Below are 134,556 nucleotides of genomic sequence, written 5' to 3'. Positions count from 1 at the left end.
TTTAACCTTGGCTTGTATTTTTTTCATTTAATTGCTTTCCAGAAAAGAGACTAATTCAGTTTGATTAGTAATTATAAAAATTCTTTCAACTGCAAATCAGCCTTTGTTAAATTAAGCACTGCATTTTGCTAAGCAAATATGCACTGTCTCCCTACATTTAAGTAGTTGTACAGATGAGCATACAATTGTTCAGATTATAGGTTGTAATGAAATTCTGCGTCCCCAATTCTTATGCAACAGTTTATTGTCCTGTTCTAATTGGATTCAATTAGTGTTAGGCATTTTGCTTTGCAAGAGAATCTCCTTTCAATGCAGGAAGGAAAAAATGTTTTGAATCTGAAAATGGTTTTATGAAAGGTAGTATTATCTGTAAATAAAATAACATTTTCCTGAACACTGCACCCTTTAGGATTTCATAAGTAGCAGATTTTTAAGGCTGTAAAATGATTTAAAAAGTGTAGTTAAAGGGAATCTTCTTTCTTTCTTCTACCTTTAGTTTCAGTATAGTTAGTTAAGTGGGTTGGACTTGTAGAAGGAAACTCTGTCCATTGAGAAGGAAATTCTTCTCCTTGCAGATCATGCAACGTTACCAGGAGTCCACTTTAGCTGTCAGGGAACTCTGGTACCAATGCTTAGCAGACTGCTTCTGATCAGCAGCTTAGTTTAAAATGGTATTTCCTTAAGAAATTTCTAACATTGTCACTGCAAGCATGTAGTGATGAAACATTCAGCAATAGAAATTGCTTCAGTGGGATGGATAAAATTATATTAATTTAGGTGTTATGGCTATTTAATTAAAAAGTGATGATTTTTATTTTGTATTTCACTTCCAAAATTACTCTCTCATTTTTAGAGTGCAGAAGTTACATTAGAACAAATATATCACATTGATTCATCTCTTGGGGTAACTGCCAAGAAAATCCTAAAGTTTTTCTGTCTATTAAATGCAAATATAAGAGACAACAATAATAATAGTTAGTGATTAAGTAGAAATAACCATGAATCATTCATGATGCATTAAATAAAATTAATAAGAAGATAAAACCCTACAGTTTAGAAGTAAAAAGACTGAGCCATTTCACCATAGTGATGATCTGCAGTCCTCTCTAATGTGAAGTGCAATCAAATATGTTTAAATTGAAATCAATATTGTTCATTTGACTTAATTTTTAGAATATTCAAGATAATTTAAAAAATAACTCTGCTATACTGGACTATTTACTTTGTATTTAAGTGAGTGCAAGAAAATGTTACAGAGCAGCATGTTAAATGATGATGGAGATTTAGTGAAATCTGAGTAGTATAGCTGTGTGAAGGCAACATTTAGCAGCAGTCTAAATTTCTGTTATATGTCAACAGCTTAAGCTGTGTGTGAGAGAAATTGAAGTTGACCCTCTGTCTAAAAAAGCTGAAAATCCATATTTTCAGTTATCCCTGTTTTTGTTTAATTTTAGCCCAAAAGTAATTTAAATAAAGAAACTTGTTAATGTTTTCTTAAACTCAGCTATTGTGAGATTCCCTGTTGTACCCCTGAAAAGGGGAGCTGGTAGAACAGTGCTTGTTTGCACTTGTATTACTGAATATAACTTTACTGCAGGTAGTCCCACAACTCCATCTTTGCATTCACTGTTGGCAACTTTCAGGCAGAAATTAACTGGAAGTTTTTGGTTTTGTTTGCTGACTCAATGATTTTTGCAAGAAATACGAAAGTAACTGATTTTGGCTTTGGGTCTCTTATTTCTTTAGTTAATTCCCTGTTTTCTTAGAACAAGCTTTACTGGTTGAAAGAAAGGAGAAAAGGTCAACCAGGACAGAAAAATCCTATGTGGAAGTTGTAGATATTTATGAAATCAGACTTCAAACACAGAAAAAGATATAGAATATGCATTACCTTACATTTAATAACTGGTTTGGCAAACTAAGTGCATTCAGAATTGATACCTGAGGATATATGCAGGCAGGGGATGAGTAATTCCATTTTTTTCCCTGTATTCACTGGCATTTTACTTCATTTTAATTAATGCTAAGATTTTGAACAATTTCAAGTAGAATAGTCATCACATTTATATTCTGTAACAAACCTGAGTGAGTTTTCATCATAGCTTATCAGTTTTTATGGTAGATGGCATAATATACAACATTGTTAGTGCCAGTAAATTGATACTTCTAGAAAACTACATACTAGTTTTATATAGCTTCTGCCACAAGTGCTGGTTTTGATGCTTTCTTAGCCAGAGCAAGCTTGAAAATTAACTCTTACTGAGTCTGAACAGAAATACTCATTTAGACCTCTTGCAGACTCTGAGATTTTAATAATTTTTGTTACTTCTGTTTCTTTCTAGAGTTGTAGCGTATCTGGGAGCAAAATTCTCTGCCATGTAGAAATTTTGACCACAGGTAAACCCACCAGTATGTAGTGTCTAATTGAGACAAATATGTGTGGGAAGGTGGAAAGAAATATCTGTGGACTGTGTGCCTGTGCAGAGATATTGAACTTAGCATAGAGCTCTGCCCAAACTAATTAGTCTTCTGAGATGGAAACTTGATTAGCCCACAAACAGCAGTGTGTCAGTACAGTTCTGGCATCCCTGGATCCCATACACAGTGCAGGAATTACTGTGCTCTCTTTACTCATGCAGGTGACATCATAGCCAGGCATTTGTACGTGATTAAAAAGCAAATTGGGCAGGATTGGCCTCATCTTGTATTTTGTGGCATGCTTCACATTTTACAAGAAGCTGACATGGGCTTCCTGATTGTTACAACATACCAAGTGTGTATTGCAACTCAGAAAACAGAAGAACAAATGTAAAACTTGTCAGGACTTGTGCTGGCTATGTCTGTGCTGTGCACACACCTTGTCTGGGATTTCAGAACCAAAGGTATTATTCACTGTAAAAAATTTTGGTGTCCACATAATATCATCAGTATTGAATGGAATAGCTGAACTGTGCTTCATCCTACCTTGAAAGCTGTTGAGGCTTAAAAACTGACATTGTGAAATGGATGTTTGATCTGGGCTTTAGCCAGGTGCAGTCCTGTGAAGTTGTAGGGGAATATCAATAGGGTGATTCTTCCTGCCTGCATTTTAGAAGGGCCAATAATTCACTATTTCAGTGTTGTAGACAGAAAGATACTTGTGGCAATCCACTAAGAAAGGCTTATGAAGCAAATGTTCTTTATTCAAAACCACCATATTACTTCTCTGACTCAAGTTTCTGGCAGGAGTCCCATAAGTAATGTTTATGTTTCCACCTAGAATGAGCAGACATAAATATTCCCATATGTATTCAGTGTAAAATACTTGAGCATAGATTTTCAGTTCCCCAAAAATGTAGACTGATATTGTCAATGGAAGGTGGTGAGGCTGTGTGGAATTCTGCAGTGCAACATGCTACCTTTTAATCCCTCTTCCAAAATTTGTGGAGTTTCTCTACCTTACTGTGCAACTCCACATGAGACTTAGAGCAAAAGGGTTTAGTGTTCAATTGCCTTATCAGTAGTTTTGTTTGGGCTTTCCTTATCCCAATTCAAAGCTGATCTTTCAGAGGGTCAGGTAGAGATCTGGTCTGAAGTAAATACTTCTGGGAAAGGGAGTAGGGCTGTGAAGCCCCATGAGCCATAAATAAAGGTCTGGAATCCTGTGCAACAAGAACTCCCGTGAGAGTTTGTGCCCTATAAAAGGTGATGGGAAATTAGTCACTGCCTCTCTGGCACTATGGCTGCAAGTCCTGTCTAAACAAGGGCTGCAGAATTAGGCTGCCTTATTTTCCATGGACTGCCAAGGTATGTATTTACTTAGCCTCACAGTACTGAGTCCTGTGAGGGTGCTGTTGAATCCCTCTATCTCGGACCTCCTTGAAACTGTTTTAGTTTTTTTCTTCCATTTCATTCACCTTAAGAATTTATGAACTGATGAAAATCCTTGCTAAACTTGGCCTGCAGCCCAATCCTGATTTATTTTTTTAAAGCAGAATTTCTGGCTGTGTTTGTTCTAATATAATGGGCTGTAACCAATTAATCACACAGCTATTAATGGAAGTACAAGGCAGTACACTGCAAGCTTGTTAGTTTGGCCATGCAAATTTGTGTTTGGTGAGGATGCAAAGAACATCAGTCAAGCTGACAGACAGCCTCAGTTGTCTTCTGTGCTGCTGCCCTTACCATTGAGCTGTGACATGGAGCATTCAGGGTGGCATCTGGGGGTGAGAAACCCCTCCAAGCTGGGTAACTTGATGAATTCTGTACCTTAGCTGAGGGAAGGGCAGGAAAATGTACCATGAAGGCAAATACTGGACTACTCTATGAATGTTATTTATGCCTTTTCAAAATAGTTTCCTGCCAGAAGTGAACGACAGGAAATACATTAGCATGGGGAGCTTGCATGCAATTAATAATCTAAGCTTTGTCAGCACAGAATTGTTTTATAAATTTTTAAATACATGAAATAGATGTTTGACATGAGCAATTAAGGAAAGCTATTTGGAATTTCAAAATTAATTAAAGTTTTAAAATGTCTTTACACAGTTACAGACAGAAGCAAAAGTACTGGAAATTGAGTAATGAAGGAGGAAATTGTTCATACAGAGAAACTTTTGAAGCAAGGAATCTTCCAGTTTTACTTCTGAATTAAATTGCTTTTAATTTTAGATGCTCAACAGTGATATTTGTGTACACTGGGAGTCTTACAAAACCAGGTAGGTTTTGTATGATAGAAGTCTTGAAAATGTTCAAATCCCCTTTTTGGACATGGGGAGTTATGTTTTATCTGTTTTTGGTAAAGGGAAGGGCACGTGTCACTGAGGCCTAATTTCACGTTTCCCACCTCAACCTTTATATGCCTTCCAATGGGAAAAGCATTGGTTTTTCTCCATTGAGAGTATTGAGCTTCTAGGAGAATTTCTAGGTCTCTAATCCTGTTCCTTGTGCAGTGAAACTGTTCATTATTTTCAGTTTAATGCCTCCATATTGCTGATCATAAACTTCCCTCACAAAGGTGAGTATCATTGTCTCTGTTTACCTGGGAGAATGTGCAGCACAGAAAAGGGAGATGATTCATCCACATCATCTTAGTGATCTGATGATTGAGGCTGCTGTTTTCCTGATGACTTGTGCCTTAATCATATCCTCCTGTAAAGGCTGGCTCAGACATCACCTCTCAAGGGCTGTGCTTACATTTTATATTAATAGCAAGAAGAAAAAATTACTTTAGATAGAATTCTTTCTCACTTGTTGGAATGAAAAGAGACCATAATATTACTTTATAATTTTCCCAAACTTTCATTTTGCTCTGTTATTTTGTTTAGCACCAGTTGTGAGAAGGTCTGGCAGCCATTCAAGGGAGTACAGAAACACACAGAGTCCAACCTGGATCAGGTCAGACATATTTTTGCCCTGTGCTAATAGAATCACTGCTGGTGTCAACTTAATAAGGATTTTCTTTTCTTTGTCAATTCAAAGCTTTCTAGATCTTTAGATTTTAATATTAAGATACTTAGGGAGACAAGAGTATTTCACTGCAGAGCAGCATACAGTGACTGTAGTGCACCAGGTGAAGTTCCCATGGCTACCCTAAGGCTTTTGCAAGTCACCCTTGGCTGACCTCAGGCCAGTCCTGCCTCCAGAGCTGCTGCACTGCTCACGAGCACAGCCTGAGCTTTCCCTGCCCCACGTGTGCCACAGGAGACCTCTTAGAGGAGCAGATTCTTCTTTCCTCCAGCTTCCCAGGCAGGCTCAAACCCTGCCAGTATTCATGAGCAAGAAGGTAAGAGGTTGTAGGGCTCTGGGTGGTGGGAAATTACTGTTTAGAAAAGCCAAATCCCCAGCTGTCAGGGTGCAGCACAAACCTGTGGTTCCAGTTGCAATCCCAGCTGGGACCATTAGGTAGCATGTGTTCACTAATATGCTGAGAGGTCTGGAGAAATCACTGGTAACAAGGGAAGGACCTAAAGCTTTTCAATGCTTATGTAAATCCTGTAAAAAAAGTGTAGATCACACATTTTTTTCTCTCCTGTTCTTATTTATATATTTTAAAGACATGCCTAAGGATAAATAGTGTTCAGCTAAATTTGGCATAAATAAGGAGACTGTTTAGAGATGAGGGGAGGCTTTGTATGTGAGTTCTTAGATAACTGTGATAGGCTAAATTGGAAACTTGCTGTCTTTAAGGCATTGTACAGTTGGCTGGAGAGGTATTTAAGATTTGGTGCCAAATGACTTTTCAGCAGGTGTGCAGGAAGCTTCATTTAATTCTCACAGCAACTCTGATTGCTGTGTATGAGACTTGCCTAGACAGCAGCTCTCCCTAGACTGCACCCTGCCAGACACTTTCCTAGCCCTATTGCCTCTCTGGCTGCAGAGGACTGGAGCAGTGGCATTAATGTCTGTACTCCACTGAACTGCTCTCAGCTTATGCAAAATCCTGTACATTTTGAGGCTAACCTTTATTTGCTCTAGTTTAAAAGAACATTGATATCTCTTCTTTGCACTTGCAAGGGACAGCATTACCAGTCCAGCAGACCTTTTAAATGTGCCTTTGTGAGTGGGACAGTTGTACCTCCAGATTATGTGTATTTGTAAGGTGGAATTAAATGCTAGCTGCCTTGCAGCAGTAACCATCTGGAGAAAAAATATGTGGAGAGCAGTGTTATTTTAGCCACTCTGGCCCTGCTGCCAAGTGCTGAGTCTGTCTCAATGGTGATTACTGTAGTTGTTTGTCATCCAATCAATCCTGCAGCAAATATCAGTAACAAATATGCTAATTATACTTTTAAATCCTCACAGTAGGGTCCTGAACAATCATATCCTTCCTTAAATGCACAACTGAAGGGATCAGGCAAGATCCTTTGTCAAATGTCTGGTTTCAGGGAAGGGAGTCTTGGACTGTGGAGTTGGGAGTTGGATTGCCTGCATTCGTGTTTAGCCTGCAAAAGTTGTGTGCTTTTGATGTGAACCTCACGCTTGTCCTTGCTTAGTGTGCACTGGTTTGTGTCACTGTGTTCTTAGCAGGCAGTCCAGATTCCTTTAGTGGGAGATGTTTCCTAGGAAAACACCTAGAATGTGCTATCCTGTAATGCTGGATTTTCAGCAGCAGCTCTTTTGCTCTGTGCACCTCTCCCTCTGTGCCACACTTGTGTCGACTGGAGATCAGAGACACCAAAGCAATGAAAACTCTTCAGAAAGTCTCACAGCAACCTGAGCTTAGCTGAAGGTTTTTATCTGAGTTTTTAAGTCATTCTTATAATGATGCTGCTTTAAGAAAAATCACAACTTCTGCTTGTCTCACAAGCCTTGGCTTTCTGCACATAGGGCAAGAGCCTCCCTTCTCCTCAAGGACTATTATCACAAGTAATGCACTGGAAACCCACTTCAAATGCCAGCATCTTCCCACTGTGCTCCCGTGCCACATGGAGCATTGTCCATTGGGCTGGGACTTCTGGGTGTTGCTCAGTGCCTGAACAAGAGGAGGTTGGTAATAGGGAACTTGTCATTCACTTGTCACTCAACACTTCACTGCAGGGCCTTTCTACATGTAGCATCTATCTGCTAATGACAGCAATTCTTACCTGGGTGATGAAATTTAGATCACATGAAAACTCTTTACTCTGCCACAGAAGTTCATCCTGAGTTTTTCAGGGTCTGTTTCAATGCAGTTTATACAGCAGCACTGCCATCACAGTAACCCATGGAAGATGTCTGTAATGGTGCTGCTGTGGGGCAGACATGGTATCTGTTACACACATGTGATCTTCATGGTTCACATGACTCTTTTCTCTAGTCCAGGTTTCAACTTAGTGCTCAACATGATGAATTGATGAAATGATGCTGTGCCTCTGATTTCGTGACCAAAGATGCAGAATAAAACGGGTAAAATTTCTCACTGAATATAGATTTACAGTGTGTCAGTGGTAGTCCTTGTTGAATTTCTTACATTTTAAATGATTAATTATGTTAAAAAGGAAGGGAGATGTCCCAGTTGAGACAGCCATGATTTACAGAGTAACACTGTAGCACTTCAGAAGGCTGCAAGGGTCTGCCCTTCGTGTTCTTTAGCCCAGCCTTTTATCCCCTCCTGTTGATGCCCTGCACCTGTGTGCCCTCTGTTCCCTTTGGTGGTTGCTCAGTGCCCCTGGGCACTCCATGGCTCATTGCTGTCAATGCTGCTCACCTGCTGCTCACAGCTGTACCCATTAGGGATGAGGCTCGGCCACAGCCCCACTCCCAATTATCACAAGCTGTGTGCCTACAGGGAGATATGACTATGTGTATCTTAACTTAAAACCAAACACACTCAGGCTCAGAGAACCTGTGAGAGCAGAGCCCTGGCACTGCCTGTGTGAGACAAGCAGCAGCTGAGAGCAGAGTTGGTCCTTGTCACCACGTTCCCATCCTGGGCAGGACATGGCTGGGGCACAGTTCCAGAAAAGGTGAGTAATAGGGTAACAAATGCTCTTAGTATTACTAAATTCTGTGACCTTGCAGTGCTTGTACCTGCATGAATGGTGAACAGCAGCATTGCTCATGCTAGGCCCAGGGACGTGTTTCACTTACACAAAAATAATTTATGGAAACATCTAGCTATTACAATGATAAATGGCAAATAGTTTCATGGTGAAGAATGTGTCAGCAAACCAGGAAGAGGGTGAGCCAGGGAGGCTACACCTGGACAGAGCTGGACCTGTGCACAGGTGTGAACATAGGACAAGGAAACTCACCTTATTCAAAAGACATTAAGAAAAGCCCACTCTTACACCCTTCCTGACATGATTGTGTCTCTCAGGTCCCCTCAGGAAAACACTTCAGTGCAATCCTGACACTGGAGCCCACCCTGTGCTGCAGTGGAGACTGGTCCTCTGCAGTGGTCAGTGCTGAGGCAGGAGAGGGGCAGCCAGAAGGTCTCTGGGCAGCAGGGCATGGAGAAGAGCTGTGCTGTCCCTTCACACCTACACACAGCTCCTCGGGTGGCTGTCACATGTCCCCCAGTTTGTTTGACAGCAGTAAGTGCATTGCCTGATGGCAGGATCTGCCTTTTGTTCCAGTGATGCAGAAATGATCTGTAAGCCTTATTTCTTGGCCTGGCAAATCTGTTTTGAGGGCTGCTGACAGCTGCCATGCTTTTCTTCAGGAAACATGAATCTTTGCCACCAGGATTAGGAGGTAAAAGCTCTGTTTTGATTTAGTTTCTCTGCATTTGCTGTTCTGGTGGGCTGTCACCTCTGGTGTGACAGGAACGGGGAACCAGTTCCTGAGGGAGATGCTGCTCTGGGGTCAGAGGTCCAGGCTGAGCTGAGGGGTCATGGGGAGACTGTCCCATAGCCCATGACACACCTCTGGCTGCTCCATGCAACCAGGAAAATTAGGGTGTGCATCTTTTCTGTCACAGTCCCTTCAGCAACCTTTTGGAAAGATCGAAGGTGGCACTTGGCCAGTGCCCTTGGGTCTTGGTGTGTGTGGTGCCCCTCCACAGGGAGGCCAAGTGTCCTGTGTGGGGAGAGCCTGGCCAGGCTCCCAGGGAGGCGTGTGGCACAGGGGGCCTGGAGTTCAGAAATGACAGGTCATAAAACTTGATCCAGTGTGACTGATCCAGATAATTGAATAAAGCATTAGCAGGACTCCACTCTGGAGACACAGCTGTTCAGCTGGGGCACGCCTGGCTGAGCATGGTTGCTGCAGCATGGATGTGGGTGTTTCCTTACTGCTGAGAGTGGAGGGAAGCTGTGACTGTCATTACAGCTCTGCTGTCAGACCCAGGAGAGGAAAAAGCAACCTAGCATTATTAGAAATCACAATATGACTGGAAACTACAGGTTGGAACCTACCTGCACTGAGAACAGAGGCTCTGAGGTGTTTCACCATGATCCAGCCTGTTGCTTGAACATGTGTCTGTCATCAATACCTTTCCTTACCAAAGATGAGTGCTTTACCAAAAACTGGGTCAGGTGGCCTAAAATCTAGAGTTACACTGAGAAACCAGGTCATTGAATGCAGGGGGAAAAGGCAGAGCAAAAATATTATCTAATGATCCTGCTCTCTGCTTATCATCCTGCACCAAACATCTGTGTTTGCCCATGGAATTTCCTAGTCAGGAACAGTAGCCAAGAGCTAGGTTTGACAGACATCCTGCCTTGAAATTACATGCATTCTGCAGCAGAAAATAGTGAAAATTTTACTGTGCTCATATTTAAGATGAAGAATGCTTCAGTCTGTCTTACAAGTCTCACTTCAATTTTTAAGGGAAGAGACAGGAAAGTGCCTAACCTAGTTGAATTCAACCTCAGAAGATCATTGTCAAGAGAACATCCCAGAGTGTCTTTCCTGATTCTCCTCCCCATCCCACTGTGGAAAGGGAGCAGGAGGCCATGTTGTGCTTCAGCTGCCAGCTGGGTTTAAACCATGACAGCTGGACAACAGAGCCAGAGAGCAGACAAAATGGACTATGACTCAAAAGCAGTGCTGGCTTGATGCAAGAGTAAATAATGGTCAACTCTTTTGATCACAGTTGCCTTAGTAGTGGGAAGTGCTGAGAGAACTCTTCCATGTCCCAGGGTTTAATTTGCACACTAGTGGACACGTGCTGAAGGCAGGCTTTCACTCTATGAGGGGCAACTGAAACATGTTGTTAGATACCTTATTTCTTGGACAGCAACAAAGCTGATGGGCATTCTTGAAGATTTCAGAACAACAAATAACCAGATACTCTTTGAGACAGTCTGTGTTCACTTGGTGCTATTGTTCCAGTTTCAATCAGTAAATATTAGAAGACTCTGATCACTTCTGTAGTCTGTCTCCTGTCTGAGCTCACCAGTGAGTAATTTCATAATGCACTGCCCTCTATCCATCCTGCATGACCAGTGATAGGAAAAAATTACTGATGATATTGTCCACTACCTTCTGCTTAGATTTTTTATAGCAGTGCATAGGAGTGAAGCTGGTGTTCTGAACCACAGTGTTCAGCAACATATCAGCAGGCTGGCTGTTCTGTCTCCTTGGCTATCTTCTCCCTTGGGTTCTTCCTCTTAAGACATCACAGCAGATTTGTTTCAAAGTAATTGTGCTGAGCATTAACAGTAAACAACTTAAGGAAGTTCGGGAAGTTATCTTTAGCTGTTTTGTACAGAAATACTCTTGTGTTTTAGCATTTCATGGACTCTTTTCAGGCACAGTTGACAAATTTCCAGGTCCATTTACTTTAAGTGACCAAAGCATTCCTAGCAAAGAAAATTTAATGCTTTGCCTGACCTTCCTTACACAATCCAAGAACTGGCAAATGCCAGTGTTCCTTGCAAGGCACTCTTGAAAGCCATCTTGTTAGATTTGAGCCTGCTTGCCTTTATGCATAGAATGTGGAAAAATTCTACTGCAGCTCTTACAATCCAGCATCCATGCTAATGAAGTAGAATGACACCTAAAACATTTTTTTGTTTTTTCTTTTTTTTTTTTTTTAACATGAGGTGTGGTGTCTAATCTCCCTGGCTGAGATATTCTGCATCTGAAAGCTCAAGTTCAAAACCAGAGACATTCTCAATAGGGGCTCAGGTTTCTGAACAGATTTTTTGTGTGTGCTTTTCTTTAAGTTGGTTCTCTGTTCTTGTTCTACCTGTCTGCTGAAACAATAAAACAAGTACAGAGTGGAATACTTACTTTCTTCCCATGACTTTAATGTCTGCTGGAAGGTTTCCCTTAGCTCTGAAACAGATTTTTGCTTGCTACAATCACGTCATTCAGGTTCACATTACAGGAATCTATGACTAAGCAAGTAGCCAGGAAACCCTTCCAAGTGGTTTGTACACTATGCTTCAAGTTCCTCTACTTATCATATATATGTGTAAAATGGAGTGTAGAACACACTTTTTTCTTAAAAGCACAGATATTCTCTCCTGCAAAAAGACTGCATTTTTTCTTTCTTAAAAGATAGGAGTAGTAGATGGACAGTTCATGTTCCAAATCAGTCATGCATGCTTGCTGCTTTTATTTGTCCTTTCATTAACTCTGAAGATTTGGCACAACAAGAGCATTATATAAGATTAAATAATTCTTACATAAGTCTGAGTGAATGCCTTTCATGAAGTACTGGGTACTTATCATGGCTATAAGCAAAAATGAATCACTTCCTTTTTAAACTGGAGCTTTCAACCTTGTATTCTGTGTGGTTAATTGCCACAAACCAAAATAACCTTTTGAGCTCTATGAATTTTCACAGCTGCAGACTGGAGGAAAAAACCTCTCACCAATAAATAGAAACTTAAGAATTTCCAAAAGAAATTATTCCTCACTCTAATTGCCTCTTTTAGCACAAAGCCCAGCTCATTTATGCCAGAATGTTAAATGCTCCTAACAGGTCTGTAGAGCCAAGAACCTGAGGTATCTAAAGGACAGAATGAGAAAAATAAAGGCAGGACAGTATGAATTCCACACTTTAGAGCAGCCAGCAGGTCAGGAAGTGTAGGTAATTAGCTTTTGCTAAAAGCTGCAGACTGAGCAGCATCAGGGCTCAGCAGCCCAGTAACAGAATCAGGGAGAACTCTGAACATGTGCCTGTATGTAGGGAATTACAGGAATGTACCTTGTGCATGCTTTTCAGCAATGGGAATATGGATCCAAGGCCAGATTAGTGTGTGGAATAGGAATCAGCAAACACAGGAATGGCAAGTACTGGATATAGTCAGTACATTGGAAGACCAGTGGATGGCAGCATACTTTTACTACCAGGTTACAGGGTTGTCATGCCACACGTTTTGGTTGCAGCTCATCTGCTGACTAACACATCATGTGTCCCAAGAACAAATCCATGTTTGACTGTGGTAAGTCAGCACAAGCTGCAGATCTGTGCTTTTTCTGTACAGATCGTGTTTCTCCATGACAGTGGTGACCACTGTTGTAGCTGTCTCACACTGAGTCACCTGGGAGATAGGAGCATATTCACAAGAACAGGAGTCAGCTGCACACAATCTCCATGAGTTTATAAGAATATTTTGGGAATAAAAACTCCAAATGCTATGCCTGAAGAATAACCTTAGGGCATTGCTTCTGGTAGTTCAGTATGGTCTCAGTCCCAGGTTTATTGTTCTGCTATGAATCTGATGACTTCTTCACAAAAGCTGGGAATAAAGTCTGTAAATAACTGAGAAAATTTTGAGATATAAAATTATATATGAATATAAAAACTGTGTACCACTTCAATTCATAGCATAACACCCATCCAACCCAAATCTGGTGAGCATGAAGTAATTACAGCAAACACTTATTTGCTAATTAGACTTAAAAAAAAAACCACCATCACATTATTTTTGATTACCATATTTATTGACTCTAAGTGGAAAAAACCCAACAAGTCTTAGTGGATTTGACTCAATACCATACATACTGTCTATACTCCCTGTTCACATAAATTTCAACTGAGAAAAAAAAATACACATTTTAAAGAAAAGTTTCTAAATTAATTTCATAAACAAACTTCCAATAAACTTCTGAGAGTTGGAAGGAAAGCTATTTCAAGAGTTATAGCTCATGTTTTCTGAAGCAAAACACTTGATGTAAAGCACACCTGACATCTGACTTCATACACCTCAAGAGGTTTTCTATGTAGTCTTCACTAAAGTGTACTTAATAAATGTTTCACAGTATCAGAGCATGAGTTCCTCCATCAGCTTTCCAACCTGTGAATTAGGTACTCACTGTAAACAATGCTTCTACAAAAGGACAGTTCAAATACAAATAAAAAGGGCATTAGTAGCCAAGTTTCTTTGGGAGATAGGTTGCATTTGGTTCTAACTTCCTTAAGAAAGAGCAGCAGACAAAAAGCATGGTAATCATTTCTATTATTTGAAGCTCTTCAGTTTGAAGAGCATTTGTAAAAACAGACCTGATTATAACAAACTGAGATTTGCATAATTAACTTTGAAACAAAGCTTTCTTAGTGATAAATGCATTAAAAGCTGACATAATAATGTTAAGACAAGCTATTTGTCAACTTGTCAGATATGTGTGCTGAAGCTTCCCTTCTAATTACAAGATGTAGTACAGCACAACTGATATTTTAAAATTAATACAGATGCTGGAATGTTTCTTCAATAGTAGTGCACTTCATCTGAGATTACCATGACAAAATATGAAAAGGAAAGAGGACAGAAAGCAATGATTTACAGACGTTCTAACTTTTCACTTAGAAATTCTTCCACACTGTCTGTATTCCACTTGAGGATGCTCAGTTCTTCTGCAATGTTCCCACTGTCGTCCAGCAGCTTCAGTACAGGGTCAGAACCACGCACATACTGGGGGAAAGGAGAGTCAGTTACCTTGGCTTGGCTCCACACCAACACTGCCCCTGCTCTCAAGTGATTTAAATCAGTTCAGGCTTCTGACTTGCATTTAATGTCAGAGAGGAAAGTGGAGGAACAAGTAAAATGAAGGGAGATGGTGCTGGGTGTCAGAAACCTCTCCTTGTTCTCGCTGGTGCACCACAGCAGTTAATGCCTGTGCAGAGGGGCACTGCCATTGGCCCGCCTTTGAAGGAGGCTATTTACTCCAATTGTTTTAAGTTACCAAAGCTAGCTTTTGATAATGAATGATTTTTTTTATATGATCAACAGCCTTTTTACCATTTTAGAAATTCTGAGTCACTCTAACAGGTCGAAGATCTATCAATTTCTAATGTAATCACATTCTTTCTTGCTGTGTTGTATCTGTGCCTACTATGCTTTGCTGGTAACATAATTCTTCAGCACTTCTCAAACTCACTAAGTTCTAAATTAAGTAATGCAAATAAAAGCTTTGAACAGTATTAGGAAGCTCTGACCATTTAAGTCTATGGAAAGATTTCCCCAGGAGTATTACACTGCTCAGCTGAGCTAACCTAGCTAGTGGCACCTCTATACAGTTTTCCAAAAGTCCTGTGAAATAAACAGATTCATTTGCACATTTTTTTTTTCTGGTAGTACTGGATACCAATTGTAGTCTAGACTGCTTTGATGTTCAATAAATCTATAAAGTAAAAAAAAAAAAAGAAACAGACGTACAGAAGGAGAGAAAGCTTTTGAAAGAAACTGGAGGACACGGAGACATGAATGCGTGAGACAGACAGAGGAAATCTGTTTTACATAGAATCTGCTGCTGAGAGGACAAATCACTTATTGCAGCCATGCATAGCTATGGAGTGATTCCAGATGGTGCCATTTGGGCAACAGAGATGGCAGGCACAAGATGTGAGACTCAAGATGTGCATCTTTAAAGTACACTTGAAGTTCACACAGGATTTTAAGAGGAAGGTGAAGTCTGAGATTAGATCTTGAAACCAAAGAATTGCTGGAGCTTAAGGCAGTGTAGCTTATGCAACTCTGCATATATGCAAGTCATAAGAAACACCATTCAGTATATGCATTTTTATAAAGCTGGATGTCTGAAGTATATAGAGAAAAACCAGCACAGTAGAACACAACAAGGGAATTCTGAAAGGGAGATGAAAAATCCAAGAATCACTGAATGTTATGGAAATGGCAGCTCTGTAAGAAAACTAGGGGAGAACAAAACAGGAGAAACTATGACAGAATTGAGTAAATCCAAGATATCTATACACTAAGAACAGAATATAAACATTCCTCAGATTCTTCCCATCTGCTATAATAATAATTTTTTCTTGAATTAAAACCAACCAAACAACAATAAAGTAAACCAGAACCTCACCACCACCAAAGAATTAGTACCAAACAGTTACTGAGCAATAAACAAATCAACATTACTAACAGGAACTTGTAAAGATTCACACTGGCAATGCAAATATATGTTATCTACTGAAGGATTACTTGATCAGCAAATAGGGAATAATCCACAAGACTGTCTCCACCAAATACAGTTCCTCTTAACATCACAAACAAAAAAGTTAGGCTATTACTTACCTTGATTTGCAACCCCCTGAAGAGTTTTGGCTTATCACTCCTGACGAAAGCTACAGTTTGGAGAAAAGAAAGAAAATCAAATTCTTCTCTACTTGCATAAAGTAGATTTATGTCAAATTAGTATTCCCCAATTTTTTTTTTAGTTATGCTTTAAAAGATATTTTAATGTTAAAATCTTACTACCTTCATAAAATTAATAATACTAAGCCTATTATGCCAAAGGAACACCTATTTTTGCTGGTAATCCAAAGAGGAATTCTGTCTGTTTGGATTTTCCTTGAACACTAGTGCAACTGTGGAAGGCAGTTGATCTGCACACCCAACTGGCAGCCTTCAGCAGCCTGGCCCATATGCTGCTGCTAGGCAATGTGAGGGAAGGCGTTGGAGCGATGGGAGCCTGGCTGAGGATCAGCGCTGGGAGGGAGGCTGGGAGTGACACCATCTCACAGCACCCTCCCCACTCTGCAGCTCTGCAGGCCAGGCACACAGGAAGCCGTGGGCAGAGGTGTTATCCTGGTGAGCAAGATGGTCAGTCTTGTCTTGCAGAGATCTCTGAGATTACGTGTTCAAAACCAGCAAGAAAACCAAGCTAGAAAACAGGGAGAGAAGCTCGTATTTCCTTTTCTCCTGACACTGCTGAAGGCAGTCGGTGTCAAGGCTCATGGGCTGTGAGAGAAGGCAGGTCTGAGGGGAGCTGCTGCTGCACCACTCCTCACCTGCAGCACCTGGCAGCAGCTGTTAACTGCAGCACAGCCCCTGCATCCCCACAGCCTTGCGTTAATTCTGAAAAGACAGTATGAAGTACTTCAGGACAAAGTGTGAGCATAATCCCCTACTTCCTAGCACTTCACCCTAATGAATGTCTGAGTTCCAGAAATATTTAAAATTTATTTAGAAAATAACAGTTCTCATTCTTCCTTTTCACATGCTAAAAGCTGAATTTAGTGTCTATATAGAGATTAAGTGGATTCAGGATGCTCCTGGAGTATGTCAGCAGCATCTCCCCAAGGATGAACCCTGTCAGTACAGACTGACTCCTACAACGGTGCCAGCTGCATGTTAAAGCTGCTTTTCCAAAGTTAGACAACAAAGAATCTCTCACAAATTGCAGTGCATCCAGCTGGTGCACAGGGATGAGTGCAACCTCAGGACTAATGTTTCATACTGCCTGACAAAGTGTAGTGCTTTCCTCAGTAATTGCACAGATATCCCCTGGCATCTTTGTACCTATCTTTACATTACTGCAGACAGTTCCCTTAACACTTTCTCAGCATGGTTATACAGTGGCACTTACTTTCTTCCCTCTTTCACCAGCTCCCGGTACAGAAAAAAATCATATACATTGCTTGCTGCACCAACTACTACACAATATAAAGAAGTTTAAAAAATACCAATGGCCCATGGAGCTGCCAGATGTACCAGGCCCCTGAAGAAAATGAGCTGTCTCACTCAAATTGTCTTTATTCCTTCTACAGACTATGCACTGATGTCATTGTAAGCTGTGCATAACAACTTCAAATAGCACAAAATAACCCGTACTTGCTCACATACTGCAGTTTGATTCTGATTTAAACTCAAAAATGTATTTTCAGCTTCAGTGTTCCCCATGCCCTTGTGACATGTTGCCTTGGTTGTCATCAAAAGTAACGTGCAAAAAAGCAGCACAGACATATATTATTATATGTTAAGTCCACAGACTGCTGAAGTGTTTCTGGAGGAATTTTTCCACGTTTTTCTTCAACTTAAATCTAAAGCTGAAATCAGTCTCTAGAGTTTTATATGAAAAGAGGGTTTTAAGAAGCAGTCAGTACAGTGGGTGACTAATTGCAAAATGGTACAAGAGCATAGTAAAATGGATAGAGTTTCTGAAGCAAATCTGAACTCTGGAACTTGATTGTAATAAAAAATTGCCTTTGGAAGGAACCTCAAGTTACAGCACTTCAAGCTTGTAACAGGTGTGAGGATTTGTTACTTGAGTGATAGATTATTTGATGAAAGCTTATTTGGACACGAGAGGCTGTTCTCTGGCTGCAGTGTTGGACTGAACAAGCTCACATAAAGTAGAAACAGCATTAGGTGGAAGAAGAAAGTATTCTATAGGCAGCATTACATTCTGCCACATTAAAAGTAGCTATTACACACTTGTATCAATGTCAAATGTCTAAATCTTCTGAAAGCTGAAGCACTACAGAATGCTTTTCCTGAAATTTTAGACAGCTGGAACTAAATTAGTTTCTGTTATAGCATATTTATTTCTAATGCTGATCATTGTGACTTTCTGCATCATTCACTTGAATTTGTAATGCAACAAAGAAAAACACTCAATGTACAAACAACTTAAATTTGTATACTCTGAATTTTGGAAGCTAAAATGAGAAACTCAAATACTGACATGTGTTAAAAACACAGATTACCCCATCAAATGCCTTTTTTTTTTTTTTTCTTTCCACAAAATCAGTCCTTGAGTTGAATTAGCAGCCTTAGAAATGATGAGGTTAGGAAGAGAGATGCAGCTACAGTGCACATCTAGGGACATATGACTGCTTGCTTATCATGGGATGTGGGGCATCTGCTCCACCTTCACATTGCTCCAACAGTGTCCCCTCTATACCCTGACATCAGCATTGCTTCTTATGGTTCTGTCTCTAAATGGTACTTGCACATCATCTATACACCATTAGTTAGTAGTCTGGTGTTTCATACTAAATCCTATTCAAGCTATCTCCCCATCTGCTTCTCTCTGTAGCAGCTTTAGGAATTACCCACCACAGAGAAACAAGCCTTTCTCTAAGCTATCTGTGGATGAGCAGGAGAGGCATTTTCCACCGTGACTTTTGCAAGATGAACCCTGAGCTCAGTGCCAGGACACCACGTTCTGAGGGATTAAATCCTGGAGCAGGAGTCAGAGCTGTTCTCCAGACACAGAGAGCTTTGCAAAGCCACTTCCCCTTGTGCTGCAGGAAATGATGAGCAGCACCAAAGCACTGCTGCTGAAGGCACTGCTGAGGCGCTCCTGAAGAGAGACAGGACAGCCCCACAACCACCTACAGCTACAGGCTCACAGAAGGATCAGGTGTGCATGAGCATTTTAAAGCCTGGACCCCACTGAACAGTGCTTTTAAAGAACTAAAAGAAGCCTTTACCTACAAACACAACACATTGGAGAACTCACTGCTACTGTCAGAATGTCCATTAGTTTCAATACAAAACATAGAGGTGTAATAAGAAAGTCTGTGAAAACGAGTTTGTTGGAGTTCAATCCCAGAGCCCTAAATGGATTCTGCAGGAATCTCAGGATCACTGAGGCCAAAAGGGCAAGCCTGTGTACATGCACAGACCTGCACTGTTCTCTGAGGTGCAGCAGGACACAGCATAAGAGAACTTCCTGACCCAAAATGGACATGAAACATCTCCCCAGGCAGAACAAACAGTTGTTCTGAGTTAACCTGCATAAACAGAAAGCAAGTGTAATGTTACTTCAGATAAGCTAAAGGGCAGTCTGCTTTCTTGGCCATGAATTATTAGACACAAGTTGTTTGAAAATAAGAAATTTTACTGGAGACACAAGTTAGTGCATAATCTTGCAAAATTTTATATTAAAAACGCACAAAGGGCTTGACCATACAGACTTGACAATTTTATACCTGAAATGAACTTGAATTAAAAACATTTTATTGAGCCATTCCCAATTATCAAGTGTTAAATCCATGAAAAAGACAAGAAACCAAAACAAAAGCTAGAGTAAGAGAGGGACATTTTATGAAGACAGGAAATTCCAATATTTAGTAATGCCCCCAATAGTAGAGCATTGCTAAGACAATTGGCAATATTTGCTAGAAATATGAAGATGTAAATCACTGGGCAAGACAAAAGCATCAATGTCTTCCCTCAGACATTTGTTTTGGGGACAAATACATGCTCTGCAGTTTTGAATATAGGATGAGTCTGCTTCCAAAGTTATGAAAGCTGAGCAAAAAGACTGAACTACAGCACACCACAAGCACTCATTTACATTTGAATGACTACAGCTCTGTACCTTTTGGGGACCTCAGTTTGAGATAAAAAATTAAATTTAAGAATTCATATGGCACATCAATAACTACTAGTGGTAGTCTCTTAAGTTACAATGCAGCTGTCCATGATTTTATAAAAAGCACCACATGCTTTCAGAAATGAATCCAAGACAGAGCTCCAATCAAACCTGAAGAAGAAGCTTCAAAAAATCCCAAAGACAGGGTGCTTTGTATAAGCAGTTGGGCAAGAGACATTTCTAAATCTGAAGGGAAGTATTGTTTTAATTTGTGTGTCATCTATTTGCAAAAGATTACAATGAAGCAATGCACGTCTCCCACTACAGTACCCATATTTCTTAGCAAGAGTTTTAGTGATGCTTTTATCTGTGCTAGATTTAAGGTTAGTATAATTTTCTAACTTTCTTTTGTCTGTACTTATGAATTGCAGATTAAATAACTAGGAAATGAGTGATCTTCATACAATACAATCCCATAAGAAATTACATTTTAGTAGCTAAAAGAATTCCCTTAACACTTGGAGAAGTTGGGTGATAGTGCTGATTGACTCTGAAGTCAGAGGATTTAATGTAGCTGCACTCAGCATGAGTGCAAGGATTAAGAACCTTGTTTCTAGAACAGATTTGCTGGAGCATGTCCATTTCTTAACTCACAAGGAGAGGTGAGAATTATTTTATTGAAAAAAGCAAAAGAATAGAGAGAAATATGTAAGGAATGTTCAATGAAAAAACCCAGTCTAATTCAGTTTTTTAAACAAACTGGAGAGAATGTGGGAGTCTAAACACTGATCTCCTGTCGGTTTCTCGGCTGTTTAGGTGGCCTGGAAAGGCCCAGAGTGACCTTGGGCAGCCCGGCGCTTCAAAGGACGAGGAGAGACTTCTGATCTTGCTTCGGTCTCAGTGTTTATTAATTGTTTATCTAAAAGATTTTCTTTCAGCCCAACAGAGGTCTGCACAGCAAGTCAGCCATGGGCACACTGCGAGTCCCCGGGGCGGTCACTTATCTTTATACCTAAGGTTACGTGTACAATATTTATGATTTTTCCCCAATACCTTCTATTCTTATTAACCGGTGCACTTTTAGTAAAGACCAATCCCAAAGTGCCACCATCACCACAGAAGATGGAGGCCAAGAAGAAGAAGAAGAAGGACAGGACACGCCCCAATTCCTCCATCTTACTTCTCTAGACCCCCCTGTACAGAAATTCTAAACCCTGTGTATTATACTCTAACTAACTTATCCCTTCACCATTCACCCCAGTGAAATCCTCCCATCCTCATACAGATGTTATCTCCTGTGTAGGATCAAAGTCCAGCCACCAGACACTTCTGGCAACATTCCAGGACTCCCGAGCCCCCCAAGGGTGGTCTTGGTTGCTCTGCACCCTCATCCTGAGGTGCTGAGATCCCACAATCTCCTATCTCATGGTGAACAGAACACAGCTGCCACTGAAAAGTCAACTTAAAACAAATATGCAAGATTAATCACTGGCCCAGCTAATTCATTATTCTGTTCCAGAGCCTCAGTTTTATGGATGTCTACCAAAAACTGTCATTGTGTTACCTGGTATATTAAGACATTGCTTCATCTATGAATCTTGTCACTTAGATTTTTAATATTCTACTTTAATGAAGAGCTTTTAAATGACAAATATTTAAGAACAGTTTTATACAGAACAATTTCAAAATATATGTAATATAGGAATTAATTTTAGAGTACAGCATTTATAATAAAGCACTTTATTTTAAGGGAAACTTATCAGTAAGAATATTTCAGTACTGAATTTAAAGGAGGCATACAGAAATGGGGTCTGCTATCAGACTTATCACAAGGAACTATCTGAAAAACCTAAGAGACATGGCCACATTCACAAATGCCAAATTTAGTGTTTGGTGTGACACTACAAACAGTAACATCCAGTTCAAGACTGAGATAACTTGCTGAAGACCAGACTTTCCATCCTCATGCTGAGGACTAGATTTTTGTCATCACTTCTCACTCCTTTGCTTTCCTATTATATACAAATATATTCCATATGTAATGATTCTCACATTTCAGGCACACAGGTGGACTGAGAACTGTTTATAGCTAAAGATTATATAACCAGTAATTTTGAAAGAAACTTTGACAAGGACCTAGCAACCCACAGCTTCTTCCAACTGTGCAACTTTTACAAACCTTTATTAATTCAACTGATTTCAATCCTTAACTATTTTAATATGTGAATCTCATAATAAAAAATCAAACCACAACAAAAAAAAAAACCAACAAAACAACACTGCTCATCCCTTAGCCAAATAAAACATAATCCAGATTTAGCCTGAGACACATCAAGTCTGTGGGACTAATCCAAGTGACAAAACAATTTACACAGGTACTTAGAGGCCAAGACTTCACAGTTATTAATCTCAGAATACAGTAGTAACATACACTAATCCATGTAATTCTAATATATACAAAGTCCTGCAATCAACAATGCCATTTTGTGTATATTCTGGGGAGAATAACCAAACACATCTAAACAAACTCTAACAAAACCCTCAGAGAAGCTATGGAAAAGGATTCAGGCATTTGTGATGGGACACTGCCAGTGACAGGCTACACAGCTGAATGAAGCCTACAAAGACAATGCTTCCAAAGCAGCAGCATGACCTCAAGGCAACCTAACTTCCATAACAAATGTCTCAAGATGGAGACATTAAATACTGTTTCTGTTAGAAGTTACAATAAAGGAGAAAATCTGGGTATTCTGAGGTTAATACTAGTGTGAAGACAAACAACAGCTGAAAGAATATTTTCTACTGCTTTTAAAAATTTCTAAGTATGCTTCTAATACATATCCCATCTTCCAATCTCTTCTAATACCCTAGCTGTAAATTTGGTTAAGATAAGTTTAGATTGAGTAGCTGCAGAAATTGGTGATGAAAACATAAAAAAAGAAATTTAAGTGCACTACTCTGTCCTTTCTTAATTCTTACTGTACCGAATCAAAACTGGTGGTCAAAACAGAGATCCTTTTCAAAAAACAATGAACTGTATCCAGCCACTTTAGAAAGTAACCTATATGATAAATGAAATGTAAACATTTGAGGAGGTTTAGATAACCAAGAATTGAAAGGGAAAAACAACCAGTCACAATTTTCGAGTTTTTCCTTTGCACCATCCCAAGTCTTTGGAACATGTCTCAGAGTGTGCACACAGCAGGAATTGAGGGCCATTTCCTTCAAGGACCTACATGTGAAGATAACTGAGCACACAATGCAGGCTGGAGTCAGGCTAACAGCTCAACCTTCTCCTTCAAACCTATGGCTCAAATGAGCACTTTCATGTCACAAATCCAGAACCATAAAGCAGCTTGAGTGAATGGGCAACAACAGTTGGAAATATTTTTATGTTTGCTAAATTTGAACATTCATGGAGATAATACAGACTCCTGTGCTAACAAAGTTATCTCCTCACGTCCCTCAGTATGACAAGTCATTTAAAGAATTCTCATTTGGACATTTTATACAGTGGAAAAGAGAAAAGAGCTTTGCTCCGGCCTTGTCATTCAACTCAGCTGTGTGGGCAGAGGTGGCAGGAAAGGATATAATGCAGTACAACTTATGTAAATTGTAACCTGCTTTAAAAACTTTTTTTCCCCACTTTTGTCAGCCAGCCTTCAAACAGGGAGGTATTAATACTTCCCACAGTAGATGGAGACTTGCTGCTTGTGCAATTTTAAATTCTAAAGCTACATTGGTACTTATGTCCATCTATGTCCAAAATACAGCATTAGGGAGTATGGTATTAGGGTCCTCATTTCAGGGAAAAACCCCAAAATAAACTATAGTACTGCTATCACTTAAGCTCTTCCCTAATTTATAAGAAAAGTCCAGTTTGAAATTTCTCACAGATTTTTTCCTGCAGCTTCCTCCCACCAGACACTGATGGCACTGAATTTCCTCTTGTTTTACTGTATTCTATTCCTGTTATCTGACTGTCATTATCCACTGATAAAACAATTATATGGCAGGATCTGTGAAAATAAAATCGTTCCATAAGCGCACAATATAATTTCATCTGGCAATTACTGGAGGCTGGTTCTATGAGTTTCAGGTCAATGCAACTTCACTGATATAATATACTGAATTTATGACTACTTGTAATGTACTTAAAAGTACCTTTTGTCATTCAGCTGTGATAATATTTCATATTTGAAGGAGTACTAGTGGCTTTACTTACCCTGGACTTGAGGGAACCTTCCCAATTTTCATCCACATACTTCTAGGACAGCTCCTGCATAAAGCTGTAATAATAAACAGAAGCTGTTAATGACAAAAGTAACTAAATTACTAGTTTATTTATAATGTGTTATCTGTTGAACTGTTTTTCTCTGAGGAGACAATATGATACTCTGTCAATGCTAATTACAAGTAAGATCCTAGACAGAATCACAGTTCCAGACCTGTCTCTGATTATGCAACAACTGACCCATTCACTCAGGACACATGGTAATTTTCATTCATTATACTAAAAATGTAAAAACAAAAAAAAAGATCTTTTGAGATATACTGTTGGTGTAAGCAAAGTTTCATTTAAAAATTGCAACTGGACATGTTACAACAGGAACTATGGATTAGTAATAGGAAAACTATTCCTTCCTTCCCATAGATACTAACAAAATCTCAATAAATTAAATTTTACTTTCCACTTTAAACCTAACTTGGACAGTGAAATACTTATAATAAAGACAAGGCAGTAATTTAAAATTTCCTATTTGGGCTACTGGTTGATTTTAGTTCATTGTGTTTGCAGAAGGAGGACAGATCACATTAACAGGCCTTAGGTGAAGTAATATGTACAGGCTGGGCTAACTTTGATACTTGCACTTAGATGTCAATCCCTCCTGTCTGCTATGCAAGATATTCAGTTTCAGTCTCTTTAAAATATATATTAAATTTTATATAATATCTATAAAAACCTTATTATCTTGCATACTGTCATATTTTTAGGCTATTTTGTGATTCTTTTTGCAACATGCAAATGGTTCTATAGTTTGATGAATCTTAGATAAATTGACAACATATTTTCCAGCTACTAAAATAGAACTTCATACTCCAAAGTAAGGCATTTTAATATTACACATAGTATATATACTATAGATATATAATACTGTATACCAAATCACATCCTTCTAAGCCTTAAACTCCACTGTCACAGATTAGCAGACAGAATGAGTTTAATTTAAAAAAATTTAATTTATTACCTTTCACAGACAATTAAAACCTCTGCTTTCATGTTCTTTTAGACAGTGTTTTCATAACAAAGGTGCAAGTCTGAGTACAGAAAATATAACCTTACTGAAATTACATAAATTCATGCTTCACTTAAAATAGGAACTGTGAACACAAGTAATTAAAACTAACTTTCACGAACCCATCTGAAAAAGCAAACCACACATGATAAACAGACATCTCCAAGACAATTTTATTAACATTCCATCACCGATTGCATGGAGGCATTACAGACAACCAAAAATACATGTTCATTTCTGAATATTCAAATTCTGATTCAGAGCCAACTCCGTATTTACTGAAATACTATGAATTAGAACATAACAAATACTCTAATGATTTGCAGGGAAATTACAACTTCTCTCTTGCATGAACTAATCAATAATCATTACTTCCATGGGAAGCTGAAAAGAGAATGTTACACTGCATTATCTGTTCAGAACAGCATCTCAGAAATTTGCCTAGCTACAGATACATTTTCAACTAAACATTGTATTTAAGATAAAAATCTAAGATTTGACTGTTGAAACCCAGAAATACTATGAAACAATACTCAAGAGATCATAAATACTAGACTTTTTAAAAGCTTTTTCACCACCCAACTCAAGGTTTTAATTAAAAAAGGCAGTGATAAACAGCTCAGATACTAGCTGGCATTATTAAAATTTCTCCTGAATTAAAACACGAAGTAATTACAAAGATGGAGGAAACATGGCACAGGGTTCATAAACTTCACTTACCTTGTCCTTCTTTTTTTTTAAAAAATTCAACAGTTCTATCAGCAATCCTAGATTTAGATATTCCTTTAAATACTCACTAAATATATATTCTGATTTCTCTGATACTGACAGCTATCTGCATTTTCTATCAATAAGTCAGTATAAAGAAGTAGACAAAGGAATAAATAACCTTCTATGTAGTTAATTATTTTATGTAAGTCTATCACAAGATAAGTACACTCAAATTTAGGACAACAGTAAAATGAACATTTCTGAATTCTTATGACTGCAAATTATTCTTAGTCTTTTTCCTTCCAAACATGAATTTTTATGGAACAAAATCACTGCAGAAATCTAAAATATGTAAGACATTTTGTAACCCTCACTACTCCCAGTTTATAACTCCTGCCCAATATCTTATAGAAATTTAACAAAGAAAACAGCTCAATCATTGATGTCTACATTTTGAGCTTGTAATTCTGCCATAATTGAAACCCAAATGTTCTCAGACAAAAAGGTTTAGATTCATGCTGGGAATAACAGCTGCTTTCTCGATGGCTAGACCACAAAAAAAGAAAAATCAACTGGCTTCATTTATGACTGTAAACAAAGGTGTCTTTTGCAAAAAACCCAGGTTTAGTCACATCACTTAGCCCACCACAAAAGCCTAGTTGTTAATATCTACCATCTCATTGTGTCCAGAGCAGATGTTCTCCAAATTTCCTTGTGAAGGCAGCCACTGTGTTCAAGTATTAGTAAGAATGACATGTATCATATGGAGGCACAAACATCTTGAGCCAGTTCATTACACAATGCTTAACTCATGAGTTAGTTCATTTTAAAGCAATGCTTCACTTGTTTTAGTGCTCATGAAAGTGAGTCTAGTACTAGAAGCAATGAAATAAAGGCATTCTAAACTATTACTGGTGTCCATGTTAAAACAAGTGCTGATTCATGTCTGCATCTATAAAAAGAACTTAGATTTTTTATAACATTCTAATAGCATGTTTTCTAAAGCTACTGTGACAATATTTGAACTTTTCCCTCATTTTTTCCCAAAGTATCAACCTGAGTTCAGTTTATTTCAAAAGTTTTTGGAGAGCATCTGAAACTCTTTTACCAGTCCATACTGATGCAATCAGGTGGCTCTTCACAAATGAAAAGAGACAAACCACATTATTGGTCATGCCTGCTTTAATTATGAAAGAGAATGCTAATTACATCAGAATAACACCTTTCTGCATAAGGATTATGCTAGTTAAAAATATGCATTGTAAAAATAAGGAACTTCTTTAACTTATATGAAAGAAAACGTTTCAGCTGCTATTAGGAAGAGAATTGAAGCAATTTCTGCAAGACAAAATTCCAGCAGTGCCTCATTTCTACACTGATATGGTATTGTTATCACAGTTTCTCATGGTGAAGACTCCAAAAGAAAAGTGACATTCCTGCTACATAACCTTAAATGTTTACACCCAAATAGGAATTCAGACCAAACTGAACGGCAAAAAGTGGTATTGAACAGAGATTGCTCCCTGATTGTAATAACATTCTGTTAGATCAAAGGTGACAAAAAAGTTTAAAAAATACAGCAAGTTATAGCTAATTTTACTTCTATGACATTTACATTTTGCACACTGATTTCTTGTAATTATTAATTCGAGGTGACCCTGCCTGACACAGGTTACAAAGCGTCATTCAGGCTGGATTTGTACAGTTGTTTGTACTCAGCTGACAGTACCAGTCTTAAAACGTGAAATGAAACAGGCTGTTAAGGCACAGCCACAAAGGGGCAATAGCCACTTTATGGTACCTGGATTCTCTCCAGTATGTGCATACTGTCCTCTCCTAATATCAGTTTAAAAAATACAGTTAAGTTCGGAGAAAAAGCAGAAAAACAAACTTATGACTACAGCTAAACCTCTAGAATTTGCACTTGCCTCAGGTAAAATACTATCTTCCACTAAATCTTTAGTAACAACTCTCTTTCCAATGTTAACACTGTCTTTATGAAATTCACTGCAATTCTAATTTCATATTATGATATAAGCAGGTCTGCAGAAGACAGCTCCTCATCTCCTATTGACTTAAAAAGATTTCAGAAAAATATGGATGTTATTATTATTAATGGCCAAAGTTCCTTCATTTATGCAAAATGGTACTGTTGAAAAATAGGGTAAATTTTATGAAAGCATGCAACTTAATTTTTACTGTGTTCCAGCCACACACACAGAAAGCAAACCAGGTTAATTAGTATTTGTTCTTCCTAGAAATTTACAACAAAAATAGATTTTATTGGAAGTTTCTTCTAACTAGCAGTTCATTTGTGACTTTTACTAGAAAACTAGTCTTCTAAGCTAGAAACCTTCACAAGAATATACACTGAGATACAAACTATAAAATATTTTCTGTGGGAGAGAATGCACTTATAGGGACAGCTCAAGGTTTTCAAAATCCCTTTTGTCTTTCCTTTTCCTGGAGGCAGAACATGAGTAAGAATCTGTGGGTTAACAGGGAGCAGTCAGAAAGCCTCACTGCCAGGAACACTATGAATTACTGCTCTATAATACAGCAAGCCAAGGAAGTCATTGCTACACACACACATCATTCTGAACTGATGTCATCAGTAAATTTAGCAACAAAGCAACTTCTGCCACTGACAGCTCATTATCCTGTGAAGGGACATGCCTAACTCTAAATAAGAGAGTGGAAACAGAGTCCAACAGTCAAAAACCAGTTATGTGAATGAGTGCTACTCCTGTGATTAGTGATATGTATTGCAGGCAAATTGCTCTGAACAAAGCTGAGCAGAACCTAAGCTCTCATTTATTCGTGGGGAAGGAAATTCCAGCTGAGTGTAAAGGGTGAAAACAAGTTACAATGATGGTGTTTATTCACTGAGGAATTTACTAAGGAAGACTACAATCCGCATTCTTGGAGATCCTCAGAACTTTGAGTTCTGCTTTGAGTAGAAGACTCAAGAGACTTTTTATTCTGTACATACAATATATAGTTGTGCATTACTATTCCATTCTTCAGCATTTAGGAAATGTGTCATCCATCACTACTTTTGGTGTTAAATGATACCCTCCTTGCAGGACTCTATAAACATTTGTGCTGTTTAAATCCAGCAACCACCAAAAAGTTCCAAACCAGCTTCTGCTCCTGGCAGCCTGTTTTTATTAACTTTGGTCTCTGCAATGTTTGGTGTAAGTTCATGTGAGCAAGAGATCTGGCACGAGAGTGAGACAGAAAATGGAGAAGCTGAGCAACCACCAACTTTGGGCCTCTGGAGCTGTCACTTAGATCAGGTGGTGTGAATACCCAGTTTGAGTGGAACAGAGAAGGGTGGCAGAAATAGGGCTCCTGTTTACTGGCTCTCACTTGGAGCCAGTCAGAATGGTGCAAGTGAAAGAGTACAGACAGGAAGCTAACAGGCCAGGTTTCAATTCTGGACTATACCATCTGATTCTATCTGAGCACCTACTTACCTCTACAAGTAGAATCCCTGAATATCTCTTTTATTCCCCAGTCTGTGCTTTTGTTAAAAAATAATGCATCTTAGAGTTGCAAAGAATACACTGAGAACAGATCTCAGGAGGTATTCATTTGATCTTGCTTGCACATTTCATTAATTTTGAGACTTTTACTTTTTGAAGTTTCTTCAACAAATGTAGAGTCAAATGCCAGTGCTTTATCTAGATGAAGGTCAATCTTAATTAGCTAAAGGTATTCCACTGACCAGCACATTCAGTTGTTGATGCACATCAACAACTGAAACTCACATTTATAGTTTCCCTAATAAGATCAGAAAGAGCTGTTCCATGGGTAAGGCTTACCCTATTACAGACAGATAATGTATTTTATCTTAGTTTATCTGACAGAGATGAACACTTGGTGAATATGAACCAAACAAAAGACAGCAAATTTCTGTCTTAGGCATTGACTAGTTAGCTGCACTTCCCTTATCTAGGACTACTTCTTATCAACATTAATTTTCATTGCCAATAACATCATGTACAGAGGGAAGGGAAAGAGTGTACATGGTGAAGTTCTTGAGAAGGACATCCACTGCAGCACACTTTTAATACAAGGAATGGTTGTGGGTAATATTTTGAAGCAACAGTACTGGTAAGAGACTTTCTCAGTTAGGGAGAACAATGCCATCTTAGATTCCCTAACCTCCCCCTCAATAGAGCCCATAAAATCATCCCTGTATGAACTGCATGGGACACTTAGTTAAAAGCAAACTTTGAAAGGAGATCATATGACATATTAGTCTTAATTACAAAGTTCTGATTATTTACTTGAATGTTAAATAAAATATGCTGTCATTGGATCACACTATTGTTGAAATCACACTTGCTAGAAAACCAATGAATTTCAATCATTTTTGTGTAACATGTTAGAAATAAGGAAGTTACAGTTTACAGTCAGGTAAAAACACAATTTGATTTTTTATAAAGTATCAAAGAGACTTTACAGAACACATCAAAAGACAGAAAAAGATGTAGGTTTTGAGAAACAGCTAGAATTAAACTAAAATTCTAATTAATTTCTGTAAGTATTGATATGACTTACTTTACATCTCTGAGATGTCAATGAATTCTAAGTAGCTCTGTTTTTAACCATTGAGTTGAAAACCAGAAGTTCCAATGAGAGTAGACCTATTCATGTTAAGAGCCTCTGGCAGAACAAGAGAGCAGTCAACAGCAATTTGAGTGTAGCACTCTAATTAGTGTAATGAAAAGAAAAAAAAAAACAACCTGAAAAATGAATGTAAATTGGGTCACACAGGAGTAACCAGAAACATTAAAAGCACTTCTACTTATTTTACTTCCAGCAATTATTTTGAGTTTTATAAACTTTTTTTTGAGTTTTAAAAAGTAAGTCCGAACAAGAATGTTATTATTCTTGTTCAGACTTGTCACCTTATTCTTCCTTATAATTCATGAGAGCACATTTAGGAATTCTATACATGTAAAAGGGTGGAGTTTTAAGAAAGCTTTCAATTTGTTTTGTTGTTTTTTTAATAGAAGAAGCACCTAGTCATTACACCTGGTGTCATGTTTTCTAAGTCACCAAACACTTTAACAATACCACATGACAAATACTTGACAGCAGAATTTTAAAATGTTGAAGTTCAACACATATTGGTGAGCAAAATATATTTTTCAAAGCTTCATTTAGATATATTGATACCTTTTATGGGTTGTAGGAATCCTGCACAGTGCAACTATAAAATTTAATGTATTGCAAATTTTATCACAGAGCTGATTTTTAAAATCAATGTGGATTTTGACATGCATATATAATTGAGACAAATCTAAGGTTATAATATACAATTAATGGAATGTGCTTATGGCTGTGTCTGAAGTGATCACACAGCCTGTGTGAAGCTGCAGATGGAGTGCAGCTATTTTCAGCTACTGCAGAATATGGACAATCTCTCCTGCTACTACAATTTCACGCACAGTTAGCTTCACCTCCATTTCATCCTTCTCTGTTTTACACACCAGCAGCACTCTGCATCTGACAGACTGAGGCACAAAACTTGCAGCTGTCTAAAGCAATACTGTTTAAGCTGGCTTCTGAATTAGTGTCAGACTGCATACAAAATCTCTAGAGGAGGAGAAAATAACCAAAACAATTTTCATTTTACCCACAGTCCAATTATGAAGTAATTAAAATATTTCACCGGACAGGTGTCAGCAGAAGTTCAGAGCAAGACAAATTTTGTGTAACAAGAATATCTCACAGCTATTTTCCACAATGTCAATTCACAAACTACTGGACCAATAACAAGAGCAGGATTAATAAATACACTTCTTTCAAGGCTATGAAACAGTTCAAATCTGTAAACATCTCATTTAAGGTTGCACTGATACTGTGCAGCATAAAATATTTTTAGGCCTGAGGATATTTCACAGACCATTTGTGAAAAGCAGCAATTATGTAAAAAATCTCAGACAGATGTGCTATTACCTTTAAATTCTCATTTAGAACTCAGGCACAAGTCATGCAATAAACTAACTCTTGCTTTCCCTATTTCTGATATTTGCCACATGGCTGCAAAGACAGTAAAATTAAAATCCTGAAGCATGTCCTGGAACTCCAGGAGCTGCCAAGGCTGTCTGCAGCAGGCAGCCAAGGTGCTGTGCCACCTCTGGGGAAGCAGAGGTGCCACAGCCCCAGCAAAGCCCAGAGCAGCCCTGCCTGGAGCTCAGCAACCTGCCAGGCTGCCAGTCACAGTCACACATCTCACACTGACATGCAGGGCTTCTGAGTAACACGAAAAACTCTACAAGCAAGAGGGTAGGAAAAAAAAACCTTTAAGAACTTTCAATATTCATTCACTCTTTACTATCAAATTGTCATTAGAAGGAAGATTTCTGTGGTAACAGGAAAAAAAACCAAGGAAAATAAAAACTACAGCAAAAGACAGCATTCAGTTTTCATAGTCTGCATACCTAGCATGAAAATTCTTGTTTAGTAAGAAGCTACTAAAAATTATACTGTTAACTTTTATGTAATGGTAAAATCTCAAGCTCAATTACAGACATCTGTTACAACCAGCACTATGTAAAAACACAAGTCATATCAAAATGTGATGATTCTGAATACAGTCTGTTAAGATAATATTAACAGTCTCCAAACACTAATTTTCCACTGGCTAGTCTTCAAGAGAAATTAAACCTCCTAACAACTGCCAGATCTGAAATACACATTTCTAAGCAGTAGTACCAGTATAAAAAATTTCCACTTTCTGAAACAGCATTCATAATAAAATTAGAAATGATGCTATAAGAAATCATAATGTTAGAACAATCCAGTATTTCCATTCATGCACACAATATGGGAAGCCTGCATTCAAACTCAGCTATGAAAATACTATCAGAATCACTCCCATACTTCAAGCTTGCCATATTAGCTACAAATCTCAAATATCATTTGTATTACATTTCTTCAGAAATATCACAGAAGTAAGGAAAGATAAAGTAATAATCAAAATCTACATTGTTCACATTTACTACAAAGCCCAACCCCAAGAAAATGAAACTGGGTAAAACACAAATAGATTAAAAAAACAACTTATAAGATATAATTCCTTGCTTCCTGTGAATATACAAGGAAATCTGGTCCCCTATGAAAGAATTTGTCAAACACCCTTGAGACCCTGTCCAGCTCTGTGCTATTTACTTTACTTGATTGATCATGACTAAAATAGAAAAAGTTTTCAGACGAATAATGTTTACAATGTGAAGTCCTGACCACAAAATGGCATTTGCTTATCCCTACACAGAAAGTGTAATTATCCACACAATGAGATCTAGGTCTGATTCAGGAAATTAAGAAGACTCTTTATTAATTTAATTTCTGTTATTTGATCCAAATTTTATTAATACAATGTTCACAGCACAAACTAACTTGCATTCTTAAGTATGTTATTGATAAATTGTTAAGACATTTTTCTCAGAAGTTACATTGACAGAAATGTAACATAGTTCCCAAAGCTTATTTTCCCATCAAATGACAACAGAAATTGTCCTGCTCCATAAGTTCTTGTGCTACATGTTGTGCACAGAGGCAAAACTCTGAGAATATCACCTGAGCAAATGAAAGCATCCTCTCTTCACTTGAGGACACAAAGCCTCACTGCTGCTGCCAGCACAGCTGTCACTGAGCATGCTGGAGACTCTTTCTGTTCTGGCACTCCCTGTTGGTACATTTCCTTAGACTTCATTCTGAAACCTCAGGTTTTGTGTTTGCATAGGCATAGTTATGTACATATATATATATATATATATATGTATATATATGTATATATATATTTATTTATATATATTTATATTTATATATATATTTATATATATATATATGTGTGCGTGTATATATATGTATGTATGTGTATATATGTATATATATATGTATATATATATGTGTGTGTGTATATATATATATGTATCTATATGTATCTATCTATATCTATATGTATACACATGTAAAAGAACTGGAGCTTCCCCAGAGACAAACTTTCCCTTATCAGGTTCACATATCTAGCAAAGAAAAAGCCTTACATATCAAGTCCCAGAAGGATTGTATTGAAATATGACTTTGTTAATGCATAAAATTTACTACTAAAGTCTGTCAATATTAGGAGGCTACTAATTAAACTATGAATTCTCTGCCAAGCTCAAACATATGCTTCTTGATACTTAATATATTCTACCTAACACTGTCATCAGTGGTTTTATTAAAAATTAAAGGCAGACTTTCTTTTTTAAATATTAGGCTGAATTTAATTGACAAGAAAAACCTGCTAGATTTGCTCATTAATTTCATTATGTCAGTTATTTCACTATCTCCTAGCCATTAAAAATGATTTCAGCACCTCTCATCCTTGAAACCTCTACTTTCTTGATGATTAATTTGTCTTCACTATATTCTAGAACACTCTTACATTACCACATATTAGAAAACGTGGATTCTTTTCAAGAACTCTAAAAATTCTTCATTGATAACATACCTTAAGGATTACAGATATTTATTTACTATAGAAAAGGAAAGGTTTTGCTTTGAACAGATTGAAGCACAGCATGAACTCTTGGAGAGATCATTCCCAAAATTTCCAGCTGTTCTGGATATATCTGCATATATTCCCAAAATTTCCAGCTGTTCTGGATATATGTGAATATATTCCCAAAATTTCCAGCAGTTCTGGATATATCTGTATATATCCCAAAATTTCCAGCTGTTCTGGATATATCTGTATATATGCCAAAATTTCCAGCTGTTCTGGATATATCTGTATATATTCCCAAAATTTCCAGCTGTTCTGGATATATCTGTATATATTCCCAAAATTTTCACCTGTTCTGGATATATCTGTATATATTCCCAAAATTTTAACCTGTTCTGGATATATCTGTATATATTCCCAAAATTTCCAGCTGTTCTGGATATATCTGCATATATCCCAAAATTTCCAGCTGTTCTGCTGCAGGATGGAATTGAGCAGTCCTGCTCCTATCAGGTTTGTGCCACTCCAGGAAGTGACTGGAGGCTGCAGCAGCCCTTTGTAGCCTGGCACTGATCTCAGCTATCCTGGCCATGGTGCTACAGGTCAGTGACAAAGCAGGAGCTGTCACCAAGCCCCACTCTCCTTATCCCCCTCTTCTGCCCTCTTCCAACCCCAAAGAATCTGGATATAGCTCCCAACCATGGTCATGTCACACCAGGGAAGGGCTGCCAAAGAACCAAACCTTGCCCTGTTGGGACAGGGACATGGTTTCACAGCAGCATGGCAAGTCTGCAAACCCAGAGCCTGTACATGCAGGAGTAACTGCTGCATTTCCCTCTTGAGATGCTAACACAGGTTCTCATGTACCATAATGTGACATGTTAAATTATTCCACGAGGGATTTGGTGCAAAACTCACCTTTCTGGTTTCCAGCTGAGCTTCTTCCTGGCAGCACTCCCTGCAGAAGGGATCCAGCTGATTCAGACTGAACTGCCCAAGGAGGTTGCAAGAACTGCACAGCAGGTTACTGGAGAAGCCCAGCTCTCTGCAAGCTTCTGATGACAACTGTGCTCCATAAACACTCACCTGGAAGTCAATACAATGTTGCACTTAGTATTAATTATTTTTTTAAAAGATGGTTTTAAATGCTGTAATGATTAGAAAGAACGACACAGTAGTATAAAAAGCCCCAAAGGAGCATTCTAAACTCTGCTGAAGCTACATATTAATTATGGCTGACTTATTAAATTAATGATGGTAGTAACTAAAACCATTTTCTTGCATCTCACCATCCACCCCTTTGAAGCTTTACTGTCATCTTTTCACTTCACTGTCACTGCTGCATCTGCTCCCTTGGAGCAATGACAGGGACAGACAGGGCATTGTCACTGGGCTCCCAGCAGCCTCTCTCTCTCCTGACACCTTTGCCCAGCAGATCCCCAAGCAATCCATGAATACAAGGCCAATGCTCTCCTGAGGATTTTATTTTGGGTTGTGTGTGTGTGACAAAGAACCAACCAAAACACCAAGAGTGTATGGAAGGAAGTAAAGGTTCCATTACATGATAATTCCTCCTTCAAGCAGTTTTGGTTACACAGCAAGCTCAAAACACCTTTAGAATAAAAGTACAGAGAAGCAAAGCAAGAAATAAAGATAAGGAAGTCTCTATCCCTAATATTTTTACTCCATTTTTAGTATCATAACTATTATATTTTCCTGAAACAATAAATCACTAATCATAATAAATGTCTCTGACTAGGACTGGAAAAAAACTGTCACACTCCAGAAGGCAAATTCCCATCAGAACAAGATAATTTCAGACACTTAGCAAGTGACGTGCCACATTTCATCAGCGTTTGTTCTTTCAAAGCTTTGGCTCCAAATCTACGCTACACTGTTGCTTTGTTTTCACACCAATAATTTCCTCTATTAAAAAAAAGGCAGCACCAATACAAATTATTCTAGGAAGCGGGCAGAAGTAGAGCCCAATCTCCGACATGGAAAGCAAAGAGGCGGCCACGGCCTCAGGAGCGGGAGGAGACGCCCGCGCCTCCTGCCCCGGGACACGTCTTAGGCCGCCTCCCCCGCCCTCACAGCCGCTCCCCGTCTCAGGAGCTGCAGCCGCGCTCAGCCCCGAGCGCGAAGGCGCCGGATCGGCTCTCACCGCCTGCAGCCCCAGGAGCCAGCAGAGCCAGCGCCGCCCCAGCGCCCCCAGCTCGGCCGCCGCCGCCATCTTGGTGCCGGAGCGCCCCTGCCAGCGCCGCCGGGGGCCGCGGAAGGACCTCACCCATGGCGGGTGACCGACACACCGCCTGATGCGGGGGAGCACAGACTAGCTCCCAGCCCCCGGCACTGCGAGCACAAACTGCTAACCTAGAGTATCTGCTGGAATTCTAGAGTAAAGACATTTTATTCTGTTCAGAGCAGTGCTTCGCTGCGGGGCTGGAGAAACTGCCGTTCTCCAACGCTGGTCCGGCATTGCGGAAACAACCCCAAATGAAGTCCTTTCCCCTCTCTCGGGAGCTGCCAACCGGCACATCGGCCTCCAGCCCGTGACTGACAGCCGGTCTGACCAATAGTGTTGTGCTTTCCCCACGGGCAGCGGGGCCTGCACCCAACGAGGTCGGGCGGATGGGCGGAACTGTAACCGGCGCCCTCCAATCAGAAAGGGACGCATGTAGGCGGGACATCGCCCCGCTCCGGCGGCTCAGCGCGGCGGGGGAGGCGGAGCGATTCCCTCTTCGGGCCAATCGGAGCGCGCGACGGGCGGGGCGGCGGCAGCACCGCCCAATGGCGGGGGCGCGGGGCGGGGCCCACCGCGGGGCCCGGCGGCGGCGGCGGCGGCAGGGGCGGGGGCGGGCGCGCGGCCGGGCGTTCGGTTGCCGAGCAGCGCGCGCAGGGCGGGCGGGGCGCGGCGGGGGCCGGGCCGGGCCGGGCGGGGCGGGCGCGCTGCGGGCCGTGCGCGCGGCGATGTGAGAGCGGCGGCGCCGGGCCCTGTCCGCGCCCCCGGCCGCGCTCCCTCCGTCCCTCCTCGCCCGCGCCGTCCCCGCGGCTCCCGCCGGCCCCCGCGGGCCGGGCCCCGCGTTATGTCGTGATCCCGGGCGGGCGGCGCTGCTGCTGCTGCTCATGGGGCTGCTCAGGATTATGCTGCCGCCCAAGTTGCAGCTGCTGGCGGTGCTGGTGTTCGGGGTGGCCGTGCTGTTCCTGGAGAACCAGATCCAGAAGCTGGAGGAGTCCCGCGGCAAGCTGGGTGAGCGGCGGCGGGCGCGGCCGGGCGAGGCGCGGGGGGCGGCGGGGCTGAGGGAGCGCGGCCGGGCCGGGGGAGCCCCCGGGCGCTGCTGCCCTGGCTCCGGGCGCTGCCGTGCCCCGCTGCACGGACCGGCTCGGTGCGGGCGGCCGCTCTGCAGCCTTGGCCTCTGAGTTCGCTTGTTTGTTCTGCGCGATCGGGAGAGCCGTGCCGGGTCAGCGCGGGGAGGACAGACGGACAGACGTGTCCGCCGTGCCCGAGGGCTCTGGCCGGGGCGCGGTGCTCCCCTCACGGCCGGGCCGCCCCTGCCTCCGCAGGCACCTGCGAGCCGGGAGAGCAGCGGCCGTGTGCCCAAACTGAGGCGGCTGCTGCTGCAGCGAATTACCACCTTCTTCACATCTGATTTCTAATTCAGACCAACGTTTTACCAACGCTTGGCACCGCAATGGAAAGCGCGGTGTAAAGAAAAGAAATGCTCTTAATGACAAATGGGTGATTTGTTTATCTCACATTTAATGTAGGATGTTATTTTCTGCATTTACTGAGTGTAGTTAGTGATTTCCTAGACTGTCACTGAGCTGTACTTCAGTGAATAGCGGACTAGAAATCTCTTGTGTAAAATTTCTTTTACTTTTCCTGCCTTAAAAGGGTATTTTTAGAGTAATATCTGCCTAGTGGGTAGCATCTTACTACTTTGTCTGTTGTATATAAGGCTGCAGAACTTGTGAAGTTTTTGCATTTCTTAATTAAGGGTTTCCTGGATGTGAAAAAACCATTCTCAACCTAGTTTGTGGTGCCTAGGAGTTGTGAAAACAGGGCACTGAGACTTCTGGTGTATACAAGATAAGGAACTGGTTCACAAACGTTGTGGATTTGCTTTCTCCTGTTATTTGACTATACTAAAATATTTACATTATTAACAGTGGTTAACAGTGTAAATTTAAGTTTGTTGGAAGAAAAGTGCACATCGTGTTCCTTCTGGAGTTAACAGTAAAGTGGATTTGAGTGACATGGGAAGTTTAACAATGAGTTTTTAACAGAGTCCACATAACTTAATGTTGAGCTGTATGAATGCCATGGGATTTTACTTCACAGCATTTCTTTTCCACTCCATTCTCTCTGAGCTGCACATCAGTGATTAGGACCTGGAAATTTCAGTGGGTGGCTGCTTGAGTTGAGGGAGGCCCTTACTCTGCATACTTTTCACCTGAAAGTTCTTATCCATTATAATCGAGGCTCTTTTTTTGCAGGGTCTCAATAACTGTAAACAAACATTTGAAGAAGAAAATGAATGAAATTGGAAGATAAACAAGCAAGTGTTGCCATAGTGCTGAAGGTTCAGTGGTACTTTGTATACATCTGCTTTAAAGTGGTTCATAGCCGTGGCTGCAATGCTTCTGTTGCTGACAGTGTGTGTTACTTTAGGGAACTCTACCTCCTGGCATTTAAACAGTAACATAATATGTGTGAGAATCAAGAATTTTGCCAGTAAAACTTCTTCCTCCCTACTATACATGCAAAGGACATATTTAACTTACATATTTAGAGTATTAAAATACTTAAACTGCTTTGGGACAAGAATCTAATTACTATCTTGTGCTGATTTTATTTCTTGAGGAGAAGGGAAAACTTTAGTGAAGTTAAGATGGAAAGATCTGCTTTGTGTGCAGCTTACTGGTGACTCTCCAAAACCCATGGAAGGAAGGGGAGAAGGACTTTCTGCAGCAGCTTTGAACTCAGATTCCAATTTTTAGTGTGAGAGTATGCTTTGTTTAACAGCTTTTAGCTGTCTGAATGTCTCCCTTATCACATGTTTGGTATGTCTTTTATGACTTTCAAATATTAAGATTTCATTACAGCTGGTTTTTTACCATCATGATTGGTTAGGATTGTGCTGAGGTGCATTATGGAAAATGGTTTTCTCCAGATCAAAGTAATTAATTGGCCTAATGCACTTGAATGCCAATTTTCCTCCCTGCCCCCTGACAGAATGGTGTGGGTGTGTGCAGAGTGACACTATGATTTGAGGGTGAGGACCAAGTAGCTCTTTTGTTCTTTCAGGTGTGTTTCAGTGGGTGCCTCATGGAGCTGCATTACTCTTCCCAGAGAAAAGCAAGGCACAACTTCCCAAGGATATTTCTGGCATTCACATTCTCTGAACTTCAGAGAAAGAAAAAACAATTCTTATCTCATTTACTGCTCCTGTGTTTTGGAACAAGTGAAATACATTGAGGAAGATTATATATTTACCTGAAGGAATTTGCTTGACTGGATTCTGAAGGAATTTGCTTGACTGGGTTCTGGTGTGTTTTGATTCATTGACCAGTTGAATCCAGGTGTGTTGGGACTGTGGGCTGACAGTCACCAGGCTCTGGGCAGTTGAGTTGAGTTGGTGCAGATTCAGTTTAGATGTAGTGTAATGTAGTATAGAATAATATAGTATGGTAAAGTAATTAATTAGCCTTCTGATATCAATGGAGTCAGATGCATCATTTCTCCCTGCCATGGAGGTCACCTTGCTTTTACTATAAGTGGAACTCAACTCAACTGCCCAGAGCCTGGTGACTGTCAGCCCACAGTCCCAACACACCTGGATTCAATTGGTCAATGACTCAAAACACTCACACCAGAATCCAGTCAAGCAAATTCCTTCAGGTAAATAAATAATCTTCCTCAATGCATTCCACTTGTTCCAAAACACAGGAGCAGTAAATGAGATAAGAATTGTTTTTTCTTTCTCTGAGGTTCAGAGAATGTGAATCCCAGAAATATCCTTGGGAAGTTGTGCCTTGCTTTTTTTTTCTCTGGGAAGAGAAGTGCAGCTACAGCTTTGTGTCAGAAGTCTTGTTACATGGTGTTTGGGGATTGGGTTTTGAGCTATGCCAAGTGTTTGCATTGATATATCACATGATAAACTGTCATCTTGGAAAGTTCTTGTAAGAGTTAGGCATTGGCTAGGAAAACCAAATTACTTCAGATTTGATAGCAAAATAATTGTGCAGTCTTTTCAGCAGTTCTGAAAATGTTCAAGTGTACTTTCAGACAGAAAGGGCTTTATCCAAATCCTTCATGTATGAGCAACTCCCAGTTCTGTAGTGAACAGTTGGGGGCCTTAATTTCAGTTTAATAACTTAGAATATCTTGTCTGTAGAGTGAAATTGGAGCGTGTTTCTGGGTGAAAAAAGAATGGGAACTTCTTTTTTTTTCTGTAAGACTTTATATGAATAAACTTGGTCACCCGGGCAGACTTCTTATTTGAGAAGTAGAGGACATATAAGCAAATGACCATCACAAATTCTGCTGCTGCTTTTTGTGACAAAATTGCTGTGATCCTTTGAAAGGGTATTTATAAACCTATGGGCTTTTTCATATGAAAAATAACTTACTAGTTAAAAAAGGTAAATAAAAATATTAACTTCTTTGCAGCTCTGTACAAGTAGTTTATGGTGGTGAGATCACAAGCAGAGTGTGAACAATTTGAAATATGTTTTTTGTGAGATTTCTACCTACAGCCATTAATCTTTCATATTATTTTCAGGTTTACATGATCAGTTAGCATGCTCTCCAGACTAAGCATCCCTAATTGCCAGTGAGAACTTTAATGTTTTCATTTTAGCCTGGTGTAGGTATGTGCCCTTTAGCTCTAGGAATGCACAGCCCTAATAGAGAATATTGCTCATGAAAGGCAAATGTTGAGATTTCACTGTTGCTCCTGGAACAGAATAACAGAGCTGATGTCTGGCTGCCCCTTTTGGTTTTGGAAGCCTCCTGAGTGCAGCTCTGCCTTTGTTATAAATTGGCGTAGCATTTAACATGTTTAATGTGTACCATGCCATCTCCTGCATTGTCATTAGTATTTGTGGTGAGTTGGATGAAAAAAATTAACCAGCTGGATGTAAACCATCCCTAACTTCTCTTCCATCCTGAGATTTTGTAATCTATTGGTGGGGAGAAGGAAGAGGGAAGTTCTTATGTGTTCTAGTCCTGTTTAAATAATAGTGTTTTACAGCACCAAGCACTAGAAGCACTTCAGGATTGGCCAGGGAAGTGGGAGAAGACAATGTCTCATTTGGGAATTGAAGTCTGTAGGATTGGTGAGAGAAAGTGATGATAGGAGGTGAAGAAGGATTGCTCTTTGGTGGGGGGGAAATGAAACAATAATGCTGCTTTCTAGCACTTTAGTGATGTTTCCATATTGCACTGGAAAAAGGCTTTGTCTAAGAAACAGAATATACCATAACAGGGAAAGCAAGGATTGAACCTGCTTCAGATCATGTTGAAAAACTTCATAGCTGTAATGTGGAAGTGTTTCTTCTGTTAAGTGATAAACAAAATAATGAATATTTAACTTTTTCCTTTTTTTTTTTTTTTTTTGTTGTTTAAAAATACATCATTTGAAAGGCTAAGGCTCTTTTTGTTAGCCCAGGCAAGAAAATTTAATTGATGATTTATTCCAGATTAAAAAAAAATAAATTAAGGTGGTTTCCTAGCATATGTGACCCTTGCTGGGATAGTATCTTTTTAAGCACTGTGTGCCTAATAAACCAATGTTCCCTTGAAGTTAAAGGATTTAACTTCCCAATGATTAAGTCTTATGCTTTATGGACATAAAAGACTTTGGGATGATGAAATGATAGGCATTGCATGTTTCCTTTATCTAGAAATAAAAATCTCCTGTTGGTAGGCCTGCCTGTTGCATGTTGTTGGGAAATCCCTCAGAAACCATACTGTCCTAGTATAGCTTGTATGGTTCCTTAGCATATTGTTGCTGTAATTGAGCATTTATAAAGAGGGACACAGAACATATAAAGAGGAGTTTGTGATTGTTGGCAGGTCTGGCCACTCACAGCTATGCAAATAATTTCCTAGATTTTTTTCTAAATATTGTCCTATTAGACAGCAGTTTTTATTTGCTGCTGAGTAGCCCAAGGAATTCCTTCAGAAGCTGTTTTATTGTGTACTGGGTTTCCTGAAATAAGAATTGTAATGCTGCTTCCTTAGTCTGTCCCCATCCAATGGAACTTTCTTGCTCTTTGTCTTGCTGGTTTTATCACACTTTTTCACTTGGTTCCCTCTTACTGTTCCCTTTCACCATGCCTCTGGTTGTCCCAGATGGTTTAAGAATAAATTTTAAGAATTTAAAATTTAAGAGTAAGTGTTAAACTACTCCCATACTACAGTTGTACTTTCCATTGAAAGCTGTGTTATCGAGCAATTATATAAATTTTGTTCTGCTTTTTATTTATGTTGTTGTTTGTGGTTTTTATATTTCTTTATAGCTTTTTGGGGAATAAATGTTGCAGCTGTTGGAGTTCTATTTTCTGTGAAATTGGTAATGTGTGAACTTTGACTAGTACAGAACTGTGTACATTCCCAAGCAACGTCAAGGCAGCTCAGGCTCACTGATGGGGTCTGGGATTTGATCTCACCCCCTTCTGCTGGTACCCCAACAGCTGGTTCTAACAGTGGAAATAAGAGGCATAACTTTCTAAAATGTCTTTCCCCTTCTCAAAAGCTGCATTTGAGAAACTACATTATTGTTGGACCTACTTTGCAGGCATTGTGCTTTTAGTGAAATAATTTGGAAAACAAACTGGTGAAATGGCAGGGGTATATTTTTGTTAAAGATATTTTGAGGGCATTTTACAGATATTTTGAGAGATTAAGTGGACTTGAGACAACAGATGAAGCACCTCCAGTCCCTCCAGCCATGGGCAGTGGGTGCAGTAATCACCAGGTAAGGCATTCTGTCTTTCTGGGTTCTCCATTGAACAAAGCTAGTACTTATCTATGTTACTTAGTAAGGCACAAATTTAAGTGAAGAGCACATAGAACTACAATACCATTCTCTGTGGAAATCCTGGAAAGGAGACATGTTTGCAGTCACCTCTTTAGGACAGAAAAGGCTTGGGGAACAGTCAAAGGAATGTGAGTACTGTGTTCTTCATTGTGAATTAATGCAATATTAAAAATTGGTAAGGATAGCTCTGAGTTCAAGGCTGGCAACTTCAGGAGAAAGTGTTCAAAGGAGTTCTGCATGCTGTTCTTCCATGTCATTGTTTTTTTTTTTACTTAGGAAAATAGATTGGGTTATTTTAATAATGAAATACCTGTCAGGTTTTTTCTACTGTGCTTAGCACTCTAAAAGGAAAAGTGGTAAAAGTACTGGAAATCAGAAGAAAACTACATTTGATGCCTTTATTTTCTCTGTGCTAAAGCAACTAAAACAACAGCATTATGGCATAATGGCATGCCAGTGTTCACTTTGTTTTTCTTGTCTGTTTTCTACTTCTGAGCATGGCAAAAGTAAAATTTTCATGTCTCCATTACACCTCTGAAATCCAATGATTGGAAGTTCCTATGTCTTTATCTTTTCCTTAGCTCTCACTGCAGGCTAGTATATACTATATATACTGCCTGTCCAAAGAGACCTTGTAAACTGTGCAGACTTTGGGTTTAATGTAACAGATGGAACCATTGCTTTCCAGTTTATCATGGCTGCCAAGGGAAGTTGAGGATGCCCCATCCCTTGGAGTGTTTAAGGACAGGTTTGATGCCTTTCTGAGCAACCTGCTCTAGTGAAAGGTATTCCTGCCCATGGTGGGGTGTTGCAACTAAATGATCTTTGAAGTCCCTTCCAACCTAAGCCATTCTATGGTTCTATATACCTGTGAAGTGAAAGAAATTGTAGAATATTTTTTTTCTGCATTTCAGGAAACTGACATATTTGAAGCTGGATTTTTTTCTTCTTTGCATAGCTTTATATTGCCCCTGGGTGTTGAAGTTAGGGATGTTTGAGCAGTTAATGAAGAAATAATTTCCATATCTACTGACTGGCAACCATGAGTCACTCACTGCTAGACTTACTCTGGCCAGACTGGTCTTTTCTTCTAATAATGAGCGCCTTCTCTCGAGTAGGAAAAAGATGGCTTTTGCATATGGAATCCTCCATGTATTATCACTTCAATGGATCAAAAGACAGTCTTTTTGTGTAGCTGTGTGCAATCTGTAGTTTTTGTCACTTATCTAAAGTGTATTTAAACCTTGTCAAAGCAGTATTAAAATAGTGGTAAGAGCTTTGCTTGAAATCTGTTTATGTATCTGAAATACTAGCCTGGCAAGCATAATGAGAGTTCCATGCTGTAGGAAAATAGCTGAACTAGTACGTGTATTTGCATTATTTTTTCAACTGGAAATAAAAGATAAAAGAGTGAGTGAAAGGACTCCAGTGTTGAGAGAGGTATTTGAAATTTGGCCAGCTGGCTGCAGCATTTCATAAATATGTACAGACTCTTAGTTGCCATCTGGGGGATAGGCAGTATCTTTTTCAAACCCTCAGCTTCATGTGGTCCTCAAGCCCATCCATTGTGTTGGAATGGTCACTCCCTGAAAACCTGTGGCTCTGTGAAGCTGTTGTGTTCAAAGCCCAGCATCTTAGAATGGTGGCATTCAGAGAAGTCTTCACCCACTTAGGAGAGAAAAGCAAACCTCTTTCCTTGCTGGAATTGGCTCAGCTGGTTCTTTATTCACCCCCCAGCTCCCTGCCACTTGACTTCTTGAGTTCTGGAGAACTCAAGTCCCTCCATTTGGCATTCCTGTCAGTAAGTGATAGGAATGATAAAGTGATAAAATGATAGAAGTTCTTTGATAAACTGCCTTTATCAAAAGAACTTGTAATGCTGATTATGGTTGGTATGCCCATGCATTCCCTAAGGATGCCAAGTGTCAATACTGATGGAAGCATTCCCGTGGCACAGGTTTGTACGGCTCTGTGTCAGGACTATGCTGACAATCAGGACATCAGTGTTACTGCAGGATGTGGGTGTCAGGGACTGGCTTCATACTCCGTGTCTGTTTGTTACCAAGGGATTCTTTCATTGCTCTAGTTAAGTTCTTATGGCTATAAGTTAAGAGCATACTTTTACCATACAGATATTGTTTGCAGATGTGTCTGCAGAGAACCCAGCTGTGTCTATGTGTCTTTTTATTGTCTCTAGTATCCAGCATATTATTGCTGTCCTTACTTTGCAATATCCTTGTGTCATAATGGTTTCAATAACATTACTGCTGTAATAATTATTCAAGTTTTCTGGTAGTGATAAAATTCGTCGTGAGTAGCTACAAATCCATGGCAGTGAAATATTTAATAAGATAATTAAATTACAAGAAGTATTTGGAAAGAACCTTTCTATCACTTTGGCCCAGTCTTCATCTTCCTTCTTCATGTCCACTTTCTATATCTGGTTAGAGTTTAAAATGACAGCTGACATCCTTCTTTTTCATCAGTTTGCTGTTTAAATCTGAATACTGATTTGTGTTGAAACATATGTAAAACTTAAGTGCTGTTTTGATAAAACAGCTTTTGATGATTTTGAAGTGTTTATGCAAACCTTGTGCATAATTGCTGTAAAGCTGTAAAGAGTGTGGGGATGGGTTCTTAGGTTCCTTAAATTAAAATGCATATATTCTCCATTTACTTCTCTAGTGGCTTTTCTCTCAGGCAATCTTATTTTCTTCTTCTTTTTTCCTAATATATATATATAAATACTTAGGTGAGAGAGAGTAGGAAGTATATAAATTTATCATACATATAGTCCTGTGAAATAAATATGATCTATGTATATATTCCTCACTCTTATTGTCTCTATTTTCTGATGTAATATAGGACTGATCTTTCTTGCACAGCAGATTGAAAGACAGTAGCATTTCATTTCACTTCGAAAAAGGTGCAGAAAGACAAGCAGTTGGACAGAGATTATGCTTATGCATCTCACTTTCTGCAAAATGAAGGGGAAAATCCAGTTTGATTATTTTTTCCCCTTGAATTTTTCCCTATGTATCTTTCCTCTTTCAGTATTTCTATTATCTTTTTTTCTGGATGTTTTGTTGTTGAAGGTATTCAGAATGATTGCATTAATAGCATATCTGTATTTTCATTGAAATATTTCCATTTCTTTGCATTAATTCTGTGGAGGTCTTGGGAGGAATGAGAAGTCTCATTTTGCAAAATATGGAATTTGCAATGGATTTTAATATACTAAATATTAATCAACGATTGATTATATTAGAGTTGATATTGATCATTCATTCTAAGCAAAGGATTTCACTTATTCTAAAAAGGGTTCAGAAATTCAGAATAAAAACCAAAAGATAGGATGTGAAAATGATAGAATCTTATTCTGACACATTAAATAGACAAAAAATTACCTTCCTTATGAAGCAAAGCACTGAGATTTTGGCTCCTTCAGCATTTGAGTGACAGACGTAAATTGGGGAGAGGATTTTTTTTTTGGACGTTGTAATTTGAAAGTTTTTATTCTTTCAAGAAAAGGGGATTAATATTTGCAAAAGCTGAGTCCAGCCATGTCCTTCCACTGTTTGCAGTAAAACTAGTAGCTCCCAGGGTTTTATTCCCAAGCTGAAGGACAAAAACCCTGTCTCCTGACCAAAACACTTGAACACAAGCCTGTGATCACTTTCTGAACAAGTTATTTTGTATGTGACACACAAAATAGCTTGTGTAAGGATCTGAATTTTTTGAAACAAAGCCATAATGTCAGTTTTTTTGTGCTGGTATTGAGTGAAGTGTTTCAGTGGTAAAATCTTTATTTCAGCTGCACTCCCAGTGAGAAATTCAGAGCCAAGGTTTTTCAGCATCTCATTTGTCAGTAAACCTTCAGCAGTGTGCACTCTTAAAAATTGTGAAAAGATGTTTTCCTATTGTAGGTATTCCTCTAGAATACCTACAAAATAACAATACTCTTGATACATTATCCTATGAACTGAGATGACTATAGCACTAAAATGCTTTCCTGTAATCAAATTTATTGCCTATGGGAATATTGAATGCCTTAAAGTTTGCCCCTCTTCCCTCCCCTTTTTTTAGAAAATTTAAACCAAACAAAAGACCCTTACAAAGCCTATGTCCTTATCTGAGAGTAATTTAGACTGTTTTAATAGATTTTTAGTCAGAGTAGCTATTTTGTATTAAGTTTGTTGATTCTGCTAACAAGGCAAGCTTTTGAAGATAAGTACCTAATAAATAGTTTGCTGTTTTATGATGAAGTGATTAGATCTTGATGTCCAATTTGATGACTTCAAACTGTGTACAGTGGGATTGGGCTGAGTATGTTTTTGAGCTTTGAAAGATAGCATTTCAAGAGTAGCTGTGTATTTGCTATTTGAAGACTTCCCATCATAAAAGTGGCCTTTTCATGTATAAGCATTTAATAGGAATTGGAATGTTTTGTGAATTTACTGTCTTTCTATTTTTCTGAAAACAAATATTTTAAAAAATACTTCTGGGTGCCTCTCCCTTTGCTGTCCATGTTGTTATTCAATGTGCTAATTGCACTGCTGCTGTCAGTTTGAGTGAGGGCAAAACCTGCTCTGGTGTTTTATCAGAGCCTCTTCAGGTTTGAAGTTAACTTCAGCAGGAGTGTCTTTAATATTTTTGTTTGATCAAACTATAAAAAGCGCCTTATAAAATTTCTGGCATGCTGCTTGATTTATACCTGTAAACAAGGGCTTATTGTCTGTGTTGAATGTGTATGCAGTTTTGGCTAAAAGTGCCAGAATGCCTCATTTTCTAGCTGGGCTAGTAATATTCATTCTAGTCCTTGAACTGCCTCACAAACATGCATTGTGGGCCAAAAGCACAGGCTGAATGACCAGAAATACCTGTCTAAGCTTAAACTTAAACACAGGAGTGTTTATGACCTGTAATGTTTGGTAAAATCTTGAATTCTATCTTTGAAACTATTCAATTGCCAAAGCAGTTAGAGTTATGTAAAACCTTCTACACAGAGTTCAATTGGAGCTGCTTTTATTTAAAAAATTGTGCATTTTGCGGAAAGATTTTGGAATGGTTGATGAAGTAAAATTTCTTCAGTCATAGAGGGGCATAGGAGGGCTGGAGATGTCACAGCAGAGCTCTTAGTTAGCAGAGGATGCATGAAGTGCTCTCCCAGCAGTGTGGCTGGCGCTCTGGTGGGACAGTGTCACCCCAGTGACAGCCAGGGTAACCAGAGCTGTCCCCAGCTCCTCCACCAGCAGCAATCAGCTTGGAGCATGAAGTTACAGCACTCTTGATTTCAGTTGAGTTTAAGGCTTTGGGTGTCTCTGCTTGGGCTGCAGAAATGGCTTATGTTTGCTTCTGGGCTGGGAGGGACAGCCATCCCTTTGTCCAGCCCTAAAAAAAAAAAGGTACAGGGTGCTAGTCAGGCTTCTTGGCTATTCCTGAGGTGTGATAAGTGAGTTTGGACTAAGGGCAAATTCATCTTGTAATCACATGGTCAGACTTAGAAGAGAATATTAAAAATTACCTTCTGGAGAGGGTAGGAGAAGAAGAAGGGATGTGTGTGTGAGGATCAGTGCAACTATTGCATTTGTGAGCTGCCCACAGTCTTACTGATCCCAATAGAAAGGCAGTGAGTTTTGGGGAATATGCTTATTTTCAAGGCTGGCTTCACTAGGTGTTAAACTAGTGAATATGAAAATATACTTGCTTCTGATTCCTATTGCTTTCCCTTTTACCCTCTACAATGCCATTAAACCCTTCTCTCCTTTCTGATATGAAAAACCAGCATAAAACTGAGGTGTTGGTTTAGCGCAAAGAAATGATAAATGGCAAAACATTTAAATGTATCCTCTTCTGGTTTTCCTGTCTGTGCTTTCCAGACCATGCTCTGAAAAATCTGGTCTCGCTGACATGCTTGTGGGGGCATTTTTTTAAACATTTGTGGTTGCTGGAGCAACCCAAAGCATTGTTTCCACTGATTTTTATGTGCCTACTTAAGTGTGATTGCACAGTGCAGATGGCAACGCAGTCTTAATAGGAGAGTTAAGAAAGAGAGATTATAAATTATTCACATATCAAGTTTAAGGAAAAAAAGAAAGACTGAAGGTATTGAAATTAATACAAGTTCTTTTCCCTTGTTTTAATCCATAATTAAAAGCCCTTGAAAACTGAGTGACTAAGGAGCATTAGTAGTGATTTTGTGGAGGTTTTAAGTATGTGCACACTTTGGGGATGGAAGCTTGTGTCAAGGTTGCATTTGAAAACACATATTGTTTTGCAACAAGTAATGGTATGTAATAAATATCTTAAACTGGTTCTATAAAATATTCATACAAGATAGTTGTTTTGATAGAAATGATGAGAAGATTTTAAATGTTAAGTGACATTGAAATTTAATTTTCAAGAATTAATCTAGGAAGATGGTAAATTTTTTTAGACTTGCTTCTTCTCATTATATATCTTAAAACAATGTGGAAATAAAAATAGCAATAATGTGCTTTTTAAATATGAGAAAACCTGCTGAATGTCTGACAACATGACACTTAAGCAACAAAATCTGTCAAGTATTCATATAGCAGCAGGAATACGAAATAAAGTGATTGTTCCTACATCTCTTTTACTTAATATATATTAAGTATTTCCATGTAAATATGAACATGATATGGCACTCTGGAGATAATTACTATGCAAAAGAAATGTATATGAACATCCTCTCAGATATCCAGGAATTGAGTTGGATCTGTTTTCTGGCCTTGATGGAATTGCTTATCTATAAACTCTGCAAGTTCTGTTAAAACCCTTCAACCTTTGCTGTAACAGGTTCCACAATTAAACAGGAACCTAAATTAGCTTTTCTACAGAAAAAGGCCTAGTCCTTCCACATCAGGCAGAACTACCAGGTAGTTTAAAGTTTTACCAGTGGATAACTGTTAACTAAGTAGAGATGTAAAGCCATGAAAAGAGGTTGTTCTTTTTCCTTTGGTCAACACCTTTTTACAATGAATTTGAGGTGCTAAAAAGCCTGTGATGTTTAAGAATCAAAACACAGTGATTTCAAATTTGGCTAATCTTGTTCTATTGTGTAATTTCAGTTGCATCCTTCATAATTTTCCTGTGGTATGTAGTATAGATGGCAATTTGATTTTAAGCTACTGCATGCTGTCCAAGATGGAATGTGGGAACGTGGTATAGGCTAATGATCTGTCTGTGTCTCTTTGTCCCAGGGAGATCCTCGTAGAGGTTGTGAGGGTCTTGCTTTCAGAGCAAAGGATCTTGGTTTGGGGAAATTTGTAGGTAGAAAGAACTTAATGATTTGAGGATAATTATTTTCTTAAGTTTATCACTGCTTCCTTTTTGAGCTAAGTGCATGGTGAAAGTTATCTAAAAGTATCACAACATTCCTTGAAAAGTGTGGCACTTGAATTATCACCAAATGCCAAGTTTTTAGGAGGCCTGTCATCCAAGAATTGTTAGCTAGTGTCAAAGAGCATGTCAATTAGTTGCCAAAAGCATTCTTGGTAAGTGTAGCTGTTTTTCTGTAACAGTTTAATTAGAGAACAAGTAAGTTTGCTCTTCTCCAAACTATGACTAATCTTACTATGTTCATTACATATCTTAGTGCTATTATTTTACTGTACACTGCTCCTTGACAGCAGTAATGATCTTATGAAGGTAAAAGTTGGTTAGGCTTTCATTTTTTTTTTTTAACAAAAAATAACCTGATCTAAAACAATCATCCTAAATTGCACTTCAGTACTCACTAAGCATTCTGTCACTGTAACCTCCAGTACTCATCACTTAGTGCTTGCTACATCAAGCAGTTGTGTTTCCAGACTAGAATCACTCACATTTTGTATGGGGTCGTAGTTAAAGCATTAATGGGATTCTTAACATTCTGAATTTGATTTTGAGCAGACTTGTTTGCTTGCTTGATCTGCAGGCTTATTTCAGGTGAATTTAGGATACTTTGGTTTTTTGAGTTTTTTTAATAAAGGGATTGTTGTGACCAGAAAATGTCAGTGTAATTGTCTTGTACTTGGGAACTGTGTGTGGTAGATGCACTTATTGCAGATTCCAGTGGTAGTTTTGTGACTAGAAGTTTTATTTTCTAATAGTTGGAATAAAACTATGCAGTCACACTGTCTTTTATGATTAGTTGATAAAGAGCTAAACTTTGTGTTGGTGTAGAAATGACTGTTGGGTTTGGTGTTTGTGTTTGGGGTTGTTTTCAGGGGTTTGTGTTATTTCTGGATATTTTAACATGGACATCCAAGAAGAACATCTGCTAATGCCAACTGCTGAAGTGACATTTTCTAATGAAAATTTAAGATTTCTTGCCTTGAAAAAGGCACTTCTTAATGCAACCACTGGATCAACAAAGTACACATGACTTTCCTTGTTTGTGAGTTTTGTGGAAATTTTCCTTTTTATGCTTTGTGAGCCTTGGCTACGATGCCAGAATGAAGAACAATTTTATTGAGCTTTTTTGCCATTTTACAGGTTGATTTGTGAACCACTGCCTGAACAGGACAACTTTTACAGACTGTAAAGGGCAGCCTTTAACATGGAATAACAATTACATAAAACAGAGTCTGTTGGGCAGAGTAATTTTCCCATGTTTTAAATAACCTGCACGTGAAGCAGGGGAAGGTTGGGGCTGCAAGGCCTTGGGATGATTCATAGCAAGACAAGCAATGATGTGATGGCAGGAGGTTACTACTGATGCTGTGGGTCACTATGGGCCATCCAGCATGGGAGCCTTCAGTAGCTCTTCAGCCTCTACTCCTCTCTCTGTGTAGCTGATCAGCTTACATGTGTGTGTGCAAATGACAAAGTCTTTGTAGTTTTAAAATACCCAGAAGAATCATACTAATACAGAAACAATACAGGTCTGTGTCCTTCACAAGTGCATTGCAGGTATGTGACATTACAAACTTGTATATGTACAAAAAGCCACTGTTTGTATTTATATTTGAGTTTAAACTTGGTAATTCTTCACAAAATTTGATAAATGTTGCTATGGAGAATAAACTGTATTGGTGTCCTTGTGGCACCTGACAGAGACCTGCTTTGTGTCCCTTACCCTGGTAAAGCTACATGAATTAGGTGTAAATGAGCCAGGATGCTCACTCAGGCCACTGCAGCCTCTCCGGGGACATGGACTTGGCTTCTCTAAGCCTGTTTCTGACCAGCTTTTGGTGCTCAGCTCCCTCATGTTTCTGAAGTGCTGCTTTTATGATGTTGCTTTAAGCATGAGTCTGTTCATGATGTGTGTTGTCCTGAAGTGACTACAAATAGAGATTTACAGGTCTTCTTTCTGTGTCATTTGTTCCACTTCACATTAAATAAAGAGAAATTTCTTCCCTTGAAGTCCTATAGTCATCCTTGTGCTGAGAGAATCTTTATAGTTTGGCTTAAATGATTTAATGACATATTTTTAGTCATTAGTCCATATGGATTGTTAATTATTTAATAAATTATGTTCAGTATGCATTGAAATGAAACCTTTATAGAGTTAGGTACTTTTTATATTAACTGGAAGTAAGCTTGTTCAACTAACATTTCAGAGGAGAGTGTATGTTGAGAGGACTGATGACTGTTTTGGAGACAGTGTATCATTTCTGCACAGTTTCTCATAATAAAGTCATGCTGTTAAAGACTTTCCAATGTTTAATGTGTATATGGACAAATATGTTATGCTTATTGTTCTACTCCTCAAATCAGCAGTAGTCTGTCAGTCTTAGGAGCTCACTGGCTATTTCAAGAATGTAACCTCCTTTTGACACTTCCATGGCTTTTTCCTGGGAGCAACTTGAATGCCACTTACTCAGCAGTAAGTAAAATAAAATCAGCTTAGGAGAGCAGCATACAGCAAATGTTGGTGGTAACAGAAAAGGCATGTAAAACTGCTTGTAAGATGATAACATTTAATTAATAACATTCTTGAAAACAACCTCTCATATATTGATTTTTTTCCTCATAATTTTTTATTCCCCCCCCCCATGCAGATGTGAAATGTAGTCTTTCAAGGAGTCTTATTTCTTCATTGAAGACTTGCTGTATTGATCTGAAACCACAGAACTGAAACTGATCATATTTTAACAGTGTTCATTTTCTAATGACAATATATGGCCTTATGTTTAAGTGGAATTCTTGCTGCAGTATTTCTGTTACTGGAATTTGTGGACCAGTCAGGGAGGGACTTCACTAAAAACCCCTTATGAGATACTGCAAATGAAATACTTCCCTGATATATGTGTGAATGGATAGCAGACCTTTGTACACATGATTCATGGAAGCATACTGCCAGCTTGCTTCAGAATAAAGTGATGGGAGAGGAGAGATCCTGAACACAAATTTTTGTGGTTTCTTTTTGGTCTGGTGCTCCACTTATCACAGGCCAACTAAGGAACACACTTCTTGTTAGTGCAACTTTAGATTTTTTCAATAATAATAAATTTTCAATAATGATAAAACAAGTGACAATTTCTCCTCATTTTCTGCTCCCTTTGCCAGATGATGAAATTAAAAGCTGCTGTGTATTAATTATTCCCCATGATAACTATGTTGGGATTGCTGCAAAGCCTTACTGCAACTCTAAAATGGTTGTAAGCTTAATAAAGTCAGGACTTAAAATTAATGAGAGAACTTTTCCCTGAAAAAACTGGGGTGAAAAATTTCATAAGAAAACATACAAAAAGGCTTAGGGTGATTTTTTTCAGAGTCTGGTTCTGAAAACAAAGGAAGTACAGAAGGTCAGAATAACAGTGTAGAATTTTTGATGCTTTCCAGTCTCACTTGTCCTTTTAACTCTACTGTCATAAACCTGTTGCTTCAGAACATGGCAGAGTGTTTGAATCTCTCAGAGGAAATGAGTTCCAGTCACAAATACCATCTTAAGCTAATTTGGCCTGGGCACTCAAACACAGCACTGTATATGCAGTAATACAATTACTGTATTTTTAGACATAACAACCTGCAGGGTGAGGATAGACAACTGAAAGATGCCAAGAGTCTGTGCAAGCTTGGCTTTAGGGAAGAATAGGAATTCACTAGGTCCAAGTAATTTAGAGCCTGTTAAATTTACAGTCTCTGAACAAATTTTTCTGTTTTGGAAACTACACAATATAAATTGAACATGAAACCAGCAAATAATATAATTGTAGTCCTGTCTGCATGAACCATGTTTTTAAATCCTTCTGTAGTGAAATTTATGCTAGGAAAATGGGCCTCTAATCAAACAAATAAACAGAAAACCCATTATGAAAAACTCTGCTTGAAGTTTTGAAAACTTTAAATGTGCAAAATGGTTGTTTTTATCCAGTGCACACAAAAATCAGTTGGTTAATAATTTTACAAATGGTTGGGAACAAAATGAGTTCAGAATGATGCGCTCTTGTGAATCATAAATTCTTGCAGAAAGTGGTATTATCAGGAGAACATAAACTCTAAACAGATGTATTGTTGCTTACAAATTATGAAGGCAAGTTAGGCACAGTTTTACTGAAATGAGATAGGAACTGGACAGTGACTTTGATATTCCTCTCCTTTCCCATTGCCTTTGTGCTGATGCTGTGTTCATCCCAAAAGAAATTGTTATTAGATGGTTTCACTGCACTTCCCCTGAGGAGGACACGCTGACTGAAACTGTATGGTCTCAAAATTGTAACCCCACATAGTAAAGGTTTTTCTAGCTACAGTTTCAGCTGTCAAGAAACCCTGTTGCCTGACCAGTCTTCAATAAAACCACATGGTAGGGTTTGTTTATGTCTGGGCGACTTTGGTGTCTTGTGAGGAGTAGACAGTTGCTAATAGTGAAACATTATCTGGAGTATCCTTCTGCAATTAGATTCCTTAAGTATCACGCTGGATACAGTGGTACTCAGGGAATGCTTTTGCATTTTATTCAAGTCTACATTTAAGATTAAATTCTAAAGAAGTCTGTTTAAAAAACCAACCAAACAAAAAGTGCTATTGTTTGGGAACAGTTTTAATGTATTTTGAATAGCAGAGTTTAAGTCATTGAGCGTTAGGGCTGTGTGCTTTTGCAAAATAACCACATAGTGTGACCTCTGCAGGTATCTCCTCATTTGCATCTGCTCCTTCTAATGCTTTAGATAGAGAGCTGAATGGTAGCTGAATGAGATTTGTAATGTTTTAAAGTGTTTCTAGGCTGTTAATTAGCTAGGAAAAAAATCTGAATCTTTTGAAGACTGTGATTTGAATTGTTACTCGAATATTTTATTGAACATTAACTCATAGGTTGAACTTGTGATATGTACTTTCCTGTTTGTTTAGAGATTATTGTGCATTGTTTGATGATAATGAGCTTTTCAGGGGAACAATTTCCTAATACCAAGTGACTGGGTAATGGCAGGTGAAACTTGTCATATCTAAATCTATTAAGGGAAGAACAATCCCAAGTTTACATATGTTAAATTCTGAATTGGCTGTCCTGACTCAGGCAGGAGTTTTTGGGGTTACAGAAGTTATTTCTATGGAAACTGCTGATCTACTCTCAACAATGATCAAAAATGCATGTTAAAAGCAAATTATGAACCACATGAGAATGTTTTGTTTTCTATTGGATGGAGCAGTTCTGCTGTGTTGGCCTTTTTTGCCCTTCCTCATGGAAAAGGTTAGAGCAGACTTGGAAAAGATGATCTGTGAATGCTGAGAATAATTAAAGAAATGAAGCATCTCCCTATATGGGGAATGATAAAGTAGAGCAAGGGTCACCAGACTTGGGAAAACATGTCAGGAAAGGAATGGTAGGAGCCTGTAACTATGGATAAAGTGAGCAAGGAATCCCTATTACACAAGTAGTAGGAAACAATCAAAAATTAACTATTGCTTGATAGCCTCAAAAATGCTGAAACAAACTGGTGAACTGTTGAACACAATGCCACAGCATGAAATGATCATCGAAATGCTTAGAACTAGGGGTAGAAAACGTATTCATCTGAAAATTAATTAATCTACTAAGTTGCCAGCAGGTGGGTGATGTTGAGTACATCAGGAGTATGTAACCTTGTGCTCAACCTGGTTTTGTCTTCTCCAGATGTCAGTTGGCCTTTGTCAGAGACAGGGTATTAGAACCTTGTCTGAACCAGTGAAGCCCTTTAGGTGATGTGTGCACCAGGACATTTCCCCTAAAATGCCATGTGTCCCTTAATGCCTCCATTCATCCTTTTCAGAGTATGCCTGACAACACTTCAGTGTTGTGTACATTTATAGCTTTTGCCTCTTCTGAAGGCATATAAAGACTTGTGTTTATCATTACTCACTTAAATTTCAAGTCAGATTTAGGAAAGGTTTTGTCAATCCATTCCATCCAGGAAGGCATGTAGTCTTGCTTTGAAAATGTCATCAAGAAAAGGAGCATTTTCCTTGTTCATTTGGAACCTTTCAGTATTTTGAAATAAAGTCACAGTTTCTTAAAATCTGGATATGGTTGGTCTTGTGTTAAAGCTACTGGATCTTGCAATGTTTTCTATATTCCCTCCTCACCACCCTGCAGTGTTTTTCCTCTGTGAAGGTACTTACATCCTCTAATCATCTCACTTCTCAACCTCTCTGAAAAACTCAACACATTGAATTCCCTGAGCCTCTAATTGTAAGGTACCTTTCTGATTCTTGAATCGTTTTTATGGCACTTCTGCACCCTCATAGTTTTCCACCAACCACTTTAAAATATGGGCAAATATGGTATGGAATGTTTCAGCAGCAGGCTCCTCCCTGCCATGCACTTCATTCTTTTCCTCAGTTCTGCCCTCCTGACCCAGCAGTGGGTGCTGTTTGTGATTGCTTCTGCAGCTGCAGATACAGCTGAAGTGGCTAAGGTTGTGTTAGCAAGGTGCCATGTTCTGACATTTCCCAGTTTTTACTGAAATTGAATAGCAGATAGAACTCTGATAACAGCAGCTTTATATGAAATTGAAAGTAGGGAATTTATCGCGTTATCTCCAAACTAAAAATGCCAACAAATATTTGCCTTCAATTTATTTGCTAGATAGGTAGCAACTTAATTCGTAATCAAGGTAGAGAGCTTTTGTAGTATGGAGATAATAGTATAGCTAAACCCCCAAACTCTTTGAGGAGTTGATACTTGCAGTTTTTAATGATTTATTTTACTGGCAGGAAAATCTAGCATCTACCATCTATCAAATACAGTGAATATGTTTAACGTGCAGTTTCTAGTTCCAGTCCAAGCTATAGTTTAACTGGCATGGAGCCATACTTGTTCAACTGTGCTGCTTTTATTTTTGAGCTGTTTTCAGGTTTGTCCACATGATACTCAGGGATTCAGAAGGATTTTGTTGTAGAAGGCAAATCAGGAAAAAAAACCAGATCCTAATTTTAAAGGTCTAAGTATCATTTGGAGTGTGTTTAAATGTGTGTGAATGTATTTATTTGAAACACTGCATAATTCCCAGTGTTACAATGGTATGAAATGTGATAGAACACATTTTAGGATGAGTGATGGATTACATTCTTAGTGTCCTGGTGGAATAAATAACATATTAAGATAAGATGTTTCTTTATTTCTTGCAGTTGTACGGTAGAAGAGAAGGCAGCTCACACTTTAATCTCTCAGGTTTTGATTTTTTTCTTCATATTTCCATAAGGAAAACTATTTTCCTTATTTTTCCTTGAGAAAGTACTGAGACTTTTCAGATTTTATAATTGACCAGTCATACTTCTGATGTTTGACTACATTAAATATTTGACATGTAATTTCTTCTTGAGAGGAGAGCAAGTTACTTTCCTGCCTCAGTGTTTTGATTTCTTTTTGTGATGTGCTTAAGCTGGAGATGGAGTCATTTGTAGCTTGTATTTCTCTTCCATAGCTGGTATTGTCTCACATTAGAGATTGGAAACCCTTGTGGTAGTATCTCTACATTGAAAACAAGTTATGTATTGTAGCAGCTGCTCTACACTAATATTTATATTTGAGAAGTGAACTCTTTTAAATTTTAAGAATTGTTCCCATGGCAAAGCAAGTTGCTGTCTATTGTTGCTTCAGATGTAAACTTTTAGAATTATTGTGAAGTATCTGTGTGCCTAGCTTTAAAGTCAAGAGCTTGAATGCAGCTTAGAAAATAATTACCAGTTTGTTATAAAAGTGCTTTCGTTTTTATGAAGAAATATTGTAGGAGTGCTCTTTGCTTGGACTGAAGTTGTGACTCTATTGAGGACCCTGAGAGATAAAAGTGGATATGCTTTGTCCCTCTGGTTGCCTGTGTAGATTTGTTGAATTATGCAGTAGAACAGCTTATACTTCTGTTCATTTTTTGTGAAATTGAAAATATGGAAACACAGATAATCATGGTTGTAATGCCAAATGTGAGAGCAGTTGCACTGATTTATTTATGTAACTGTTTGTTAAAGTTAAGCAGTATTTTGTGATCTTTGGGTTTTTTGTTTTTCTAGAGTCCAGACCATAGCTCAATCCTTTGTCACTGGGTATTGAGGGGATTTTTACAAGAGCCTGTGTGTCTGATACTTACTGTAGCAACCACCTCTCTGTGAGGTGAGACTGCATTTCCTGTGCCTGCTGAGGTGTGGTGAAGGCCCTTGCTGGTCTGAGTTTAGAGAGACACAGGCAAACCAATTGGGATATTGGAGATATGATGTCTGCCCAGCAGCACCCCTGGTGTGATTGGAATTGGAACCTCCCTCAGATGTTGTTAGTGCAGGACTAATGCACAACAAGCAGTTTGCTGTGGTAATGAACAAGATAAAGCCCATCTTATGGCTTTATCAGAAGAACAGAGCCTTAATTTTTCAAGTGAAATCTTGTCATAAATGGAACTGTTTGGGCTGGAGGGAAAAACATCAACCAAGTATGTAGTTAAATTTGTGGTTATTCTGGATTGCAAGTATGTTTTTCCACAATGAGAAGTATGTGGCTTGCATTTTACTTTAATGTTGAAATCATTCAGTTTCTCTTACTTCTCATAGTTTTAAAGAGTAGGAATAGGTAGAGAACTTAAATGTATGCAACATATGGCTGAAATATCACATATACAAAAGATCTAAAAATCAAAGTTGCTGTCTCCATGACAACTGTAGCTGAGCCAAAGAGTTCTTTTCATAAAGACAGCAGTCATGCACAGTGAAAGTTCAGAGTCTGGGAACCTGACTCCTGGGATGCTTTGGGATCCACATATAGATCTACAGGGAGGTGCTATTTATGTTTGTATCCACTTGGAACTTAAGAGTGTCACTTGTTCCCAGCTTCTGCCTACAAAACACACTGATGGGAGTAGAGTGTTTTTGTGATATCTAATTGAGATGTCTGACATGTTGCAGATGGCAATAGCAAACTAAGAAGTAATGCAACCTTGGCAAAGAGGAATTTTAAATGGAAAATGGGAGGATTTCTGTCTTTACTGTTGTGGGTGAGGGATGATGAGGGCTTTGACCTGTGGCTTTTGCTGATCAAATTGTTTGTATGAATACTCATAACCAAACTCCTTCTGTGCAAAGACTCTCTGACATTGATTACTGGAAAAATTTGGCTGTTCAACTTTTCAGCTCTAGTGCCACTATATTTTGGTCATGTCAGGTGGAAATTTAATTTTTATTCCATCTGATGCTGATTGTTCATGTCACAAAATAGGGAAAGAGAATATTGATTACAGATAGTAAAATAGAATGAGTGAGCCAATATCCTAACTATGGCGAGTTCTATATAAACACAGGGTTGCCCTGGTGTATTTATTGTGCTTAACTCCCATTTTGCTTGGATTTTGGATTGATATTGGAACAGAAATTTAATGAGATTAGTTACTATTTACCCTATTTTGAGTATCCAGACATAGAGATAAATAAAATGTGGATTAAGCAAGTCTGTCTGCAAGTCATTTTCTTTCCTCCAGGCTACCCAGCACAGAAGCTTTATTTTACCCTATTGAAGCAAATATTTCCAGTCATTTTTGGCTAGTTTCCAATTTAATCAAAGTATGTTTAGATTACCTGTTTTTAAATTTGAAACTAGATAAAAGCCCTATTGCTTAAAAAGGAAGGACAGTAATGATGCTGTAGGACACCACATAGGCCCCCACCCCCCCAGTTAAAAAGTAACTTTTAATTCATGAAAACTCTTGAAAATGTAATTGAACTTTCTATAAACCCATTACTGTAACTCGTTGTCATTACTTTGATTTGAATAGTTCAAACCTTTTCTACAGGGACAGGCTGTATAATAATAGAACTGTTCCTTTCTTCTGCTCTGGCTTCTCTATATTAATGTATCTCAGTGCCAGTAATGGAGTTTGATCATCATATTTCTGGAATACTAATTCAAGAAAATTTAATCCCCTGGTGATACGACTTAGCCTTTCCAAATGTGCTGTTATAAATCCACATGAGAGCTGAGCTGCTGGTGGTTGGCAGTCAATGTTAGCACAGTGGATGGAAGCTTAAGTGTTTAGAAATCCAGTGCCTCTCTTCATGAAAGAGCTCTGATTCATATTCCCAGATTTTGCTATCCTGGTTTAACTGATTCTCTGCCTCTTGGGCCTGACCTTCCAGTCTGCCCAAGGTGGAGCTGCGTGGCACAGATGGTGAAGGGACTTTGCAACAGCCCATGGAGCCACTTGCACTGCTGCTCCTCAGGGCTGGACATGAACTCAGCCTGCAGCAGGAGCAGAGTCCCAGCTGAAGGAACAGCAGGGCACTCCATCATCAGGCTTTGGATTGGGCACTCAGACACATCCAGGCAGCTCCATCACTGACTCCTTGTTGGAGGGGATTTGGGATGGAGGGAAGGGAGGACTTCACAGTCAGGGCATGGGCTTGTAAAGTGTCTGACTAGATTTCACCAGTCAGGGATTTCCAAATACAATATGAATTCATAAATAAAGCTCTATTTATTAGAAAACCAGGAAAATCATTAAAATACTAGCAAAGCCTAGCAGCAGATTTTCTTCTGCTTTCCAGAACTTGAAAAATGTTTGTGGACAGTGCCACTTAAGCCTGTTCTTGAATCTAGTGCTTTGTGTTAGGAATGATGGCTAACACAAATAATACACACACTCTTCATATAATACATAATAAGTGAAGATTGCCGTAGAAGGTCCAAGTTGGCTTTTTAAGTGACATTGCTTTTGGGGACATATATTAAAATGGAACTGTATTTCCTGACAAATGGATTTATGGTTAATTTTTTTTTATTACTTGAAACAACCAAATATATGTTAACTTCTGTCATTGAAGTCTTGGCTCATGCATCAGGTTTGGAAATGAAATTTGTAGATGGCACTCTTGGAAAAAGTGCCACCCGAATGAAACATTTTTCTTCTGGTTCCTTAAGTGCTACAAATGTATCACAGGCTGAACATAAATGTCACTGAAGCAGAATTCTTAAATACCATTTTCGGAAGTGGTACACTGGAAAATATAATCTTTCACTTCAATTTTTCTTTACCTCCAAGTCCAGGTGAAATTCCTCAATTCCTGTAAGGTATATAAGACCACATCACAGCAAAGTTGTAGGTTTTCTGAGCTATGCAGGGTTTTAGATTGTGCAGGCTCCATCATCCATCACAATTCTGCAGATTCTTGTATAAAAGAGCATAATTTTTTCTGTTCTTTGTTTTCAGTTTTGCTAGATTTCAAAATGGACTTTTCATGACTGGTTTCCCAGGCTCTATTTTGCTGATCAAAAGTCTTTTGAGAGTATCTTATCTTTTGTTTTAGCAAACAATGCATAATTGATAAACATCCATTGAAAGTAATCTTTAAACATAGAATTTAAAGATCTCTGTTAAATGGTAGAACATTGATTAGTAAGAGACAAATCCTCTTACCCAGCCTAACTCACAAGTGAGAGGGGTTGCTAAGAAAGCAGCAATTGGCATTGACAAAACTGTTAGCATTGGATTGAAGTACTGAAGGCATAGACAGGCCTGAGTTACTGTGTTGGGTTGCACCTTCTGTCCCTGGGGCTCTGTATATGCAGCATTTTCCCTTCTCTGAGGTTCCTCTACAAACCACTGCTGCAGCATAGCAGACTGTATGATGTGGATGTATTACATGAATCCCAGTGCTCTTTGTGCCTCCAAGGCTTCCATACCCTTCTGGGATTTTTGTGGGGCCTCTTTTTGCGGGGGTAGGGGGTGGTTGGGTGTTTATAATCATGGAAATACAACTGTTCGACAACTCCAGTGTTCAATTACCAATGCTTTCAGACATTCCAAAAAGTAATCTTTCCTGGAGAAGGATGTGAATGGGAACAGCTCTTAAACCATCCATATCCTCATTCAGGGTGTTATTTAGCACAATGAATTATTTTACAATTTAGAATCGATATCTTTCTAACCAGCATTAGTGAAGTCTGGACAAAACAGTTTAAATTCAAGCTGTATTTTTGTTCATTAGAGGGTTTAAAAATGCAGGATGTCTGAATTCCAAACCTGTATTCTACATTATAAACTGAAACATAAATAGAATACAAAAGCTTTCTCTTCTGTAGTTTTATAATGCAAACATATTTATTGGTTATCTAAGTGGTTGTAATTTAGTATCTTATTTAGAACTGAATCTTATTCACACATCAAGTTGCTGGTATTGATGTAGTTCTTCCAACCACCACATTGTACAGTGGGTCATGGTGCTTGGTACATTACTGCTGGGAACAGAAAATTTTTTTATGACAGAAGTCTTTTTTATAAGACTTCTTCCAGTAATGTCCCTCATACTTCAGTCCTGAGCAGAAATCTGGTGATAATCTCATTCATTAATTTTAAAGCAAGTCAAGGTTAGGTGAAGCATTGAAAAATAAATTTCTAATACACAGACTTACATAGCGAATGCTGCACATTGATGTAAGCTGGCTGGAAAAATAAACGTTGTAATCTTCATCTTTTTGCTACAAAGAATCCTTGACACAGATGTAGGTTAACTGCTTCATTATTGGCTGGTGTCATCAATACAAGCTTGCCAGTTCTGTTGTGGAATTTGGAAGTCTGAACGGGACAGGTACTTTGAAATATCTTAGAGTACTTTTATTATCTAATGCTGATTTTCAATAGCAGTTTGATCTCGGCAAGATTAGCGTGGGCCTTCCTGTAGCTAAGCTTGAATAATGAAATATTTAATGCAGTACTAAATTGTGAAGTTTCTAACAATGTTCTGGATCACTCAAGATCAACTTGTTGCTTTGTGAGTTCTTTTCTGGTGGCGGTGCACTAACTGGATCATAACCTTATGCCACGTGAGTGTTTGTCCTGGTGGAGAGCACTGAATGAAGCTTTCAACTTCGTGGGCAAAATCTCAAAACTACTGATGCTTTGAAACCACCTTGGATGGAGCTTTCAGTGGTGTGGTGTAGTGGAAGTTGTCCCTGTCTATGGCCAGGGGTAATACCTGAATAATTGTTACAGTGCCTTCCAAGCAAACCTCTCTGTGGTTCTGTGATACCAGTTAAACCATTGAAATGTTTAATGTTGGGGTCACTTGGGAACACATTGTGCTGTGACAGAGGATCCTCTTCATAAGAAACATAAATATTCACAGCTCTGGTATTGTGTTGTATCAGCTTAAATAAGGACAGTCCAAGGAGAAAAAGGAGAAAGGGGTGAAGATGAACACAGTTAGTCTGAGGAGTGCTTAAGCCTTCCTTGACTAGTCTAGAATGTGGTTTTAATTAGTAGGGAAAATAAGTACTTGTGAGCAAAGAAGAGATTCCTATTAACAGTTTTTTGGAAAGGAGTATATTGCAAAATAGTTACCCTGAAAATGCCAGATTATTTCCCCTTCCTTTCAGAGCAGAAACTGAAAATATGAAGTGTGCTTTTCAGATTTCTTGCTATTCTATAGTGTCTGACTTGATGTCATATATCTTTTTAGTTTCTGGTTTAGGGCTTTACAAATCTATGGTTTTAGAAGCAAAGAGGTGAGGAAAACAGGCATTTAAGTCTGCACATACATCAGACCAACTTATTAACAAAACAAATTTTGTGTATTATTACCACAAAAAACCAACCCAGCTCATCCTATCATGTCCACTTCTGTGGTCTTCCTTTGTTATTAAGTTTCTGGCTCATAAAATATATACCATAGAGTGTAAGTTTGTGCTTATTTTAATTTTTAAGATGTTATAGTAATAATCTAGACAGTGTCTCCACTCTCACAGTCATGTATACTTGAAATAATCTGCTATACTAAGGCATTAATGTGCACTCATGACTCTTGCTTTTTGGTGATACTCCCACTAAAATATAAGTGTAACTTGCATTACCTGTAGAATATTGCTTAACATTTGCATAAACATACATTTACCAAATTGTACCAAGAGGGAAAATGAAGCATAATTATATCATAATTGCATAATCAATTCACTGTGATTATATTTTCTCCCTTGATGCAATTTAGTAAATGGGAGTTTGGGTGAATATGAAACAGAATTTCTTGCTTACTGTGATGTGTTCAGTTAGTTTTGGGTGGCTTTTTGACTTCAGAAGTCATAAGAAATATTTTTTATATTTAATTCAATTTAGGACAAATTTCCCTAATGACCATTTCAGATTGTATTTTCATGGAGATTAGATCTGTTTCTGATGGTTTAAGTGTCTAATTCTCTATTGTCTAGAGAAGTGTCTAGATTCTCTATTGTCCTTGATATCATAGAATTATTGAGTCACAGAATGGTTTGCATTGGAAGGGACCTCAAAGATCGTCCAATTCCAAACCTCCTGCCATGGACACCTTCAACTAGACCAGGTTGCTCAGAGCCCCATCCAACCTGGCCTTGAACACTTTTCCAGGGATGGAGCATCCATCTCTTCTCTGGGCAACCTTTTCTAATGCCTCACTGCCCTCACAGGAAAGAATTTCTTCCTAATACCTAAACTTAATCTCAGTTTGAAGCTATTCCCCTTTGTCCCGTCACTGCATGTCCTTGAAGAAGTGTCTGTCCATCTTTCCTGTAGGCCCCCTTCAGGTGCTAGAAGGCCACAATTAGGTCACCCTGAAGCTTTTTTCTTCTCCAGGCTGAACAATCCCCCTTCTCAGCCTTTCCTCATAGCAGAGATGCTCCATCCCTCTGGTCATTTTGGTGGCCTCCTCTGGATTTGCTCCAACAGATTGGTGCTCTTGCTCTTCCTGTGCTGGGCATCCCAGAGCTGAACATGGCACTCCAGCTGGGCAGTACTGCTTGCTGTAGGAGGTTACTCCACGTGAGAGTAACCAGAAGAATATGGAAAAATTCCTTAGTGTAAAACTTCTTTTCCGTTGCTGCTAGTTGGATTATTCAGCATTATTAACATTCCTTTACAGTAGCAAGTGATGTACAAAAGCTTTGAGCAAAAAAGGTGACAAAAAGAGTTTGAGATCTGTAAGTTTCTTATGGTGTGTGGTGAAAAAACTATTTCCTATTTTAATACAGAATAAACACAAGAAAATAGCTTAAATCTTGGGAATAGTAGTATGACAGAAAGGTACTTGTCAGGTAGATTATGTAAGTGTAGCTTAAATCTAAGTGTAATTTTCTTAGTTGTGCATGACATATCTCTGTTAAGAAAGATGGAGTATAACTGGCTGTAATATTGATTCCTACATACTCTAGTGTATTTAGGATTTTGCAGTGTGTTTGTATAGGAATAGGGTGTATATTCTAGCTGCAGTTACTGTAAAAGGGATAGATGTTCTTGTGTGGGCAACTTGCCAAAAGAGCTAGAACCCTGTCACGAAAGTGTTTTTGCTATTTCAATGAGGTGTAATCATGTGGAGGTGGAGGAGAGGAAGCAATAGATATGTAGGTATCACAAGTGCCTTATAAATTAACCAGATGCTCTTTACTTTGAACTGTATTGCTATTTTAAATTTTCAGTTTTCACACGGGGTAAGAGTCTAGGGCTTTGTATATGTCAGCAGGTGTCACTAAGAAGCTCTACCATTAAAAGCAGAATACAAAGTCTGCTGAATATGGAATAAATCACAAGAAGTCATAGCTTTACTGCTCTGATTAAGACAGTGGGGAATGGAAGCTGTGCCCTGAGAAAGGTAGTGACCAAATACATAGGATTACATGCTCAGAAGGGTTGGTTAAGTACTGAAAAGATGCAGTCTTCCTAAAGCAAGGACACACATTGCTTCTCTTCATGCCCTTTGACGACTTCATCAGTCTGAGACTCCTACCCAGGACTTCTTGAACTGTGAAACAAAACAGTCTTTGGGTGCTTATGTAGCTAATGGAGAAGGCCTGGGACAGGGGTCCCTCTCTGGACCTAGCTGGGCTTAAAGAAGATGTTGCTGCTGCTCAGCTTTGCTTTTTGCTTTGACAGAAAATGATTATGTACGTGCTTCCTCATCTGTTTTAGGCTCCTAGTTCTATCATCTGAAAAAGGCTAATAAGACCTAACTCACTGACTTCCCTTAGGGCTCTTTGTAAACCTTAAACATGATTTTTCCAGAGGAGAAGTAACAGCTTATTGATAGAGGTCAGCAGTCAAGAACTGTAGAGTTTTTTAGGTGAATGTGAGGAATATAAGGACCCAAGGAAAACAACCCAATTAAATTTCTATAGAAATAACAGGCTGCAAATTAGGGTTAGGCAGATATAATCTGATGATTTTCTTCATTAGAAAGGAGTTAAGTTACGTTATTTTTCTCTTCAGTGAGTCAGCAGGTGCTGACTGACATATTTAATAGACAAAGGTGTAACTCTTCAAAGTGTTATATTTGTGAATTTTGCTCTTTACATAAGCAGTATTTATGACAAGAAATTGATGGTTTTGTTTGTTTTGAGCAAACACATCAAACATCAGTGTCTGCTTTGTTAGTGATGGACAAAATGATATTAATTTTGCAAGCAAATTCTTTCACTTTTGTACAGTTTATTCCTAAAAAAGTCTTAACAATTTTTGTGTTGTTACTAGCATTATTTGATGCATAGGATATGTGAACATCTCCATCATATAAGTTTTAACAAAAGTCATACCCCTGAAAAAAGTGAAAAAGAAACCCCAGAATTTAAAGATTTCCAGTAGTAAATAATTTAAAATGTGAGTAGTCTTGTACAAGTGAGTGGAAATACTCACTTGCTTAATTATCTTGCTGAATTGGAAACTGGGCCATTAGTAGGCCGCTAGTACAGGATTAGATGTTTATCTCTCTTAGATACAGAGGTCTAAGAATTAAACTCCTGGGGCATAGTGGTGAATGTATTGTCTAACTGGGCTCTCCTCCCTTTCTGGAAAACTGAACAAAGCTTATTTTCAAGGTGTAGCTTGCAAAATTCCTTTAACTATGTTACTGGTTTAGTTTTCCTAATTTTAGGAAGTAATGCTACAAAAATCTTGAAATACCAAAATGAAATTTGCTTACATTTCCCTTAAAATGCTTGTCACTTATGTAATGAAATACATAAGTACTACCATACCTTTTGGTAAGGAAGTAACCTTACATTTTGGTAAGGTTTTTTCCCTGAAAGTTGAGTCATATTACACTAAAATGCACAAGAATTTTATTTTAAATCATGGCTTAGGATTTTTGTTTGATTTTTTTGGAGTGTGGGGGCAGTTGTTGTGTTTTGTTTGATTTGGCTTGTTTTTAATTAGTTTTGGTAAGACATCTTAACTGTATTTTGTTTCCAAGTATCCAGTAATTTATATTTAATGTTACAGCGAGGGAGAAGAGGATTTGAGAAGAAGGCTGCTTTTCTGAAAATCAGGCTAAAATCCAGACCTATTACTTATTCATTCCTCAATGTTCTAGATGTCTTAGGGATGTTCTTTGACATTCATTATTTCTGGCAGCAATGCTGACTTAGACAGACCCTACTGCTCCTTTCCTTGGTGCTCATTCCAAATCTGTGTAATCTTTGTGGGAAACAGAGGTAAAGTGAATCAGACTTGTTTTACCATGTACCAGAACTGCTACTCAGAGGTATAAGGACTGAAAGAGCTGTGGAGAATGTGGATATTGCATAAATATCTGTATATTGGTGGCTGGTTTTTTTCTGTTTCACTCCTTTATTTCTCTGAAAATAGATAATCGGACCTAGAAGCTGGCTGCTGAAGTATTGCTTGTGGACATTGGAACCGGAAATTACAAAGTTGATCTTACAGAAGAGGCAGCTGGAAGAAGATAAAAATATATATCCTGAAAGTATTTAATCATGTATGTTCTGTAAGATCAGATTCTCCTTCACCACCATGTAGAATTGAACTAAGGAGAGCATGGTAGAGGATGTGTGTGGTGTAGGAGTTCTAGTGAAGAGTAAGGAGTGGTAGGTGGAGGGGATAGAAAAACACCAAGGATTGATATTTACGTCTAACTGTCCTTTGTCTGAAGTTGTCACATGGTTAGTCACTGGATTCAAGACCTCATGAAAACTGTAAGACAATTCAGGACTCAGGAAAAAGCCTTAATTGAGCTACAGTGTTTTCACTTCAGTGTTAGATGTGGGTTATTTCACAGTCCCTGTTTCATACATTTCACTGCATTGTCACAGCTGCATCTTCCATGGTCAGTGTTCTGTGGGAAGTCAGTAGAGATGCTCTGCTAAAGCTTTCCTGTCCAGCTGTTGGGTGAACATTCTTTCTTCTCCTGGTATCTGAGGAAGATGGGGAGCTGGAAAACTGGCTGGCATGCACTTCAGCTTCACTAAGGACAGTGATGGTTTTGGGGAAAAGGTTCAGTGGTTTTAGGAATTAGTTGGGCTGCTTCCTTGGAGGCCTAAGGCTTTCAGTTGGGAAGGTGCACTGCAGTCTGTGGTGAGAGATTTACTGCTTGTTCTTTGGATAGCCTGGGTAGCCAGGAAAATATATTTGTCTCCAGCTGGCCAAGTGATTGCAGCTTTTCTTTAAGGACTTGAACAAAACTGCAGGCATCCATCTTTGTCATCTTTAGACTTGATTACTATAGCACACTTTTTCTTTACATACTTTATGCCTGACATTTTGCTCTAATCAGCATTTTCAAGTGAAACTGGTTGCAAACGGGCTTGCTAGAATAACATGCTCTCTATTTTGTATTATTTACAAGTTTTCTTTTGGAATTGCTTCATATTTAATTATCTGACATTTCATATACCCGAAGACTGACTTTATGGAACATATATTGAAATATATCTAGGCACACTAGCAGCCTATTTAATTCATGAGAGCCTGAATCTTACTGTTTCTGAGTCTTGATGCATGGACCTGAACTGTCTCTGTGGATTCATAACTTTTTTAGCTTCCTTGCTTACTGAGATCTCTTCCATCTTTCTAGCATTTTTCTAGCTTGAATAGAATTTCCTTAGATTTTTTTTTTTTTTTTTTTTTTTTGCATCATGCAGCTGGTAATCTCTTGCAATTACTTATGATTAGAATCATACTGGTTTTTAGCCTCTGAAAATATTTGAAGTTCTGCACTTACTAATAAAAAAGCCTTCAGTTTAGCAGCAATAAAAACAGAAGAGCGTAGGGATTGTGTCTAATGCTGCTTGCATTTCTTAATATTATATTCATGGATTGTTTATGCACACTTGCTTTCACCACCACACACACTCTCCCCACCCCACTGCCAAGACCCTCAAACCAGGTGTCAGTCTTTTCTTAGGCTTCAAAATTTCATAAGGTCTATGAATACTGTGGCTGCCAGTAGAAGAAGAAAATTTAACTGTTGATACTTTGAGTCGTGCATCCTTACATAGCCTGAGATACCTTTACAGCTGTAGCACTTCAAAAGGAAATGCAACAGTACAAACAGTCTGAGGAAATAAATAAATAGCTTGCCCAATAGTCTGCTTTATTTATGGTCTGACAGCTTACTTGTGCAGCTGGACATACAGATTTAGACAAGCGTATTTGAGGAGGTACTTTGGAAATATTTCTCCACACTGGCTCTATAGAAAACCCATTGACCTGTAAAAGGATGCTGCTGAGTGCTGTGTGTTTATCTGGGTAGTAAATGTACTTTACTGGTAAAATGGTAATCTTATTCATTACTGACCCTAGCTGTCCTGAAGATGTTTTAATGTGTACTTTACTGAACTCAGGTTTTCCTCTCTGCTTGCAGTCAAATGCTGCTCAGTTTTCATCTGTTTGGGGTACTGATAGCAAAGAATGGCCCTCAACATTTGGTTACAAGAATGAAGATACAGAATTCTGAAAATAGCCTGATGCAATTAGTGTCTGCATTTGTGGGACAGTGCTTTTGGTTTAATCTTCATCTTTAATATGTGGATAATGGGAATGTCCCTGACCTTTACCTTCCCTTGGTCAAAGTTTGCTGCATTTTTATCATTATTTCTCTGTGTTTTTGTTAGGTATCACATTACTGACTATTGTTTTTAAAATCATATGAACTGGTTCACTCAGCCTCCAGAGAAAGTATATTGAAAAATGTTCCCCATCCCATGTTGTAACACGGAAACATTTCTGATGCATCTATTGGGAAGAAACAATATGGGAGCAACTGTTGAAAGAAATAATTTTTCTAGGGGAAAAAAAAAAACCCTAAAATGTAATAGAAAACAAAGAAGAAAGAAGCAACTCCAGCTTATGGCTATAAATATTCTACTGCAATGGTGAACAGGAAATCGCTGGTATGGAGCTGCTTGGCCATTGCAGAGTAATTAGATTTGAACATATCTATAAAAGAGATACTCTGGATGTTTGCTGCAAATAGATGAGTGGCCTCTTACTTCTGACTCCTATTGCAGCTTTCTCTCATTGTTTTCTGTGACTAGAATGTCAGCTTTTTCTGCTTACACATTCACAATTGATTTGCCTAGAAAAAGTGGAAAAAAGTTTTAAAAATTTATTATCGAACATAATGGAAATATGTTTTTTCTATTGATGTGAGGGAAGAAGATATGAATAGAAGCATTCAGATCATATTTGCTGTGGAGTAACACTTACATTCTTAATAGAGTTTTGGATTATAAAGTTAAATTCAGTGGCTCTTGCACAAAATGAGATGAGATGAGAAAAGAGACCTTTTGTTTTACTATAAACTTTAATGAAATTCCAGAATACATTGGCAGGCTCTTCAGTGCATCAATAGGGGTGCTCTAAAACACTTGCTGTTTTCCTTGGAGTATTTTCTGTTACTTGAAAACGTACAGTAAACTAGTCATAACAATATTTTCTCATGAGAATAGTGGTGAACTAAGGCCTGGTTTTTACATTGACATTACCAGCTCAGCTTCTTTTTGCTGCCAGAGAAGTTCAGTAGAATTTATAGTGGTATTTCCAACTATATTAGTTGTGCTGATTTGTTGGTATGGTGCATTATAATACCATTAAATTCTTAATAAAAAATTAATGTAAATAATTTGTCTATAGTACTTAGAAGTCGAGTGGGGCTGATTTGTATAGGCAGAGGCTGCCTGCTGATTAATGGCATTCATTCCAGTAATGCTGTATTTGTTTTAAACAACAGTTGAGTAATTATGTGCAGAATGCCAGGTACAGAAGGTGATTCTTAGGCAGATAAATTATAGTCCTTCATCTCATTGATTGGGTCTGCAATGGGCCTGTTGATTCCTACTTGTAAATGTTTCCTATCAGGATTGTAGAAAAACCTGAAAATGGGGAAACTGGTCATAAACTGGTATATTCCTCTAAATATGAAGTATTAGGATAAAAATCTAGTTTTGGGCCATATAGTTTCAAAACACTGACTGAGATTATCATGTTCTTAGAGCATTAATTGTTTGAGAAAGCTGAAGGGTTGCACAGCTTCTAAGGCACTGCAGTGAATGTGGAAGCTGGGAACAGGAGGGGGTTATTTTCCTATCACTAGACCCTGGAATATCTTGAGTGATGAAATACTTAGTTTGAGAGAGATCATGTAGATCCAGAACCTAGGATTTCATTTTATGAGAGTCTGATTAGTTAGTATTGTATAATTCATTGGATAGATGAGATTACAGATTGATGGTTTCTTATTCTAGTCAGCAGGAGAAATCTACTGATTGATGATAAAGTGTGGTCAGTATTCAACATATTTAAAAAATTTTATTAGAGCTCTTAATTCAGTTCTTAATTCTGTGAAGGGGGAATGTACAATGATATGCGGGTGTATTTTTTCAAAATGTATCTAATGTGTAGAATAGGATTTTATTCAATGCCCCCAAGAAAAAAAATCACAATGTATAAATGATAGAACAGATCATATTATCAGTCACAGAAACTGCAAGATGCAAAGAATTGTTTTCATCTCCAAAAGCACAAAGAAGTGACTGCAGTGTTTTTAAGATCAGTTTTAACATCAAGTATCAAAGTGGAAAACCCAAGCAATTATGAGCTTAAGTCTAATAAAATGAATGCTTATGAAGGCCAGCAAACCTCTTCAAAACTAGTTGCTGTCCATAAAACAGGCTGAGCAATATAGCCAGCACTGCATCTGTTTTTGAGGCTAATGCTGCTGACTTTTTCCTTTGGAATTTTGGCATGACTTTCACCAGACAAGGACTTCTTTCAGGGAAATACAGCTTCTTCTTTTAAAAAGCAAAATAAATTTACTGTTAAGGAGAATGTTCATCTCTTGCAGTCTTATACTTCCTAATTTAAAACACCTACAAAAGTCATTATATAATTAGTACTTGTATTGGAGGGGAGGAGAAGCACATATCTTGAATGGATCTGCCAGAGTGTCTTTCAGCTACTTTATTAAATTACAACTGATGAAGAGCAATAAACATCACATGGTGCCAGACCTTGCAGAGCTTGCACATCTCATGGGGCCCTCAGAAAAATACATCAAAGTGCATGAATTTGCTATGTGTACAGTCACACCTGTGTATTTGAGGTAGTCTGCTACTCCGTTTTCCACATGGAAACCATGTTGGTGGAATTAAAATATGAGGATGGATTCTCACATGGTTGAGATAAGTGGATAATGTCTAATTGCAGCGTAGGATGGCATCTCTGATATCTTGGGCATTTCTCTTAGAGAAGATGTCTAGGTAAGGTAAGTGTAATAATTGCAATTTAAAATTTTGTTGAATGAATTTGTGCTTAGTGGAGTACCCTTCATGAACAGATATGCAGCAGTCTTTGTGTATCTCTATACCGGTACTGGCAGCATGGTCCCATGCTGATATACTCAAAATCAGCTATTACTTTTTTTCTCAAGGGGCCAAATTATAGCAGTTAAGTTTAACTAAACACAATTCTCTTAAACTGTAATTAGTTTGGAAAGTGCCATTTCTTGTCAGACCTGATACTGCAGGGAGTGGATACTTGCTCACCTGGTTTTTTACCCCCAACTATATAATTTTGTGTAATTTGATACACACCAGAGAAATGAGTAGGGAAAGGTAAACTTTTAACTGCTGATTCTTATTTTCTTGATAGTTGTATGTCTATTGTCATTCTCAAAGGACGCTGGTGATTAAACAGATTTTGATAGGTATTGTACTTAATGCAATAATGTAATTGAATTATCTACCCAGAGTAGATAATTCATTGCTATCTTGACCTTCTGCCATATGCAAGATTCAAACTTAACACAGGTTTAGTGCAGCTACCTCAGTGTCAGGTGCCCAAACAGGTAATTTAAGGCATATTAGACAACTGCATTAGTATCAGAGTAGGGCATAAGGTGATGCTGCAGCAAAATAAATCCTATCTAGCCATTTGACAAAACATTCTGGTGAAGAAATAGAAAATAAAATGTGTATGTTCTGGTGTGCAGCTGAAGTCTTTCTTCTGAGAAACAAACTTGAGTAAGATTTCAGGACACCCTTCTTGAAATATCAGCTGCTCTTTTGTGTCAGTGAGGGCTACAGAGAACTGTATTACTGATACTATGATTGAGGTCTGAGGCAAGGATTTTTGCAGTCTGGCTTTAAATTCTGACTGGGGGCTGTGTGTGTGCATGCATGGGCAAGTGGCTTCTTTGTTCTATGCTTCCTTGTTTATAAAATGGAAAAATTAGTTTTCCTATCTCAAGAGAGTTTAGGAGTTTAAATCCCCAAATTCTGGAGGCATGCAGGTCTCATGGTAGATGTGGTCATTGTGGTCACTCCAGAAATTTCAAAGATACAAGAAAGCACCATCATGGACTAAAACAATGTAGATGGTCACATTACAATTGTTATATTAAGGACCAGTGTATACTAGTTAGAGACTTTTCAGAAATATTTCCTTCTTTTTCTTTACTTTTAAAAATCTTTCATACTTCCTTTTAGGAGTGCTCCAGCTTAGAATCCAAAAGCTGTAGGTAAATGCAATGACACTTTCTTGGTATCAGCAATGTTACTCTTTCTCACTAGTTCTATGAAAAAGTCTCTGTTCAATAGTACAAGCACTCTTCTTGCTAGGAGTTCAGGCTTTGAGAACAATATTCATTTAGTAAATAGTTGCACTAATTTCTCAGTTTGGTAAGTAAAGTGTGGTGTAATTCACAGAAGTGAAAGAGAAGAAACAAGACCAGATTCCAGGGCATTTAAAGCAGCTCTCTTGCAACATTCCAGCCCTTTGTGGTATTCCAAAAGGGGAAAAAAGAATCTCTGTAGACTTGGAAAGATGTTTTTAGTAACACAGTTGGGTGCCACAACATAAGGAAGATGTTGTTAGAAAGAGGCCAGAGGAAGACTATGAAGATGGTGAAAGGCTCATCAAGCCTTTTGAGCTATCAGAAACTCAGATTTGTTTTGCAGAGAGTAAAGTTCTAACCAAGTACATTCCCTCTGATTATTCCCCCAGTTGTGGAGTCTGGGAGGTAGCTGGAGGAAGGAGAAGGGAAGGAACCACTGCTTTATGTTGGCCAAACATGAAAACTTGGTGCCATCCTCATGGAGCTGCTTTAAAAAGTATTTGTGTAGATTCCTTTGATGTGGTAAATGGCTCCTCTGATCACATCTGTGAAGATTTTTACAAGAACCGACTTCAAACAAGAACCTATACTTATTTTTCTGTTACTTTGAAATACCTGTTCTGCAACTGGCATTCTCTTCTTTTAATGCTTATTTAAAGCTATGAAAAAGCACATTGTCTATTTAATCTTTATAAGCATATTCACTAATTTTGATTTCTGTTTCCAGTGCAGATTAAACATTGGATAAACTCTAGCAGTAGTAGTTGTACTCTTCATTGCGTCAAAATGTAAATATGCAGGAGTTTTTATTAGAATGCTTTACAAACTTTTGACTAAGTTAATAGTCGTAGTAGGGAACAGCCAAAAAGTTCTATCTTATCAAGTATGCTGTTTCACAAAATACAAATCAGGCCATCACTAGTCATGAAACTTTACATAGCAGTGTATTAAAGTTACACATTTAAAAACACTCAAAATGTGAGTGTTCCCATCATTTCATCCTGCATTAAGCTTCAGATCTGTGTGTATTTATTGTCATAGAAATTTGTGTTAATGTAGTGCCTGACTCCTAATGAATAATTTGCAAAAGAGGTGGACTGACAGTTTCTCAGCATATTGTGTTTGCATCTTAATGAACATTTTCTGCTTGGTCATGATAAAAATAGGAATACATTTACATAATGTTAATCAAGTACTTGTTCTTAACATTTGGAAAAGGGCAGGTCTTAAATTTAATTTTTACTGTGTGCACGTCTAACACAAATTTAACAACTAGTTTAAATACAAGCTGCTGTCATGGTGAAAACTGATGTTAACTATCTCTACTACAAGTTCTATATTAAATGTTCTTTTACAATGTTTTATAGATTGATATTTTATAACTCATTCCTATTGCTAGCTCTCTAGACATAGATCTTATCTGAACTTTCCCTAATCTTCCTCAACTTTTTAATTCAGAGGATCACTTTCCATTTTTAGCTGTTCATGGAGTCATAATTCTATTCTGCTGGTTTGGTACCACTTTTTCTTTGGAACCAAAAAGTAACAGTGCTTATAAAGATCATTGAAGTTTTTTGACTTGCATCCTAAAGGAAGCAGGTCTTTTTGTTTGTTTTGTTTTGTTTCCTCTCTTTGTTGTTAAAACATTGACTAGAAACCTAGTCAGCTTAAAGCTGAAGAGAAAGAGAGAAATACACATAGAGGTAGAAATAGTTATTTTTAGACAAGGTGATGCCAGATCTTATTTGTTTGCTGCTTCTGTTCTTTGTAATGGAACTTTGTATTAAAATTTATGGAAGGAGGCCTAAGAAAATAATTTGTGACACTCTGAATTAAAAAGAAAATACCAGTCATGGACAACCTGTATGGGCTATGTAATTTTCATGGGTTTTTTCCATTGTTTTTTTTTTTTTTTTACGGTGGGTTTGGTTTTTTTTGTTTTGGTTGGGTTTTTCCTCTTTGATTCCAAGAGTGTTGTGTATTTCTTGGTTTTATTAATTGACTGCCCAAAAGTTTGCATTCACCTTTCTGGAATCAGGAGGAGATCATGTGGTAAGAGAAATGTGTATTGGCTCCCATGAAATGTTTTGGCCACAGGATGATGTGGCAGAGCACAGGGAAGTAGAATGGAAAAGTGAGAAAGATGAGACCATAGGAAAATGAGGTAAGACAGAAAAAAGCCCCCAAAGGATCACTTTCCTGTTTCTGTGGCAGTGTCCTTTATCCCTTTGCACTGACCGTGCCCATAATGGCACTGCTGGGCCTGCTGTGAAACTCAGTGCCATTCCTGTGGGCTCAGTTAGTGCAGTACTCAGTTAACTCTCCCAGTTCAATTGTCATCAAATTCATATGCAGACTCCGTGAAAAAATTCTGTCCCTGAACTTGGTTCACACAGGTAGAAACCAGTTTTTTTAGATAAGCCATCTGTTATTAGTGTTAAAACACAGACGATTGGATTGCACCCTTAATTCTGCAGTAACCTTGGAAAATTCATTTTCTTTTGGATAAATAGTATGTCTGTGTGTACAGCCTGTAGGACAACAACAGGGGAAAAAAGGAATTGATACCGGTAATAGCAAAATAATGATAACTTGCTTTCACTTTGTAATATTAATCTATATATAGTGACTTTATTCCTGTGAATTGTTTGATTAAAGCACATGAATTTACTGAGAAAATTTTTCGTTCAACTGCCTTTATGCAAAACAAGTAGTGATCTGACTTGTGCCATCCTAGCCTTTTCTTCTCGATGACTATGACATTTCCACAGCATCAGAGAATTTAAACAAAATGCCTTTCTCCTAGAATTTCTAACACTTCTTTCCAGACGAAGCAAAAATAGTAAGAGGATCAAACTGAGAATCAGTCTTTGTCCCTAGAAGGTGAAATCTGCTATATTTCAATATGGCCTTGAAAATGTGCATCAGTCCTTGGTTTCCTTCAGTTCTTTGCTGTGTCTCCATTGAAAACTGTCACCTGTTTGTGATTTACCATACTGGCTTAAACCACTGATGGAGATGGGTTTGTGACAGGAGGCGAAGATGGGAGCTGGGGCTGAGGAGGAGCAGACACATGGCCCATTCCTCATTCCTGTTAAGAAGGTACTTCCCAGGCTCTGCTGTGTGCCTGCCTGAGCTCTTCTGTAAAGTAATTGAGAGGCCAAAGGAGTTGACACACATTGCGCTGGCATCTGGAATTTTAGGAAAGCTAAACAAAAGCAGGAGATATCTGTTATCACCTCTACCATAAATACTTTGAAGGAAGCACTCTGGTGGTAAAGCACAAGTTTAATGGCCAGCTTCATAAAGATTATTACTGGGTTTGATTTTACAGAGAGTTTTACTGGTGTACAAAGTGTACATATTAGCTGAAGTTATATAATGAGAATGTGATGGTGTGCTTTGTTTTGAGAAGGATCAGCAATGTTTTAATTGTCCAGATCCTTTCTGAAAGGACACGAATTCACTGTTAGGAACCTTTGCATTCATTCAGCATTGCAAGCTGATTTATAACAGTTGTTCCAAAATACATATTGACAGTGGGCTCTCCTTGTGAGAGACAGAAGAGTGATTGTTTTCACTTTGAAATCAGAATTCTAGTGTCTTGAACATGTTCTTTCAGATATATACGAGCATATTTAATTTTTTTTACTGACAAATTTTTTCCACTCTAAGTTCTGATTTCAATGCTATAAGATATTCTGCTGGGTCTCTGCACTTCAAGGATGGAGAAATTGATCCCTTAGTGGAAGTTTCATTTGCATAAGTATGCTATATCTCTGTTGCATAATTATAGACCACCACTACGAGCAGCAGATTATTACATGTCTGGAACTTAAAAAAATATTTTAATTTGACATTTTTGTATTTTTTGTCAGTCAAGGGTTGGTTTCATTTTACAGAATAGTTGAATAGGGAAATGATGATTGAAGTAGAAGCTGTTTCAAGCGCCTAATCTGTATATTAGTCATCTGCATGTTGCTATATCAATGTTTTATTCTGTAAAAGAGTTTTTCATTCTCTTTTTTATTTTTTTCTGTAGCAAAATATAGGTATAAAAATGCATATGACTAACTTGGATTGAGAGATAAATCTTTAAAAATACACCATAGAGCACAAAACAAACACAACTGAAACAAACCCAAATAGTTTCATTTGCCACAGCCTAGTGATTATCTAGACTTTGACATATATGAGAGCTTAAGAAGAAATACTTCCAAGTGATTTCTGTTTGTCTAGTGTTGACAGCTTTTTAAGGGTGAAAGTGAGGTTTTTTTCAGGAACTGTATATGGATTACCAGAGGTAAGTACCAGAGGTAAGTTGTGGTTCTAGAGAAGAGGGCTGGAGTTTCTAGTGCTGTTTAATTCCTTACCACCGCCCTGTGGTGTCTGCAGGAGGCAGCTGGAAGTGCAAAGGTCGGGCTCGAGGGAGGGCTGTACCAGCACTGGGTCAGCCTGGTGGACCAAGCCCCTCTCCACAGCTGGTGCCTCCTTCTCCTGCTCCTCTGAGCTGCAGGTTTGTGGTTTGGTGCTGAAAGGCAGCGCTGGTGAGCCCAAGATGTGGCTCTCAGCAGGGGAAGAGAGAGGCCAGCACGGAGCCCAGCGGATCCACGAGAGGCCCGAGCTGCAGCTGCTGGAGCCACAGCTGGAACACCAAATGTTCCAGTCCTGCTCCACAAAGTCAGGCTGGGAGAGGCCTCAGCTGATTGTTCAAAGCCCTGTCCGGTCCCACCAGGTTCTGCCTTGTCCCTGTTTTCCCACTGGTCTGGGGGAAGCTAAACCTTTGTTTTCCCATATACCACAGGGCCAGTCACCATCTTGCCTTTGGGAAACCACACTGGGTGCTGTCTTCAGGAAGCTTTTTTGGTTGTTCTGTGGTCAATCCCCTTTTGGGGTAAAACACTCTTTTTTACACTTTTATTAATATTGTTGTGATTTTATTGTTATTGTGATTTTTCAGTAAGTTGTGATTGCATCTTATAATCTCTCCCAGTGTTTCCTTCACTATCAGAAGGCAGGGGATGGCTTGAAGGGGTTTAATTTTCCTGCTGGGTTTTAAAGCAGAATAAACTTTAACAAAGTTGAGGTAGCAAATTTTGGCTAAGGGATAGAATTTGTAAAATGTAAATTAGAAAAAACTCTTAACTGAAATAAAAAAATATTTTTTGTTAATTTTCTATAGGTGTGATCGATCTGGGGGAGCTGTCTTTCAACTGCTATTGGCTTAATTTGGAGACTGTTTCTGCATGAATTGATAAATGTGGATTTTCTTAGATCAGAATAATAGTGTTTCTATTCCTAAGTATTTGGCTTTATTCCTGTTACTTTATTTGTAGCTGTTAATGGAAACTAGGCAACAGCAGCTTGTATGTGGGCATCTTAACATTTGGGTGTGTTTAAGACAGAGGAGTGGGAGCTTCAGAGGGTTTAGGAAGTACTGGGGAGATTTGACACTGGAAACTGAACAGCTGCAGGCTTGGTGCTTGAAATGACACCAGTGAGAGGCGACAAGGTGTGTTTGAGAAGACACTGATAGCTGTGAACAGAACTCAAGTGGGGCTGTCATAGCTGGAAACTACAACTGTTAACTTCATTATGAAGTACTTGGCATAATCATGTACTGATCAGCAGGTTTTGGTGTTGATGGCAGGGAGTTACTTTGGTGGGGTTTTTTTATTTGGGAATTGTTTTAGGGTGTACTAGAATTGAGTACTAGGTCCTTTTTCCTCTACAAGAAGTGCTCTGTTTTCCCAGTGGCAGAGCTTTGAGAAGAAAGGAATTGGATGATATATTCTACCCCTTCAGTTCACAGGTCTGCAATCAAAAAACTTGTTTACTGTTGTTTGTGGCTGCCAGCACAAATACCAAGTATATTGGAAGATCCTCTGGTTCCTCACTTGGATGTATTGCTGCATCCTAGTAAACCTTCTCTGAGCAGACCAGCGGTCCTGTATTCTTGGTTCCTATTCAGTCTCTAATAAATGGACAAAGAAATAGCTTGAGTAATTTTATAATAATAGGTATGTTCTGTAGAGCAGAAGTTTGTGCTTGGAGGGAATTTAGGGGGAGCTGAAGTGATGTCCCCAGTGTTCTCAGCCTGTTCACAAGCCTTTTGTATGTCATGTTATATTACGTCTGAGCTGGAAGATACTAAAACAAAATCCATTAGGACAAGACCTAACATTATCTCAACTGCCTTACATAAAAAAAGATAGATGAAGACTCTCATTCTTCTGATAGAGAAAGCCACATGTCCATTCCCCTCAAGTTCCTGCGGCTTTATAAACAAATATTTGTTTATTCTTTGATAAAGCAGCTATAGAAAAAAGGCTGAGGCAGTAGATTGCATAAGCCTAATGGTTGGAAGATGGGATCCTCAGGCTGCTCACTGCTGTCTGGCCTCAGAGTGTTCCCAGTCAAGTCTATTAAAAGCTACCTAAAAAAAAACTTTTAAAAGCTTTTGAAACTGCGGGATTTTTTGTTTGTTTGTTTGGAAGAAGAACTACTTCTTTACCTCCAGTGCATCTGGGTAACTATGAAGAGTGCCTGGTGTTCTTTCATTGTAGTATATAGGGGTATATTTTTCTACTCCTTAAGATGGTTTCCCACCTTTTTTAGTGGTTTTTTTTGTGGCTATTTTTATTTTAACTTCACTTGCTAGAGCTGTGGTTATGTCTTAATGGTGGTATTCAGTAAACCTTCAGATTCCTTCTCTTCAGTTTGGGTTAACAGACAAGTTCTTACTCAGCTGCATAATGTAAAATAAAAGGAGAACATTGTTAATTATGAATGACTAGGCTTATTAGCTATGTTCAGACAAATATTGCAGAATTCTGGTGCCCTTCCCAAGGGTAAGTTTGAGATAGCTGTGAGCTGCCAGGTTTACTTTGTGTAGACTATTCCCAGCTCTCAGTAAATAATAACACAGACTTTTTGAACTTTTATGCAACTGTTGAATGTGAATTTATATACATATAAGAGATTCTGGATGCAGTGTTGGCTCTTTAGTGGAGTGTGGAATAACACAACATGTTCTAATTGATAGTCAACTTACACATTATTTTTCCTTTCCAATTAGTTTCCTTCCTCCCCACGTTTAATGCAGTTTGACCTCACGAATTCACCAAATGAAATGGGGAATTAGGTATGTTGTCTTGGTTGTGCCTGAAGCCCTAACTGTTGTTAGCCCAGAGTAATTAATAGTAAGGCCCTCCATTGAAATCATTTTGGAGATCATCAGTGGTCTTGAAGGTTGGTTTGTCTCTAAGACTGTTGAAACAGAAGGAAGTCTGTTTCCTTTTCTTGTATTGTGTTTGTGCAGAAAGAAAATGAAATTAACGAAGCAGAATGTGTAGAATAATAATATTACAAGCTTTCATTGGTAAATCCATGAAGAAAATAGCAAACTCAGTCTACGTGCAGACTAAAAATTTACACTGCTATTGACTTACCTGCAGAAGGAAACATTCATGTGGTACTTAATGTATTCTGATGTTTTGTGAAATAATATTTTGGAGATTTTTTTAGTTTACAGGTGGCTGAAGTTATCAATTTTATCAGTTGTGAAATACAGCTCCCATGACCCAGATGACAGCTGTACCTTTTCTCCCAAAGTCCCCATTCATCTTGGGTGGCATGTTCAGCAACAGATGATCTCTGTATTGTGTTTTAATAGCATTAATATTTACTTTTCTTTTTAAATCCTGGCAGTGAAGCAGAAGGTTCTGATTAAGTGTAATCCAAAACAATACTGTATTTCTAGATAGTCATATTGATTGCAACAGCTGACATTACTTTGCCTTTAAATGAAGGGAGCAGTTTATTTTCATAGTAGTTTGGTGTTCCATACATAAATCTTTGCAACTTGAGTTTCTTTCATATCTGAATTATATAAACAATGTGTTTGCTAATCTAGCCAAGACAGTTCATTACAGCTTATAATGGGAAAGTTTAATACATTTTTGGCCTGTGATACAATAATCAGTTCTGACAAACCTGTGAAGCTCTGAAGCGCTTCAATGGCTTCGACTGATTTTCAGCCATTAGTAAGAATTCAAACCTGAGAAGTCCTAATTTTTAACTGTGACTGAAATGTGTGCTCTTTTATAGGTAGTTTATTGGTTTTGATCCTGTGTTGTGTGCCTAAGGATAAAAACATAGGCATAAATAAGATTATCTGATTTGTAAGGAACATGAAAAGATACGGATTAAAATAGGTTGCTGTTTCATAGACATTACATGGATGCCTCTGTTTTTTTCAGTGATTTGATGTTGGCTAATGGAAAATGTTAAGCATATTTCCTTCTTTTCTTTTTATATAAGTTTTCTGACAGGAAATCTGTAGCTAAATATCAGTTTATGATTTCCATCTGTTCATGTATAATAGTGTCTTATAATGCAGTCCAGATTGCTGCCCAATGGAAATGTCCTATAGCAGGAGATAGGCTTTCAAGTGATTGTTGTACATACTAATTATTTTTGTAAATTAGTACTTCATATAATTTTGAAGATACAGAACTCATTTTAAAGACAGCTTTCTTGATGCAAAAATATCCACTAATTAGCAAAGATAGTGCCTCATATTTCTAATGACAGTATTTTTTTAAAAGGTTTGCATAGTTGTACTACTATGGTAAAATAAGAAAATAAAATACATCCTTAGATTCAGGTAGGCAACAGAAAGAGGAAAATTGTTTAAATGTTTTTAGTTGCAAATCTCTTTGATCTCTGCAGTGTGTTTCTCAGCTAGTGACAACTAGATTAGGGAGCATTTATTGTAACAGATACAGCTTTAATTCTGAGAACTCAGGTAGTTTAGACTAACTAATAAAACTGTTAAAACTCTAGCTTTTGAAAGATGCGTGCCAGCATATGTTTTACAGTGAAGATTTCCACCTTCTCAGCTGGGAGGAAGGACTTGGTAATGGGACCCACGTGTTCCTGCATGGTGAGAAAACAAGACAGTGAATAAAAAAACCTTCCGTGTGTTGTTCATGCTCTTCATCACATTGGTCTTGATTTTTGCACAACTGACTGTAAGTCATTGCAGGGGAGTTGGACTAGATGACCTTTCAAGTCCCCTTCCAACCCAAATTATTTTGTGATAAATGGTGAATTGTTGTTGCTTTTAAACTTTGCAATCAAGTAACCTTGAAATACCTGTACTGCCTGAGAGTTTCCTGCTTTCACATGTAATGACAATCTGAATAATAAAGTTAACATGATGAATCATTTTAATATTTTTCAGTTTAGGACTAATTTAGGGACAGCTGTATTGTGTGTTAAATGAGCCAGGATGCTGTCTGTGACTTCCAGATTGGGCTGGAAGTTCTTCTGAGCAGCAGAATGGTGCTCAGCCTAGTGAGGTTTTAGCTTTGTAATAGCCTAAATAATTATTATCAAGAGCTCTCACTTCTTGAAAAAAGTGTGTTTCATGTCCGTGGTGAATTTCCTTTCACCAAGACAGTTTGCTGCAGTTGTTTTAGTGGCGTGAATGTGAATTTCTATGGGTTTTTGCAGCTCAGTTGTTATCAATTCAGAGCTGTTTACAATGGGTAAGCTGATTTCCTGTGGTTTGCCTCGTGTGGCTGTGTGCTTTGCACAGGGTGACCCTTCACAGGGAGCTGGGGGTATTCCATCTCAAGTTCAGAAGCTGGAACAGTCACGTTCGTAGTCATGCGGGAGTGGGTCTCTATCATTTTGGAAAATGAAAGCTAATGGCTTCAGCTGCTTTTTTGATGAATATACTGGGTGAGTTTGTATCTGGGCTGAAAGCAGGGATTGTTCTCAGTGCTTGTCTGCACAGCAGATGTGCAGAGACAGCCAGTCTGGGTCCCGGCTCGGCCCGCGCCGCGGAGCCTGTGTCAGTGACCGGCGCGGGCCCCGCGCAGCCCCCGCTGCTGCCAGGAGATTCTCTGGCTCTGTGGCACACTCAGCTTCCCTCCTGGGGAGGAGCAGCGAGAAACTCCTCTGCTTCCCAGGTGCTGAGAGACAGGATTTAAAAACAAACCTCACAATACCTAAACCGACTCTTTTTTCCCCCTCTGAGCAGCTGGAAGGCGCAAGAGCAGAACAGAGCTGTGGCAGCTCTGTGCTTTTTCGTTCGACGGAAAATGTTCTATTTTGAAATAAAACTTACTCTGTCCAATTGTAAACAGTTTTTAGAAGTCAATATATTACAGAAATTGTACCTCAGAGAATAACAGGTTAAAATAGTTCATGGTGCGTACAAAATTACTGAAGTTCCCAGATACTTTTTAAGTACCACGTGTAAAGTCAAGTGAAATTTCTGCCACCTGTTGTAGTTGCAGTCTTATGGCATTGACTACAGAGAGGGGCCTTCTCCACAGCCTCTGGAATAAATGGCTGCTACTTTAACCAAATTACCATTGGGATAATATGTTCACATTTGGGAGCACAGAGGGGAGGCCACTTGGACAGAATAAACTCTTTAAATTTGATATAGTTTTGCTGAAAAAACCACTATGCATTTGTGCTGTGGTTCACCCTGGATCTTGCTTAAGATTTCTCTTCTCAGTTGGTCATAGGCTAGTAATGTACAGAGATGTGAAGTCCTGATCTACAACAATTTATATACAGAATTTCCCTTTGATGAAAAGTGACCCATTTTCTCATTGATAGTGTGATGTATGAAACGTTGTGAGAATTTTTACCCTGAGTCAATTTTAACCCTGCATATTGATGTCGGCCCAAGATATCCTTGCCTTCCTGAGAAGAAGATAAGTTGGTATGAACTAGGTGTCAGAAGAGGTGTGAAAATATTTTGAGGTGGCTGTTTGGAAACTAAGTTACTTTAATCTGGGAATGTGGAAGTAATAAGATTTCAGAAATTATTTTAATATGCACTAGGGAAGTTAGTGTTTACAACTTACATACAGCCATAGTGTTTCTGCCTTTTTAAAGATAAACTGTGAGTTGTAACAGAAGATAAAAATGATGAAGTAGATATAGAACAGTAACTGAGGAGTTGAAGGATGAGAGTATGCACATTTTCAGTGTTCACTCATCATGGAGCTTCCTTTGCACCACGTCATACTATAGAGGACTATTGCCTCTTGACTTTCCCTCCATCTTTTCTGCCCAAGCTTGTGTATGAATTGTTCCTACCATAATATGATGTCACATGGATAGTTCCCTCTTTAACCACTGCAATTAAATTTGCTGAGTATCAGGAGTCAAAGTTCAATTTATTTTATTTCCATTTATTTATTTTAAAAATTTATTTTATTTTATTCTTTATCTAACAATGTTGCCGGAGAGTCTATATCATGACAAAGAAGTCCTTTTCAAGTTTCCCTCTGCTCACTCAGTCTGAAGAGTGAGTTCACTATGTAACATGTATCTGGAAGGTGATGTGTCATCAGAGTTCACCAGTGGTATTCTTTGCTTTGAAGTATCTCAGATAAATAATGCATTTCTTATAAAAAACTGTATCAATCAGTATATCCTCTCACAGAAGTTTATAGTAGTGCTTTTGTAGGCCCTGCCCCTAGTAATGGCTTGGATTAAAATAGCTTCCTGATTTAAAATTCTGAAGTAGTAACTTTGATTTCATATAGTAGAAGGGAAGACTAGTGTGTTTTTTCATACATGCTTTATTAGAATTACCAACAAATATTTATATACATCTTTACATGGTTGCAGCTTGTTAACATAAAAATGAACTTGTGAACCTTACTATTCATATATGCAAAAGTAGTAATTGAGGCTTATGGAATTTGAGGGTGGAGACTTAATGCAACAGCAAGGGAAATTTAAATAGTATATACAGAAACCATTGATGGTCACTGGAGACTTAAACCAAAAGCACCTCAGGAGAATTTGGGTTCATTAATGGATATGTGAAGAACACAGAGGAAATGTTTTAGATTAATTTGGTAGTTTTCATACTGGCATAGAAAGAAGTGTTATGACTGTACAGCTTCTCTGGGGAAAGCTGACTTCAGACCAGTAGCTGCACCTCTGCTGAGGGCACAGACTTCTCGAAGTCACAGTGTCTTTGGGAGCTCGGGCAGTGACGTTTCCACAAACCATTGCTTTAAAATAGAGTTTTAGCATTGCTATTCATAGCTGTGCTGACTGTGTAATATTTCTTTAAAACCAAATTAAAGCATCATCAGTGCCTTGGTATTGACAGTTCAGAACACTTCCGCTCTCAATGGCAGCAAAAGCATTATTGCCTTCTAGAGCTCTGCAGGCTTCAGCCTTATTAGAAATGGGTTAATGCTAGATTTTAGCCTATTGACTATTGTTGGAAGCAGATTACTTTGCTTGTATAAAATAAAATCTGACCACTGAAAGTCTTAATGTCTGCAAAAGATAATCTGACCAAATATGTGGGTGTTCCTAGTGTTTGGTTTGGAGTGCTTTGGTTTTTTCTCAGGACCAGTCAACTCTGCATACTGTGCAATTCTGACTGCTAACAAAGCAGTATGTAAAGCTAAATACACTTTCCCATCATAAAATGAGTATTTTAATGAATTTGAAACATCAAAAGAGAATCTTAATTCCTCTTTTTCTCTGGACTTATTGGGGGAATTCTTTTTGTCCTTTATTTCAGTGGCATTGCCTTACCCAGCATAATATTTGGCAGTTCTGACTTTTAGTAAGTTCAGTGATGGTATGTCTTCTGATAATGAATAATTGTGCTGTATTGTGGTTAGGAAGCATTGGTAGAGATTGATGAATACAAATCTGCTGTATCCCTCACTGTGTGGGACCAAAATACCGAGCAGGGGGCTGGAATTGTTTTTAGCGTTTTGTAACAGGTACCTGAGATGCAGTTGAAGGAATGGTTTGCCCTTTTCTTCTGGACAAATTTTCATCAAATAGTCCTTGTTCAAAAAAAAAAGATCTGGGAGAAGATCAGAATATTTCTCATGCGTGTAGGAAAAGAATTCCTTTTAATTAAAAAGCTTAATCCAATCTAAATCAGGATTAACACCAAGAGGCTTTCAATGAGCCAGCTGGCTCTCCTGCCAGAGGGAAGTTTTTTGTACAAAGCCACCTTACTGTACACATCACTAGCCTGGACTATTTCTGTTTTACCAAGCACAAGGAGCTCCATATCACACTGACATGAAATGACGTCAAGCTCTTGCTTGTATAATTGTGATTTTACTAATCAATGTCTGCTACAAAGAGATTTATATTTGTGATGTTGATATGCAGGTATTTGAAATATGATTGCCACTGTTCCTTAGCATGGAGAAGATGATTCTGGAAGGTTTGCATTAGCTGCTAGTTGTGTCACAAATGTTCTATAATGCGTGGTTTCAAACTGGTATTGAGGATTTCATGTGGGCACCTCTCATGACAGTCCAGCTGAACCTCAGGGTGCACCAGGGGGTGTGTGGTGAGAGGAGTTTGTAATGGTCCCTCTGTGCACTCCGTGGGTGCACAGGGCCTCTGCTCCTTTCAGTCCTGTGAGAGTCAAAGGGGAAGGGCTCCCTTACAGCAGGTGATTATTTTATTCATAAAGGAACAAGGTTGATACTGCCTGTATTTCTATTCATTGTTCTGCTGAGAATAGCTTGGACTAAAGTGAGGAGGAGAAGGATACAGCAAAAAGAGTTTTCCAGAGATAATTAAAACGTTTTAATTTTGTGTTTGTTGTAGTTCTAGCATTTAATTAAAAATAGGGGGGCTTTTGTACTTTCATTTACTTAAAATGGCTTTGATGTTCCTGAAATGTAATTTTTAAGTGGTCTATATGTTGTTAGAGCTTATCTTTATTCATGCTTTATCTTTTTGATCTTGCAGATGAGGTCTTTAGGCTGCAAACCTTAGACTGGAAAACAAGATAAAGCAATATATTTAATCTATGTTGATATTTTAGCTACGTGAAGTAGAAAATATCTTGATTAACAATTCACATTTTTGAGGGAAAAATAAAACTTACTTCTGATTTATGTACAAAGCACCCAGGGTATAGAATTAAACTGAAGATCTTAAGCTAAGACCAAGATAAATAGTTTCTATAAAGAAAACAAAAAATATAATCAAGAGCTTATCTAATCAGTATTTTTAAAATGTAATTAAAATTAATTCTGTAATGACTTAACAACCGTGGGGCTCATGCAGCACGCAGGCTCATTTCTGTTTTTTATAACTTCTTTCAAAACTTCTGTTTTACACAAGCTCCAATAACAACATTAAGGTTAGAAATCGTGTTTATCACTGTAAATGCTTAATCTATACATAGCCAGTGTCAGTTTAGCAAATATCACGCTCTATCTGTTGGTGCTACACAGAGTTCTTGTAGGGTTATTCTTGGTACTCCAACTTGCTCAGATTCCTAGTAAAATGTTTAGCTCTTCTACCTTAAGCACGTCAGCTGCCGTTCTGATCAGAAGGCAGTGCTGTTTGCTGTCTTCCTTTTTTGGCTGTTAGAGCAGATGGCAATAGCTTGTTTTCCAGATTAGGTTAGTTTAGCCAAGATGTGTGAAGACAAGCAGGGGTATAAGTGCAATATGTTGCAAATAACAGTATGTCTTAGCAATTAGTTTTATTAAACCTGATGTGACTTACTAGAATACAGCATTGTTCTTACATATAGGCCTTTGAATGATTTAACAGATAGTTTAGTGATTCTTTTTGCTTTTTTGCTAGTCAATACCCTTTTTAAAAAGTAAGTGATTGTATGGCGGCAGACAGCTCATGTATATAAATAACAAATATATGTAGGTAAGCACCAGTCTCCAGGCTGCCTTACTAAATAGAGTCAGACACTCTATATTGATCTTGCTTTTTTTCACTATTTGAATTGGATTTTTCTTGAAGGAGTGACATGCATATTTGTATAGTGGAATGCTTGTGACAACTGCGTGTGTGTAAGAAACAGTTCCATTAACTTCTCTTGCTGACACTGGAGACCTGCATTAAGATATTAAGGCACTGTAAATAAAGCAAACTCCACTTTTATATACTCAGCTGGTGTTTATTATTTAGAGAACAAATCCCTGGTTTGCAACTGATTTTTCTTTGCTCTTATCATAGTCACAGTGCTTCGTAACAGATTACTGACAGTTTGGGTGTTCTGAAAAGTCACAAAGCTTTTCCTTGTGTGATTACATCCTTCTCTTTACAGCTGTTTACTTGTCCCAAGGAAACAAGAAATTGCAAGTGACTAGGAGAAAACAAAAATGAATGGTGACTGTTGTGTTTGTTCTCATGATAATTCATCAACTTGAAGTCAACACTCGGGTCAAGCAAAGCAGTTCAATCTGAAGTTGGAAAGCTTATGGAGCTGCTTGACATATGCTTATTTTCAAATATACCACATCATGGTGCATAAACATTTTGCTTCCATAGATCTTTACCTAACTTTACAGTTAGCATTATGTGCAGTATTCAGGAGTCATGGAAGTGGTGCTGTAGTTAGAGCTGAAGATGTGTTTTAAGTATGCACATTCTGTTTTAAAGCATTTACAAACTTTTGAAATTTTCATGTTTGATGGAATTAAGTCTTTTATTTTTTTCTCTTTTATTGGATGCTGTTTTATCAAAATATTTGCTATAAGTAAATATATTATTTCTGAGAATAACCATGCTTGCTGGGATACCTAAACTTTGTGTGTATGTGGTGGGTGTGGAAAATGATTCCCAACATCACCTTCGCTAAGATTTATGATTCTGTTTTAAGCTGTTGTTTAGTTCTCATTCTTGGGCAGAGGAGAATGGAGTCCATAGTGAGTAGGTTTGCAGTCCTGCTTGGGTTCAGTGTTTAGGCCAGTCATGCATTTAACAAAGCTTTTGGGCATGGAGACAGCTTGAGAGCTGCTTGCCTAACTGGCCTGGGAGCAAGGTGGGAAGCAAGCTGACACACCAAGTCAACTGGCTCCCCTGGTGCTGCCAGCTCCAGGAAGGCTGTTTGTTGGTTTAATGTGGTGTCCAGCAATGTAAATATACAGCAACAGTTTGCTCAGGGGCAGTGCTGTCCAGGCCAGCTGTCCAGTTCCTTCACTTCAAGCCAGTGTGGCTGAAGTTTGAATCCACATCTTTTTCTTCTGTTGGGCACCACTCGAAGGCAGCTGAGCTAAAATTTATTTTAACACTTGAGTCTTTCCTTGTCTGGGTGGGCACTTTCACAATGAAGCATGGCAGGCACATAAGTCAGATTGAAGAGAGAGCCTAAATAATATCTGTAGATACATACAGAAGGAAAATAGATGTAGAGGACAAAGAACATAGTTTGGGAAAGTAGAGCCGCATGCTCTGAATTATTTTTTCAATTACTTTAACTTGATTTTGACAGCCAGCAAGGCTCTAAATGTGTCTTTCATCAAGAGTGGTAAGTGCTAAGTTAGAGGGTAAAGAAGAATTTCTGATTTTGATGGATTTCTTTGTTCAGAAATCCCAGGAGATTCTTATGCTTCTGTGAAAAATGTGAGGAATTTGAAATGTTTGGTTTTGTTAATCTTTAAGTTGTTAGAATCCATGACACACTATTTTCTTTGGGAAGATTTTGTATGCAGTTATGCAGTTAATTCTTGGATTTGAAGTCAATGCTAATAAGCTTGTTTAACCAAAGACATTTATCTGTTTGAATGTGCAAGGAATGTAGACTAATAACTGCTTACGATCCCAGTCATTTGTTTCTATAATTATTTAAATATTGTTCATTTGGGTGATTTGTTTCTGTAATTATGTAAATATGGTTCAGCTGGGTTTTCAAATATTTTTAGAAGTATGTATGGGTCTACTGCATTTTCACAGGTGATTTTATTAGTTGGGATCCTTGGCCTGTCCATTTCTCTCCCAAGTATTTCTTGTTAGTAACGTTTGAGCTTGTTGAGAAACTGCTTTGACTTGAAAGGGCAGTAACCTTGAAATGATGGCGTATGGATGAAATGTTGCTATTAGTGCTTCTGCTGAAGGAGAAGACATAACTTGCCCATTATGTGTTATTTTCTGGTAGCATCTGACTGGCATACCAATTTGTTGCTAGCCATGATATTTTGTGGTTTATTGCTACAAGAGGATGGCTCAAGAAATGTAAGTCACGCCAAGAGGCTGAGTTACAGAAATAGGATGAAGGCAGATTTAGAAGAACATGTAGACAAATGGGTGAGAAAACAAACTTGTTCTCCTGTTTACAAAGCAGCTACTTCAGCCAACTAAGGATTTTCTGCAAGTAATTCATCTGCTGGTAAATAATCAGTTCAGCAACTGTTATTACACTGATCATATTGGTGCTGCCTGTGTGCAAACTGTCCTTGCAGTTGATGAAAGTTTGTGTGCAGGACAGCTGCAGATGACAGAACAGAGTTTATCCCAAGGGTGTAGCAATTATATTGTGTATTACAATTGGGGAAATTCAACAAGCAATAATAAAACAGTGTGAAACAGACTATTTTATGCCTTAAAATTATCCTGTATTATAGTTTTATGAAAACCTGCCTTGTACTCAAAGGTATCACTTACTTAAATGCCATATATCTTTTAAAATGGGTGTAGTTATATAATGTGAAATTTAGAGTGTATGATCTTAACCCTATTTAAGCATTTGGCTCTTAATAATTTTGTATAAGTATTTTTCCTACAACACGAGGTTTAAATAGAATGCAGTGAAAGCAATAAGACTTTGGGACATTTTGTCCACTGAATCTCTGAGAGGAAAGAAATCACCCATCCTTATTTTTAGAATTTTTAAAAATTGTTTTCAGTGAAACCAGTCCAACCTTATGTAGATAGGTTCTTGTAATCAAAGTTATATTTGCAGGGCTGTCATCTAAGGAGATGTTTTGGTAAACATGATATATATTTAGTAAATACACCTCCCTATCTTCCACATGTCAAATATCTTTAAGGCATTGCATTTTCTGCCATATTTCTAAACACATATTGTTCATTTTTCAGCCATTAGAGGGCTGCTTCTTCTAAGATTATTTAAATTTTATAGAAGAGCAAATGAAGTAATTAATCAAATGCCCATTAACTCCTCAAATTCTCTAACTTCTGATTACATGGGTATCCCAAAGACTATTCTCAGTTGCAGCTTACCATTACTGGACCTCTTCCCTTCTCCAAATAAATTAAATAACCTCATAAATAGAAAAAAATCAATATGCATCATGCATCACTTTAAGAGTTAAACAGCCTTTTCAGTAAGTAGCAGAAGAGTTTCCTGACTTCACAGGAAGAACTGCCAACTGTTTGTGATTGGGAAACAAATGTGCACTTTTACAAAATTTGCAATTTTCATTACTGTATTACTTGTAGACTAGAATGAAACAGGCCCTCAGAGTGGCTGACCAGGTTAGACACTTCCAGGTGCTTCCTCTTGCACTTCAGCAGTTTATATCCTTCACTTCAGATTTTGTTTTTTAAGTATTACAATTATTTCAAAAAGGTGATTTCAGTGCTTCATCTTAAAGATCAGTTCTTGTTTCAGCTTGAAATGTAAAGCCTCCTTTTTTTTCATAATTGGATTGTCTGTATACATCAGGCTTGTGAAGGTTCTGCTCCTTACCTGAGTTCTTGCTTTCCCTCTTGCAATGGAAAGCTGAAGGTGATTGGATGCAATAGCCTTTCTGCTAATTGCATCCAATCATGCAGTTTTATATCTTATGCATGGTCTTTAAAGTGCCCTTATCACACTAATTCTTGAATCATCAAGGTTTAAAATACCTCATTAGAGAATGCTTCTCATAAATCCTCTTGCAAATCATGTCTCTTTCTCACAAATGTTTCCCTCTTCCATGGAAGTATTATCAGCCCTGGGGTTCTGTGCAGATATGATTAAATCTGGCTTAGATCTCCTACTCTAGTGTAGAAAATACCAACCAAATGTGTTTCATTTCAGCCTCTCTAGGTGGTATTCACTATCCGTGTAGCCTTGGGCAGCCACATAGTTAACTGTGTTCCCTACTGAATGCTTCCTCTAATCTGTTACTGGCAGGAAGGGGAGACTTGCCAGCCCCATTCTTCTGTAGCCATCTTCAGAGAGATGAAACCTGAGTCTGTTGCCTCATCTCTTTCCAAAATAGGACGTCTGCCAGCATTGATGGGAGAGGTAGCAAATGAGAAAGGAAGGAGCAAAAACTGTGACTGATATAGTGGGGAGCAACAGATGTCATGTGGAAAATTGAGATACACTCAATAAGCATTTCCTACAAACATTTTCCTACTGATGTAACTTAGTTATGGGGTGTGAGATATGAGCATATGAGAGAGTGAGTGAGTTTAAGCTTTGAAGCATTTCAGACAGATGGAATTTTGTGGTTTAAGACAATTTACGTGGAATTACAGGGTAGGCTATTCACAGCTTGATGATTCTGCTTTGGAAGTGATTTTATGTTCTAATTAAAGAGATTTGGTGAAAGAGAATAGAAGAAACTGCCTAAAGAATCAAGGGAAGTAAAGGTCAAGAGCTGCTGCTGCTATTAAAAGTGTGTCATCTGTAAAAAGCTATACCCTGTAAAAGAAAATAATACAGAGAATTACAGGTTACTCTTGTGATATCAACTTCAGCTTACACTATTGATAAATGCAGATTTCTTTGAATACATTATTAAAGGCAGTATCACCACACATGAGTGAGAAAAAGTGTTTTCACATCTGTATTACAAATTGTATTAAAGTGCATACTTGTCTAGAACAGAAAAAACCTGAGTCTGTTACCTGTTTTGTAAGCACTTCTTGTTTCTATTCTTGTCAAACTTCAAATTAATAAAATCTTCTTCCATTATAATTTTTAACTAGGGGTATTTTAGAAATCATGTGGCATATTTCAGGAATGTCACCATTTTCATAGCGCATTATAGACTTTCCTTTCGAGATGGTGGCTCTAAAGATAATGACATCAGTGTGAGTCACAGAGTATGCTCTGTGTTCCCTAAGCATATTGTTTTCTAGGCTTTGTGTTCTGTGTTGGACTGTCTTTCCTTCATTTTTATTGATGAAGTTTTGTTCAGATATGTCAGAAATACATACTACAGCTAGTGTTTCCTTTATTGCTCAGGAGTTGCTGCTTTTCACCAGATTGTGTTCTAAGGTTTGAACTTCAGAATTGGTGAGACTTACATTGAAATTTTATGTTTTTCTTCCTTAACAGAAAGGGCTATTGCAAGGCATGAAGTCAGAGAAATAGAGCAACGTCACACAGTCGATGGTCCCCGACAAGATGTGACACTGGATGAGGAAGATGATGTGGTGATTATTTACAACAGAGTACCCAAGACTGCCAGCACATCCTTCACAAATATTGCCTATGATCTCTGTGCTAAGAACAAATACCATGTTCTACATATCAATACAACCAAAAATAACCCTGTTATGTCTCTGCAAGATCAGGTAAGCTGCTGAATTTGGGATGTCTTTATGAAACCAAGGAAGAACACAGGAAAAAAATTTTGCTCTTGTAAACTTGGGTGTTCTGATGTACTTAACTTCTTTGTCACATGTTCCAATATAAATGAAATCTAATGTTTTCATATTTTCTTTGTAGAGAATATTATTTCTTAATAGGTTGAGGCTTTTGCTTGGCTACTGGAGGTGGTAAGTGTCTGTTTATTGGACAAAAACAAAGCTAAAAGGGGCATGACTGGGGTAGAAATGACCTTTGTTGTTAGAACTGTTTTGGCTGTGTAATACAACTTGCCTGTCATCTCCATCTGCAGTGAATGCAGTCTTAGGCAATTTGCTCTCTGAATAGTGCAGGCACTGTGCCATGCTGTCAGGGCTAGACTTGTGTCTTTAGTACTGGGGCTGGTCAGGTCTCACAGGTGATAAAAAGCACACAGAAAAGTGCTTGTAAATAGCTTGCTCTGCAAAGGACAGGTCACTTAGCATCCATTAAAATCTTCACTAAAATCACTGTAGTACCGGACTAGAAATGACCATGGCTACTGCATTTTAAAAAGATGAGGGTTCAGTGCCATGTTTTTTATTAGGCTGGGGTGAGGAAGTAGGTTTATTGGTTTATTTTCATTAATATTTCCTTGGCCATCATGAGTGCACTTGCAGAGAATCCAGGTTAGAGATCTGAAACATCACTGTCATCATCCCTGCCTGTAGAACAAATGTTTCTGAGCTCTCTGCTGCTGGTTGTATGCTGATCACTGAAGTTGATATGCAGCAGAGGCAGGAGCTGCTCTGCATTGCAGCATGTCAGCTCTGAGCTGTCCAGCTCCTCTGAGTGCATGTCTGCAGGCTGAAGCAGCTCAGCACAGCTGGACTGGGCCAGGGGAAGCAGATGCTGAAGGCCCTCCAGTTCTGTATGTTGGAGGAGGGTTTAGGTAGGGATCTCTGTGCAGAGGAAATAATGGATTTTGGTGATACTGGAATCTGTTTTCTGATAGCGGAGTTATGTTACTGTGGAGTATTTCCTCCTGTAAAATTTTTTCCTACATATGAAAGTGGTACTGTCATACACGATTACTCTGATTATGAAGTCTGGTAGTCACCACTAAAGTCCTGTCCACTGCAAAGAACAAGTACTAAAGACCTGTGCACTAAGAGCTGGATGATTTTTCAAAAGATTTAATAAACCTATTAATTATTAATTTAAAATCATGCTCAAGTCAGGTATACCTAGTACTGCACTTCCCACCAAATTCTGTTTCTTTCAAGGTGTCTTTTGAAATGGAAGTCTGTCCTGGAGGATAGGAGAGCTAGTCATTGAATAGGTATAAATTAAACACAGGCTACCTTAAATTTCTACATCTGTTTGAACTTAATTCAAATAAAATTTGTTCTTTGCTGGCTTAGTTTTATAAAATAGAAACTCTTCATCTTCCCTCTTGTAATAATCTATTGAAAAATGAAAATCTGTCTGTGCTGAGCATATACACTACTGTCAGTCCTACCTTCATTTGATACTATGCTCTTGTCCAAGGTGGTAAATAATGTAGTTTAATTAGACACTTGATACTGTTTTTTGATGGCCATTAACTGGAAGATGCTGGCAATGAAGAACTTCATATATTGCATAGTTGTTCAAAGATGCAGAAATAATTATTCACCTTCAATACACGGAGATAAGACCTTGCCATTGCAAGTCATGCTGCATAATTCAAGAGATGGAAGGGGTGCTGAGTGGTAGCTCATGGTGTTTACTCTGTGTGGGCTTAGATTAGCATGGCATATTCATATGCCACCTTCACCAGTATAGCTCATTTGGGTGCATTAGGTGTATATGTGCCAGTAGTAAAATACATAAACATATCATAGAGACAAAATTGTTCTGTTAGTGATATTGTTTGTTTAAGCAAATCTGCCTAGGTAAGGTGAAGATTGCTTCAGGCCTGGCAGAAATTTGTAAATTCGTGAGTGTTCTTTTGTGCAGTTTTTCTCCTGTACCTCTTCCAAACTACTGTAATTCTGTAACAGATTCTAGGTTCTCAGCCCATATGTGAAACCTTTACTTCTTGAATGCAGTATGAAACAAATGATATTTAAAATCCACTCCAAATATAGCCTCTATCTGATTTGAGATAAACTGATAAGAGTTCCTAACACTCATTTTAGTTTTCAGGTGGAACTTGTCCCAGGAGCCTTCCTTTCTTTTGCAGCACCTCTGGCAGCAGGATCCTGGGAGCTGCCCCTCTTTCCCCAGGCCAGGCTTTTTCTTTGCAGCAAGCTGAGTGCTGTGTTGCTCATGTTGCAATTCTGACCTGTGTGCTTTTCTTAACTAAATCAGAGTAATTGTTTGGTTGAGTTTTACTTGCTGCTTGCATGTTTCAGCAGTGACACTTTGTCCATACAAGAATGCCTGTGTCACATCAGGATGGCATACCAGTCACACAAACTTTATTGCTTTTGTTACATGGTGAAGTTGTCATTGAAAGCACTTAAAATTAAATTACTGTTCTGCATTACAGCATGTGTTCTTGATATATTATTTAAAAAGTGGGTGTGAGAACATTTTCTGTACTGTTATGAATGCTACAATTATCCAGTGTTTCAGTCCCTCAGCTTGCTGGCTTCTGTTTCTTGGGTTTTTTCTCCTTCAGTTTCTCTCTCAATTTTTCTCTAAAGAGCACCATGACCATATATTATCTTGCTTCCAAGTGCATTCTAAAACAGTTGGTCTCTCAGAGGCCAGCACAGTCATAGTGGCTTTTAGTAGTACTTATTTCCTCTGCAAGTGCAGGTTTCAGTGGCTGTCAGAAGTGGAACAAGTGAAAAGCCTGCAGCAACTCTGCAAGAAATGGAAGTACTGATATGTGCTTGTGGACATTTAAGAATTTTTCTTTTGGAGTTAGATAGTCTACTGAGTACAAATGCTGCATGTGTGCCAATGGTACTTTTCCTTCTGAGAAAGAAAGAAAAGTACAAGGCAGGTACCTTCAAGGCAGGTATCCTGGCTGTACCATGGCTGAACTGGTGAACTCCATCTTTTCACCATCTCACAGAACTGATTCTCAGCTGTCCTTTTCCTTGAGCTTACTTGTGGTTGTTCATGGCATGCAGCCAAAGGTGTGCTGCTTGACTGTTCCAGCATTCCAGACCTGTGGTTCAGAGCTAGATCACACATGCTCACACACACTCAGACTCATTCTTGCACACTAGCACACACACACTTGTGCACACCCAGGCACTCTCACACTGAGACACAAACACAGTCACATGCACATACATCAGATACACTCAGACACACAATTAGACACACACACTCTTGCACACATGTGCACACATGCATGTGTGTGCCTGTGTGAGTGTGTGTGTGGCTGTGAGTGTGTCTGTGTGTGCATGAATTCATGTGGGAGTGTGCAGTCAGACTCTAGGGAAGAGGCACTGATGGCTGCAGTTACTGGAGAGAGATCAGAACTTAGAGCATCACTTTCATTGCACACATGGCTTTTTCTCAGACCAGCTATGCTGGTTGGGTTTTTCCTTCTTTTGGCTCACTGGGACTTGTTTTAAATTCCTGCTGTCCTAGAAACTGAATGTGTTTAACTTACCTGTCAGGACATCTTATGCCCCTGGAGTACCTTTGATCGGGCTTTTTAATTCAGTGAACCTCAGCTGATTTCCCACTTACTGAAGGCTGTGAAGCAACTTTGTAGCTGATTATATAAAAGCACCCTGAAACAGCTTCACAGGAATTCCATTCACGTCCATCTGAACTTTTAAAGTCGCCTCAAATTTTATTCAATTGGGCTCTGATGGAGAAGCTTGCTCTGTCTCTTGAAAGCTACAGTATCTGCTAAGCCCTGAAAAGAAAAGTAAAATTGATCATATTTAACAGTATGAAGCGGTGAGCAATATTCATCTCTGACCTAAAACGTGTGAATCCAGACTCATTAGGCTATCCATGACCTGGAACAATTCTGGCTTTTGGAATGCTGCAAATTATGAGAGGAAAAAAAAAATCTCTTGCCTGCAGTCTAGTTATAGGTGTTAAAAACTATAGTTTTCAGGGGCTCAGCATGTTGCAGGTCCATCCTAAGACCGATGTAAATGTCACAGGTGTGTTATAAAACCTTCCTAGCCTTCTCTTAGCTTGGTTGGTGTTAGAGGCCTGAAACATCTACATTTTGATGCCAGATGGCTGGCATGGGGATCTAAAACAAAAAACTTATGATTTTGTACTTAACATTACCTTATGTCTAGTCCAAGTCTATTAGGAACTGAAATTAGAAATCATCCCAGATGATACAAGATTTCAAAAGGCTCATTCATGGAAACATAAATGTACACTTTAGTATGTGGGCTGCACTGCACAGCCTAAATAGCATAACTGGTTTACTTGGAGAGTTGTATCAATCAATCATGACATTTGGGGTTTGTGGGTGAGGGAAGGAAAGATGATTGATATTGTGTATTTAGGAAATATCTTTGCCAGGTAAAGAAGTATTTATAGCTGAGGCTCTCCACTGAAAATATCTTGTCATTAATTTTGGAAAGATACAGTGAATGGAATTGTGGTTTATTTCAGTTTATTTACTGAAGGTAAAGGTAGTTCAACTGGGTTCAAAGTCCCATACTAACAGTTTGTGCTATGGACAAAACCAGACAGAAAGCCAATGCAGTTTATAAAACACCGTTGTGTAACACTGTGCAGTGCTTTTCAGCTAGATTTGCTGCCATTTTAATGTGCAATATATGCTTTAAATTTTGTAATGCCACTGACTGTGAAACTTGTATACTAAAAAATTCGTGTTACCTGTTATTAAAAATTAGTATAAATTTCTGTTATCTGAGCGTCCAAGAGCCAGTGTTTAAAGAAATAAGGTTACCAATCTCTTAAATCATAGACCATGAGTTTTGCACAATTGAAGAAACAGCAGCAGGCCAGTCTCACCTCTTAAAATCTTCAACTGGTATGTTATAACAAATAGTAAATATTATGCTTCAGGACACTCTTAATGTACTTGTCCTTACAGAATGGTAGTTAATGTGTTGTCTTGAGCTCTTTGCTTTTTTGTCTCTCTTGTTTCACCTTAGAATCTTTGTGGTTATCTGTTTCTCTGTATAACAGAAAAGATATTGCAGATGTGCAGAGAACATTATCTTTTAATTCACACCCTTAGAAATGGCATATCTTTGTCAGACAGCTCGGGCAGTACAAATTTATCATCCTCTCTTTATTATCCAATTCACTAGTTTTGGAATAACTTCCAGTTACATGCTTTGATGTTAGAATATTCTGTTCATCTAGTAAAGCCAAGCTCTATCAGGATTTGCATGTCCCACTTAATTTGATCACACTCTCTGGTTTGGGGCATGTGTCTTATTGGCAAACTTCACAAAAATAGGAATAGCTTTACATTTCAAAGAACAAAATAAGTACTCTATCAGCCCTCATTCAAGGACTACTTCATGCTTTAGCATGAAAGTTTCACTGAAATGTTAGGCTTAAGATGACTATTCAAAATAGCAAACTGTAGATCTGATTTACATTGCAGGCATTTATAACATTTCTGGATTACTTGTGCATTGCATTTTGGGATGGAAGAGCAAATGAACCATCAGATTTGTTTCTTATATCCCAATAAAATAAGTCTAAGAACATGCTGTAAATCTAGTACACTTTTATTTGAGGGACTGAATATCAGATCAGACAGACAATTCCATAAAATACGTACTTGCATTTCTACTGAAAGAATCCTTCATTCCTTTCCAATTACAAATAAAATGGACTGATAAAAATATAAATGTTTGTTTTGCTGATGTTTTTGTGAAAGTTTTCTTTGGACTGTCTTTCTGATTGCTGTATTCTGGTTTTGTTAGTTTCTGATCATTCAGTTCTGATGACCTAAAATCAGTCATCTGTATGCTGCAGGAAAGTCTATTTTAGGGGCCACTATTTTTTCTTTATAATACTCAAAATAGAGTTTTTAATCTAATGCATTATAAGATTAAAAGGCAGGAAAGGCCGTGTATGGGTAAATGCAATGAGGCACACAGAAACGCTTTTTGTTGCCCCTTTGGCAGGTGCGCTTTGTGAAGAACGTGACCTCGTGGAAGGAGATGAAGCCGGGATTTTACCACGGCCACGTCTCGTACCTGGACTTCGCCAAGTACGTTCGCGTGGGCTCGGCCGGGCTGCCGCGCCCTCCAGCGCTCCGGCCGGGAACTGCAGCGCGGGCATGCCCGGCCCCGCCTTCCCGGAGTGCCGGAGCTCGGGGTGATCTTCACCCGCTGCTCTCGTTACCTTGCATGATATGCTGTAGCCCAGACTCATTTAAAAAAGAAAACGTTTATATACTGGGATTCGTATTCCCTGTCTAAATTCCAAGCTTGTTTTGCTGAAAATCATGGGGTTTTTTTCTGAAACCCTGGCAGTTCTGTTTTAGGATTGGCTTCCCATTTGGGGAGGTTTAACATACCTGTTCTCAAAAATGCTTCATATAAAGAGTAACACCACCTGCCTCTTAAGTTATGTCATTCTTCTCTACCTTAGTATCTCTTTACACTTTATCAAAATATGAAAAGTTATCTTTTGAAGTAGTTTTCTGGTCTATAATAGTTTGATTTGCTAGAAAAAACATCAGAATAATTCTTGTGGAGTTAAATGCTGCTACTTCTAAAATTAAATAAATTATCTTAAAAATCGTCCCACTGACTTCAAAGGTTCAGGATCATATATTTATTCCCACTTTCATATGTTTCTTTTCTTGTCTTATTTTTGCTCCTGGATCTAAAACTGTGATCCTTAGTAGCTCAGTCTTATGAAACCTCCCCTTGAACTGACAAGTCAGTTTTGCTTAAGATGCTTACTAGGCAGTGCTTCATTTTGCACTTGGAGCATGTGGAAAATTATTTAAAATTGAATGTGGCATTTTCAGATCTCATTACATTTGACTGCACAAATGATAGTAACCGCTACTTTTACCTCTTGCTGATGATCACTCAGTGTTTATATGTTTCTGTGCATTAAAGTATTTATTTAAATTCTTTTTTGTATGTAATAATTCCTTTTGTTTAGTCATTTCTTTTAATTACTCATTCTGTCATGTATTCTGATTTTTAATTTGGACTTTTTATTACAAAGAATGAGATGGGGAAGTGATTGTGCGGATTCCCAAAACAGTACATTATCAGAAAATGCTAAAAGCTACAGTAGTAGCTGAAAATAACCAGTGGCACCAAGTTTACAAGAAGTAAAAGGCAAAAAAAAGTTACTGACAAATCAGTCAATCAAATAAAATACATCAAAATTCATTAGTTTCCTTTCTGCCTTTTTAAAATTAAAATGCTTCAACATTAATAAACGCTTGAACTGAGTAACGGCTTTCTGGTGCAGCAAAGCTGAATGTTATTTTATACATTAGTTCATAAAGCTGAAAACATTTTCAGATACTGGAACTCTTAAAACTAAAATATTTTACATCTAGAAAGCATCTAAGCAATTTCACAGATTTCTTTCATCTGCATCTTCCCTCCAGGACTGTGTTATCCTTGTCTTTGTTGTTTGTTATCCTTTCACCTGAGTGATTTTTTTTTTTCCCCACAACAGCTTGCTTTCTCATACTTTGGGTTTTCATTATTAAAATAATATCTTGAATACGATGGTTGTGCTTGGCAAGGCCCACACCTTTAAGGCTGTGAGGTATGTTCTTGTAATGAACATTCTTGTAGTTAAGGAGTATAAAATATTTCAGAAGAGTCAGTGCTTCCTTATCCATGGACCTCAGACTTAGGTCCACTGTCAAATATCAGAAGTACCTCTTAAAATATGCTGAAAATTAAAGTACTGGATTCCATCGATAACTCACAGTACTGAGGACAGGGTATTGTAATCCATCCATGTAGAAATTATGCTAATAAAAGTTAAAGTTTTTTCCCTTTTCTTTTTGTTTTTAAAATTTCTTAGCCATTTATTCTCTATTTTGTCTGGTAAATAGTTGGGAAAAAAAGTTCTTTGACAATGCAATTGCCAATTCATTATCATTATTAATAAGGTTACAGTAATAATTATGTTACTGCTAGGTTTATATTACTGTAACTGAAACTAGTTCTTCAAGCTCGTGTCCAAATGCAGGCAACTGTACAATGCAGCACAAGCATTTCTGAGGGCTTGGACATCTGCGTTTAACCCACAGATATGTGCTGTTCATTGGAAATATGTGCTGCTCTGTGGAAATGGTTTGTTTCAGCTTCCTCAGCACTTGCAGCAGTCTGTGGAAGGGGACACCTGCATGTCTCATGCACTTCAGTGGAGCTTAAAGAGGGTGAAGTTCAAAGCCTGGACTTTGCATCAGAGTGGTTGAAATATTCACACCCTCCATCCTCTGCAGACTGTGGGAAGCCAGAGCTGGCATGCAGACAGATGTCAGCAGTTCTGCCTTAGAGTGCTCCAGTCTGAATCATTGGTGCTCTACTGGCAGCACTGGATAATCAATTGCTCTTTCTGTAGCCTTTAACAATTTCTGTGTCTGTAGTGCTTGTTTTTGGCAAAAGCAATGCCTGTTAATTGTTTTTTTTTCTAACTTCCTCCTTTCTCCGACTTTTGCTACATTTCTGTTCTTCAGTTTTTCAACTTAACATTCCTCATATGCACAGTATCTGGTAGTAGAATTTACCCCTTTAAAAATCATGGTACTGCATCTTAAAACTGTGAGTTCTCTGTCTTAGCCAAGCTAGGCATGAATGGCCCTCTTTTGATGGAGAACACTTTCCCAGTTTGCATAGGAACAGAAGAGAACTTTTTTTTCCAGCTTCTAGCTTTACTTCAGGGCACTTGACACACTTGCAATTTCCACTGTGATATAAACTCTTTAATATTTGAAATATCTCAAATGGCAAAGAAAATAAAACTGAGAAATGTATTGTAAAAGCTGACTTGAACATAGATCACTGAAAGGTAGCATTTGCACAAAACAGTTTGGTGATTTAAATTTTTCTTCTGTGTCATATGAGATTACCACCTCATCTCATCAGGCTTCTGTTTGTAGTAGAGTGCTTCAAAATTTGCTTAGGGTAAATGTCTATGGAAAAATTTAATATCTTTAGATAGAAAAGTTAATATGGTTACAGATGCTATCTTAGACTTATATTTAATAAGCATAGCTGTATGCATTCAACCCAGGCTATGGATGGGCTCTGAGCTCTGTCTTCCTGCTATTAGAGTTAATGTCTCTGACAGCTGGAGACCTGCCAGGAAAACCACTCACAGCATTGCAAAGCCCATTTCACAAGGGCAGGAACTCAATATCAAACTTCCTTGTACTTATTATAAACATGTATGTGGCTGCTAAACTAGTTAAGGCATTTCTAGAGTCAAGATGGTTGTGTAAACATTTTTAGTCTCTATTTGTGTGACAATATGTCTGTTTTGTTTGTTTCTTTAATAATAAACCCTTAAAATCATCATCTTAGGCAGATTGAAATTGAACTTACTTTTGCATCCATGTAGTGCACTGGATATGAGATGAAAAGAAGTGATCATTAAGCTTCCTCCCAGTGTCATGTATTCTGTGTATGGATTTCAGTTGTAGCAATAAAGACAGGCTTTTACATGTTAGATGAGAAGCTTTGATTTGTCCTTTGAAAGATGTTTTTTCCTCTTTTACTTTAGATTTGGTGTTAAAAAGAAACCAATTTACATAAATGTCATAAGAGACCCTATAGAACGCCTAGTTTCTTATTATTACTTTCTGCGCTTTGGAGATGATTACAGACCAGGGCTACGGAGGCGAAAGCAGGGGGATAAAAAGGTAAAGTACACCTAATAATATATGCTGAACTTACTAAAATCAATGTGAAGACAATTTTACAAATGCCCTGATCAAAGCCAAATTGTTATTTTATCTGCCTTGGTGATAGTGATGGCTTTGAAAGTTATATTCTCCGTTTCCTGTCCATACTGGAGCAGAGCATGACATAAATAGGTTCTCTGTACCCTTATAAATTCACTGTATGTTGCAATTTGTTAAAAAATTAAATAAAATAGTATTTTTAAGTGGTTATTAGGTATATATAGAATTATAATTACCAGATTAGATTTATCCTCCTGTGTAAGAAGGCTACATCTTTTCTTGTTGAAGACTGAGACATATTTTTTCAGCAAAAGCTGCAAAACTGCTGATGCTTTGGCTTTGTTGATTATTTTCATATAATTAGCAACCCAATTTATTCTATTTTTTTAAAAAGGTAAACACTGCAATGTCTTTTTGGAAACTGTGGAGTATGACACATAAATTTCTGTACTTCCTCCTTGTGTCTTAGGTGGCTGTAGACAAGTTCAGGTTAGCACATTCAAACATTGACTACTAATACAGTTTTGGGATGGCAACATCATTTAGACTTCATAATGGATCTGTTCCAGAAAGAATCTGTACATCCACTGTCATGGTTTGCAGTATGACCTTTCTGGACATGTTGGTTTAGATTTTTCTTATATTGGGAAGAAAAGCAGGGTGTAAAATACATGAGTATGGTTTACAAAACTGTAGCTTGAATAGTGTGGAATCCTATAAAATGTAATGAGTTTTTGTACTTTATAGAGCCAAAGACTTTATACATTTTCAGTGATTATATTTTCTTAAGCTGATGCTGTTTTTCTGTAATGTTGACAATTTAGTGTAGTGCTGTGTCGGTACCAAGAGACATTAAAAAACAAGCAAAAGTCGCACAAAATATACAGTTTAGTAATCATTTTGTGTGCTGCCCCCATCCAAATAGTGCTTCTTAAATATTTGCAGCAAATCATTCCTCTTTTTTTTTCCAGTTGGGAACTAAGTGGTCCTCTGTTATTTAGGCTTTAGCGCCATCTTCAGTTACTGCATTTCAGTTTGTCCAGGTATCCTGAAGCACAGCAGCATAGGAAGAGAAAAACTTCAAGAATAAATTGAAATTAAGATTAAAAATTGTCTTTATAGAACTGACTAAACAGATGAACAGGTCATGTGATATGATATCATAAAGGCATTTTTAAAAAAGAGAGATAAGATCTCATCTTTCATAGACTCTTCCTCTTTCCTGCTTGAGATCAGTCACTTGGAAAGCTGAGCATGCTGCTAAGTCTGAGCTGTTTCTAGGACATAAAACTTACTAAAAAGAGTAAAATGTAAGTGTTTATTTTAATTTTGAATTATAATCCAAACAACGTGGTTAGGTAGTCACTGGGAGACATGCCAAAAATCCTTAGTGTTGCTGCTTGCTAGACTGCACTGTAAGCTTTGATTTGCTGGGAAAAAGGTCATATGCATTTCTGTTTATAATGCTTGCAATGCATTGCATTAGTAATTTGATGTTTTTCTGTTGAAGGGGCTTTTTACATTTTGTCACTACGATACCACTTTCTTTTGATTTGAGAGACTTAGTTGTTGTTGTACAGACTTCACATGTTCTGTAAGCATTTCAAGTTCATTTGAAGTGAAATTCATTTACTGTATCAAGCTTCTGGCTTCTTTCATGTAAATCAGGTAGTACTATTTTTCCAGAGGGTCTCTGGGGAACTGTCCATGTATAGATGATGTAAATTTTGCATACATTAGTTATAAAATTCAGTAAGCTCAAAAATGGATTGAGCCAATTGCAGTGTCTTTATTCTAGTATATGTTACAGTAGGTTAATGAAAAGCTCTAGAGTTGAAAAGTAGGGAAGATCAAAAATTACCTCTAGTGAAACTCAATTGTTCCTTTATTAGTGGGAAGGAATCTCAATGTATTTTTATATTCTGTCCCCTCCTAGTCCATACCATGGCATCTATATAGAAGAATTATAAACTTGGTTGTTTTCTGTATCTCTGTGTTTCCAGTCATAGTTAGCTTGGCTCCAGATGCAGGGTCTGTAGAGGCAAGGGTTTCTTATAATGAATCTCTGGACGGAGCAGCCAAGATAGGTGCATTAGAGGAAGTGTGGAAGAAAGTGTGTCCTATTTCAGCTTACTTAGAAAATGGCTTGCTTCCTCTTGCTTATTAACTGTAAAATAACCTGCAGGTATAAGCAAAGAAATCTTTCTTCGCACAGATGCCAGTTCATTTTTAGTATAAACATTCATAATTTAGGAGGTGTGTTTAACAATAGATCAGTGCAGAGTTTCCCTAGAGAACTATGCTAGGGAAAGCATACCAATGTCTTGTTTTCCCACTTAAAGCTGAATTTTTATCTATGGTGTGTGACAGGTACAAGCTATTTTAAACTCAGAGTTCAATGTGAACCAAGGCACCACAGTTTACTCCCTGCTTTGGCATAGTATCAATAATTTTTTCAGATTATCTCATAAACTTCACCTCAAAATAAAAGCAAATCATGTTGTCCTTTTTCTTAACCCCAAATAATTACACAAATGTGTTTTTACATAGTTGCTTTGAACAGAAACTTGTAATTAGACTGAAGAAGCAATCTAAAAAGTTGTCCATGGGATCTATTATTTTTTAATATATCCTAGATACAGGCCTTATATCTTGATTAGAAATACCACAAATACTTCCTTTATGGTGACATGTAAAGCATTTACAAATTCCCTGCAGTGCTAATGGAGTTCCTATTGTAACTGTGTTATTGCAGTTGAAACTCTGTTACTACAGCAGTGTATCCACATCAAGAGCAATATTGTATGGAATACTCTGTTATGCTGTGAGCAACTTCATTTTGGTTCTTCTGATTGCCAGAACAAAATTAGCCTCTGAAATGGAAATTATTTCTCATTATTCAAATGTAATAGAAGCTTGTTTAATCTAAAAGACAAAATGCACAATGTTCTGTGTTAAAAAAAGACCCAGCTGTTGCAGGATCACACAATTCCTCATGGCATTTGATGCTGTATCTTTAGTGACTTCTTTTATAGGGGAAAATAATTATACCAACAGTTATTGACTATTTTTGCTAGTTTTGACAAATAGCCTTTGCTAAAGTTATATCAAAGGTATATCAATGTATCAGGTAAGATCAATTGTTCATTACTTGTAACCATAAAGGACTGTCCAAGTACTGTTTAGCTGAGACAGTAGATCATCCTGATAACACTGTGAAAGCAAGGCTTGACATTTTTTTTTCTAAAACATCATATATGTGTTTTTCTGTTTGAGATGTTAGATACATAGATGAGATTTTAAAGCTCAGCTCAATTTTGTCTTTGTTCCAGACCTTTGATGAATGTGTGGCAGCTGGAGGTTCCGACTGTGCTCCAGAGAAACTTTGGCTTCAAATTCCATTCTTCTGTGGCCACAGCTCAGAATGCTGGTAGGGAGATGAATTTAGCTTGTTCATCAAGTACATCAGTGCTGAAATCTAAACTTCAACAAATTTCAGTATGTAGTCCAGTTGATAAAAGTGTGAGGGACTGAACAGAGTGAAGCAGTGGATACTTGAGTGCTTTCTGTTAAAGATGGATTTACTGAAACAGTTTTGCAGTTCTTTAAACTAGCAGTATGTTACAATACTGTATCAGCAGTGCTATGAGGGAAAGCATGTTTTCAATTTTAAAAATCATTTTTGCAGATTTAAAGTCTTGACATTTTTCTCTTATGTCAGACTACAGAATCCTTCTTTTGGAATGGATATATTTTAGTTCAAGCTCCTAAAGTTCCTGGGAAATACACAATAATTGAGATCAGGATAAATTTATCTTTTTAAACGTTTACCAGATATCCAGTAGTCAATGCTACTTAGCAGAAACTGAAACAAAAGCAAGTAGTATCCATCTGTCAATGCAAAATATTTTATAATAATGGCAAAAACTTAAAAAAACTCTTAAGCAAGAAAAAAACAGAAGAAACCTCACTGAGTTTTTGAGAGATTGAGTGATAGCAATGGTAATTATTTGTCAAAGGTTTTGTTCATTCAAACATAAGCAAAGTAAATGGCCACTTGGGAGCTCCTCTTTCAGTGCCTGTTGTTCAGACCTGTCTACTCTCTGGCCATGTGGAGAAGCAGAGAAAGAAAGAAGATGCAAAAGGGAAGGTATGCTCTTGCCAGATTTCTGGTATCTAATGTGAAAGTAGAGACAGAGTATTAATATTGAGACAGTGTAAATCCCCAAAAAATTGCTTGAATAGAGGCATTAATCATATACACACACTGAGTATTTTTGTTTAGACTATTTTATAAGTAGAGTAGTCACATTTTTAGGTGAGAACACAAATGAGAGGAACTGCAAAGGGAAATGAAGTTAGCAATGGTTATAACTTGGAATAAGTCTTGCCTATACAAATGTCCTGTTGTGAAGTAATCTCCATCTAGGGACTAAGGCTGACATCAGAACTTAATATAATTGTTCTCTGTTATTTTAGGAATGTGGGAAGCAGATGGGCTTTGGAACAAGCCAAATACAATCTGATTAATGAATACTTCCTAGTGGGAGTTACTGAAGAGCTTGAAGACTTTATCATGTTATTGGAGGCAGCTCTGCCCCGGTTCTTCAGGGGTGCTACAGAACTGTACCGGACAGGTATGAAATAGCTGGTTTCATGGAGTTTTCAACCACTTTCTGCCTTTTTCAGTGTAAATTGTTTAGATCTAGGTGAATAGTTTGAGTCTCTGCCAGGTTTGCCTCTCAGCTGGATGATGCTCCTGTATAAGAAACAAACTCCTTTTCGAAGATTCTCAGTTCTCTCTCTCTCTTTCTCTCAGGGGTGATGCTAGTCCAAGTATCTTTCTGCCTTACACTAATTATAAATATTTAAGGCTGGGGTAAAGGTAGATGTGTAGGTATACTGCATGTAACATTGTGATATGTTTGTAACAGAATATTTTTTTTAAAGTTTTACAGTGGCTTCAGCTTTTTAAAGTAGCTGATGTGGCAGATTTCCATTTTCTCAGAAGCTCTGCTGGAATTAACTGTGCTCAGTGCAGCCTGGTTGGCTGAGCAATAAAGCCTGAGGGATGCAGAGACCCAAGTAGATGTTTATCTTCCTGGGCTCCTAGCTATGAGAAGTAGCTCACTTTCTAGGAGCTGGCCATTCAATTTATGATGAAGAGAAGATCTATCTTAGCAGGCCTCCTAGCTGCAAATAGAGGGAGAAAAGGATCTGATGTACAGAGCCTAGATACGTAGTATTAACAAGTTAATTAGAAAGCAACAGCACTCCTTGGGGAAAATCTGGTCATCATTTTGGTCTTCTTTGTCTCAGAAACTCTGCAACAGGGATATGGCTTATGTATAATTTATGATAAGACTATAGTATCCTATTTAGATGGGAGAGTAATGGTTTAAATGCTATTAGTAGAGATTATATTTTGATTAGAAATAGACAATTGAAATCATGCAAAAACAAGATTTTTTTTCTCTTTTATGGAGAGCTACACCAGAACAGGGAGGTTTTTGGTAGTCTGAGTTGAATATAACCTTCCCTGGAGATATTTAAAATATGTGTAGAAGTGGTGGAGGTATTTAAAAGATGTGTAGGTGTGGCACTTGGGGACATGGCTGACTGGGACATGGCAGTGTTAGGTTTGTGGTTGGACTCAATGACCTTAAATGTCTTTTCCAACATAAATATCTCTATGATTCTATGAAAGAAGTCTCTACAGTTTCTAAAATTCTTAACATTTGATACCAGATTAGCATATAAATAATTAATTTTGAAAGACCAGTTTTGCTCCAGGTAGATTATATGGAGTAATCTTACTCTTTAAATGAATGTTCATTCCCTGGGTTTATTAGAGCAAACAGGAAGAATTGAAAGAATGGATGCAAAATTCATAAACATTAAGTGAGAGAGGCTGCAGGTTCCAACTCTGCATGTTGTGTTAATAAATTTTGGATTAAAGCCTGTTCCTTCTAATGCAGTTTATCAACACACTGAGAATATAAAATCTCTGTAAATAACAAAGGACTGTAAACATTTTTTGAGCACGTGAACTTGAAAGTGAAGTTATTGCTTTCATTTTGCATTTAGGAAAGAAGTCGCATCTTAGAAAAACAACTGAGAAAAAACTTCCCACAAAAGAAACTATTGCCAAGCTACAGCAGTCTGAAATCTGGAAAATGGAGAATGAGTTCTATGAATTTGCACTGGAGCAATTTCAGTTTGTCAGAGCACATGCAGTTCGGGAAAAAGATGGAGAATTGTATATTCTGGCTCAAAACTTTTTCTATGAAAAGATTTACCCTAAATCAAACTAAGAATGCTATACTATTAGATTTATGGACCTAAATCTTTGGCCACATCATCATCTTAGTCCTCAGCCATGGAAACTAGATTGTTTGTAGACCTCCAAGACATTTCTTTGTACGAGAAAAGTGGGTTGTGGATCACCTCCAGGGCTTTGGATATAGTTGTGTTGGTAATCCAGAAGCAAAGGCTTCATTTCTTTTATCTAACTAATATTTTCAGTGGGAGTCAATATCCTTAACCTGAAGAAATCTACAATGTAATTTGGAGCAATTAATACATGGCAGTTTTATTTGAAAATGTAAACAATCAAAAAACCACTTCTGTTGATGCTCTTTTTAATTTTCAGAGCAATTTATTTTCATTTATACTTCTGTGAAGAGGAAATAATTTTTCCCCAGCTTTCAAGATGGAAATTTTTGTTGTATACAGTATGAGTAGCCCTAATAACTGGTTGACATCTGTGCTTTGTTTTAGTGAATCATGTCACATGATATTAATTGGGATGGTTAATCATGTTCTGCTGAGAAATGCTGCTGCTGGAATTGGCATATTTATATATGTGGTTTTATTAAAAAATTACAAATACTCATTGGTGTTAAAAATGTCATTTTCACATTAATATTGTAAAAAGTTAAAGAATCAGAGCAGTGGGGTTGTTTTGGGGTTTTTTTGTTTTGTTTTGTTTGGTTGGTTTTTTTTATCACCACCGCCACAGGCTGAGGTTGGGAAAACTACAAAGAAATTTGGTATTGTCTGCAGTTCTAGTTGATCCTTACACAGTGGTATAAAAATTGTAAATTCAGTACGTTTCTCCATGGATTCTTTGTAATAATTGTAAACTGAGGTATTGGTGAATCCATATTATGACTCTACTAGTGAGCTGTGGTATGGCTAGGGTTTTCCTACTACTTCAATACTTTTATCTGTAGAATATTTTTACTGAGGTGCTTTATAATGTGTTTTAAAGCATTGCATTTACAAAAGGAGTAAAATGCTGTAAATACTGCTTATTTTATGTATTTGGACCAAAAGGTTTAAAGTAATTAGTTTAAAGTGGGGTTTTTTGCACCGGTTCTGTTATATGTGAAGTGAAAAACATCACATCTACTTCCTGGTTGAGTTAACTGTTGGACATTGCTGAAATGCACTTCAGTGACCTCTCTGACTTCAATACCAGAATGTTTTCTGGGGATTGTCTTTTCAGAAAAGTAGTCTTCATCCTTTTATTAGGGTAAGAGAACAAGAAGAAAATTGTCATATGCAGTCTGCTTGGGAAAGGTGCAGTGAACTTGATTGACATAATTGTATTTATGTAACTGCCTTACGTGACTGTTGTAAATTTGTGAGTTGCAATTATTAACAATGTGAAACACCTGGCAAATGAAGTAAATTGAAATTTGAGAACAGATGTTTGGGGCCACTGCATTATAGCAAATGGCCATGGAGCACTGCAAGAATTTTTCCTATTGAATTTTCTTAAAGATACAAGTATTTACACAGCTTCCACCTGCCTTTTCTTAAAAGTGCTTTTCACAGGATTTGATTGGGAAGGCACTGAGGAGACAAAGAAAGGAATGGTGGGAAACGTTTAAATTCTTACGGTATGATGCTGAAGGTTTAGTTTAAAATTAACAAGTGGAGTTTCTTTAACCAGCTTGTTCTTGTAATGAAAACAAAGGAAATGGAAAATGGTCTGTGAACTGGATGTCTGCAGCCAAAAGCAACAGCCCAATTACAGAGAGGATAACGAGAGACTATCAAGTACATCTTGCAGTTTCTTTGTTTTCTTAGATTTTTCCCTTCTGATTTTAAAAATAGATCTCTCTTTGTTCTTCCCAAATAATCAGGGAAGTTCCTTCTCATAAGTTACCATTTATATAGCATGAACCATGCATAAAACTTCCTGTTCTTGTTCTTGTCTGTTGACATAATAGTGATGCCAACATGTTTGGCTATAGGATGTATTAGGTCACACATGAAGACATGTTTCCTAGCTAATGAAAGGAACTGAGGAGTCTTACACAAAAAGTAGTTAATGGAGATCTAAAAGTTTTCATTTAAAAGCAGACACTTTTTTTTAAAGTAAAATAAATATTTATAGTCCCAGGAAAGATTTCCACTTAGTGATAGTTTTATGTTAGATTTTTTACTATGTTGTTCTAATTCAGATTAGTTTATCTTCTTGAATCTCCTTCAGAATTTTCAGCAGAGCACCTCTAAGAGACCTGAAGAGCTTGCTAAGAGAAAAAGCAAAATATTCATCTAAGTAGGTATGTACAAATGCTTCTCTATTGACAAGAAAACAATAGACAAAACTTCTGCTAATTTCAGTAGGGTCTACAGAAACAACTTCTATTCTGTAAGCAGTTTTGAAAGTTATGTTTCTTTTTTTTCCTTCCAGGATTTAGAATTTCTTAATTACGAGTCTCCAATAACAAAACCAATAGAACAATGCAATTTTTTTTACTTTTAAAAGAGCAATATATTTTTCATAGTTCATGTAAGATAACAGATTTTATTTAATCAGATATAATTTCCTGTTCTTTGTTGTGAACTGTGATGGTTGAGACAAACAAGAATTTTAGGAACATTTTTTAGAAGTGCCAACAATTGGAGCGGTACTCATTTCAGGTATACTCAGAAAATTTGATCATCTGTAGAACACAGAAGGAACCAAGACTGTCTGTTTTTATATCTAGTGCAACCATGAAGGACAACTGTGAACTTAGAATGATTTGAATTTACAACTATCAAATTGGATTTCCTAAAAGACAGTTTAGGAAAAGGAGCTTTACAGATTTTTAATAATCTATTCTATTTGTTTTCTGTTTAGAAAACAGAAACAATCCAAGTTGTTGCCATTAAAAAAAATTGACGGTATATAAATATTATTTATTTCATGTATTTTCCCTTAATGACTCATAGAGGAAAGCAGCAATATGTGACGTTTTGTTTTGGCAGGTTGTATGATCAGTAAACTGTTATGCAGCCTCCTGAACACAGATCTTTTAAGTGGAGTCACTGGACTCTCTGTAGAGGAGTGAGATTGGCTTTTTGCAGGGCTAAGTTCATATGAAAGGTGCTGAAATGCTCATATATCTACATACACTTGAGAGTAGATTTTGTGACACTGTTCTGTACTTTCTCTACAAAAGTGCCACCCAGACTTTGTGCACAACTCTAGCCCTGTTGAAACTCCTGATGTCAGCCCGAGGCACAAGGTCCTGCTGTGCAGGTGACTACACAGCCAGCCCACAGCATGCCTGGGGCACTTGAGATACTCTGGGCAGTGCTGGTGGGAGAGCAGCAGTGCTTTTAGCTCCTTCCCTTAATAATTCTGCAGCCACACAACAAGAATTTCACGTTTATTTTGTTAGTGCATCTATAAGCAATCCCAAGGCTAGGATGCAGAATGTCCTCTGTGCACATTCCTGCTTGTTCTGGGTGGATTTTCTAGCAGTCTCTCTTTTATTGGTATGCTGATCATGGCTTCATTTTCAAACACACATTAAAATGTATAGCTATACAATGTAGGATATGGAGAACCAGCCCACCCTGATCATTTGAAATGCCTTTTCTGGGTATTTAGTTTTTCTGAAGATACCTAGCTATTTTTACATTACTGGAATAAACTTTTGCTTATTGATGATCTCAGAGTAATTCTATCTTATACTGGGAAAAATTCAGTTATTTTTTTTCACACTTATGTTAAAATTTTCCATTAAGCTTACCTGGCTTAATGTGTATATGTATACTTAAAGGTGTATATGACAAAAAGGTGCGTGGATGATACTGTCTGAGCTGTGCTGCTTAAGGAATCACTGGAAAAGCCTGATTCAAGTGCACTGCCAATCTAGCTCTTCAAAATTAGAGCATATTTTATGACTACTAGAGATTGAACTTAAAGAAAGTTTAAGGCTGCTTAGTTGGATGGATGCTTCCTTTACTGTAAGCCTATGCAACTGTGTAACCTTTGCAGCAGTATTTATAGAAAGAGCCTCTCTTCCTGAGACTTATTTGGAGCATAATTATAGATGTTCGTACACTTGTACTGTCTGATACTTACATCAGCAGCTTTCCATAGCTTCTGCAAAAGAGACAGGTTTGTGAGCATTTCTAAAGCAGTACTGAATGTAATTTTGAAAAACATGGATTGTGCTTCATGACCTTTTTATTTTTAAACACACACACACAGCTGAATAGTGCCTTTTTTTCTCACAATCCATGTTGAAGATGCTTGCTCCCACTCACCCTCCGTAAACTGATTCATTTGTGCAATATTATTCCAACTTGAAACAATTTTGTCACAGCTATTTGTTTGAGAAATAATCTCAATTTTTCCTCACTGTGCTGCCAGCTTTCTGTTGTTTAAGTGTTTCAGTTGATTACCTAATGCAAATGCTATAAAATAAAACACCCATTGGGAAGGGGAAAGAAAAGAAGTCTGGTGTCCTGTCTTAATATTTGCATGTCACATTCACATTGAATGCTTTTTTTCTGGAGCATGTTGTTTTACAGTATTGTGAACTTTGTTGGCAGCTGTTGTGATTTTGGAGGGGAGAGACAAGCTGGAGTGTAGCTCTTCTGTAATAATTTCATACAGCTATAACCAAATATATTTAGAGGCCCCTAGAACTTGGATGGGCTTTGTGACCACATAAAGTTTTAAGTTTGCAGGGGTTATACACTGTGCTTGAAGGTGTCAATGGAAAGTTCTTGAGATTAAAGCCAAGATTTGTTAGAACAGAAAACTGGCATTAAAACAGAGGATTTATACCTTTGTGCTTCCCTGCCTGAGGAAACAAATGACCAACCAATTTCTGTGGTATGGGCACAGCCTCAGTTACTGCAGTGCTGAGAGTGGTGTAAAGAACTTGAGTAGACTAGAAATGTCATTTGCATTTGTAAGCAAGGACTTAGAACAAGAAAATTCAGTGAGCGTGGGTATGCTGCTGTTTAGGATTTCTGAGGCATACTGTAACCACTGCCCTATAAACATCCCTGGCTGTGTGTGCTATGGAGCTGAACATCGTCTGACCCTGCCAAGGGGTCAGGAGTCAATGCAGGAATTCCTAAATACGTAGTTATCAGCCTTGACAATTAAAAACCATCATGGAATTATTCTGCAACTTCCACTTGAGGATTTTGATGGCTTTTAAATCCCCCTTTTGTTGAAAATAGACTTTTCCTTGTTCCTGTGAATGGAAGTGCTAGGTGTGATTGTGCACAGGAAACAAAGTCTCTCTGCTTTTATCAGCTGGGGGAAGTGGAGGAAAAAAATGCCTATTTAGAGGACTTCCTAAGGTCACTGTAACCTGTTTCTGAAATGATGTAGTAAAATAGAATGACAGCCAAAATAAGTTGCAATACAACAAAAAGCTTTATTTAAAATGACAGTAGCTCCTCCTCTGAAAGACAGGATGACTAGTGTATGTGGTAGGTACTGGTTGAACCATTTTTGAACTGATGCTGCCATTCATTTGCCCATGTAATTAATCTCAGCAGTTGGAATTCTTGGGAGGGGAGCAATAGAAGGAAAAGGTGGTTTTTGTTCCAACCAATTTTTTTTTTCAGATCCTGTATTTTCATTTTATTTATTGTTTGCGTCTTGCAATTGATTTCAGTATAATTTCCTTACTTTTTAATAAAATAAAAAAAGTTGCTAGTGAATGTCAAGGCACTACCCAGATGTTTTCTTCAAGCACAAGTCCCCTGCTATGACCTCCTCCCCCAGCTTCATTACCACATAACGCAGATGTGGTAACTTTCAATAAGAGCTAATTTAAAGGACTAATAATTTTCTTTATTAAAAAAACCTCTACAAAGAACACCTGTGGCCTAAAAATGAAGGCTTTGAGACCTTTAACCTTGTCATAATAACCAACTGCATCCTCATAAAAATGGAAAATACTGTGATAAACATTCTCTGCCCCTTTGCTGCACACTTACAAGGCTGATCCTGAATCCATTCTCACATTTGCTATGCACAGACATTAACCTTTCGTAATAAATATGACTGTCAAAATAATTGCACGGAGAATAATCTTCCTATTGAAAAAAAAAGTTTAAATTGGGAACAAAATAGATTAAAATGATGATTCATGGGAATTGTGGTTATCGTTCAAGTATACAGATATTGCATTCCTCTGATGTTTTAAGAAATAATTCACTACTATGCTGTATAAATGTATGTGTTATTTTAAACATAGTTCCATTATTTATTAATAATGAAAAACCTTGTTCTGTTTTGAAAGAGAAACATACCTAATTTGGTATGATGATTTGAACGCTCTAACTCTACCAGAACTCTGAGTTTGATGCAGCAGTTACTGGAAAATATTATAAGCTGTCTCTTTACCAAAAAAAGAGAAAAGCTAGTGTAGAGAATAATGGCCTAGAGGGCCTAAAGGCACTATTACAGTCTTGACAATTATTGATTGCTGTTTTTAGCACAGAATAGAATTTGGAATCCTTAATCTCCTTTATTTAGAACTTAATAACTTTAAAAATGTTATATGACTTAGAGAATTGGCAAGAAGAAAAGGAATGCTAGAGACTAGTGCAGTTACAGGCTGGCTTTGTCAGGACTGCCTCCCAGCAATGTGTAACAATGGCTGTAAATATGGACAAACACCATGCAAACAGTCAATATGGAAGGAGGGTGTATTTATATCTGTGAAGACAGTCTGTAAAGAACACAGGAAAGTACAGGCAGAAATACAAACCACTATATATTGCAGTAATTGCTTAAATTAACAGCTATGATGTCTGTCTCTGGCCTAATTATCTTCTTTGGATCTTCAGTGCCTTCTCCTGACTGAATTAATGAACTTAAAGCTGCAGCCATTGAGGCTGCTGCTATTATAAGCAAGGCCTGTACACCACCAAATGAAATGTCTCCTATTTATAGCCCAGACCATGTACCTACTTCCCACACTTTGCTCCAGTACTACTGACAGCTAAGCTATAGATCTGGAAAAATAAATTACATTGACTGGTAGGCTCACGTGCTCTGCATCTGAGGTCCTTGCTTCTTGAAGATAAAATAATAATTGCATGATAGAAGTCAAATCCATAAAATCTGGGAGAAAGCAACTTAATATTCAGATTATGTGGAGCAAAAATGCTGCATTTTTTTTTTTTTGGTGTCCATTCAGAATGAGTTCACTGGCTCAGGCAGATTCCAACAAGACATCTGTTAATACTAAAGGCTACTTCGGAGAGATGGTTAGAAACATGAGTTTTACTGTCAGCAAAAATGGCTGTAAATGTTTTCCACAAAACTTTTCAACTAGGTTTTTGAGGGTTTTTTTGTAAGGCAAACAGGGAGTTTTCCCCTTAAAACAGAGCAAAACAGGAACATGTCAGTGCCCTCCCCACACCAGCAAACATTCTTTGTCAGTGTCCTTTTATTTTTTTACCCCCTAGTTTGTGGAAAAATATGTATGACATCTGTGTTCAGTCTCTCCCTTTTCTCAGCTGGCTCTATGAGATAGTGTGCTAGTTTTTGTTCCTCCACAAGCCTTCCAAAGGACAAGACTTATCTTGCAGGTATTGTTGTGGGACATGAGATCACACCCCAGTATGGAGTTTATCAAACTGGATGTTTACTCAGGGTCACCTTTGAGAGCCTGGTGGCAGTGGAGGTCCCTGTTCTGTGTGTGGGGGCAGCACTGGTGTGCTGCATTAGCTCTCATGTGTGTGCTGCTGACAGCACCTAGGACAGTTTGCATACATCTACGCCATGTATCTGGCAAGGATACTTAACCAGGGGGGGATATTTTTTCTTTTTTTAAACTTTGTGCAGGAAAAGTGCCTGACAAGATGAGAATTAGGCTGCAATCAACAGGTTTTATTGAGCAAAGCTTTGCAGTAAGCTTATGTCTATCTTTGGTTCTATACTGCCTCCTCCCCAACTCACCCAACCAAGAATGTTCAAGAAAAATGAAGAGTGAATTACAAGGCCAAAGGCAGCTTTTGAAGACAAGGTTGAAAACCTTATAAGTAGTCAGAGGCACCGGCAGATGCATGAATGTGCTTTCAAATCCCAGCTTCTTTGTGTCTCTCAGCATCTGAGTACAGTTGGGGCTGTACTCAGTTCAGGTACCTAGGAAACAAGTTTAAAAGAGCTTTCTGCAATTAAAGATCCTAATATTAAAGCTTGTTGCTCCTTTGACAACAGTGTTTTCCAAGGCAATTGTGTACCTTGTGACTGAGAGAGGAGGGAGAAACCCTGATGTCATCATGGTTTATTCTGTATGTTCACAGATGATTGTTCAAATTAATTGCATCATTTCATGTCTGATTTGTGTGTGTGGCAATTTAAACTCTCTTGTCCTTTATCATAGGCATGAAAAGATGTGTTTAAAATCCAAAATAGACTCTCTTCCATGCCAATCTCATTTTGTTTATCCAAATTCAAATAATGATTCAAGACTGGAAGTCTTCCTGTCTAGTTCCAAAGGTACTGCAGAAGACTAGGAAATGGGATCTAGGTACCAGAGCTATACTGGATGTTCTAAAATTTCTTCAAGTCTGTGATACTACGTAACCAAAAGCAATGCAAGGTAAATGTTGTGACATTTGACAGTATTTGTCAATTTTTCAAGTGTGGAGCCTGACTTTAGCTATTTATGTTAACATGTAGTTAAGTAATAAATTGTTCATAGGTTGCTTTCTTTCAGGTTAAGCAAGTATTGTAACTTTCTAGGAAAGCATAATACCTAGTTTTGTGACAAGGTATTAACATTGCAACACTCTGGCATCTGAGTTTGTAATTGTTGACTTTATGCTTCTAAAACCAGCCAGAAAATTGGTTTCTGTTGTTTCATGCCTTGTTGTGAAAATACACACATACATTTCTAACAATTTTTTTAAAAATCACTTCCTCTTCATATTCTCTTCTGTAATCACATCTGCAAGAAAAATGTGAGTTAGAAACATTAATCATTTGGGAGCCTTGTGTCTAAGTCTTTGAAGACAAAGTGCTGCTTCTGCTGACTGTAGACTTTTTTGCCCAGGGTGGTTTCCTCTTTCCATATAAATCAAAAAACCCCATACAGCTGTTCTTCCCAGATCATGTGGGGGCAGGGGGAACCCTCAAGGAATAAATAGCTAGTTTTCATGTGATGTTGCTACCACAAAAAACAGGCCACTAATAGAATCTTAAAGGATTTTTGAGAAACAAAGTTTAAGCAATGTAAATTAAAAACAAAGCCAAATTTTCACCCTGCCTAAAGCTGGTACAAATCCTTGCCCACATCACTTCAAAATTAATAGGATTCCACTCTCTGAATGCCCTTTCAGATGAGGAGGGGTTTTAGTTTCTTAGGGTTCTGCGGATTGGTTTCTAGGCTTCATCCGCTGATGCATCAACTCTCAATAAATGCATCAAATAATGAGATTTATTAGCATTTGTTGGTGTCTCTAATTCCTGGGAAGAATATCCAAGAGATGGTAGAAACTGACTGCTAGCTGAAGACTTGTCTGTTGAAGGGCAGGAGAAAGGTTAGTTGTGGGATATTGGTGTCAGGTTTTGGGAATTATGATTTTCCAGGCTTTTAGATGACGCAGAGCATAACTGAGAAGTTTAAGTAACTTCCCCACAGTTACTCATCAGAGACAGATGTTTCACCCTGCACGTGCAAAGCAAGTAGACAAACACAGGTGCCAGAGGTGAATTGCTGCATCTGGCACATCTCATCTTCCCACTCATCTCTGGGCACCTGTTATCATCATCTGTCCAGCAGAGAGAAGTCCCTCCATCAGGTAAGCACTTTCTTTACCTATTTTGGGGCAGTATAGATGCCTGTTCTTTGTAGATCAATTAGATAAAGAGCTGTGTTAGTATTACTGCACAGAAATGTTTTTATTGGCACACAATGCAGTAGAGCTGCAGACCCAAAGGAAGCCTGTGTTGGTCAGAGTTATATTGCTGTGTGACTGCCAGAATATCTGTTTATTACTGGGTAGTATTGAATAAAGTCCCCTTATCTTTTACAATGTTTTGGTTAGAAAATCTGGTGCTGTTGTCCTGTGTCAGAAGTAAGGCACTGAAACTCTGGTGGGCTTACCTGTCTGAGAAGCTGCATCTTCTGATGGCTGCTGCTGCCTGTGTGCAGCCTCACCCAGCTACAGCATGGCAGGCTGGTGCCTGGGCACGGCTGCCCTGTGCCTGGCAGGGAATGGCTCCCTGGATTCCTCTCTCTGCTGCCAGCTGTCAGCTACAGCAGCCTGGAACAGTTTGGAGGAATGAAGACCTGGTGGGTCTGCCTGCTGAGCTGTTTTGATACTGATGTGTGCTGAGATAACAGCAAGATTGGGTTTTTCACTGCAGTCCTAAGCCAAGAGTGTGGTATCTGCAAATATAGCACTGGTGGTGATATATGTGAATTGCCTCCAGCTAGGCAAGAACATTGTGGAGGAGCCAGGAATTCAGACCTCCTGAGCCCTGCACAGGCTGCTCCTGTCTGTTCGTTAATCTTCTTCCTGTAGAACTTTCTACCTTGGCATGACTAATGTTCCCAATTAATGTGTGCTAACCTCTAGCATTTTAATATAATAAAGTAATAATTTATGTCTTAATACGGAATTTAATTTTTCTACTTGTCTGTCATGTTTCAGGCACCATGAAGGGTCAAAAAACAGGTGTAGGTGTCAGGGGAGCGCTGTATTTGCAGCACGGCTCATGGGTTATGAATCAAACTTGCTGTTGTTGGCTGTATCAGGAAACAAGATATTGTTAGTTGGGATGCCAGAATTAATCCTAGGCTCTGAAGTGAGAAATAAAGCAACATACAACTATGTACTCAAAGTTGCAACAACTTTGACTGATTTGGAAAAGAGTCAGAACAGGAAAGGCTGTCTGTGCTGGCAGTGTTAGTGGATTACAGAGCAGCAATTGCACCTGCTTTTCTCACCCCACGTCTGATTCTTGCTTCTGAAGATTTTAAAAGAAATGTCACAAATACCTTCTTTGTTTGCCTGCTATATTAACTACTTTAAAAAACAAGGAGAAAAAGATCAGAGAAGGTGATCTGATCCTTTTGGACAGCTGTAGCTGTTGGGAACAGTGGTGTTTCAGAGCCCTGTCTTGGGCTAGCCTTGTGGTGAAGTATGCAGCTGGTGGAAGGAATTGGGGAGACACAGAAGGCAGCATATTATATAGAACACTTTGTTCCCAGACTGACATCCTTCTTGCCCAAGCTCCATTAATATTTAACTGCTTAAAAAGAGGTTATTTTACTTCATTTTAAAAAAGAAAGCAAGCATCTTTCCCTGCCCTAGCAAGGACTAGTCATACAAAATGAAAGCATGAGGATATTGGATTGAGATCATGCCAAAAAAACCTTTTCACTATACATCCAGGCCTGTGTCTAACTGAAAACAAGCCCAGGAGCACCTGTGCCCTTGCCATGCAGTAATGCTGTCAAAAGGAATATTACTTCCCCCTACACTCCAAAGAAATACCAGTGGGCCATAAATACATGCCTGTGCAAATTGAGGGGTAGAATATCATATCTATCTTAGAGAGCAGAGCTCCCAGGGCTTTCTATACTTGCGGGTCCACTGCACACTTTTTTGGAACTCTAGGCAAGTAACAGATTTAAACTGCGCCTATTGCTGCAAAGGCCTCTGTAGCAACCTCCCCATCCCTGACTACCCACTCTGTGCTTTGGTTTTTGAAGGTGAGACGTGCTCTCATGGCCTCTGAAAACTCTCCCCATCTCCAGCAGGGCTGGGGGTAGGCACCCTTCACAGGGCAATAACTGCTTTAAAATTAACACGTGTCTTTTTACACTTGCTGCAATTATTTAGAAACCTCCTTGTCAGATGACCCACGTTAAGTAAAAGAGCATATTACTAGGGGTGTGCTAACAGCACCAGTGCCCTTAACCACAACTGACAGCCTGACCCAGTGCTGTGCTTTAAAAGGGCAGGGCCACAGCGTTGGAGTTGGAATTCTGCTTTAATTAGGCCATTACCTGACCTTCAAAGCTGTATTTTGTTCCTCCTCTGCATGCTATGCTGGAGGAAGGGCTGCTGGAGAAGACAGGAAGAGCCCTATCTGATCGTTATCAGGAGCGGATGAAAGCCATGCGTTGCCTTTTCCTTTTGACGCGTGCAATTAGCTTGGCTTGTGTGGAAGAAGCATGTCAAGGTAAATGGCCGTCTCTGTCCTTCCCCCTGCTGATCCCTGGCAAGGTCCATCATGCAAAAAGCCATTCAATCACCTGTTGACATTGGTATCCCTCTCATAAAACCTGATTATACACCATCATGAAGTACCTTTGCCCAGTGGTGGCCTGACACTACCATGGGCTGTTTTACAGGCTGAGTGCACTCCAGCTCTCCTCATAAAACTTTGTTTGAACCCATGTGTTTCTACATCTCTGCTCCCCTCCCCCTGCCCTTCAAAATAAGTTTTTCCATTTTTATGGGGATGGAAGAATCTTTGTGTCCAGCGCATGTGACATCTGTGGTGCTCACCAGGAACATGCTGCCATTACCTACACTTCTGAGCAATCCTCACCCTGCCAACCCAGCAGAGTCCCATGGCTCTGTTGCCACCTTTGGCCTTCTTGTTGAAGATGTGTGTCTCCTGTGTTTGCCCTCTGTTGTCTTAGGCAGAGATCTGTGCTAATGCACTTAGCTTTGGGAAACCAGTGAAATCAGTCCCTGCCCTGAACTGGTGCTGGCTGCACCAGTACACACAGGGGACAGACCCTCCATGGCTATGTGTTACAGATGACTTTCACAAAAGGCAAAAGACCTGTTTCATGTTTGGGTTGGTTTTTTTTCTAATAGGCATAAGAATTTATTTTATTTTTTAAATTCAGTTCACTAGATTTAAATAATGCTCTACTTATGAGAAATGAAGTCTAAAGCAAAGAAATCCAATGCAAGTGCTGAGAAAGAGTTCACTTTAAATTCACCTCTTAGGCCAGTTGCAGCGCATTGCAGATGGGTTATGCCAAGGAAAGGCATTAAGCTCACTCTGTATCCGTGTCTCAGAAGCATGTGCATGGGCCTTTCCACCACTGCTGAAGGGGTGGCCCCTTGCCGTGCCCAGCGTGAGCTGTGGTCACAAGTCTCCGGTCATACCCTCCATCTCACTGCAGATTTCCTGTGTGGTCACGGGAAAGTCATTTTGAACTCGTGCTATCTCCTTTGCTTTGACCAGAAGTGCTGCTAATCCTTTTCCTTCTTGTGGAGTTGACTGTGCATGAACACTGACTGTGTGGCAGGCCGGTGGCTGCCAAAGCCGTGTCTGTCCCAGGACTATAGGGGGATTCTATCTGTCCCTGTTTGGGTGCTGCACCTCCGCAGATGGTGATGATACCAGTGCTACCCAGTGTCACTTAGATCACAGTGGACAATGTTTGAGAGAAAGGTGAGAGAAAAGCATACTTGTTTAGTCACAGAGGCTTTGTTTCCTTCTTCAAGCAATATTCAAAGAGTAATGGAGTAGCAGTTGAATTAATTAGGGGACAGAAATTAGATAATATGTTAAAAAGGAGGGATATTCAGAGACGGAAACAGCACTGGATTTTTACAGTACTACTATACAGTCAAAAGAAGTATTTAGCTCTAGTTTATAAAGGGGGAAAATGAGATCCAATGGCTTCCTCAAGGTGTGACAGGAAATATTTTTGTTAGCACTAACATATGGAATGATCTGGCCAACAAATGACTGAAGTCCTGTGCTGCCAGAGAGCCCTGGAGGGTGGTGTCTGAGTGGCATGTGGCCCTGGCCTTCCTGCTCAGAACCCCCCTCTGCCAACAGGGCCTTGGAGCCAGCCGCCCAAGGCCACAGCAGCAGGAGCAGTGTCCGAGGCAGCAGCAGGAGCAGTGTCTGTGCCGAGCTGCAGCAGCAGCATTGTCCGTGCTGAGTTGCAGCAGCAGCAGCGTCCGTGTCCGTGCTGAGCTGCAGCAGCAGCAGTGTCTGTGCCGAGCAGCAGCAGCAGCAGTGTCTGTGTCCGTGCTGAGCTGCAGCAGCAGCAGTGTCTGTGTCCGTGCCGAGCAGCAGCAGCAGCAGTGTCTGTGTCCGTGCTGAGCTGCAGCAGCAGCAGTGTCCGTGTCCGTGCCGAGCAGCAGCGGAGCTCAGGGCTGTGGGCACAGGCGGTGTGCAAAGCGGCTGCTGTGTATGTGGGAAGGCTGCTCGCCGTCCCCCTGCCCAGGTGAGGAGGTGGCAGATGCAGAGTTGCAGTGACATGGCTGGTAATGACAAAGATCATTTGTGCTTTTTATCACTTTTATAATGAAAAAGCCTAGTCTTTAACCAGATGATGTTCTGAGGTGAATCTGAGGACAGATAAACTAGCAGCTGCTGAATTCAATTTTGGTGAGGCTTTGAAGTGGTAGAACCGCCATCCCTGGAAACGTTCAAAAAGGTTTAGACCCTAAGGGCCTAACGCTAACCCTAACCCCTAACCATAACCCTAACGCTAAGGCTAACCCTAAGGGCCTAACCCTAATCCTGAGCCTAACCCTAAGCGCCGCGAGATGGCGCCCGAGGAGCGGGCATGGCGCGCCGCCCCCGCCGCAGCTCCGCCGCCACAGCGCGGCCCTCAGGCGGCTTCCCGCGCTCGGCCCGCCTTTGCAGGAAGGCGGCTGCTTGGGGTGGCTCATCTTAGTGCTAAATTGAGCCCAGTATTATAGTTTAATGAAGGGCTCTGCTTCAAGTTAAATAATGACCCCGGCATTGTATTTATATGAATGAAGAATTAACCTTAAAAGGTTGCCCTTCTCAGAAAATGGATTGCATGCTTGGCTCTCTCTATTGATTAGTTTAGGTATTTAAAGTGCTGCATTTTATCTCTCCAGCCTCCCGGTAAATTTGTCATGATGATACTTAAAGGAGCAAATTTACGTTGTTTATTTTCACAAACCTTTTTGGCATGTATCTGGAGCCTCTTATGGCACCTTTGAGCTATATAGTATTGTGTGAAGGAACAGTGATAACCCTTCTGCTTAAATAAGCATGACAGTCTAACATCTCTGTTCAGCTGAAATGCCACTGAAAAGGATGCTGCAGTGTGAAATGTGTATTGCATTGCAGCTGATGGAGTGGGGTGAGCAATTCTGAGGAGGTTTTTCAAGAGGACTGGAGTCTTCCTATGTTCAGTGACTGATGGGAGGGTTTGTCAGAATTTCTGTTCACTCCAAAAACTGGAATTCATTTCTACTTGGAGGCTGCCACACAATGGGAGCTATCCTAATAATTGCAAAGTACTTTAATACTGAGTAGTGTTAGGGATTTTGAATGCGATGTGCAACTAAGCAAAAAGAGACAGGACACATGCATGCATTTCTGTATTACAGATTTCTGAAGAAATAATAGGATGATGTAAAGTTTTTAAGTTAAATATGGGCATCTGCTTTTCCTACAGAAGTTTTTAAACCTTTTTAAATTTACTCCAAATGTTATGGAGAAGTGGGACTATTTTATGCTGTGCTGCTTAAAGTCACTCCCCTGTGTACTGCTACAGGAAGCACCACTAGCTGTGGCTGTGCCCCCTAGATGGGTTGTTTCCCCACTGGTGCTCAGGGAGCAGCCTCAGCACTGCTTGTCCCACATTCCTGTTTCTGGGGGATGGCTAAGTGCTAAAATGTGGCTCATTGTCCCCTGTAGGACAACCCCATGGATGCCTCCCATGGCAGTGGCACAGGGAGCGTGGGTGTGGGTGCCCCTTGTTGGAGAGCAGGAGGTTTGTGGGTCCCTGTGGCACAGCAGTGTCTGCACTCCCCACACTGGACCAGGGTCCAGCCACTCCCGTTGGGCTGCACTGCCTAGGGTGTGTGAGGGGCAGCCAGCCTCCACCAAGGCTCCTGCTCCCACAGCTGCCAGTCTCTAGCCTGCTCCTTCAGTTACTCTCTCTGGTTTCTCAAGTTTACAGATCTGCTTTTGGTCTCTGAGTGAGCGATTGCCACTCCTTTCCTAACCCCATATCCTGGCTGGCAGTAGGAATACGCACACCACTTAAATTCCCCAAACAAAGTGGAAATGGAAAGTCTTGGGTTTAGTTGAAAAGAACAGCGAATTCTGCTTGCAATCTGTAATGCAATTAGTGTTATTTGACTTGGCAGCCGTCGGAGGGCCTGCGTGGGCTGTAGGCTGTGAGGGCCTGGAGTCAGCCTCCATCTAGGAAGAGGACTTTGGAGGAACTCAGTAATTTTTACATCTGAAGTCTCTCAGTGGTTTCCCTCCCCCTTATCCTCTTCCCTCCACCCTCGGCATTCAGATGCTGCACCCAGTCCTTCTTTCCAGCTGGGAAGGGGTGAAATTGGCTGGTCCTCCAGCCGCCGCCCCGCTCTGCGCCCCACCGGCCCCCCCGTGCGTCTGCGTCCCCCCGCCCGGCCAAAGGAAAATAATTCTGGGTCAAAACTCACTGAGCCATCTGTGTTTCTGAGGCTAAATTATTTCTTACAAAGGAAATAGCATTAGGTTGGTGTATCTGGCTGCTAATTGCTTTAACTGGCTGAAAAGATTTCAGTCTGTTCCTGAACCGTTTGTGCAAACTTAACGGAATAGTGTTACCTTCAGATCCTGCCCCAGCCACAGCCAGAACATATAAACAAGTCTTCTGGTACGAAAAGCAGCACAAAGTTTCAAGCTATGCTAGCAGAGGTTATGAGAGACAGGAAGTTATGGGCAAATTGATTTCACCACTGGGAAACTTGGGATTTTTTTTGCCCCCGCAAGTAATGACTGTAAAGCATGCTAATGCTATTCAACATTAGTGCATTAAAGTGTAGCCTTATTAATTTAAGGCATAAAGGCAACAAAATAAGCTGTTAAATTTAAAATATAATACATATATATAATGAGAAAAATGTATGAAAGCTTTATTCAAATGAAAATGCAGAATTGTTTGAGCTAGTGAAGTATCTTTTGTGCTGAGTTTTGAGCATATGTAATAGATTTAATTATTAATTTCTCCATTGTTCTATGCACACAGACAGGGTTCAAGGCACAGTTATTCTCTGGCTTTCATGGATCTAATTTGTATAATTATTGTCTGAATAAAGAACTACTCTGATTCCTAGCTCACTTTTTTCCTCTCCTAAGTACTACCTCACTGCTGCTTTCTAAAAGGAGAGCACCTGCCAATTCTTTAGGAATCAGCTGATCACTTCCAGTGATGAGACACGCTCCCAGTGACATTCCTTTTCAAGCCTTTTTGTCTAAATGAATTATTGTGCATACTTTATAATTTTATTGAACAAATTAGATTTGTCAAGGTCTAGCTTTGTAAATAAATAGCTAGAGACACATGAATGCATATTGCTGCTGTTCAAGGTCTCCTGTTCTATTTATGGAAGCCAGATGAATATGAAACAAAAGAGAAACTTTTCTCTAAAAGCAATTATCTTGCTTCATTCCCATCAGTATAACTATATTGCAGGGAATTTTAAGAAGTCATACAAGTAGAATTGAATACTTAAAATCATGGCTGGATAGTTATGCAAAAGCTGAGTGGAGCATCTCACCTCATGCTAACAAAACATGCCGTGGCTGGCTGTTCTCTTACACCTTTACACCTGACATGTCTGTGGGTATTCATTGGAAAACAGGAACCTGAGATCCATGATATATATGAAAAGTATTTCTGGTGAGAACTACTGAAATCCTCTCAATTTTGTAGTAGTAATATTAATGGGTTGAATTATTTTGTTACTCAGGCATTTAAAAAGTCATGGTCCTTATCTGTGAGTATTTTTAAGAAGTGTTTTCTCTGACTTTGGAGATACATTGTGTTGTTGAAATAGGGCATCTTCTTTGTTTATGGAAAGGTCTTCCCAGAGGGTAAAAGGAATAATGCCCAAGAACACATAGCAAGGTCCAGACTGTGTTGGTGGAGGAGACCAGCAAAAATCATTATGTTGACTGTGCTTAGGAAGCTGCAGTACTGACACATGGTTTGTAAAATGTCTTTCTAGGTGCAAGAGTAGACAAAGTTTGCCAGGAGAGTACTTTTTTGTAAATTTTGGGACCTTTTCTTAAAAATGTAGTTATAGTTTGCCTTTAATTTATTCAGAAAATGCTGTCAGACCATGAGTGTTCTATAGATTCTTTTACACTCCTGTTAGAGCAGAAAGCTGCAGGAGCACTTCTTGAGGAGAAGTACCAGCCATAAAAAAAGCACAGCTTTCTTCCAAAGCAAAGGAAAGGGGGTTCCTGCAAAAGGGATCTGCTACACCACAGTTCATCTGTCACCTGCCTTGGCAAGGAGGTGCTATGGAGATGTGAGGACATGATAGTGCAATTAAAAACCATTAAACAGTCCTTGTATGAGGAGGTGAAATAAAAATGGCACAGGATAAATACATGGTATTTCCAGATTTGAATGTGTAACCTATATGTTTAAAAAGTGTATGTTTGCATTTAATACTAGAAGGAGACAGATGTATTCTTTCCAGATAGATTTTTGTCCCTCCACTCCTGCTGTATCCAGGGTTGCTGGCTTTTTCCTTTGCTCTGCTGCCCCTTTCTCCCTCTTCCAGTCTTTTTTATGTCAAACAGAACCATGTAAATTAAACATTTAAAACTCAGTTATGAAGAAATTATATATTTAACCTGACCTTGGCAAAGAGCTTTAGCAAGTAGGAAATGTTGGTAGCTGCCTGTGCCATGGCAGATGGCTGCACAGGGCTGCACACTGAGAGGTGCCCGTCCCACAAGGGCCAGCTCCGTGCTGCACACCCTCAGCAGCTCCAGCCCGGTGTTTTCTTTTCTGTGAAAGCCATTTTGGCTGCCATGTGTTTGCATTTATTTCCTTTCCGGCTCCGTACATGACTCATCCGCAGCGGGACGGAGGAGCCAGGGCAGAGCTGGGCTGCCCAGGAGCTGCTTTCCTTACTCACCAGCCCTGTTTTGGGCAGCTTTCTGCAAGGCAGTCCCATGCAGAGGAGTTCTCCAGGCTGCAGGAATTAACTTGTGCTTGTGTCAGCTGGGCTCAGTGTTGCTTTGCAGGGCAGGTACGCAAGGGTTCTCATACCCTTCCCATACAAGAGACAGAGATGCTTTTCCCTCTGTAAAGTGATGGAGGCAGCTTTTATTTACTCAGGCTTTGAATCTTGCCATTCTCTACAGGTTACCCACTAAGCATCCTGCCACAGATCTGACACTCCTAGGTTGTAGTTCAATCCAAACCTAATATTTTCTTCTTTTTCCAGAAGTCCATTTCCATCATATTGGCACCAGAGTTTTCTTGCTTTTGTCCATGGGCAGGGTTGTAGTAAATGGTTTCTTCTCTTCCTTCTGGGACCCTCTGCCAGAGCAAAAGCTATGTTTCCATGTGAGGATTCCTGTTGGGAAAGACTCTTACTTTTTGGAGAGGCTATACTTGAACCATGATGGTATTTTAACTGACTTTTGTATTTTAGTATATTCTCCGCCCCTGTCCCATAATCTGCAAATCTGTTACCAATCAGAATATGATATGTATCCTCAGCCAGTTTCAATGGGGTTTATTTCTACTGCATCTGGCAGTGTGTCCAGAAGGGGAAAAAAAAAAACCCAGCCAGAATTAGCTGCACTCAAATCAAGCTGAATTTTGGATGTGTTCAACCTTTTTGGCCAGACTCATTCCGGTTCATGAGAAGTAATTATCTCTTGAGCATCACATTAATATTAAAGATCCATAGGCATTACCGTTTAGGCAATATACCTTCTTCCCAGCTCCAAAAAAAATTATGTAGGATAATTGATCTGAACGTGCTCCAAATGTGCATATGTCTTTATTTATGAATTCCAATGTGGATTGTTTGGGAGGATAAGATGGAAAAAGGAAAAGCAGGCAAAAATGTTGAGACCTCTTCATCTCTGTGGCCATTTCTGTTAGGAGTAGTTATAATCCACTGAAAATGAGTTGTGAAAGCTAACAGTATGTAAATAGCATATGTTACAAATGCTAAACCCCTTCAACTGGTACTCCTGATTTACACCTTTATCTGTTTCTTAGATCAGGGAATTCATGGTAAATGCAGTCTGTGTCTGCCAAGCCAGTAACTGCAGAACCAGGTTTGGGCACTTAGGGATCTACTTCCTGAGGATGGCATGAAATTGCACCCAACTTCTGGATGCTGAAGGAAAAATTGCCCCTGAAGCTCCCAAAATGCTGTCTTCTGCAGGTTATCCATCAGCTGACATGCATCAAGCCCCAGACACGGAGCTGATGCTGGCTGTGCCATGCCCCAGGACATGGCGGCCTCAGGTGTTCAGGTGCTGCTTGCAGAGGGTGTGGCCAGCCCCGCGCAGGTGGCTGTGGCCTGGCCTCGAGCCACTGGCCACCCCCAGGCTGACACAGTCCCCTGCCTTCCACTGTGTCTGTGACACCTGGGCCTATGCTCAGGTGTGCTTGTGGGTACACAGCTGGTGTTGCACCGCTTGTCCTTCCACTGGAAGAAAATTCTATTACTCCACTCTAGCCAGCAATGCCATCACATTAAATAGAAGGGGAACCTTTCCCTTACTGAATTCTTCAGTGTGTTCAGCTTCACTCAGTAGGGGAAAACAAGTCTATAAAAGTGCCACTAGCTTGTTTTAACTCCTGCATGTGCACCCACCTCATTTTCACGCCCTGGAGAGGGGTGTCAGACGCAGCCTGACTGCCCGAGCAGCCGTGGACTGGCCCAATTTCCTGCAGAGTGCCGCCAAGGCCATAGATATCAACTTCAAAGGTAAACAATTACCTTTTATTATCACACATGGCTTTAGCTCTACCAGTTTCAAATAGCACATAATCACAAGTCTGTGATAACATTTACTCCTGATGAGAGAAAATTCACCAAGTACTAAATTGCTGCTGAGATGACGGGAACATGAGCCAGGCACGAATTAACTGCTATGATGAGTCAGCAGATGTTAATGTCTTGCACCATGCTGGAGACATCTGCTGAGCCGTCCACTGTTGAATCATCTTAAATATTTCTGTGTTATTACCCCTCCAGGAGCAAGCATCAGAGAACTTTTGTGTGTCTGTGTTATATATGCATAAGCTATTTTAAAATAAATATATACAGGCACATAACAAGTGTATGCATTTAGGTATATAGGTAATTTTCAGCTAAGAGAAGGATGAGCAAGTAGCAACTATTTAAAGTAAAACATGCATGGAAATGGTGATAGCAATTGCCCACATTTGGTGTTTGAAAAGTGATAGCTTTGCTTAGTCGTGGGTCTAATGAGCCTGGGAGGGTGACCTCATGTCTGTGCCACACACCCCCTGAACCTTCATGCAGACCAGCCTGTCCAAGTTCTCAAAGTAGGAATTACAAGTTTCTAAGGGCTCACCCCATATTTTGAAAATTAATCCCTCCAGAACAGCTGCAGGGTGCTGTGCTTAAGTGTATCATCACTTCAGCTTTTCCCAGGTTTTTTCCCATATAGCCAGAATGTCAATGTGTGGTTAGATAAATGTAGTAACTAGGCACTATCAAGAGCATCTGGTGAATCCAGTGGAGAGTTGCAAATGCCCTCTTAAATGAGATCCTTTTTCACTAAAGGCCCTGCAACTGTCCCAAAATGCACTGTCCTCCTTCTGTAGTGGATCTTCATCAGATGCTAAAGGCAGTGGTGTGTTACTGGGGGTGTCAAGGACTGTACTTTGGACAGTGTAATCATTGCACAAAGGAAGAGGCAGAGCTTATATTTGGTAAGCCCTTTGTTGCATTCTGGTTAACTCACTGCAACAAAACAACACACACTTTTTAAACTCAGAGTATTTTAAAGTATATTGTCTGTTCTGGCCTTAATTTAAACTTTTGCATACATAATTACCCGATTGTATGCACATGAGAAGTGTAGTAATTCAGTACACATTGTGCAAAGCTGTATTTTTTGAAACTCTGACTCTCTGAGGTCTGGAGGTCAAAAGTTAATTCTAGTGAGATGTGAGAGTTCTCCATGTTTGCCAAAAAAAAAATTGTTATTTCAAGCATTCTGCAGTCTGAGTGTCACTGTTCCAACTTCTGTTTTTAAGGTTTCTCCACCCTCTGAATTTTCATATGCAATTGAAAAAAAATACTATCCAACCCAGAGAATGCTTTAGGATGCAGAGTGAGAGCAGGCTCGGCTGTTGGAGAGGGACATGCAAAGCCCAGGCTGACAGTGGAGGTGGTGCCTCACAGTGTGGCTGTGGGGCAGTGGGACCAGACACTGTCTCCAGCATGGTGCAAGGCATTAACGTGTGCCTCATGGTGCCCATCCTGCCTCTCCTGCTCTCCTCCTTGCTGCTGCTGATCCCAGGCCTAGCACCCACTCAGGCAAGCCCATGGCTGGCTGCCATCTGATGGAGGGGCTCAGAGACCTTGTCCCCCTCTTCCTGGGGCTTGGGATGGATTCAGGTGCCTGCTGGTCCCCACTCATGGGCCAGAGGACATCAGGTCTCCTGATTCATTGCTCAAATGCTTCAAATAGCCCAAAGGAAATGACGTGAGCATCCCCTGCATGCTGAGTTTTGCACTCAAACACTACTTTTTCCAAAAATTAGCTCTAACAACTCATCTTGAGGTGCCCTAAACTAACAACTTAGTACTTAATGAACATTAAGGGGAAATTAAATTAATCTAAACAGTAGCTAGGTTTCAGACTTCTCAGTAGCGGCTGCACAAAAGTAAGGCAGTGTTTTTAGAGCAAATAAGAAATACATCCTTTGAGGATTGGTTTACAGTCCTCCAGATTTTTCCATGAGGTTAATAACCAAGTGAAATGTCCTGGCAGGAGTGATCACATTCTTACTACTGCCCAGTTATTACAATGGTACATCAGGAGATTTCAAGTAAACCACACGATTTTTCTGCTACTGTGGAAGACAATGTGTCTCCATATTAAGTTAAAAAGCTTTCTCCCATTTTCCTTTGCAGATTGAACTTCTTGGGCACAGTGCATTAACTCTTCTTGAAGTACAAAATGGAGAATAGAACTGCCAGAACATTTTTGTCAATGGTTTCCAAAAACTATGGAATTTCCTGCCCAGCTAGATCAGATCAGCCAACAACTTTGTAATTGCTAAAAACAGCCTGTTGATTTTCCTCCCAAGTGTTTCAGCTGGCCTGGCTGAGCTTTCTCTTTTCCACTGTCTTGAGATGTTTCTCTCATTGTGCACTGTACTGTATTTTTATGGTCAATATATCCTCTAGCAAACAATTTCAGGCTGATGGCGGAAGGGAGATTGGATTCAGGTTAGAGATTTGAGCCCGGGACAGGGAGCCAGGAATGCCTCAGTTCCTGAATCAGATCTGCCACTAAATCAGGAATCCACATAAAGCAAAGCCACATGATGAACAATTGTATGTTGATTTGATTTTCTGTGCAGAGGAGGAAGTGA

The 134,556-nt window shown here is 38.8% G+C and overlaps 2 protein-coding genes across 2 annotated transcripts; one reads left to right on the top strand and one right to left on the bottom strand.

The window, feature by feature from the left end:
• Positions 1–13,283: 13,283 nt before the first annotated feature.
• On the bottom strand, positions 13,284–36,707 carry SELENOF (selenoprotein F). The gene is made up of 5 exons (XM_058030634.1): positions 36,602–36,707; positions 35,356–35,523; positions 24,146–24,209; positions 15,891–15,940; positions 13,284–14,270 (listed from the first exon to the last, which is right to left on the bottom strand). The coding sequence occupies exons 1-5, from the start codon at positions 36,668–36,670 to the stop codon at positions 14,139–14,141; spliced, it is 483 nt and encodes a 160-aa protein (XP_057886617.1). The 5' UTR covers positions 36,671–36,707; the 3' UTR covers positions 13,284–14,138.
• A 758-nt stretch (positions 36,708–37,465) lies between these two features.
• Positions 37,466–115,665, top strand: HS2ST1 (heparan sulfate 2-O-sulfotransferase 1). The gene is made up of 7 exons (XM_058029873.1): positions 37,466–37,687; positions 94,825–95,063; positions 101,151–101,236; positions 104,737–104,875; positions 108,250–108,347; positions 109,397–109,554; positions 111,005–115,665. Exons 1-7 carry the CDS (start codon positions 37,564–37,566, stop codon positions 111,229–111,231), a joined length of 1,071 nt encoding a protein of 356 aa, XP_057885856.1. The 5' UTR covers positions 37,466–37,563; the 3' UTR covers positions 111,232–115,665.
• Positions 115,666–134,556: the final 18,891 nt, after the last annotated feature.

This window comes from Melospiza georgiana, chromosome 9, assembly GCF_028018845.1.
Source record: "Melospiza georgiana isolate bMelGeo1 chromosome 9, bMelGeo1.pri, whole genome shotgun sequence".
NCBI lineage: Eukaryota > Metazoa > Chordata > Aves > Passeriformes > Passerellidae > Melospiza > Melospiza georgiana.
The sequence above is the reverse complement of the archived record's forward strand: the minus strand, read 5'-3'. Positions and strand labels throughout refer to the sequence as shown.

Excerpts from the sequence above, each read along its gene's own strand:
- HS2ST1 (XM_058029873.1), top strand. The coding sequence starts at position 37,564 with ATGGGGCTGCTCAGGATTATGCTGCCGCCCAAGTTGCAGCTGCTGGCG. Across the intron at positions 37,688-94,824 it reads GGAGTCCCGCGGCAAGCTGG|AAAGGGCTATTGCAAGGCAT; the intron begins GTGAGCGGCGGC and ends CTTCCTTAACAG. Across the intron at positions 108,348-109,396 it reads GGCCACAGCTCAGAATGCTG|GAATGTGGGAAGCAGATGGG; the intron begins GTAGGGAGATGA and ends CTGTTATTTTAG.